This window comes from Crotalus tigris, unplaced genomic scaffold (assembly GCF_016545835.1).
Source record: "Crotalus tigris isolate CLP2741 ecotype Arizona unplaced genomic scaffold, ASM1654583v1 scf7180000017733.2605024, whole genome shotgun sequence".
Classification (NCBI taxonomy): Eukaryota; Metazoa; Chordata; class Lepidosauria; order Squamata; family Viperidae; genus Crotalus; species Crotalus tigris.
Genome location: NW_024096600.1, coordinates 825,001 through 965,000, shown reverse-complemented (window position 1 = coordinate 965,000; position 140,000 = coordinate 825,001). Strand labels below are relative to the sequence as shown.

At 38.9% G+C, this 140,000-nt stretch overlaps 1 protein-coding gene across 7 annotated transcripts; it reads left to right on the top strand.

Annotated features, from left to right (window-relative positions):
• The first annotated feature begins 50,334 nt into the window (after window positions 1-50,334).
• LNPK (lunapark, ER junction formation factor) lies at window positions 50,335-113,999 on the top strand. 7 transcript variants are annotated; one of them, XM_039339322.1, is made up of 14 exons: window positions 50,952-50,972; window positions 57,838-57,951; window positions 58,586-58,676; window positions 61,621-61,662; window positions 63,591-63,778; window positions 69,784-69,842; window positions 77,573-77,613; window positions 88,834-88,917; window positions 88,998-89,049; window positions 90,926-91,162; window positions 97,532-97,637; window positions 98,995-99,065; window positions 105,590-105,760; window positions 113,032-113,999. In XM_039339322.1, exons 3-14 carry the CDS (start codon window positions 58,650-58,652, stop codon window positions 113,226-113,228), a joined length of 1,275 nt encoding a protein of 424 aa, XP_039195256.1. In that variant the 5' UTR covers window positions 50,952-50,972; window positions 57,838-57,951; window positions 58,586-58,649; the 3' UTR covers window positions 113,229-113,999. The 7 variants fall into 7 exon arrangements, with proteins under 7 accessions (XP_039195255.1, XP_039195253.1, XP_039195252.1 ...); XM_039339320.1 differs by having other exon boundaries at window positions 50,954-50,972; window positions 61,618-61,662; XM_039339321.1 differs by lacking the exons at window positions 50,952-50,972; window positions 57,838-57,951 and adding an exon at window positions 50,335-50,782.
• Window positions 114,000-140,000: the final 26,001 nt, after the last annotated feature.

Genomic DNA, 140,000 nt, shown 5'->3' with positions numbered 1-140,000 from the left:
TAGAGGCCTACTGCCCTTGAAGGAGGAAAAGGGAGGGCAAAAGAGCTAAAAGACAAGAATGGCAGAACCTTTTCTTGTTTGTTTGAACTGTCTTCTGTGATTAAGCCACCTTTTTTTTTTTAATTGGGCGAGATGCTGAATTGTCTCCATCAGGGTCTTTTGTATCCCTGTGTGAGGACGCATTTCACACGTCTTCAAAATAGCATCTCTGTGTTTATCTGGATCAGAAATCTAGATCATCCATCCTCAACTGGATGTTGACTAGCGAACATGAAAAGGTCCATTCTAAGTATATGTTTCAAAAGCATCCATTTCACTATGATGTTTAGACCAAAAGTACCCATACCGACCATTAAAGGGTGGTATCAGAAAGATTTAAAAATGCGAGGAGGTTTTTCTGAAGGGAGATAAGGGGCTATGAGGGAAAGTCTTGTCTGGATTAAGAACAGTCACTTGAAAGTTATTGACAGTGTAGTCAAAACCTAAAATATATTTTTTTTCACCAATTTATTTTCAGTTAAGGGTGGAAGTCTAGACTAAGTCTAGGACTGAAGTCTAAGGTACCTTAACTTGCAAGTCTACATAGAAACTACATTAGAAGTAAAACAGATTTGACTCAAATATGATTATTTTCTATGCATCTATTTTGTCTTCAGAATTTGTTGCAGCACAAAGTGGCTTGTATGTGCAATCATAAGATATAATAATTACTCCATAAGAAAAGGAACCACATCCAGATTATTAAAGTAACAGCATGAAATTTCAACATTAAAATTAATAAACACTGACAAAAACATATTAAAATAAAAATAATTTTGAAACCTCTCCTAAAAAAACAACAATATATTTTTTTTCTAGGGAGAGGGTATTCCTGAGGTGTGAGGCCACCATAACAAGGTCCTAGTTTTAATTTCTTAACACTTCTCCTTGGTGGGGTCCTTCTGTTGTGGAAACAGGTTCAGTTTTCCAAAGAACCCATTGAAAGCTATAGGACCTCACCCCTTCACATCTAGTCAATAGCTTCTCTCATCGAGGTCAATGGGACTTGCTCCATAGAAATAATCAATGCAAACGGGGGGGGGGGACTTCAAGTTGTTCCTGCCAATTGCTTGAAAACAGGAGATTTGGTCCAACATCTGGCAAGCCACAGATTCTCCATCTCTGGAAAAGATGACCATCACAGTGTTCATTTCACCCCTTAGATTGGATGGATCCAGTCTTACTCCAAGTTAGGTGTGGATTGTAGGACGTTCCTTGTAGGAATCAGTGCTCAGTCATTGCAGGGTGCAAACATGGCTAACTCCTTTCTCAGGGTTTATTGCCTTATATACAGGTATTCAAATAGCATAAAGTAAGATGGCATCCGCATAGCAACAACGGTTCTATTGGTGAAACCCCTTGCCAATCCTTAAGAATATTCCAGTCAGGAGGCCCCAGCCAGGAAGCAGTTTCTACCACATCCTGTTGATGTAACCTGGCTGATATCATGAGAACCAGGTGATATCATGTACCAGCCTGGGGTAGTTTCCCACATTGCCATGGTGATGTGAACGGATGAGATCATGTAGAGAGAAGAGGCACGCAGGCGTTGGAAGGGCAGTTTCCTGCTCACGACCTCTACCTGGCCCCTATCTCTACAGTTCCTAAGAAGAATCCTTACAGCGTAGAACCCAAGACTTTATTACGGAGCCCAGAACCTCAGAGAGACAGAATTTTCTTTTGTCCCCTTGCCATTTTTTTTTAAATGTGAAGTGTCTCCCTTCCATTTTCCTATTTGGGGAGGGGAGATGCTTGAGCCTATTATTCGATGGGCTCCCTTCTGCCCTCCAAAGGCAGGGGGCCATCAACCTGAAAACAAATTGTGGGGATAAATTGTGGGTTGGAATGAGTCTCTGCTTGGACAGGGGCAAAGTGGACCTGAGCATTCATGTTTCCATGGGGCGAGGAGAACGATAGGTCCACCCTCACCTTGCCAGCAGGTGCCTTGGTTGCTGGCTTCCCCTCCGATGAGCTTAGGGGAAAATTCAGAAGAAAGAAGGTGTGCCTCTTTAGGATGAGGGGGCTTCCTTTTGTCATTCTGGAAGTAACAATCCCCCTTTCCCTCCCCCGTCTGTCCTCTTTGCTACGATTCCTCCCCTCCGCCCACCCACCCACCCCGTCCATTTTATTTTAATAAAATCATCCTCGGGCATTATTTACAAGCGCTTATAATTTACCTACGGCTATTTGGCAAAGCAACCCGGCTGGGGGGAGGCTCCGGATGGTGGTGGTGGTGGGGGGGGGGAAAGAGTTGTAGAAAAGCAAGCGAATGAATAAAGACTTCATAACTGCTGGTAGAACAGACTGGCTCCTGTAATGAAGAAAAGATTTATGTCACGTTATTTCAAGCCCAAATAGCGGCAGCCTCTGTTTGTCTCGGCCCAGCGCTTCTATTTAAATGTTACTTTCATATATTATGTGGCATTAATTTAACTATAGCTCATTAAGGCAGAATGAAATGGTTAAATTAACTTATCAACCCATAATGATGATGAATGAGGTATTAATTCAGATACAAGCTGGGCAATTTGCAAGTTTACGCATTCTGATGGTTCTCAAATAACATTTTGAATAGCGGGTCAGCGCCTCAATCAATTACATAAGCATGTAAAGTCGGTCCCTCGGAAAAGGAAAAAAAAAAGAAAGAAAGAAAGAAGAAGAGAGCCCTTTTCATGCATATGCATTAAAACATGTTCGCAATTACGCTCGGAAATTGCCTTCATTGGATTAAGCAGCAGGTTTGGTCGAGGTTTCTGGGCTCATTCCCTGCACTTCATATTAAAGAGCCGTTTGGGCTGCAAAAGAGCCAAGGTTGGGGCAGGAGGGAGGGAGGGAGGGGGGGGGGGAGAGAAAGGCCTTCGTGAGGAACAGCCGCCTTTATCCTAAAGGAAGGTAAGGCGCAAAACGCGCCAGATCTTTAAAAGGGCGCCAGGCAGTCCATAAGCCAGCGGGGTTGGTAGTTTTGGATTGGATTTAGTTTCCATTAAGGACGCCGGAGGAGATCTGGCATCGACCAGCCAGCCTGGTCTACTTCCTTGTGGATATGACCTGCGGAACTCCGCGATCATTTTGCTTTGGCCTCCACAAGCACCCCGCCGAGGCCTGGAGAATCTCGGCGGTCTGATCTGCCCCACCCCGCAACTGCAAGCCTGTTTTTCTCCGCTTTTCCCATGTAAGCTGTTCTCAACCTCACTGCTTTTCTTTGGAGGGGGGGGGGGGCGCCGCTCCCTTCTGCCTTGGGTAGGCTAATTCTATTGAGGTGCCAGTTTGACTTTCAGATAGAAACACACACACACACACACCCCTTGGACCTGGTGACTTTTGGATGTCACAACAGGTTGCAGGCTCCAGCCTACCTTCCCTGCTCTAAAGAAAGTTAAGCAGCAGAACTGGGCTTAGTTAGAGAGGGCGGGGAGGAAATCCCAGGGGCTGAAGACATAGGAACCTGGGAAGCAGACCATTGCACACACTTCCACGCCTCAAAAGCGAAAGTGCCCTGGGCCTCGCTGGCCTGGAGGGAGCCTTTTCTTCTCTTAGCTTAGCCCAACAGGCTTGACTGTTTTCAGCACAGCCTGTGGTTGTGCGGAATCAGAGACGGGGTTGCTGCTGGGCTCCCAGCCCTGCACTGCCCGGTTAATTCTCCAAGGAAAGCAGATGGAGGAGTGCAGCTGCTGAAAACACGAGGCACTCAATTACAAAACTGGCTGCCAAAAAAAGGCTAGGCAGCCTTGGAGGATGCTTCTCAAGCACTGATCAGCTGCAACACCCCCCCCCCCAAGCCAGACCCACTGCTGCCTGTCTGCCAGTGGGAGGGGGGCCACCAAAAGAAGGGTGCCTTGCCAGGACTCTCCTGTGGCAAAGGTTCATGGGAAGTCCAACAGTCTGGAGAAAAAGCGAGTGGGGATTTGTATCCCCACCCCCAACACCTCCAATGATTTTCTTCCTGCCCCCCCTCCCCTTTTGGTGCTATCAGATCCAAGCATAAAGAATTATGTCTTGAGTTGTTGGCAGTGTGAGCTAAACATATCCTGTTGTGTGAAGATGGACTGACAAATGGGGGGGGGCTTGAATTGGGGTGTGTGTGTGTGTGTATTTGTGCATGTGTTTGTGTGTGTGTATGTGTGTGCACACACATACAAACAGGTCTGGTCACCTTATCTTTTCTCTCATTGGATAATTGTTCTACCGGGTGAGTTTGTGCGTGTATGTGTGGGTGTGTGTTGTGGCAAAGTGTGCCCTGTGGATTACACTGATCCTCACTCAAGCCCTAGAGACAAAAATCTCCAAATTTCACCAACCGAGCACCCTTCCTTAGGAACCATATTGGGTCTCATGTGCTGCTGCCAGTTTTGCTGAACAAAAAGCCAAGGTAGATATTGGTGGAGTGAAACCACAGGTCGGAGTCCCTCAACTAACTGGTTCTCACCAGATAGGTTAGGTTTGGGCTATAACTCTCATTGTCTTCACCATAGGAGTGCAGCCCCAACAGAACTGGGTTGGCTTGTAAAGTGCTTTGCAGCTGCAGTTTGGTTATTTTCCTGGAATCCATTGGCAGAAAAAAAAAAAAAAAAAACCAAAAACCTCTGCATGCTCATTTGGAGTCCAGACTGTTCTTCTAATTGACCTCTGCTCTCAGATGCCATGAAGGTAAGTGTGGGGTATCTGCAAATGGGAACTTTAAGAGTAAGGGCGCCCCGTAGGGCTCCTGCTTAAAAGAAGGGTCATTCAGCGTTGTGAACTCAGACTATGTGATCTATGTACATTTAGGCCTTTGCATTATGTTATTGGTCTTTCTAAATTCTGTTTGGTTCCTAAGGAGGTAGGCAGAAATAAATGGCTGGAAGGGCAACTTCCTTTTTTTCTTCCTTGGAGAGTGTATATTGGTTTCTTACCCAAAAGTACCCCATTTCTATTTTAGGAAACACTGTAGAAATTAGAGATATTATTCTTTTAAAGATATCTGTCCCATTTTAATGGGGAAGAATTTTTATCTACACCCTTCAGTTTCTCTTGAGATATTCTTACCCAGACACATAAACCAGCAATCCAAAACACATAAACCAGCCATCTCCGAAAACCTCATCCTTCTTACCCAAGGAGAGTTGCAAAAAGGAAAAAAGATGTGTGTGTGTGTGTGTGTGTGTGTGTATACAGTGTCAGAATTAGAATCGCAACACCTTTATTCCAAGCCAACCAAAAGACTTGAACTCCTGAGCCAAGGGTGGAAGTACTCAATACCAGCTTTTTCATGCCTCCACCTCCTCCTCCTCCTCCTCCTCCTCCTCCTTTTCCTTCTTCTTCTTCTTCTTCTTCTTCTTCTTCTTCTTCTTCTTCTTCTTCTTCTTCTTCTTCTTCTTCTTCTTCTTCTTCTTCTTCTTCTTCTTCTTCTTCTTCTTCTTCTTCTTCCTCTTCCTCTTCTTCTCCTCTTCCTCCTCTTTCTCCTCCTCCTATTCTTCTTCTTCTTCTTCTTCTTCTTCTTCTTCTTCTTCTTCTTCTTCTTCTTCTTCTTCTTCTCCTCCTCCTCCTCCTCCTCCTCCTCCTCCTCCTCCTCCTCCTCCTCCTCCTTCTTCCAGATCTCATTGAAAAGTAGGAAGAGCTGATTAGAGACTAGCCAAAGAATCCCTTTATTTTAAAGGAACCCTATTTTCCAAAGCACCAAGAGGCAAGACTAAGAAACAATGCTTGGAAGCTAACCAGGGAGAGAAGCAACCCTTTATTATAAAAAATGACTGTTGACGTTTACAAGCCATCTTGGAAGATGAAAACCTTTTGTGTTCAAAGAAATCCAAAAGAAAAAAAAAAGAGAGAGACTTTGTTCCTCTGTGAAGTTAATTTTTGATCTTGGTTAAATCAGCTGCCACTAGGGGAATGGTGGCCTCCTCTCTCTATCTGGTTCTCTGTGCATTCTTTTTGAATCCTCCTTTGCAAGGGATTCTGGATCACAATAATCCAGAGCACAGGGCCTGTGGTGACTCCCATCCTGTTTGAGCTCTGAAGCAACTGTAAGCAGAATCAGCCTTACTTAGTACTTGAGTGGATTTTGCTGAGAAACCCTAGGAACAATTGCTGAAAAGAAATTTTAAAAAGTCAGTGACATTTCCCCCCCCCACCCCCACTGTTGCATGGATGCTCTTTCAACTCGCTAGACTAGAAGTTGAACTGGGTTTGAAAGAAAACTGCTGCTTTGTAGGCAAGTTGTTAAAGCAATGAGAGTTCACCTCTGCTAAAATATCTTCAAGTGAAAGTGGCGAGACCTGTATTACTGTATCTCCACATTCTGAACTGCAATTGGAATTGTTCTCAGGAGATTTTTGCATGATCCTGGGGTTGCTTCAGCTCCAATACTGATTGAAGGTATGAACTCTGTGGCCTTAAAATCAGCTATTTTTTTTTTTAAATTCCTCACTTTTTGGATGTGTAGGGAGCTCAAAAGTGGTAGTACTCAAGGTCTCTAGAAGGCCTACCCTATTCTGGAGTCTCTCTCTTCTTCACAGGATCATCTGACCTTTGCTTCTTGTCCATATTAGAGGGGTGGCAAAGGCAGAGTTGAGTGAAAGTCCCAGTTATGTGAACTTCATCTCCTAGCAGAGAAAGTAGGAAATAGAGTAGCTGTGTCAAGAGGAAGGTTACTAGTGGCAATGAATTCAATGGGGAACTGTCCTGGGGGTTTCGGAAAAACATTTGCCTCCTGGGTTGGGCGATGTTCCTCAGAGTGATGTCCTGTGTTTCTACGCACAGTGTTCTAATTTATCAGGCTGGAGCTTAAAGGCAACAGCTGTTCCTATAGTCTGACTCTAGAAGTCTCTTTCTACTAAGGCAGTGTTTCTCAACCTGGGACAATTTTAAGGCATGTGGACTTCAACTCCCAGAATTCCACAGCCAGCAATGCTGGCTGTGGAATTCTGGGAGTTGAAGTCCACATGCCTTAAAATTGTCAAGGTTGAAAAACACTGTACTAAGGGTTCACTGGCCATCAGTCAGGGTTCAAAGGAAATCCTGAGTTAAAATTTTGAAAAAAGGTACTTTCCATCATATTGAAGAGACCCCTGATTAGTTAGTACATGCAAAGGAGAAATGCTGGGAATTAACACCTCTGCAAGGCTCCAGTTTGGAGAAAGCTGTATTAAACAATCTGAACTGAAACTCTGTTGAATTATTTGCTGCCTAAGTTATGTTTACAAATGGAATTTAGTAAAATCGGTTTCCAGTATTCCAGTTTCCTGTTCCAGTTTCCTGTATTCCAGTTTACTGCTGGGGATTTTATCCTCACCACCCTCCTTCAGAATGTTATCTTGGTGCAGTATAACCCCTTCCCGGGCTGTGTTCACCCAATGTAAGCCTCAGTTTCCTTAACAAGGATTCACTGAATAAACAAGTCACTTAACAAGCTAAGCCATAAACTATGGCTTGCAAATCTCAACGGCTGGACACATCAGTATATTTGTTAACTGTTGATGATTCTGAGACAACATGGGATATATACATAGCAACTGTTGTCTTGTTTTCTTGAAACTTCTGTTTTAACATTTCAGTCCTCTGACTCTCATTCAGTTGGTGGGAACCAGATTAAATTGGACCTCAGAATACAGTGAATCACAAATATTTGTGATTAAGTCATGGCTACTGCGCCCCCGTAAGGACTCCCAAACTTTGGGCTAAAGAATACACTGTGCTTGAATTAACTATGGGTAAGCCCATAGTTTCTGTGATCATGATCACTTTGTGTCTGAACACAGAAATATTTTCTCCACGTAAAAACAAATCTATGTGGTGAGGCAGGTGAGAAATGCTGAAGGGAAAGACCTGGACTTTTGATGGACTTTTAAGCCAACCCATCTTGTAGGGGAGATAGGCAGCATAAAAAGTGAATAATTAAATAAACAAAATTTTAAATAAGTTCATTAGGAATGAAGGACTTACTGGGATAATACAGGTGGCTAATGAGGAGCCCTTGGCTAGTTTCAAGGATCTCTCCAATTGGTTAGAATAGATGGTCGTTTTGTTTGTGTGTTTTTTTTTTCTTTCCCTACTGGAGGAAAATATTGTGTTTATGAAGGAAAATACAGATCCAGAAAACAGGCGTTCCTCACTGTCATATGTGCAGGCTTGAATCACACAGCAAACAATATATTTATATGGTGTTTGTAACATTCTTGTTCTAAGTCTGTAAACTGATTTTTAAAAATTATTATAGTATACAGTAATCTTATCCCTGTCTTCCGCTTCTGTTTGCTATTTCCACCATCCATTGGAGCTTGTTCCTAGGTAAGTGGTTTGAGTCGAGGAGTGTAGTGTCCTACATGGTAGCCTTCTCCAAGTAGATGAATATGTAGACCCTTTTCAGATGCGGTTACATAGAAGGCAGTCTAAAAAAATGTCATTATTTCGCCTCGTTTTCACCAGTCGTTTGCCCTTTAGGTTCTCTGACTTGTGGAACCAAACTTGTAGAGCCTACACATTTGGGGGGGGGGGGGAAGGGGAATAAGCTCCACTGAACTCAACGGGACTGCTGAGTAAGTCTTGCAGATGTGTCGCAGTGATAGCAGGTTACCTTAAAGTTTCTTTGAGAATGAATAAAATAAATAGCACCGCTACTAACCCTGTGGTCTTTCTGGGGAAAAAAAACGCGTATAAACCTGACGTTGATGAGAATTTAAAAAAACAAAAACTCCGCTTCGTTTCAAATTAAAACGAAGGCAGAGGTGGTGGTGGTGGGGGCCTGCAGATAGCAGAACCCGAAGTCTTTGGGGCGGGGGAGGAAGACTCTCGGGGAGAAGGGCAGTCCTGGCAGAGAACGGACCGAACCAAGTGCCGTTCATAGAACGTGGCCGGCTCGAACTTTAGCGCTGTTTTCACAAAGTTGGAGAAAATTCAGGGGCGTTTTGTTGCCAAGCACCAAACTGGCGAAGCAGTACATTTTCGCGAGGATCCCTGACGTCTGGTCGTCGCTCCGGCTCCTCGGCGCTTCGCCTCCAGGAGTTTCTTTGCAACTTCGGGCTCCTCCCTCTCTGCAGCCGACTGCGATTGCACGCTCCCGGGCCGCTGGGTTGGAACAGGGGTGATCCTCGGGGAAGGCGACCCTTCCCTTATGCAATGCTTGCCCAACCGAACTGTGCCGTCCCAAATACGGCTGCCCCCCCCCAGCAGATGGGCTGGATTACAAATCCCATCAGGCCGTGCATGCGATGGGGTCCTCGGGTGGGAATCGCAGTCCAGATTAGCTGGAAAGCTGTAATGCGGGGCAGGGAAAGGTCCACAAGCGGAGGGCCCGGTGGTTAACCTGATGCCTCCACTCCGGGCTCACGGAAATAGGAGGCAATGCGGAGAAGCAACGGATGAAAAAGCTCCGGATGAGAGTCTACTACGACTTACAGTCAGGTGCCCTCCTTGCCACGGACAACTCTTCTTCCTTGCTCCGCTATTTCTCTCTCTCCCCCCCCCCGCCCCCGCCCCTTACTCCGTGGCAAAAACCAGGGCTTCGTGATGCCGCTCGCGAGGGGGTTCGCGCTGCGATTTTGGAGGTCGAGCTAAATGCAGAAGGACAACTCGGGAAGAAGAATAACCTCAGTTCACCTTGCTTCGACAAGGGCGATTTTGACAGGCCCCACAGGGCTCACCCGGGCAATTCAGCGGAGGAGGAGGAGGAAGAAGGAAGGAGGAGGAAGGAGGAAGGAGGAAGGAGGAAGGAGGAAAGAGGAAGAAGGAAGGAAGGAGAAGGAGAAGGAGAAGGAAGAAGAAGAAGAAGAAGAAGAAGAAGAAGAAGAAGAAGAAGAAGAAGAAGAAGAAGAAGAAGAAGAAGAAGAAGAAGAAGAAGGAGGAGGAGGAAGGAGGAAGAAGGAGAAGGAAGAAGAAGAAGAAGGAAGAAGGAGGAGAAGGAAGAAGGAAGAAGGAAGGAGGAGAAGGAGAAGGAAGAAGAAGGAGGAGGAGGAGGAAGAAGGAGGAAGAAGGAGGAGGAGGAGGAAGAAGAAGAAGAAGAAGAAGAAGAAGAAGAAGGAGGAGGAGGAGGAGGAGGAGGAAGGAGGAAGGAGAAAGAAGGAAGAAGGAGAAGGAAGAAGGAAGAAGGAAGAAGGAAGAAGGAGGAGAAGGAAGAAGGAAGAAGGAAGAAGAAGGAAGGAGGAGAAGGAGGAGAAGGAAGAAGAAGGAGGAGGAAGAGGAGGAGGAAGAGAAGGAAGGAGGAAGGAACAACAACAACAACAACAACAACCCTGAATTGCTACCTGTAAAAACAGCGTAGCCGAACCGTGCAGGTCTACCCAGGAGGGGAAAAATAAACGCCGCGCAGTTCGGCTTCCTATCAAATGAATACATCGCAGAAGCGAGATTCAGGGAAACAAACAAACAAACAAAAAAAGCAGGATTTTCCGGCAGCCTCGTGGATGGAAGGGTGGAGTTTCCGTAGGAGAAGGGCAGGAAAGGACCGTCTGCTCCACAAACTCATTGGCCGCTCAGAAGTCCTACTCTGTAGGGTTAGCGTAGGGTTATTTAGTCCAATATTGCGTGTTTACAGTTCATCGAACCAGACTCTTAACCGCTAGGCTAAACGATGTCTGACTACTGAGGGGTCCAATGTTCCGCGTGAGCACAGCTTCCGGTGTTTTAGGAAAGTTGCTATTTTCTTAACCCTGTCTGCAGCTTGGTATACAGACAATGAACAGACTAATGCTTTGGGTAGCCTGAACAGATTTTAGGAATGGTCCGACGTTGCCATTGCTCACGAAACTGGCATTGCGGGTGGGGAGAACTATTTATAAACTTCCATCGGGGGGGGGGACGACTCGTTCATCCATTCATTCAGTATGCGTGTAAATTGGGGTGGGGTGCAGCCAAAGGGTGCCGGTCTATTTCCTCGTCAGCGTGATGAACAATGGCGATGCGTCTTTTTGACGCCCCTGATTGCATTCCAGAGTCCCCTGTTTTTGATCTGCGGCAGCAATCCATAAAGGCCTCTTTGGAATATTCTCATTGATCGCCAAGGATCCCCAGAGTGGAAGAGACGTGGGCTGCCGTCTGTGTCCAGGGACCCCGTGACTCTCATTAAACATCCTTAAGACAGCGCTTGAATGGAAAGTACCGGACCTTTTGTTTCAATGGCCGAACGAGCTGATTATCTTTCTTTAAAAGGAAGGGATTTAGCGAACGACTTGGGTTTTGCGAGCCTAAATGCATTTTCTTTTAATAAGACTCGATTCACGTAGGGGGTTCAACGGAAAAGCAAATTAATAAGGAAACCTTGGCAAATTGAAACGCGTGTACTTTTCAAGCGTGCCACTCTGCGCTCTCACCCACTTCTTTCACATCAAAACCCCACCGAAATCAGCGGGGGGGGGGAATTCCCAGAAACTCTGCCAAGGTTAACTCCCCTCCTTTTTACTACCCTGCAATCCCTTAATTCGGGGTAGAATCGGGGCGACTGGATCGGGAGTGAAACCTAAACAACGCCTGTAGGCTCTTCCTTCCAATTTCAAATCTTATGTGGTTCTGACCGAGTGAATACTTCTCTTAAAAAATCACGGTGTGTGTGTGTAGCTACAATGAAAAGCCCAGAAGCTAATCAGACCGTGAGTCCATCTCTCATGTTTTCCAACTTAATTAACTATTTCCAGCGCTTAATGGCTGAATTGATTTTTGTCGGACTTCCTTCTAATGGTTGGTGTGTGTGTGTGTGTGTGGGGGAGGCTAAATGTCTTTAGATGGCCCCGGCCGAGCAACCAAAGGCCATCCTGCTGCAGCTTGTTGGGGAGGGCGAGGTGCGGGGGGGGGGGAAGGAGAGAAAGCGTGTGTTAACTTTGTTTCCTCCTCCTCCTCTCTTGTAGCTTTCTAACCTTCCCAACCGCAGCACTCAATTATAAGAGCTTTGATTTCAACGATATATCTTTACAGGCCTCCGAGCGCGCGGATGTCAAGGGTAATCTTTTAAAGAGGAAGCGGGGCAAAGCCATTCGCAAAGCGAGAGACCTAACAGCTCTTGGGTGGCGAGAAGGATGCCAGGTCTACTTGGCCGCCAAAGCAGGGACGCGCCGCGCGGGGGGAGCCAAAAAACCCAGGACGATGACGTCATTCCTGCGTGGAGAAAGGCTGCGGGTGGGAGGAGCGAGGGGGTCACGAGGTAGCGCCTGAGGATTCTCCTTACCCACCAAGAGAAAGAGTTTGGTCTAGCGATGGAGGTACCAGGTAGAAACCGGGAGACTGTGGAGTTCTAGTCCCACCTTAAGGGACGGAAAAAACTGGCTGGGTGACTTTGCAACCAGGCTGTCTCTCAGCCCAGCTCACCTTGCCGGGTTGCTGTTGTGGGGTAAAATAGGAGGAGAGAGGAGTACTGTATTAGGTATGTTTACCTCCTGGAGTGGTTTATAAAAATAATAAAGGTGGGCTATACAGCCCATAAAGACAAATTAAATAGAGGCACAGAGGTGGTAGGGGTGAAGCGCAGAATCCGAACAGAGAAGTCGTTAGGTTATTTTAAGATCTGGCCTAGCCTTTGCTCTCAAGGTGTGTATCACTTAAAATAGGACAAGCCAGCCCAGCTGGATCTGGCTAGTTTCTGGTGGATCCCTGTCCTCAAACCTGGGTTCAAAAATCTTTCCTGGGTAGCGCCTCCTAATTTTTCCTTGGCTGGAAGTAAGCCTAGTAAGATTATGCCTGATTACTATCCCCATAGGCACAGATCCCATCTAATGAAGTAGGGCTCATTTGGAATAACAGGATAATAATGCACAATCTCATGTGCTACACAGCAAAGTGGTGACTTCGACTACTACGCTGCTTGAGCAGGAGGTTGGACTAGAAGACCTCAAAAGGTCCCTTCCAAATCTGTTACTCTGTTAACGGAATAATGAAGGTGGTCAGAGCATGGACTTCTTCCAAACAGAACTAAGAACTCCAGGAATTGGAGGCTATGCAGTCTCAAGGGGATCTGATAAGGAAGGCCTGTGTCACAGTTCTGATAAACGAGACCAGCAGAAATAAGAACTCTGAGGCAATTGCTTTCCTCAAAGAACACTTTTAATGGCTACACAATATCAGCACGAACATAGATGAAACCAAAACTGAAAGTTACTCCCCCCCCAATAGGTTACAAAGTAAAAGTTGAAGTCCCCACCCCATTAATGTGTCATAAGTCACAATCCCCGATTGACACCTTTGGTGGACTTCCTAAAGGTAGCTCCAATCTGCCAAACCTTTAGATGGCTTGATCTTGGTTCCCACAAGAAAGTTATTGTTTTGACTAAACTAAAAGAATCCAGAGCATTTGAAGGTTTGACAGCCTGGGGCTTACAGGTTGTATATGTGTCTAGGATCCCAGAGTAGTGAAGCCTATTCTGGTTGCAGAAGATTCTGTTGAGATTTGTGTGTCCAAAATATTAAGATGGTGGTCGTAACCCCATGCCTGCAAAAATAAGGCAGGGTTTTGACTATGCAACCATAAGTACCATTGACTTTTTTTGATCCTCCTGATGCACGGGTGTCAAACTCGATTGCGTCACATGATGTATGGTGACATATTGTGATTTTTTTTTTTTTTGCCTTTGTGGAGCCGGGATGGGCCTGGCCTGCATATGACGCATCTGACCGGTGGGCTGCCAGTTTGACACCCCTGTCCTTGTGGATCCCCCTGGGCATCTGAGTTTCCTATCAGTAGTTCCGCTGCTTCCCACTTTCCATTTCACTAAGAAAGTTTAAATGATCTTATTAAAAATGGGCTAGGAACAAAGATCAGCCTATTTTTTTTTTATGAAGCTCTTACAGATGATAAGGCAGCCTTTTTTTCCCCTGGAAATGCTGGATGGCAGATTCTTCTACTCCAAACACTCTCTTTCCCTAAGTCTCCTCTGGGGGGGGGGGGCTGGCCTGCCAGTCTTATCATCTGAGCCGGCAGCAGGCATAAGGGTGGATGACACTGAGATGCTTAGAGTTGTAGTCCAACGTATCTGGAAAGCAACAGCTGGGGGAAAATTAAAGCACAATGCAGGACCCACCAGAATATTTGTCTCTTCTCAAGTGATGTCCTTTAGAATCAACTTCTTACCTCCCTCCCATAAATAATAGTAGAGTTGTTTCCATTGTCTCAGCCACTGAGATTAAATTGTCTCGGTGAATGAGTACTATAATACAAGACATCTGGGGATGCTAATTTGAGGAAACCCCAGGAAAATGGTACTCTTGGTCTGGGCAACAGGTTGTTCTTCTGGACTTTAAATGACCAAATTAGACAAGCATACGCTTGTGATGCCATTTCCACAGACTCTTGCACTCTACTCTATCCAGAAGAACACAGGTTGTTTTTCCCCAACTCTCTCAAGTGAGAAGAAAGCCTCAATGATATCAGAAGCAAGATACAATCCAAGACACTAGTAGCAATTCTGTTGCAGCTGCTCTCCGAGCTAACTGCAGGATCCAAGGCATCATACTGTAATAATGCAAGCTCCAACCCTTTATACATCCACATGATACCACAAGGCAAGTTTAAAAGTGACAGCGCTTGCACTGTGGTAATGTGATGCTGCTTTCATCATTTCCCCCCTTGACACCCCCTTCTGGATAGCCATGCAAACTTGTTTCCCTGAAATTTCTGTGTAAAGTATTTTAACTTTGACTAAAAAAGTCTTACCTACTACAACGAGGAGCAGAGATCACCATCTTCTTCTCATGCCTCTAGAACAGGGGTCTTCAAACTTGGCCCTTTTATGATTTGTGGACTTCAACTCCCAGAATTCCTCAGCACTTAGGCTGAGGAATTCTGGGAGTTGAAGTCCACAAATCATAAAAGGGCCAGGTTTGAAGACCTCTGCTCTAGAACAGTGTTTCTCAACCTTGACAATTTTAAGGCATATGGACTTCAACTCCCAGAATTCCACAGCCAGGCTGTGGAATTCTGGGAGTTGAAGTCCACATGCCTTAAAATTGTCAAGGTTGAGAAACGCTGCTCTAGAACAGCGGTTCTCAACGTTTGTGTGACGGCAACCCCCGTCACACAAACGTTATGCGCATGCGCGGCGCGGCGTGCATGCACGGCGCCTCCCCCACGCGCGGCACGCATGTGCGGCGCCACCCCCCGGAGGCGCGCCGCCGCCCCCACGCGCGGCACGCATGCGCGGTGCCGCCCCCTGGAGGCGCGCCGCCGCCCCCACGCGCGGCGCGCGTGCGCGGTACCGCCCCCATGGAGGCGCAGCGCGCCCCCGGAGGGGACAAAATGGCGGATCGCCGCCTTTGGCGACCCCCGAAAAGAGGTCGATCGACCCCAAATGGGGTCGCGACCCATAGGTTGAGAACCGCTGCTCTAGAAAGAACTGTGCCACAAAGTGATGGTGTTTTTAAAAGGTAACTGAGCTGGAATACAAGGGGGAAAAAAAAGAACCACATCCTCCTCTGAGTCTTCTTCCATTTGCACATAACCATGGGACAAAACTGACCTGATAACTTTTTTTTCTGATAAGTTGTATCCCCATGATGTTGCTTTCTTCTCATCCCTAGCTCATACATGAGATAGCGTGAAGTTCTGTATTGGTCTTGTTGTAATGTTTCCCCCTTCTCCAACACAATCCAAGGATCACTTCAAGGGGTAGGAACACTTGTTGAGTATTGTCACCCATTATTCTGGAGAGAAATCAAATTATTGGTAGGGACTTGGAACGGAAGCCAGATAGGGCTTGGTATTGGGGCAAACAATTCAACTGTGGCATTGATTTTTTGCTTTCTTGGGGAAAAGTGCTTAGTGCTTCAACTTAGCTGGGGAGAAAGGACACCGAGATTCCTTGGCTTTGCTGAGGATCATTAGGCCTCTTTCAAAAACCTTGGAAGGCCCAGCCAGCTTTCAGGAGAATGGGCCTGAAACTTCTAGGTCAGGGGTGTCAAACTGCCGCGGCCGGATCATACAAATGCCACGCCCACCCCATTGCTGGCCCTGGCAAAACAGTCTCGATATGTTGCGCGATGTCATGTGACGTCACAAGTTTGACATGTCTGTTCTAGGTCAAGGGAGCTAAAGCATTTTTTTCCAAGTTAATAGTGAGCTATTCATATTTTATTTATTTTATTTGTATTTATCAAATGTAGGCAACACCCATCTCACTATTTATCAAATTTAGGCACCACCCATCTTCACTATCACTATGACTAAGGGTGGTTTACACATAATAAGTTATAAAAACATAAAAAGATACAGTTAAAACAGAATTAAAACTGAATGACAAACAGATGCAAGCAAGGATAATAGGAACTCTCTCAGGCCACCAACCACCCCCCATGGTTGCATGCCACCCTTTAATAACCAGGTGAGTTGGCAGGGCCAGATCTTCACACTTTTTCAGAAGGAGTGATAAGAAAAGTGAGGTCATATTATTCATTATTTTTTTATTTTCGTCTTTCTTTGTGAGCTCATGTATGACAAAAGATCCTCCCACTGGATCTTCACAATGGTCCGGTAATCTGGGCTAGGCTGAAAAAGACTAACTAGCTCAGGGGTAGGCAACCTTGGCTCTTTTATGACTCGTGGACTTCAATTCCCAGAATGCTGGCTCAGGAATTCCGGGAGTTGAAGCCCACGAATCATAAAAGAGCCAAGGTTGCCTACCCCTGAACTAGCTCAAAGACACCAGGTGAGCTTTATGGTGGAGGAAGGACTTGAATCTGACCTCTTAAAACCCAGCATTTTAACGGCTGTATGTTATCTCTCCAACAAGCTTGCAAGCCTTTCCAAAATGAGGCTCTCCAGCTGGTTTGGACTACAACTCACAAACAAAAGTGCTGTGTGACAAAAGTTCAGAAATCTGGAAGTTGCAGTCCATAGAATCTGGAAGAGTCCACGCTAGTTTAGGTGTCCTCTTTCTGCTTCCCCCTGAACCTTGTTAAAAGAATTATAGAATCTCTCTATGAAGTTTGTTTGACTAATCTCTCCTTAGTAGAGAGGAGTGAAGCCATTTGTACATACTGTACTCAGAGACTCTCTTCTATTGTGCTGCTATTTCCATTAATTCTTGCACACAATTGTAGGCCTCTTTTCAAGGAAATTCAATGGACGTGATATTTAGCCATGTAACCAAATTAATTAAATGCAACTTATCTTCATAATTTGGTTGGTTTATAGCAGGGGTCTTCAAACTTGGCCCTTTTACGACTTGTGGATTTCAATTCCCAGAATTCCTCAGCCTGCGTGCCTGGCTGAGGAATTCTGGGAGTTGAAGTCCACAAGTCGTAAAAGGGCCAAGTTTGAAGACCCCTGGTTTACAGTAAACTAAGGCCTGGTTAGTTAATCGACACATTTTCTGAAGTTACACCACATATTCAACCATATTAGACTAAAATATGGTTGGCTTTTTTGCTGCTCAGCCCTTTGGTCAACTAGCCATATTTGAGCCTCCCATATCACAAATGGATCTTCAAATAAATATAGGCTGGAAGAGAAGAACAGAACTTCATACAAGGAGATTTGGTGCCAGGTCTCTAGACACTGAAATGAGCTGCTTAGGTCAGTTTGTTGTTTTAGCATAATCTCTGGAAATCTCACTTGTGGATTATTTTTAAGAGGACAAGGTTCAGATCTGTACATACTGAGTGAACCTCTGTGAAATGCATTCAAGCCAGTTTAGTTGCAATCCACTGTCAGTACTAAAATTAATTGGACACCTGGCTTAGTGTGTTGAAGAACAGGCTGATACTTGACATCCTCAGCTGAATTCAATAGGATGCAAGGAATTTGGATTAGAGCATTCTTTGATAATCATTTGGGAACTGGGGTGAAAATCTGATTTCTCTCACTTGCTCTTGTATGAATGGTGCCGGGCTGAAATAATCCAGCAAAAATACACCTGCCTTTTCCAATGTGTCACCATAAATAATCCAAACATCAGTGATGGCACACTACTTCAGAAGGCTACTGGGCACCCAAATGAAGGGACACATTTGCTCCTACCTCCTTGTTTTCTTCTTCCTCTCCACTTACCTTTTTAATTTAGATCAATTCAGAGAGAGAGAGAGAGAGAAGGAGGGAGGGAGGGAGGGAGAGAAAGAGGAGGGAGGAGAGGGAGGGGGAGAGAGGGAGGGAGGCAGGGAGGGAGAGAGACAGGGAGAGGGGAGGGATGGAGAGAGAGAGAGAGGGAGGGAAAGAGGGAGGGAGGGAGGGAAGGAGGGAGGGAGAGAGAGAGTGAGGGAGGGATGGAGGGGTAGGGAGGGAGGGAGAGAATGGAGAGAGAGAGAGAGAGAGAGGAGGGAGGGAGAGAGAGAGAGAGAGAGAGAGAGGGGAAAGAGGGAGGGAGGGAGGGAAGGAGGGAGGGAGAGAGAGAGTGAGGGAGGGATGGAGGGGTAGGGATGGAGGGAGAGAAGAGGGAGGAGAGAGAGAGAGAGGAGAGAGAGGGAGGGAGGAGAGAGAGAGAGAGAGAGAGAGAGAGGGAGGGAGAGGGAGGGAGGGAGGGAGGGAGGGAGAGAGAGAGAGAGAGAGAGAGAGAGAGAGAGAGAGAGTCAGAGAGAGTGCCTCAAGGAAATTCAAAGGCAAGAAGAAGATGAGAAATTTAAGAAGAAAAAGGAGAGAGAGAGATTTCCTGTGTGGATTTATTTTCATCTTTCTATCTCTATACCATATGTTCCATCGACATATAGAGGGAGGGTGGGGAGGGCTGGGTGGGGGTAGGCTGGAAGGTTGGAGGAGAAGAAAAACTATTCTGTATTGACAATGAATTGGCAGTCTAGAGAAACTCAAATGTTCTCTAAAAGAAATACCTTTTGTTGATTAACCAAAGTTTGCTGCATTATAAACTTCTAAGCATCCTCTGCCACCAAATCACATTAAATAAATTATGGTCATTTGGAGATTCAAGGCCTTTCCAGGCCAGAGCTAACCTAACTAGATTGGTATTTTTCAACCACAGCAACCACAGATGGGTGGATCTCAGTTCCCAGAATCTCTCAAACCAGCCATGCTGACTGTAGAATTCTGGGAGTTGAAATCTGCGTAGCTTAAGTGGAAGATGGCTACAGCACTGAATCATGGATACAAATGAATTTCTAGAATGAGTGGGACATCATAAAATGAAAAATAAGGGAGAAAAACATAAAAAGGAAACATATAAAGAAATTCATTAGAGAAAAAATTGACCTGCAAAAGAAAAATGGGTGATAGATGTAACGAAACTGAAGTACAGATAGTACTCAACTTACAACAGTTTGTTTAGTGACCGTTAGAAGTTACAACAGCACTGCAAAGATGAATTAGGGCCATTTTTTCACACTTACGTCCATTGCAGCATTCCCACGGCCCCGTGATCAAAATTCAAATGCTTAGCAACTGACTTATATTTATGCAGTGTCCCGGGGTCATGTGATCACCTTTTGCGACCCTCTGACAAACAAAGTCAATGGGGAAGCTAGATTCACTTAACAGCCATATTACTCACTTAACAATTGCAGTGATTCTTTTAATAATTATGGCAAGGAAGGTCATAAAATGGGGCAAAACTCACTTAACAATTGTCTTGTTTAGCAACAGTAATTATGGGCTCAATTGTGGTCATATGTTGAGGACTACCTGTACTGTTCAATTATATTGTTCAATATAATTTTGGATACAGGGCCTATATTAGACAATTGGCCAATAATTATATTCATTACTCTATTTAAAACAATGTCAAAAATGTAACGATTACTGTACAATAAATTTAATGAATCATGTTTTTTAAAAACAATTCTTAAACTAGTACACAACAGATCTACTGAAGTTGTTTTACGTTTCACTAGTTTAGATTCAGGTAATGGAGATGCCTTTTTAAATTTAAAATGTCTAGCAAAATATTATGGAGATATGAATGAGGACGTTGATGAGGCAATGGTCAGGGTAACATTCTACATTTATTAACCTGTCACTGGCTTCAGAAGAACCATCTCAACTGCATTAGTAGATTATGCACAACTCTGCCCTCCAAAATCTGGAACATATCTTCTATTTTCTGCCTAGTGACACACAGCTTCTTCTAGAGTCAGACAGTCATTGTTGTCTTTCATTATAGCAGGAAAAAAGACCAGCTTCATATCATTTCAGTGATGGCTAGGTGAAGTTCTGAAAATGTTCTAAGTCATCAGTGTGGAAATGTCCCATGATGACCATTATCCAGAATTAGATAAACTTTTCTCTATTCTGAATTTGGTCCACAACAGATTTTGAAGCATTTTGATTGACAAGTGGCAAAAACATCCTTCAGTTCTGGTATAAATACTAAAGAGCTAGGCTTTCGGTGAGATGTAGTTTGTGGATATTACTGCTTTTGAAATCCAATACCGATTTGACTGTTTGCTTTATGTGTTTATATTATTGCTTGTTTCTTTTATATTTATACTGTGGATACTTTATCACATTTTTATGGATGTGTGTAAACTGCTGAGGGCTTTTTTTGATTGCAAGGGCAGGTATAACTCTGATACAGACATGCATATATAGCAGATATATGACAGAAGTGCCCCTTATGTTACAAATGTCCCTCGCAGTTGAATTTCAAAAGGAGAAAAAATAGTGCTTAAACATTGTGTGCAATTTGGAAAACGAAGACAAACTTTGCTTTCCAGGTCAGATGTTTATAATCCCTGTCTAGAACTCACTTCTACGATACAGCCACGAGGAAAGGCCTGATATTACATCCCAATTCCAAAGAAATGATACAGGTGTCACTTCATAATGTAACTGCTCAGTCAAATTGACCTTGACTCCAATAACTTTGTGGAACGCATTCATGCAATTTTCTTGACAACAACACCTGTAGAAGAGAGCTCTTGCCTTTTTTCGGGTGCTTCTTTGACTTCCCAGACCAGCCTGTTTAACTCCAATTAAATTGCTGGGGTTTGAAGCAGAGGCCCAATGGGATTTATTAGCATTATCAGTCAGTTTGTCAGTGAGTTTGTATTTGTCCGCTTGAAATAAGCTGCATTGACTCTAAATGTTTATGTACAAATTATCTCCTGACACAGTGCAGTGGCTTGCAGAGGGATTTTTCCGCCAGGGAAAATATGTTTGCTACCCAGCACTCAGTCCCTACTAGCGTTGGAATCAAATGCTGCCTTTACTTACAAATAGAAGAGAGAGAAAGTGGTAAGAAAATGGCAGATTGCTGGAACTCTTCCAATTAAATAGTTTCTAGCATTGTTCTTGTTGTAAAAATACGAGTGGCAAAAAAAGTTGTGCCTTTGAAGACATTTTTATGGAAGGAAGCAGGCAGTGACCTTTTATCCTTTAAAATCTGTTATTTACAAGTGAAGTTGTTGACTCTCTAATTGCAATTTAGAAACCAGCATACAGTCTCATTTCATCTCTGACCATTTGCTACATTTCAGTTTCGGAACATATTTTTGTTTCCATAGGGATTGCCTGTATTTGCTGGAAGTTAATCCCAAGGTAGATTATAAATGCAAAGTTGTGGGAATTGGAGGATCTAAATGCAAAAAGATTCCAAATACTGGGGGGGGGGGGGAGGGAAGGATAACACAACCCTTCATTGTTTTGAAATTGTCTTTGTAATACTAAATCAAACAGGATGGACACAACAGGAAGGAAAAAAGAAAAATGGCCAAAACCCCTTAAGATTCTCAGAGAGCAGGGTCAAGATAGAAATTTGGGAGTTGTCAATTGGGGTCAGTTTGACAAAAGCTGTGTAAATGCACACAAAGCGAATTCAAGAGAATTAATTACGAACGATACTGCAGTTAAATGCATATTGCCATGGGAGGGGAAATTCCATTAAGCATAGAGGGATTTACTTCTAAATATGACTTTATTTGTAGCTTCAGTAGAAGCTATTTTGTTTTAAAAATGTTTATGTAATTGTTAGATTATCAATGTTATTAACTGTTATTACTGTTAAGCAGGATGGCCTACTTAAAAGCCCACCCTGACAAAGAGAATAGAGAGGAAAGAAGGCATGGCCATGGGTATGAGCCCTCCCACCCTTCCATTCGCAGGTTAACAATGACAGGCGTTGTAACTAAAGGATACTGGCAATCCCTCCTTCCTTCCTAATGGTGCTTCTGTTAGTTGGTGGATCAGATTGTTAACGTGAATGATCAAAAGCAAATTAATGAAGTAGAAGATAAAACGAAAGCTATTGAGCATCAAATAATCTCTAGCTATTGTACAACTGTTTAACTTGTTAACCTCATACCAAGCAATCAATATTTTGAATTATTTCCCTGTTGGCAGCTTTAAAGGGAACATCTTGAAAAATTGATTAGTGTCAAAATTACAGCAGCTCTTTCCAAACCACCCAAAGCCTTTTCTTTCTTTTACCAATTATCCAAATGGTCAATTTTCCTTCCATACAGCATTATCAACTTAGCTCTCAATGCAGAGTCTGGAATGTCTAGACACCCTGAGGGAGAACCGCTACTCAAAATCTTTTTTGTTTGTTTGTTTGCATATATGATACATGCTGTAATCAATACAAACTCAATACTTCGGTGTTGCTGTATAATGATCAAATCAGAATCTTGAGGGCCAAACCTTTTTAAAAAATATATTGCTCTTAGACCACAGCAGCCATCCCCAGCTATGAGTCCAAAGGACATGTTTGCTTTCTTTGCATTTTGGCTTCTTTCTCCACAAACTTGCTTGAGGATAAATCCTCTTGAGATCAATGGAAGTTTGGTTGGAAGTTTGTAAACATCCATAGATTATGTACATAAATAAGGAAGGTAGGTATCCACCCCACAATAAGCAAGATAATGCTTTCCCCCCTTCCATAGTATCATTATTACTAATTGCCCGTTTTGAAGGCTCTTAGATAATCTTTATTTCCAAATCTTATATATTGTACTTGTATTTATTACATAGTGTATTTGCATTTATTATATGTTGTATTTGTTATATATTGTATTTTTATTTACAGCAGTTTATGTTTTTGAAGCTACTTTTAGAGAATTGCAGTTCTGAAAGCAAAGGTATTAATAATTCAAATAAATAAATACCTGCTTGGTAATAGTAAGATAGAAATTGAGTGAATAACACTATCTTAAAAAAGAAATGAAAGAATTCTTGTATGTATTAGAATAACTTCAAAAAGGAGGAGAATGAGCAAGATTAGCACAATAGTGACATGGATGTTATTTATAATGGATTATAATATTTAAAAGAACCACTTTGGTTTAGTGGTTAGAGCATCAGGCTAGAAACCGGGAGATGGTGAGTTCTAGTACTACCTTACGCACAAAGCCAGCTGGGTGACCTTGGGCCCTCTCTCAGCTCTAGGAAAGTGGCAATAGCAAATCTCTTCTGAAAAACCTTCCAAAAAAACTGCAGAGATTTGTCCAGGTAATCTCCAAGAATTGGATACAATTGAAAGGAAGAAAAACAAATAAATATTTAAATAAAAATATTATAATTTAAATATCAAGACAATATCTGTAATGAGGAAGATTATAACAAGATGGCTTGAGTTAGGTCTGCAGTCCAGATGCTCAATGTGAACGGGCAACTTGAATGGAACAGAATAGAATAGAGCTGAAAGGGACCTTGGAGGCTTTCTAGTCCAGCCCCCTGCTCAAGTAGGAAAACCTGTCCTATACCATCTCAGACAAGTGACTGTCCAGCCTCTTCTTAAAATTCTCCAGTGATGGAGCACCCACGATTTCTGGAGGCAAGCTGTTCCACTGATTGATTGGCCTCACTGTCAGGAAGTTTCTCCTTAATTCCAGATTGCTTCTCTCTTTGATCAGTTTCCAATCATTGTTTCTTGTCTTGCCCTCTGGTGCTTTGGTGAATAACATGACCCCCTCTTCTTTGTGATAGCCCCTCAAATACTGCTATCATGTTTCCCCTATTTCTTCAGACTAGCCAAACCCAAGTCCTGCAGCTGTTCTTGGTCTGTTTTAGTCTTCAGGTCTTTGATCGTCTAAGACTCTGTTCTCCAGCTTCATGACATCTTAAAAATTGGACATCTTTTTAACAGAGCCAGGTAGCCATACCAGAAAAATGTTTGAGATATTATCTGGGTCTGATGAGAGCTGTTTTCTGGCATATTTGGAGGGTATCAGTTTGTTTACCTGTGAAATAAAGAGCTGCTTTCTCACAACCTTTATAATTGTTGTATAAGTAGAGCATATGGTAATCCTTTCATTTTTACTTCATTTCAGTTTCTCATTGCTAAGCAACTTTTTTTCCCAACAACAGATTTTCTACAAAAAAAGCCAAAGCATTACTGAGCCATATTGATCACATAGAACATTCCATAAGCAAGGTGCTTCACTCCATGGTATGTGTTAAGCTGGCAATAGGTGGCTTTCCAAATGCTGCTGAATTTTATTTCTTAGAAATTCACAATTAATTTAATTTTATTAATCAATTTAGATGCTGTTAGCTTCGGAGTGACTGTAGGTGGCTCCCAATACGACAAAGAGAAAAAAAATACAATACAATTCAAAGAGACAAAGCCAACAAAAACAAATAGGATAAGAATAAGATAAAGAACAAGATGACAAATTCAGTGAACACACAAACATATATTAACAAAACTCACAAGCAGCTCCAACCACCCTAGCCCAGGAGCTACATGATCAACATGACCAACAACTATGAGGATCCCTACCTAGACACTGAGAATACTTGCAGTGTCTATCCAAGAAGATAAGATAGTTTTCCTTACAAGGTCATATATCTTTTCTCATTTGATAATGAAAAGTAGGTAGTAGTTCATTGAAACCAATCTCAGAGCACCTTATTTGCTTATGCTGTATTCTTTAGAGAACTAGAGGAGTGGCCTTTCAAAAATGGAAGGTTTACTAAATATTCGTGCCAACCAATGTCAACATAAAGGGGGGTCATAATGCTAGCTAGAACCCGTTATGTGGTTACCATATGTTTAGATCGGTTTGGTACCTCGGTTTATGTTTTACACAGTGTTTAGGTATTTATTCGTTTTCATTCATTCCATTTATTTATTCAATTTATACATCTGCCTACCTCAAATTCATGACTGGGTGGCTAACAACAGTAAAAAAAATCATTAAAGCACATAACTATACTGAACTCATGGAAGAAAACAGCTGTTTCTCAATGCCTAGAGTTCCTATTGGGAAATGGGTGGTTACATAAATCAAATAAATATGTAAATAAATTAGGTAGAAAGCAAGTTCTTCTGTTGGACCCATCAGCATTATTGAACATGTTTTCACCTACTAAAGTGGTCACTTCATTTACTTGGAAAGTAATAAGAATTGGCAGCAGCAACATACACACCAATAGCAATCTAAATGCTTTATGTGCTATTCCTTATTAGTCATGAAATGCACTTGAAGATGCGCAGAGGACACTTGTATTAGCAAGCTTGGAATTTTTCAAGTTTGCAATCCTGAAAAGCATTAAACAACAGGAAGAGGGACAAAAACAATTCAGTGACGATTGGCACTCCTCCATGCTGCTGGAAGCGTTGCCCATTGCCAACTGCCACTGTATTGTGTCACCATTGGTCCCCAGATTTGGGGAAGAGTTGAAAGAATAGAAACACGTCCTGGATCACCAGCAGGGAAGTAAAAAAAAATAAAGAGAGAGAGAGAGAGAGAGAGAGAGACTTCAGTCAGTAACCTATCCACATATCTTCATTTCATGGCAAAGAAAGGAAAAACACAACTGAACATGTGGGAAGAGCAATGAAAATGTCCCTATGATTTGTCTAAAGAAAGGGAGAGGTTGATAAGATGTTATGGCATGGATATAATAATAATAAAAAAAGATGTTATGGCATGTTGGCTTTAGCAGGGAAGAGGAAAGTCCCATTCTCAATGACAGCACCTGCCCAGTCCTCAGCTTCAGAGGGAATATTACAAAACTGCCTTGCAGTATTTCCTCTAGAGAAAAAGTTGAATGTATAGAGAATAGGGATCTACAAAGTTTCAGATTCAAAGCCAGAAGGTGCTTTGGAGAACATCTGAGTGCATGTACTGTATAGCCAATCTTCAATTCCTTAAATCAAAAGCACTTTTTCCTGGGGTTGTGCTGCAGGGGTAGAGAAAGGAGGTATGTTTTAGTGTGTTTGGTAGGTCCAAGACAATGAATGATTGTTGGGGTGGAAGATGTTAGTTGAATTTAATTCAATCTGCAATCTAAAAGAAATAATTTTTTTAATGAACATGACTCATATGCATAAAAAAGGGAATAAACATAATAACACACTGATTAATATTTGAACTTATGAAGTTAAGCAAAAATATTTTCCCAGAAACAAGTCTTTTTGATTTATTCTTATAAAAATGTGTGTTGGGACAACTGACTAGTTGAATCAATTTCTAATTTGAATAACACCCTGTGTAAATTAAAGAAAATATTACTGATAGATCTTGAGGGTGCAATAAATGTAACATAGGAGAAGAAGGATGCCATGTCAATAGCTACAAGTGAACAATTTTAATAACTACTGTAAACAGTATAACTATAAAATGACAAAACTTATGATTCTGTGATAATTGAACTTATGGAATTTCATTGAAAAAGAGATTCCTGTTTCCTACACCTTCCTAGGTTCCCTAAAATATGTCCCAGGACTGTCAGGATCCCTCCCAAACAGTATGGGATGGACCATGGATAGCTGCTGGGAGAATAAAGAGCCCTTAACTGCATTATTTTTTTCTGATCTTCTATAAACACTTGTCAACGTCCAAATCAGTACTAAGTGGAAATCCAATTCAATATGAAATATTATTTTTTGAAGAAAATGTTTCCTGATCTGAAAGAAATTAGGTAAATGAATCTGGCCATAAAATGGTGCAGGATGGAGCCTATCATCTTCCAATATTCTCCCTTTCCCTCCAATAGCCAGCATTCTATAGTCATGGAGGAGGAATATTCTGTCCTTGTTAGTCAATTCTAGGACTTTTGATCTTCTCCTTGCACTCATTGAGAAGGTTCATACATATACATACATAGTCCACTGATGTCTCTGGGCCATTCTTTCTGCAGGATTTTAAACTGTTTGAGAAAACTCTCAACCGAACAAAATTGCTTGCCATAGAAAGTTCTGCATCCTATAGTCTTGTATGAAAAAATAACAATCGCCAAGCACTAAAAGGGAGCATAGCATTATTGCTATATTTCCCTCCCCCTGTTTTCTATCACAAAAATAGCAGATGTATTTAAAATAAAAGTATTAATTAATACTTAATTAAGAGGAAGCCCAAACTCCTTCTACTTAACTGGTTTAATGCTCAGTATCTTTCAGCTTTTTTCTTATGGAGAAAATGGCTCTTAAACGATACAAGTTATTTTAACATTTACATTTGCTTTTGATTAGCCTTTGTAACACTTTGATGCTGTCATGTATGGCTGATGTTTGTCCAAGAACTTCAAGTAAAATGACACCGTGAGTCACTCATGAAGAATTTATGGGAAAGATCCTGACAAAAATAGCTTCCCTGTTGAGTGGGCACGTACTATAGGTTTTATTGGTTTGCCAGAAATACATAGTTAAATTTATCTATAAAACCTGACTTTGATCCTGTTCTTCTGTTCCCTGGCCTTGAGCAAATAGCCTGTACCTATATTCTACCTTCAGAAGTACTTGGTAAGGGTTTTTATGATGATGATGATTGAAACTAGATTTCATCAATCTGGCACCTTTCAGATATGTTGGGGGTGTAACTCTGAGAGGTCCCAAACAATGTGTCCAGCTAAAGATTATGCTGATTGGGAGTTTTGGGAACCACAGTCCCAGTGTAGTTGGAGGGAACCAGGTTGGAGAAGGCTAATCGAAGCGATATTTCTTCATTAGCATATATAATTAATTCTGCAATTGGGTCGCTACAGGAGTTTGACATGATGTTATAAGTTCATTTGACAGTTCCTCTTTTCATATGATTGGCGAATGTGAATGTGATTGTGATTCATATGATTGTTCCACTTTTCTTTTTTAAAACTTCTTTAACAAGGAAACCTCTAAGTTTACACCATTAGCTTTTTCTCAAAACTGAAAATCCTAACTCCTTCTCTGAGGGAGGCAGGTGGCTTGAAAACGTGATAAATAAAATAAAATAAAATAAGTTCCATGAATTCTGGCTGTGTTATAACCATGACTTTTTAAAAATTACTTTTTCTTATGGTCATCCACTCTGGAGATTCAGAAGACTCTGATCCTTTTGGTTTTCTGAAAGGCCTTTAAGACCTGGCTTTTTCTCTGGGTCCTGGATGAGACTGTCTATAATGATTGGAATACTGAATGTTTGTGGATTGGTTTTAATTTATATTATTTTTTTTCATCTTTGTTCTATCTTGTAGTTCTATTTTTGGTTTTATTCCTCTGTTAGCCACACAGAATCACAGTTTATGATTCAGGCATCCAATAAAATAAAATAAAATATAAAATAAAATAAAATAAAATAATATAATATATAATAATATAATATAATAATAAAATTAAATAATAAAATTAAATAATCCAGTCTGTCCCCCACATCAGAGCACTGAATATATTCTTAAAATTGCATATTTCATTTATTTCTCATTTTAATTTGTATGGCTGTCCATCTCAAATTCATGACTCTGGTTGGCTAACAGCAATTAAAACTGCATATAAAGAGATTTAAAAATTAGAACAAGAACACATGTAATCCATAGCCAAGGTAAAAACAAAATCACCTATGACAAATGAATACAACCACTGCATAGGCTATGCCATGCATCCAGATCCCAAGCCCAGTGACAAAACTGTCTTTTGAATGGTAGACAGGTTTGAGGCTAATCTAGCCTTTTTAGGTTTGTTACCATGCGCTAATAATTATTGAATGCATATGCAAATATATCTATATATACTCTGGTTTCTCTTTAGATCATATACACCTTTCTTTTTTAAAAAAGAAAATAATAATCATGCACTTTTAGTAAGGGTAACAGATCTTTCAAGAAAAATGTAGGGAAGATTTGGGGAGAGAAAAAAAGCTATAACCAGAATGAAAAGGGACAACAATATCGATCCAGATGCAGGCTAAATCTTCTCAACATGAAATGCTATGTCATCAGCATTTTTACTTAAGCATTTCAAATCAACTGGATAATTGGGTTAGTTCTTTCCCCCTTCCACTGTAGCTGAACAAAAGTTACCGAGGGTCCTGCCTTTTAAATCAAGCCCCCCTTCCTGTATAATCTGAACTGACTCCGATACTGAACTGCTGAAACAGAGTGCAGCACTTTAAAAACAAAAATGTTCATGCTTTTTATGATTAGGGCTGTATGCTTTAATCAGTAGATTAATCAACTATAGCATTAGTTAATTAATCACTCGGGGGCAAATCTTAGTCGGTGTGGAAAAATGTTCATTGCTGAAGTTAAAGCTGATGAGCAATTTGAGGACTTAAAAAAAAAGAGAAAAAATTATCATTGATTTGTTGTGATTCATTCCTTGAGAAAACTACATACATACACACATATGTTTGTGTCTATGTACCTGAATCTCTATATATCTATCTAGCTACACACAAACACTTCTTACAATGTCTCCTTGTATATTCAACTGTCATTTAACTCTTCATTATTTCAGAAAGCTATATTGAGATTTTGGTAACATGAATTACGTTCAATTCTTTATCTATTATGCAGCCATTTTAAAAAAGGCAGGTGACAAATAATTACTTTTTACTCACTTGTTCATTGTAAGAAAATCTATTGGTTGTGTGTGTGAAGAGAAAAGGGGGCAGGAAAGGAGAGCAAAACTACGTAGGGCATTATGAAATGTTTACAATTTCTACCCAAATCTGCACCTTGAAGCAACAAGCCCAGTCCAAAGCTTGATGAACCTGCCTTGAGAGCCTTCCCATGATTACAGTATGCCCGTGTAGTTAAGGAAGAGATTTTTGCTGGGATTTGCTGGAAACCCAGTCAAAATTTCAGTGAAAGTATCTTCACTTGATGTTGTGAAGTCCCCATGAAGACCTTGATGCTTCAAGTAGCAGACTTGGACGAGGGCTTCACAAAGTGGCCTTGCAGAATCCTAAGAGTTCATGTATATGCAAAAATCTGTTAGAAATTCATTAGTTATTTGCATATTTGAAACATATATTTTAAGTCTCCTAGAAATTTGTACATGTGAACAATCCATTAGGTGCATATGTAATTATGAGTACACTAGTATGTACAATGATATGGGTTAGACTGCACTTCAGCCTCACACATAGCCATCTGGAGTGTGACAACAAATGGAGTAATGATAATATTACAATAATAAATATTTATATAAATATACATCTTTAAGTAGAAGAAATGGGGAGGGCTTTATACATATGAATCTAGAGCAGAGGTGTGTCCAACCCACAGCTCATGGGCTGCATGCGTCCCTGGACAGCTAGTAATGCGGCCCCACAAGATTGTAAACATTTAACATTACAATGTGATTTATATACATTAACTCTATTATATATTTTATATGTGAACCAAGACAATTCCTCTTCACTCAACGCGACCCAGGCAAGTCAAAAGATTGGACACCCATGATCTAGAGCAATTAGTTATCTAAGTATAATATTGAGTGTATTAGGCACAGTACCTACCACCATAATCCTAGTCATAATCTTTTTAAAGAAATGATTTTAATTAACACAAAGTAAAAATGAGTAACCAAGCATAAAACTAAATGAAACACACACACACAAAAAAAACAAACACCCCAGAACACAAGAAAAGCCAAGCAAAAAACTAGAAAGAAACTAAAAAATGATATTTGGCAGAAGAAATTCAATGGGTTCCAAGTCTTAAAACTGACCACATGGAAACTTATTGATCAAATATTCCACAACATAAATAAAAGTTCAATTCATATTGTAGAAAGTGCGTACATATCTTCTATCCAGGATTTTCAGAGCAGATACACCAAAGTAAATCAACTTCCTTAGCTGTACCCCACAACCAATAAATCTAAATGTGTTATTCTTCAATAGGTTCTAATTTTTCAGTTACATTTTTAATCTAATTTTTTTCTCCAATACTCTCTTTAAATCACAATGATGTCTTCGTACTGTCCATTCCAACATACAGAGTTTGAAACCCAGCTATTGTTGCACATCTTCTTGAAATATTCAAAATATTTTTATGAGTCTGTAGTTTTTAATGAAGGAAATCATTAGATTTATAAGCAAAAGAAGTATTGAGTCCCTGTCAAGATATTAAGAGGAAGAAACAACAGCTTTCTAGTTGTATCCATAATGGTTCCTGAAATAAATCATTTAAATTCCACAATGCAATAGAATTCAGAACAGAATCAAAATGGAAAAATCTCCTCTCTATATACAATCATAATTTAGGTTTTAAAAGTAGGGATCTGACTAGCTCTTAAAAACGTATATTTTCAAAGCACTCTCTGTTTTAATGTATTTGACAGCATTTCCCCTTTTCTTTTACAAAATCTTTCACAACATGGAGGTTTTAAGATTAGTGTTTAATGCCAGAACATGGCCCTGCTGAGAATATAGAAAGCTTGTACTTTGCTGGCAGGACCAATAATGGCTGGAGGTGCTGATCTTGCTGAAGCCCTGACACTAGCTAAGCTGATAACATTGAAGGTGATTAATGAATGATTGAAAATTCAATCACTGCAGCTCCAGAAAGGATCTCTTATTTAGAGGCTGTGGCAGAAAACTAGGCAGCTTGTAAATGAGCCTCTGATCATTGTATTGATAGGTACGCTACTGTTTTCCAAGGCTAGACGGAGAAGGAAAAAGTATAGGCCAAGCTTCAGTAGGTAGCAACCAAGCTAAGAAATATCTTTCTTACTGCATACAGAACGCCTGTCACTTTTCACCTCTTCCTTTCTCAGGTTCAGCTTTTGCCTAAGAATGTTATTGTCTTAATACAGACATTCTTCACCAGCCTGGAGTTTCTGCAGAGAATCCTTCATAGGTTTTCTGCGAAAGGTAAAATGGAGAGGGGAAGCTATGGTTTCATATGATGCCAAATGAGAAAAGTGGAAGGGATTGCAGATAAAAGTGGTTACCATGTTTAGATCTCAAATTGCAATTAATTTTCATATATACAAATTCATTTTCAGTACTATATACCACCTGTAAATTCATTCCCCTTCTTCCCTTCTAGAAAAAATGGACCGTAACAATTTTTTAAAGAAACAAACAGTTCACTGGGCCATTAATTTTATTTTCAGTTCCAATGACTTAGATAATTTTTTGGATGTTTTGGTCTCTGTAAGTAATGCTAAGCCCATCTATTGCAAACAAATCTTATAGAGCCAATGAAAATAATCCCCAAGAAAATATATTTTGTAAGCAATTAAATACATTTTGTGGGAAATTACCCCCACTGGATAATCTCCATCTCCGTTTTAGAATCCTAAGCCTAAAAATAATTATTTGTTGGACATAAATAACTTTGTCAATAACACTTAACACTTAATGTGAATATAAACTATTTTGATTTCGCTACATTTAACACCTCTTTCCTGACCACTTCACAACTGAAATATGCAAACTTTCTTCCCACTGTTTTCTTTCCAGTGATATTACTTCCTCAGATTGCTATGTTATTTTATCATTTTGTTATTCAAAAGGTATGGTGGGAAGCAGGCAGAGAAGCATAATTTCCCCCAGTGATACAAATTAACATACAGTGTTAGGAACCAAGTTGTTTCTCTCGTTGATGAATTAGTTTACCTCACGAAAGGTGAGGTAATTCTCAGATGTATGATTAGAATGGTTACAAATCAAGATTTTATCAGTTTAATAGAACCCAAGTTTGCGTGCCAGATGAAACAAAGCAGTCAGTGCTTAACTTGTAACAGTCCTCTATGATAAAACGTTCCAATAAATGGAATGCTTATACATGTAGAGAAAGTAAAATGCCTCAGTAGTAACAGCCCTTAAATTTTATAGTTTGAAGATTTTAAAATATGAATAGTATGCTAGGGTAATAAAGTGTTTTACATTTTATATTGATTTCCCCCCTTTGCTGAATACTGTTTTTTTCCTAAAGTTATTGTCGATAGATTTTTTTTGCTTAGTTTTTATAATCTCCTTTGATAATATTTATTACTGGGAAAGTGAAAACATATAGTACTTCTCCAAGGTATCCAGACAAATAGATATATTGATACATGGGTGCATCAGCTAAGTTTGTTGTATTTACGATATTTTGAAAGAACACAACTACAGCAGAAGATTTAAATACATGACTGCCTGGCATGCTTGGATTACTTCTGCTAGTTTGGAATCAATTCCTTCCTGTGGCATAGATCTCATCTAATTCATTGTGGGTACTGTTCCATTAAGATAGAGGCCGACAATCACTTGGGACCAGAGACTGCATTTTTTCTTTTTTAAAAAGTGTCTTTGGCTTTCACTGGTTGTAGCAATCATGGCAGATAACTTGTTTCTGTCACTACAGGTAGTCCTCAATTTATAACCACAATTGGGACTGAAATTTCAGTTGCTAAGTGATGCGGTTGTTAAGAGAGACATCACACATGATCTGATTTTACAACCATTTTATGTGGGCATTAAGCAAATCACATGGTTGTTAAGTGAATCACACAGTGATTAAGCAAATCTAATGTAATGTAATCACAAGATGCTGCCACCATCATAAATGTGAGCACAAATAGCAAACATATGACCAAGGGGTGGTATAACAATCATAATTTTGAGGACAGGTCATAAGTAACTTTTTCTGAGGCTGTCATAATTTTTAACTGTTTTTAAATGAATAGTTGTAAGTCAAGAACTATTTGTAGAATGGGCTGGGAGAAATGTTCAATCATCTGTGATGCTTTTCAAACTGAATATATGAGGCAAAATACTGTAGATATAATGAGCCTCACAAAAATTCCAAATCTTTCCAAAATTTGAAATACTCCCCTCCCTTTTTCGCCAAAAGAATCAGTTCTGCTTTTTGATTCTTTATTAGAAAATCACAAAAGATATCCTACAATCACCATTGCCATAGAATATAAAAATGTTCTGTTTTCACTTTTTACAAAAAGTAATCACATGTTGTCTTCGGACTTCAGTACACATTATTAAGGTCTGTACTTATTTTTCATGAACACACTGGAGAAAAATCAGCAAGCATATTAAGGCTATCACACCCCTGCATCTTTAAATAATTATAGATATCCACTATGGGGAAGGCAAGATGGAGAGCTCTTGGGCATAATAGCAGAAGGTCACTTTAGAAAATAGAGGAAATAGTTTTTCTCTGATGTATCCATTTTTTGCTTGGACCATATCCAATCCTCTCTTATTCCAATCACATGGAACCGAAAAACTTGGACTTTTGTGGCAAATGTATACAGTATTCTTCTCTTGTGAACTATAAATCAAACTTGTAAAAGAAAGTCATGAAGAGAAAACAAACTAAAATTTAATTAAAAGAAACCTTAATGGAGTGGATAGATTGATCAGCTGTTTAAAAATAAGCTACATAATATATGGGAAAATTGTAGCAATGGGAAGAATAAAAACAATGAAGAGGTGAAGCTATTCTTTGAAAAATGTGAGCATGTTATAATATTTATATCTAGCATTATAAACAAAACATGGCTGCATTGTTTTTAAGACATACACACTTTTTATCCATTCTTAATATTTCTTATCAAATTTTACCAACATGATTTTTATTTTTTCTAGATAGAAAGTAGGTTGAGTGGCGTGGGGGTGGGAGGTTTGAAAGGTAAGAAAAGTCTTTTGACTTTATCTTCATGTAGGTATATTAAAAGAGGCACTCCCAAACAAAAAAGCGGTCTTTTTATTAAGGTTTCATTGGGAAGCAGTTATCCTAACCCCAAACTACAATCAAACATAAAATTCTGATGGGGCCGTTTCTTTGTTAAGCCTGTAACATTTTACATTCCTCTAATGGCCTGAAGTTATAAGCGAAATAAAGTACTCAACTAGAGAATTTAGGATGGTTGCCCACATACCTGATGGCAAATTATATTATACAGATGCAGAACTGTCCTTATAAAAGGACTAAACAATATTTCCTGGTTTTTTTCCTTGGTGTCTTTTTTTTTTTTTTTTTTTTGGAGATGAATGAATTATTCCATGAATTTCCCTCCTTGAACTTTCTTAACATTGTATTTTTATGATAATACTTCCTTTAAAAAAAAAAGAGCAACAGTTTGGTTTCCACTCTTCTACTATTCTGCTGACCCTTAGTCGGCATGTACAAATACAAAAATATAAAATGCTTTTCAATAAGTTTTTATTAAAAACAGTTTCCCTCCTCTTGTCTCAAAGAACTCAGACAGAGTGAGGTATCCTGTGTTATCATGATAACAGATACTCTGCGTGTGAGGCCTTTCTCAGAGTCCAGGGCTGTCTTTTATCATGGACTTTCTCCTCAGTTATTTCTTTCATTTAAAGGAGGAACTGTTTCTCCCAAGCCATAAACACCTATTAAATATTCCCCACCCTTTCATACTGGGGCTGAGGGTCTTAACAGTCTGCAGCTGGGTGGATCATTTTATCTTCATTTCAAAGGCAAAGCGCTCCAACATGTAAGCCAGCTTATTACCAACTCCCCTTAATGGACATTATCTTCAATAAAAAAAGCATGTGATTATGTCTGCAAAGGGAGAAAGGTTCCTGTCCTGTAATCTATATTCACAAATAGGAAAATCAAGTCCTGGCGTTCTGGGGTCCAGGAGAAGTCTGAGTGCAATCAAAGTGGACCAGCTGGGAAATCGAATCGGTGTCCTGCTAAGTGAACCTCTTGGGTGGCTGACTTTTCACCGGGAATTTGCAGAAGGGAGAAGGCCTGGTGGATCGGGGTGGCCTTGCTTAATCTGATAAGAGGCTCAAAGGTGCTGACATGGTTCCCATCTTGTGATCTGGAAAAAGAGAGTCCTATTTCATTATTTCACTAAGGGTACGTATGTGGATGTGTATATGTGAATGGATGGCTGTAAACATAGAAAACGGCTTTAAAATTGTTTGACTTTTTAGAAAACAATGCCTTTCTTTCTTCATAAACTGTTCAATTGGCCTATTCATTTCTACAGTCAGGCAAATGGGCATCATTTATTTCAGTGAAAGCCCCATGTTTCTTAAAAGGAACACAGAGGACCTAAGAGTTTCAAGGAACAGCTAAAATATAGTAAAACTATGCTAGGAGGGCTCAGATAACAAAAAAATGCTAACTAAAGTCCAACCAAGTTATACTGAACTGCTTGTCTAGTTTTATCTTCTAATAAATTATAAAAATTCATCCTATGAAAAACTCTGCCTTGTTGGGAAAAAAAATCACAATTATATAGTATGACATTAAGTTATAAACAAAGAAGCCATGTTTAGAGTCAGTATGATGGGTGAACCAATCAAATAACTAGAGTTAGCTGGGAGTAAGTACAACAAATGTAGTGCTGAAGAAACTGTTGAGAAAATTCTTGTCCATATCCATGCTATCTTGATATCTTGAGAAGATAGGACAGGACTTTCTGTTTTAGGAATGAGATTTCTAGATTAGCAGGTATCTTGACATCCTGGAAAGGAGAATTAAGGCATTAGAAATTGTTGGATAGATTATCTCTGTCTACCAAATTGTCCCTTTTATGGTGCAGAATAGAGAAGATATCACCTGGTGTCCTACTTTCCATTTCTATTCAGCTGTTGTTATATACATAAAAAAGATTAAACCTGGAACAATCAAAGGCCACTCCCTTTGGATTTGTCTATACTAATTATTCTCTGTTATTTGCAATGGCTTTGGAAAGTTCTGTGTTTCTTGGCAGAAATGGAGATAAAAATTACAGCTTGTCAATTTCTATTGGTCATCTTTCTCTCATTTTCTATCTTTCCATCTCTTGGTCATTTATCCCACTAACTATTTTGGTAGTTGCTGATGTTTAGTATATAAACATCAGGCTATGTTTTTGCTAGCTGAATTGAGTTGTCTGATTTTGTTGTAAACTAAACTGAAAATTACTCACAGTAATTATTGAACAAAATGGTTATGGACCCAATATGGAGCAAAACTAAATTCTGATAACCCCAGTAATAAAAACATCCCAATTTATTTCCAGGCACATGATCTAACATACAGCTGATCAATGCTTAGAGATCATGGGTTCTTGATTTTTATTAGGACTTAAAATATCCTAACTGAGGAACAGTTTTCATTTTCACAAATATAACTTACACTTTTTTAAATGGCTGTGAAATAATGACCAGAAAATCTCATCTTTGAAAATAGGAAAGAATATGGCATCTGGAACATCAAATAGAGTTTGAAAAGCTGGACCTCTTTGAAGATGTCAAGCAGCTTTGATGAAACAGGACGAATTGCTAAAATCTGAAATAATTCTGAGGTTGAGCTTAACAAACTGTAAGTCAGTTGTTAAACTGTATTTCAGGAAGGAGAATCAAACAGATTGAAAATGTTTTTACTAAAAGAACATTTCAAAGAGTAGATGCACAGTTATGATATAGGATACATCCCCTTTAATTCCTTTAATAACCTATATATCAATCAGAATGATTATTATGGTTTGGCTAAAATGAAATCTTTGAGAGAATATAATCTTTATGAATTAAAGGATTTTTATAGTAATAGGGAATCTTTCGATAAAGATCAGATTGAGTAAGAAATAAATGATAAATTACCACGGCTCTTCTGGTATCGGGCAATAGAAATATCAGAGATTCAGCAACATGAATCTACGCCCATTTTGAGAATTTAATACTTCATTATTTAGAACAACCAAAAGGAATGCTTTCAAAAATTTATGGATTATTATTGCAATCAGAAAAAGGGGAAGCTTGGGAAACTGATCTTGTTAATTCCATGGCAGAAGTTGCAGAAACTGGGCAGATTCACTTCATCTTTGATGCAAAAAATGTAGTAGAAGATTATATATCATTGGTATACAACTGCTGTTAGGCTGACATATATTAATCAAAATACTCTTCTCAATGTTGGAAAGGTTGCAAAAAAAGATCATTTTTTTCAATTGTAGTGATCATGCAATAAAGTTATAGCCTATTGGTATAAAAACTTTGAGAAGATAAGCATCATTACTAATCAAAGAATTGAATGCTCCCCAAAGCTAGGTTTACCACATTTATTTACAGAACCAAATCATAGGCTTAAAAATAAAGAACTCATATTTTATTCAGTTTTAGCAATCAAATTAATAATTGTGCAGCATTGGAAAACTCTAGATAACGTAACAGCTGAGTTATAGATTACTAAGGCCTTTTCAATTGCGATTTTAGAAAAAAAATATGAAGTTAATAAGACATCAGAGGCAGGAACTACAACTTTATCAAACTTGGATGGATTTTATCGTTTAACTTAATAGCTATAGATTATAATCTGGTATTATACACACACACAAACACACATCACACAAGCACAGATGGAACAAATTTTTATATGTATAGTACTTTCCCTTTATTCACAGTGGATCTCTGGCATTTTTTATATTTTGTTTCTTTTTTATTTTTTTCTCTAAATTATTTTGAATTTATGTAAATGTAATACCTGATATTGTTTGATAAAACCAATACAAATAATTTTTAAAAAGAAAAGGAGATGGTTGGTTAAGCAGACAGGCATGTTCAGAAATAAATAATCATATCTACATGCAGAAAACTCATAAATCTTAAATTACTGGGGAATTTAATGGAATATGCACCAAAGTATCTCTCTATTCCGGACACACTAAAAATAGTGTGAACCTTTCTAGTGATTTAATCAAGAAGTAATATTAAAATCATGACCAGAATATTATATATACAGTATGTATTAGAGTTAATCAAACTTCATGATGAAATTTCTCTTGAGAAAGTAATTGCAAAACTGGAGGCATAGTAAGAATAGTTTGCAACTATACAGAATTCTTTAACAACGTAAAGGAAAGAAATGGAACATGTCATTACTCTAATAAAAGATGACCTATTAAAGGACCTTACAGAACTAAGATTCATATAAGAGAGACATACAATGAGATCAAATATCCTAAAAGAAAAGTCAAGCCTGGCCAAGGATTGCAAAAACAATGAGATGTAGACAAGCACAGTATTTATGTTCACCTACTTGAAATTGGCTATGATTCTGAATTTAAAAAATTAGACAGATTTTTATTGGATAGTGATACATCATCAATTTGTCTGTAACAAATATATTTTTATGAGCATTGATGAATTTTACTATGGAAAAGTTAATTGAGCAAATGGAATGTTTATAGATGTATGTGGAAAAGGCAGTATTAAACTGAAATGCCTGATAAAATATAATGAAAGCAGAAATACTCTAAGAAGCATATTACGTACCTGAACTGGATGCAAATGATGTATGTCTGTGTTATCTATGTAACATGGTTGTAAAATAATGCTTAAAAATAGATTTTGCACTGTTACAAAGGACCATGAAATAATGTTGATGGGAAATTGAAGCTAATTTGCTAAAACTGTGCAACCTGAAGCAAACAGTACCAAAACATATGCATAATAATAAAATAGCATAAAATATTTAATCATAGAAATGATTCTGTTTTTTACAGAATAAAAGATGAGGACTATTAGAGAAAAAAAATCAGAGTTTCTTAGCATTCTGCTTCCTTCTCAGTCACCCAAGTGAGGAGGTTCAAATCAGTCAGGACACAGTACCTTTATTAAGACTGCAGAGTCTGGTCAAGCAGACAAAGAATGTGTTTGACAGTGGCTTCTTGGGCAAGACCACAAGCACACATATAAGCAAGGCTTTATGATCATTTTCACACAAAGAGTTAAAGACAGTACAATTGCATTGGCCAATACATAAATTATTCCACATGTGATGATTTTCAAACTAATTTGGAAGTTCCCTGCTTATAGTTTATCTAGCGCAGGCATAACTGTCTGTAATGCCTTGGCAATATACAGTGGATAACAATGGAAAATTTTAGATTCTGTGTTGAGAATACCAGTGGTTTTCAAAGACGGTGATCTTTTCATGGAAGAGGAGAGCCTGTGCATGCTATTATATATGCTTTTATAAGCTATTCTGTTCCTTTATCATTGTCCTAGTTTTGTATTTCAGAACAGTTACTTTAACCATCAGTGTCTGCACAGTACTAAAATATTATGGCAGCTGTCTTGCCCTTTTATTCCATACATCCCTTATAGGATCGGACTCTATGTAAGGACTCTATGGTCCTTACAAGAAATAAGAGGAAACAAAATGAGATTGTTGCTTAAAAGCAAAAGGAAAAAGAACAAATGGAATTCAAAGAATCGGACCTTAGATTTTTTTGATGATTGTCGAAATCAAAATGAAAGGTAGTTAACAACTACTTTGTAGTGTTCATGCACTGTCATTCAAAATATACCTGCATATCTTTTAATGAGAGAAAAGTGTTTTAAGAGACTCTGATTGCAGTATGCTTAAGTAGAAAACAAGTTCAACAGAAAAATAAAGAGATCAAAGTCTAATAATGGAGAAAAATATTGAAATCAAGATGTTTTAGGAAAAAATAGAGCAGAAAATTATAGTCTTGAACAAAATAGGGCTTCAGAAATAAAAATAAAAATAAAAGACTGCTAAGCACAAAGAGGTGTCAAGGTTGCTAAACAATTTTGAGAGAAAGCAACACAGCTAATTAACACTAAACCATTTATGAACAAAACAACCAGGTAAAATCCAACATGAAATGGAAATATGGAATAGGAACCATTTCAGTTAAGGAATGGGAGCAAACTCTGTCTCTCACACCTCAAGGTATTTGGGTGCAAAGTTTATGCATATATCACTAAAGAGAAAATGAATAAATTAAATTGTCTAACTCAGTTATGAATAATGCTGGGATAGAAAATAGAAACAAGAGGCTGTAAGGTTTTGTTTCAAACAATTAGAAAACATATACAGTCATTTGAATGAAAAAGGATAACTGTGCAAAATTTTGATATTAGAGCAAATCTGTCCAGTTTTACCAGTATGTAGCACTTGAATCTATTCATGAAAGTTTGCGTAGGTGGAAGAGGTTACGGAAAATTAATCTGAAGAACCTGAAATAGCGTCAAATTCAGAAGGGGCTGCTAACCCACAGTATGACCCAGGCCCAGAATTAGGTTAAGAAGATCCCAAATATCTAATACTGTAATCCTGCCCAAGAGAATGTGTTGCACAGATAGAACAAGGGAAGTGCCAGCTCCCAATCGATGGAAACATGTACAGAGATTGCCAGCAGCCAAGGCACAAAAATGGAGGAAAGCTGCAGGAGAAGAAATGAAAACCTTGTTTCTTTAATGGTGCTGAATAGAGGAATGACCACCTGGTGCCCTACTTTCCATCTCTATTCTGCTACTGTGACCACACCTACTATCATACTTGATAAGATAGAAAAATCCGGGTTAGACAGCATCACCACCAGATGGATCCGTAGCTGGCTGACTGGCTGTACTCAGCGTGTGGTCTTCAATGGAACCGCATCTACATGGAGGGAAGTGTGTGGTGGGGGGCCCCAGGGCTCTGTTCTGGGCCTAGTGCTCTTCAATATCTTCATCAACGATCTGGACAAGGAGATAGATGGGGAACTCATCAAATTTGCAGACGACACCAAACTGGCAGGAATAGCCAACACTCCAGAAGACAGGCTTAGGATACAGGAGGATCTGGACAGACTTGAACAGTGGGCGCTATCTAACAAAATGAAATTCAATGGTGAAAAAAGCAAGGTTCTACATTTAGGCAAGAAAAACCAAATGCACAGGTATAGTATAGGGGTATCTTGCTCAATAGTAGTAACTGTGAGAGGGATCTCGGAGTCCTAGTTGACAATCATTTAAATATGAGCCAGCAGTGTGCTGCAGCTGCCAAAAAAGCAGTGTGCTGCAGCTGCCAAAAAAGCATTAGCAGAGGGATAGAATCAAGATCATGTGAAGTATTAATACCACTTTACAATACCACACTTGGAACATTGCATCCAGTTTTGGTCACCACGATGTAAAAAAGAAGTTGAGAATCTAGAAAGAGTACAGAGAAGAGCAACAAAGATGATTAGGGGACTGGAGGCTAAAACATATAAGAAATGGTTGCTGGAATTGGGTATGTCCAATTTGACGAAGAGAAGAACGAGGGGGGACATGATAGCTGTGTTCCAATATCTCAGGGGCTGCCACAAAGAAGAGGGAGTCAAGCTATTTTCCAAAGTGCCTGAAGGCAGGACAAGGAGCAACAGATGGAAACTAACCAAAGAGAGAAGCAACCTAGAACTAAGGAGAAACTTCCTGACAGTTAGAACAATTAACCAGTGGAACAACCTGCCTCCAGAAGCGGTGAATGCTCCAACACTGGAAGTTTTTAAGAAAAGACTGGACAGCCATTTGTCCAAAATGGTATAGGGTTTCCTGCCTGAGCAGGGGGTTGGACTAGATGACCTCCAAGGTCCCTTCCAATTTTATCATTATTATTATTATTATTATTAAAATAAAATAGTCCGAGCACTAGGATAATGTGAGCGTGATAGTGTAAGTGAGCGAAAGCAACTGGCATATGCTAGCAGAAAGAAAGTGACTGAGCCCAAGAAAAAGAAAACAGCAATCTCGGAAAATACCAACACAGCAAGAGACGCGTGCCCTTTAAGAACAAACCAAGTAGAGAAAAAGGATGGACGGATAACTAGATCGAGAAGCCGGGCGCAGAGCCGTCCGGCAGTATAAAAAGGACTCCCAGCAATCTTGTATTATGCTCTGATGATGTCGGCAGTGTTGGCCGACGAAAGCTTAGCTTTAGCTTTTGTATTAAACAGTTTCTGTTTTAACATTATCCTGGTGCTCGGACTATTTTATTTCTATTATATGAATTTACCCAGGATTCGCATTTTTAGTATAATTAGGGAATATATATATTGAAATAGCTATTCTAGTCTCCCATTTAACTCTTTTAACTCTTTGTCAACAAAGAAAGAAATTCAAATTTGTAGTGTATCGCAGTAGCAACTTGAGCCTGCTTAATGCTCCTAGTTTATATATAAAGTTATATATAAAACATCAAGGCACCTTTTTTCCCAGCTGAGTGGTGTGAATGCTGCTCTGATCTGAATATAGAAACTGACCTGGAGTGTGTTGGCTACAAATTAAACTACAAATTACCCACAGAAATAAACATCTACACTATGAAGTAGGTATACTCGTATAACAATATACAAAATAGGATTTGGCATGATGAAACTGCTACTCAGGAAACAGCCTACTGTAGAAAAGCATTGATTATACCACAGAAGTGTTAGACAATATCCATGTTTCATGGTGTTTTACCGGGAGAAACATTTGCTTTAGGTTAATTGCACAAATAAAATTATCAGCTGCTGCAAGATATTTTATTCTATCTCCATTCCTAGTGTTTCATTTATTTTTCCAAATAAATAGATAGTATAATTACTATCTAAGGCTATTAGTCCCCATTACTTTTCATGTTTCTCCATCCTTAAAAGGATTTCTTTTTCTCAGTAATATTTTGGGTAAAACAGATCTGCTGATAAAAACCACGAGATGCATGACTGTTTGAATCAAAGAATTCTGTCCAGAGGAAATGAGCTGTTTTTTTAAAAAAAAAACGTGATCTGTGTAAATAGCATCTTTCAGCATTGAGAGAAATACACACTAGCATTAAATACTATAACTTGCAATCTTACTTCTACAGAAATTTTGACTTACCGCATACATTATTTAAGAGGCATTAAACAATTATACCAATATTTGTGGTTTTTTAGAATATATCGGCACAATACAAAATCAAAACTAAATCAATATACTATTAGGGATTGTCATTGTCAGGAGGGTGGTTATTAATAGCCCAGGATGGCAAAGGATTCTTGTTTGTGTCCTGATACTAAAAAATCTGGTTCATTTGTTGCTGACTAATTTTATGGTGCTCTAACTTTTCCTGATGGCTTCAACCTTGAAGATCCCTGTTCAACATTAAGCATCAGAACTTTTGGGACAGAAAGAAACAAAAACGGTGCAGTTCATTAAAAACAGAGAAGTCTGCTTTTCACTACATTTTCTTGGACACACATAACCTGGCTGTTGTAACATTTGCATTGGTAATCTCATAATCAGATTCATTTCATATGATCTGATATTTCATTGGACTCAGAATAGTGCAGATGCTGACTAACATACCGTGAATATGAATAGATCACTTGGCCAGCATGACTATATGCCGAGGTGCACAGAATGCAGTTACCTTCCCACCGAAGTGGCACCTATTTATCTACTCAAATTTGCATGCTTTCGACTGCTAGGTGGGTAGGAGCTGGGGCAGGTAACAGGAGCTCACCCCACCATGTGGCGCTCGGGTCTTGAAAACCGGGCTGCTGGCTTTCCAGTTGACAAGCTCAGCATGTTTAACTACTGAGCCATTGTGCCCTCCACCCCCCAATCTTTCAATAAAGAAATATCTAAACAAATGGCACGAAAAACGCACCAAAATGAAGATACCTGCTTGTGGAACTTGAAATGGGGAGGGAGCATTTTGTCAAGAAAAATAAGTCCTTTTAGGATTGTAGAACATTTTATGCAGTTTTGTAAATCCAAGCCAATATATTTAGGATTCAGAATATTAAAAGACCAATCAAAATGCAATACTCTCTGTGTGTGTGTTCTGTATGTTGTGTATCCTATAAATATATGCGTCTTTCAGTGAATATATGCATGTACGCACACATTCTCGCATACAGAGTAAGAATGATAAACTCACAGATATAGCAGAAAGTAAAATCTCATCTATAAAAAGTTTTTTTTTTCTTTGCTGGAATGGGAACCGAGAGGCAATCTTCATTTTTTCTTAAAGTTTTATGTTGACTACAAACAATGAGACACTTTCTGAATTAATATACTTTTTTAAATAAGGAAAAGTATGTGTTACTGATTAAGCATTCTGTAAAAATTCATAAAAACACCAAGATAATAATGAAAGTATTTGGGGACTTATGCTCTGGTATAAGTACTAAGGGGAAATACACAAAACCAAAATCCACAGATTTCCCCATGCAATTTGATTAAAGGTTATTGGCCTGAAAGCAGTTTTCAATTTTATGGACCTACTAAAGCTAAAATTGAATTTCATATGCAAAGTATATACAGTTCTGTTTGATATTAGCATTGTCCCCTCTCCAGATATATTTGCAATTTGTTTAACTGAAAGATGAAGCAAGTTAAATACCCATCTACATGCCTTAGTCCTTTACATGAAGCATGCTTACATTATCAAGATATTTAAATGGAAGCATATTCTTGGGCAGTTTGTGGATAGTTTAATGCATATATTTTGGATATATGAAAATAAGGTTTTGTGTTTTGGGCCAATTTACTAAGCGACATAGTAATAAAAAGTATGATAAATACTATTATAGATTGGAAGAGTTCAATGCAGGGCCTATAGTTTTTTCTCTAATAATTACCAAGTTTGACTTCTGAAAAGCTTTTTTCCCAGTTTGTAAGAAATTAATAATTTACAACAACTTAAAAGGCATATACATTATGACACCAATGTTATTGTCTTGGATTTCTTATGGACTTATATTGGTGAAATTTAAGTTTTAAAAATATAATGAACAATGTATTTGGTGTAAAATATAATACAATGGAAATTAATATTTTTCTTTCATATCACGTGATAATGCAATTCTGAAAACTTTAATCCTAGTGGTGAATTGTGTTAAATTTCGGTATTATATACCGTATATTTTCCAGTTTCTCATTTTTTACCAGTGTGTATATTTGAGCAATTCTAAAAATTTGCTGCAAGAGAAAAGATCTAATTCCTCTAAAATATTAATGAGTTTTACCTGGTTTATATGGATTTTTTTTTAAAGCAAAGAACACAATTGAATAGATAGAATAGACAGAATGGAGTTCATTGCATGGACATGGGCAGGGGAATTAAAAATTCAGTTTTGTACTAAGGGAATACATAGCTTAAAATATGTGTGTTTGTGTGTTGTGTGTGTGTGTGTGTGTGTGTGTGTGTGAGATATATATATATATATATATATATATATATATATATATATATATATATATATATATATATATATATATATTCCTGCCATAAATGAGATCTATCAGCTACTACAAGATCTACCATGGTGGATCAGGATAATCAATAATCCATGAGCTACATTAAAAATGCTAAGGTAGGTAGATATTTTTTTTAGGGGTTTTTTTGTCCTGCCTTTATTATTTTATAAATAACCCAAGGCAGCAAACACATTTAATACTCCTTCCTCCTCCTGTTTTCCCTACCACAATAGTTCTGTGAGATGGTTGGCTGAGAAAGAGAGAGTGAGTTATTGGCCCAAATTCACCAATATGGTTTTCACGTTTAAGGATGGACTAGAACTCACACTCTCCTGGTTTCTGGCTTGGTGCCTCAGTTATTAAACTGACTCACTATTTGCTCCTTTTCTGCTACAAGACATACTTTTCTCATCGGCTGTGACAAGAAGGAGGAGAAAGATAGCAAAGCCAGAGGAATCCATCGTTTTATCAGACATTGCAGACAAAATCAGGACAATGCAATTTGAGATCATCCAACACCATAGGATGAGATTTTTATCAATATGATGATGATACTCAGCTTTAAAACTCCATTCCTGGTGATCCAAGAAATACTGAGGCTGCCCTTTTGCCGTGCCTGGAGGTTAAAGGTCAGGATGGGAGACAACAGACTTCAGCTGAACCCTAGGAAGATGAACTTGCTGTGGATTCAAGGGACCTCAGGATCTAGTTGTTTATTATTTGTAGTTCTGGATGGGGTTGTACTACCCCAGACAGACCTGGTATGCAAATTGGGGGTTCTCTTAGACTTATAACTCCTGCCTGAAGAACAGCTAGCAATTGTGGCTACAAGGGCCTTTGTGCAACTTTTGTGTTGTATACCAGTTGCGCCCTTATCCGGATCACAAGGTTTTGTGTAGAGTCACTCATGTCCTGGCCATCTCTCGATTGAATAATTGCAATGTACTCTATACGGGACTATCCTTGAAGAGTATTTGGAAGCTACAGCTGGTACAGAATGCAGTGATATCACAGTTCTGGGGATCCTGAGGGTGGCACATATAACACCACTGTTGTGCGAGCTGCATTGGTTACCAGTTTGCTTTAGAGTCCAATCCATGATTATTATCTGTAAATCCCTATATGGCATGGGTCTAGGGCATCTTTGTGGACCATCTATTAAGGAATTCTGGTAAGTAGAGTCAAAGAGACTTTTCCATTGTGGCCCTGTCCATGTGGAACACTCTACCACTGGAGGTGAGAACTGTTCCCACCCTTCTAGCTTTTTGGAAGGGTAACATAACTTGGTTTTGCCAGTTGGCCTGGGATACTGAGGGGGGGGGCATTCACCACTGGAGGTGGTTGATGGGGTAAGATCTCATCCCCGTGTCATTTGTTTCCTTGATTCTAGTTTATATATAGCCTTTAACATTTTAATTACTTTGATATTTATCTTTTCACTCTTTGTAAGCCAGCCAGGGACATTAGAAAAATGGGTGGCATATAAAATAATAAATAATTTTGGTGATGACTTAGAAGAGAGAGGAGGTAGGACAAAAATAGCAACAGTTAATGCCAGTATAAATTTCTGCCAATCCAAAGATGTCTAGATTGCACTTTATTTCAATAATCAGGAAAGACCTTCAGATCTTTTCAGGCACTGCAGAATCAGTACAAAGCTTCAAGCAGCCCCCAAGACAACTTCTGTGCTGCAGTGCCACAAATATTGGGAAGGTTTTGTGCCCCCTACCACTTACCACTGCAGCTTTATAGATCTATATCCAATAGCTGAATGTGTGCTTCAAAAGACCCCCTTTGTGTCTTCAATACTTTAGCACCAAAGACATGGAGGCTTTTTCAAACCAGAGACATGGCTCTGACTACACTTGTGGGAGTGAGAAATCATGCTCTTTTGCCATGGTTGATATCCTAATTCCTTGTTTGAGAATGTATATATGTCACCAACATTAACCTTCATTATATTCTTCAATTTCAAATACAGTTGAATTGTTTGGTTTTATTTCAAAAACAGCATCTCTTAAACATCCAAGTATCTGGGACTATATTGGTATACAGTAACAGTAAATGTTTTAACCAAGTATATTGCTGAACAGATGATTTAGGTAAGCTATAATCAATATGTATCTTTTCAAAATTCTTAAACTACTGGTTGCTAATCACCTAATCTGAGCTATTGATCTTGTTCAGCTAAGAGTTCTGATAAAATATTTCCCTCCATCTTTAAATCTGGATTAGCACATTTTAAGAAATGTTAAATGCAGTTCTTGTGAGTTAGATATGAAGTTAATTCATCAGAAACTGTTTCTTGGGTTTCCCAAAAGACATTTAAGAAAGAATGGATATCAGATTTTTTACGTTGATTTTGCAGGTCTTTTTGACTCAAGTTCAAGTTCTCTACAGTCCTTTTCTAATCTCAAATTACATGTTACTCCAGTTTTGGAGAGAAACTTATAAAAATGCAAATGAAGTGTGAAACCATATTTCAAAAATACGGAACTTAGCTTTTTATAAAGAACTTTGACTCTATCTAGCTTGAGGATCATTTAAGAGAATCATTCTCTGAGTATGGAATGATAAAGTGTGGATTCAAGAGATGTGTTCTTTGTTGATTTTTGAAGTTTTTATATCGTAGAGCAGTGGTTCTCAACCTTTTTATACGGCGACCCCCGGCCACACGGACGCGGCGCGCATGTGCGGCGCCGCCCCGAGGGGGAAAAATGGCGGATCGCGTTGTTTGGCGACCCCTGTAAAATGGTCGTTCGAATGGGGTCGCGACCCATAGGTTGAGAACCGCTGTCGTAGAGAATTATGTTGCTATAGGGTTTAGATTTAATAATATGTCAGGTGTCTATTAACAGCCCACTTTAAAAAAAACAATTTATCACTAATATATGTGATTGTGGATGCTTTTTACCAAGTGGCATCCATTCTATGACTGCCTTGGTCCACCTGCCATCAGTTCTTCGTGCTATGTGATAGGTCCATTTCCATTTCAATTCTTTTACTCTCTTGATGATATCGTACAATTTTGTTTATTCTCTAATCCATGTGCAGGTCTTTCTATCTTGTCTTGTAATGCCAAGCATGTATCTTTCCATGGCTCTTTGCACCATTCTTAGCTTTTGTTTCAATTGTGAGGTTAGTGTCCATGTTTCACTGGCATATGTTAGAGCAGGTAGCACACACTGATCAAAAACTTCTCTCCAGGCATTGGGAATGATAAAAAGCATCCATGATAGAGACTTAAAGCAAGATGGATCGACGTCATCAGCAAGCATTGTGGCCCCAATTGGCAAAAGAAAGCTCAGGACCATTTTGGTTGGAAACATGCGAAACAGGCCTTCATCCTGCAGTGGGTGGACAATGGCTAAAATGATGATATATGATTATGTATGTAGATTTTTATATTATCATTGTATTGTATTGATGTACTTCCCCTCCTCTCTTGTTTTTTCCACCTTTGGCAAGAAAAATGGAGGGTTCAGAGAAAAGGGGGAACTCTGTCTCTTCCCCACCCCCACTGCCTTCTTTTCCCATGAAGAAGTGAAACTGCAGGGATAAATGATAGAAGTTGAGAAAGGCTTTTTCTAGTGCAATGCTCCAGTCTCATCCAAGGGATCAGAGAACTAGCACCCGGCCTCTGCCCTACTCTAGCTCTCAGTGCAAGTTGTTCTGTACCACATTTACTTAGGGGGTCCTAAGTGTGATTTTATTTCTGTTTCCATGAAGAATAACACCATAGTATTGCTGCTGTGGCAAAATGTGCTAAGACAACAGCTCATTGTTGAATGCCTTTGGTGGAAAAGGAGGAGAGATACAATATCTTATCTGTTGACTAGCATACCTTCTCCCATTTAGCCACACCTTATTCCCTTTTTTCCATTATATTTGTTTTGATTTTGGATTGCAAGCTGTGTGCCCCCAGCGACTGTTCTTTGTAAACTGCCGGTAATAGCTCTGTCCTCATAATAATGCGAAAAGACTTTCCATCACCTCCGCCCGTGCAAAAAGCACATCTACGCCTCTCCATCTGTGCAAAGGCTTTATACTTCTATGTTCAACAACTGGATATGTTCTTTAAATACTCCCGTGTATCTTTAATGCTGCAACATCAAATACAGGGGCTGCAAAGCCAGATTCTACTCCCGTTGGGCGTCCTCTTCCCGCCCTGTCCATAAGAGGCACCGCCAAATCTCTGCCTGTCACTCTCCGCGCTTCATTTCATTCTGAAGGTAAAAAAAAAAACAAAAACCGCCCAGGATTTTTTTTAAGCCCGGGTGCTTGAAGAGTTAATTAATATCTGGGTTTCTACGCCTGTCCGTTCTGAATCAAATCTTAGAAGTAGAAGTTTCCTCTCAAATTCAGTACTATACCACTCTGGCTTCTGGGGAAGGCGGCATACCTTTTAAACTCCACTACAGTATGCCGATTCTCAGAGAGGCAATCAAGAAACTATCTCTTGTTACAATTGTACTCGAAAGCCCGCCGTAGCGGAACAGCGGATGAATACTCAACGCAAACAACGTAACAAACACCGATCGACTCGTCCTCTTCCAAGATGGCCGCACAACGCACGGCGCCAGTCTTGCGTCACAACCGCCTCTCCGGCAGCCTTGCCCTTTTCCAGAATGGCCGCACCGCGAGCGTCGACAGCCTCCTCCCGTCGTTCCTCGGACTGAGAGAGGCACGAAGGAAGTTCGACGGGAGGGGGTGGGAAGTAACCCTCTTTTCCTCGTCCTACGTCGAGCAGCGCGGCCGAAGCGCGTCGGAAGGAAGTCGCGGTGGGGCGGGGAAGGTGCGTTTCCACGGGGGGGGGGTAGGAAAGGGGGGCGTGTGCGCCTACTGGCCGGCGGACGACTGGCGATTAAAAGAAAAGGGGGGAAAAAAACTTTAGAGAAGGAGCGACGGGAAAGGGAGGCAATTGCGGTTTAGTATCGCCCAGAGGGACACCTGCCCGGGGTTCTTTTAAGTTTAATGCGAGGGAGGTGAGTGGCTGTGCGGAGTCGGAGCAGCTTGCTTGCCCGCCCTGGCCCTTATTGTAGCCATTCCCCGATGTCCACCGCGTCTTGCATTTCCTTTTGTGAGAGGCTGCTGTGGGTCCGGTTGGGAGAACCGGGCAGAGGCTGTCGATGCCTCCTGCGTGGGATGCCAGGGGGTACGAGTGGCACGAAGCTTTCCCTGCGGAGGCTGCCGCAGTAACCATTGAGGGGATGGGCGGAGGGAGAGGAGAAAAAGCATGTGCTCCTTTTTTAGGCGCTCAGCTGGGGCATGCTTGATGCACCTAGTCTAGTCTTCTGGAATATAGGCCTCAGAGAGTGACTTAGATGCCTGGGTTGCATTTTTAAGATGAAACTAGCACTTTTCCATCTTGTGTCCCCCCTCCCCCCGTAGATATTATATTAAATTAATCCCCCTCCTGTCAATCAGTGGTCCTGTATGTGGCTATGTACTCAGATATGGGCGTATAAAGCCTTAGTATAAGAGTTAAAAATGTAAAAGGATTTCTGAGTTATACCACAGATACATCTTAGGTAAAGTTGTTAGGAAAAGCAAAGGGGAGAAGTCAAATAGTTCATTGTGGGAAAGTATGCATGGTCAGTAGCCTCTTGTCTTGCCTGTTTGCAAAATTTCATCTAGTTTTGTTGAAATTAAATAGGAGCAAAGTAACTCTGTGGGGTTTTTTTTTAGAATTTCATTACTGTCAACCTTCTGCAAGAGTCTTTAAAAATGCAGATTACTGCAGCCATGTATAATTTAGATTTTTTTTTCTTAAGGTGGGGGTGTGTGGAGATACCAATTGCAGTAGAGAAAGGGAAGTATTGATTTCTGCCTTGGAAGGTTTAAATATTATCCTATTTTTTTCTTTAACATTATGTACTACAGAATCTGTTCTCAAAATTTCATTTTTGGTCCCACTACACAATTGAGGTTCCACTTAGGACATAAACACGCAGAACCTCATTGCTTTTCAGTATTTGGAAATATTTAGCAATCCAATCCAGACGCTATGTTTCTCCTTTGGAGTTTAACAGTTCAGAATTAAACTATTCTGACTATAATCCTGTTGCTCCTGAGATGGCAAGGTACTCTCTGCCATACAGAGAAGTTAGGCTCTTCAATGTAAATGTCTGCAGCTGTTGCTTCTCTATGAAGACAGTAAAAAGGAACGTGAGGGAGGGGGCCATGACAGGGAAGTTTCTTCTATTCTACTCTCCCATCACTTCCATCCCAAAGTAGGGAATAAAGGTCTTGAGTTCAGAAAGTTATATACTTTATTTTCTGATCCACTTGGGAAATGAGGCAATGGGAAGAGAAGAAACTAAATAAAAAGATCCATCCTACCTTTCAGCTTTCTAGTGAAGTTAGTAATTTATTTCCCCTGTCCTTTTTTTTTGGATTGCTCAGTTAAAGACATATTCATCAGTCATTGCTTCTTTGCATTAGTCATTTATCTAGTTCACCATTTATTATCTAGCCAAAATATTTGGAGGAGTTGTGGTTTGACAATGATTTAACTGTTAACGTATTTTTCCAGTATCTCAGTAGTTGTTTCTTCATTAGGTAAATATAGTTGTTTCTTGAGTTGTTGCTGAAACTGAGTTGTTTCTTGAGTAGGTAAAAACTGAAAGTGGTGTAACTTGAACACAGTGATGTATGCTGTAATATGTTAAAATAATTATCTCCATTCTCTTCCAATAGCCTTTAGTTCCAAAGTAGATTTTTTTTCTTTGCATGATAAAATATGACAAGAAATTGATATTTAATAGAAACATCACCCAAGGCTGATTTTTTATTTTTGTGTGTGTGTAAACCATGTTTTAATGAGCCTTGTTTAGAGTTAAGCTCAGTAGATATTAGCTATTTTCTGTAATTCAGTATTTCTCAACAAGGCAACTTCAACATATGCAGATTTCCAGAATTCTCCAGCCAGCATGGTCATAGTAATGCTGTGGGAATTGAACTCCACAAATATCAGGTGGGGAAATGTTACTTTAGTACTTAAAGGTATAGACTGGGGTCCCCAACCCCTGATCCGTGGACCAGTACCAGGCTGTGGCATGCCAGCAACTGGGCCTCACAAACAAGCGAAGCTCCATCCATAAGATGCAGGCAGCATACAAAACCACACACTTTCTCTCTCCACGGAACTGGTCCCTGGTGACCAAAAGGTTGGGGACCTCTGATATAGACTACTGGGCCTAAATGACTTCAGATGCCTAGGCCTTTTGAGGGAGACTGAATATGTGATTAGCATGATGCAAAGACAGCATAGGGCTGTCTTTGCATCAATTCCAAATAGGCCACGTGGCCCAGTTTCCCTATCTCCCCCCAACCGGGCTACCAAGCCACAAAGCTTGAGGAGTGCTGGTTAAGGCACCAGGCTAGAAATCAGAAAATTATGAGTTTATTTATTTATAAAATGTATTGGCTGCCCATCGTACCACAGTGTAACTCTGGGCGGCTTACCATTAATTCTAGTCCTGTCTTACACATGAAAGCCATCAGGTCACTCTCTTTCAGCCCACCCATTTCACAGGATGTTGTTGTAAAGAAAGTAGGAATAGGGAGGAATGTTAAGAATGTTTATCTCTTTGAATTATTTATAAAAATAATAAAGGCAGGAGATAAATAAAGGAAAGAAAGAGAAAGAAATCAAAGAGAAAGCTAAAAGTGCAAAAAAGGAATAAAACTAAACAGAAAAGAAAGAAAAAAGATAAAAAGAAAAATATAAATTACCTCTTTCAAAGCAGTTGTAAATAGACAGATCTGCTCAGAGTCAGTTTGGTATACATTGGTGGTTAAGGCATTAGGCTAGAAACCAGGAGACTGTGAGTTATAGTCCTGCCTTAGGCACAAAAACAACTGGGTGACCTTGGGCCAGTTACTCTGTCTCAGTCTTAGGAAATAGGCAGTGGCAAAAAACTTCTGAAAAATTAAAACTTGCCGAAAAAACTGCAGGGACTGTCCATGTAGTCTCTGAGAATTGGACACAATTGCATGGAAGAAAACTAAATCTTTTGTTCTTGCTTGGAGAAAAAAGCTATTAACTAAATAAAATGCTGAACATATATTCTTTCATTTTTTTTTATAATATACCCTTTTACCATTTACTTTTCTTTACTAATACCGTACATGTTTTCATGTATTAGGATATTATGAAATAGCTCATTCTTTTTGCCCTTAAATTCTTTTTTCTCAAAATCTTTTTCTCATGATACCGCAAGAGCTTATTAAACTTCAAGAATTAGGAAATGAGGCAGTCTTAGAAGCAATCATTTGTAGCTCAGTACAAAAAAGGCTTGTAATCCTTTTTGTGGAAAGAACTTCTGGCTGCAGCCTGGTTTTCTCTGTTGTTTTTATATATTATTGTGGTAAAATTGTGTCCATGTAAATTGCAGGTTGTGGGCAATTCTTGGTCTGCTGCATATTACTACAGGTTGGCTATGTTTCAGCAGCAAATGAAATGATCAGGAACTGCTTGTGCTTGTTGGCAAATATTGAAGGTCCCATTCCAGGTTAGCAGAAGCATGAAGAAGGTTTTAACGATTAGGATTCAAGCAAGACACTCCCAAAAGCTTCTGCAAACATTTGCTTTCTTCTGGTTAGCCCCTTCATACTTCCCATCATCTGATTAACTTGTAAGATTGCAGATGTTGCTGCAGGGAAAAAAGTAATCACCAAGTATTATGCTAATTTGAGCTTTCCTATTTAAGCCGAAAAGGAAGATGATAAGTGTGTCTTGTGTATTTTATGTTTGCGAGCGATCACACATGCGTCCATGCATGATTCCCATAGAGTTCTCTTTAGTTAGATTTGTTGAGGTAAATGGGAAGAAGTTCCCCAAATTCCAGCAATTGAATTCTTTCCCATTTATAACCAATATGTCCCCAAGTACATTGGGCTGAAGACTTTTTCATTTCTTTATAACAGCTCTCCTATGATCTAGTGCATGGGTGTCAAACTCACCGCGTCAGGTGACATGTTGCAACGTATCACAACTTTTTTTGCATTGCCGGAGCTGAGGTGGGTGCGGCCTTCGCATGATGAAACCCACCCATGCGCCGGCAGTTTGACACCCCTGATCTAGTGGGAAGAAACAGCACAGAAATATACTGATGTCTCTGATCATAGGGAAACAGCAGCTGGTTATTTATATATAAATCTTCTGAACCCTCACCAGATTGGGACTCAGCTGTTGCACACACATGTACGCATATCATACATACAGACAGCTCTTTTTTATTTTGAATGTCAATAAGGCAGACTAAATGTTGAGACATTGGAATACAGGTAGTCCTCGATTTACAACAGTTCGTTTAGTGACTGTTCAAACTTGCAGTGGTACTGAAAAATGTGATTTATGGCTCTTTTTCACAGTTACAACCTTTGCAGCATCTCTGTAGTCACATGATCAAAATTCAGATGCTTGGCAACTGGTTCATATTTATGACTACTGCTGTGTCCCAAGATCATGTGATCACTGTTTGCGATCTTTTCACAACCAGAGTCAATAAATCAGAAGAGGGAAAACACAGCCTTCTGCTCTGTTGGGAAATTCATCTCTTTTTTTCTGTCCCTTTAACCAAAAGAAACCAAGTTATTTCCATCACATCAAGCCAGCAAATAGCAGCCCAGTACTGCATAGAAAGATCACTTTTTTTTAACTTTCTCAGTTTTTATTTTTATTTCCTCAAGAAAGCAACTTGTACATTAGTTTTTTATTCTCTCTTCTTAAGTCAAGCTTTTCACGATTCTGCACTTTTAACATGTGTATGTATGTATGAATGCTACATTTTTAAACTTATCGATTCTTTGTTGTGACAAGAAGCCTTAGTGGTGCAAGTTATTTTAATTTTCCACTTTTTTCTTCTATACCTAACTCCATTAAAGTGAATTATTTCTTAAAATCCTCCAGTTCTTCCTTGACACCGCTCTTTGATTTCTTTTTTATCATTTCACTGAGTGTATTACATTTTTCTTAGATGGTTAACTAAAATTTCTGTATAACTGAATTGTAACTGATGAACTGATGATGTTTCTTTAATATCCAGTAATCCCAAGTTTCATTTAATAAATTGAATTGATTGGGTATACTTTCATTTTTTGGATTTTCAACAGCTGTTTAATTAAGTTTATTAATCTATAATATTCAGAAGATATAGAATTACCGGTAATACTGGAGGAGGCCCAAACATATAGTAGAATTAATACAAATATTGGTTTCCTTTTTGAGCCTATCTGTATTTTTTGTTCCTTTGAGATGAAAAAAGAAATAGAGGTTTTAAATGTTTTATATTTCTGAAGTGTGAATGAGGGACTTGAGATGCTTTCATGTTTACTCAAGTTAAGTACCACTGAGTTCACTGACTAAGGTGTCTAGGTCAGTGGTTCTCAACCTTTTTAATGCTGCGACCCCAACCGGTCGTAAGTCGAGGACTACCCAACCGGTCGTAAGTCAAGGACTACCCAACCGGTCATAAGTCAAGGACTACCCAACCAGTCGTAAGTCGAGGACTTTCCCTGCCCAGGAGCGCCGTGCATGCGTTGTGCCGCCCCCTGTGCCGGCCGAGGTGTAGCTGGCAAGCGGCAGAGATGGCGCAGGCCGACCACTGGCTGGGCCACCAGCTGGCCCAGCCCAAGGGAGGTAAGGCACCCGCTGGGCTCCACGTGCGCCAGCAACCCTCCCTGCACCCGCCGGCCTCCCACCTCCCACCCCTGGCCCTCTTTTACTTACATTTTTAGTAGTTGCTCAGCAGGGAGGGGTGGAAACTTCCAGACAGCTCGCCTTCGCTGCAGACAACTTGCAGCAACGTTTGCAGAATGGGACTTTTGGCGGGCTCAGCAGGGCAGAGACAGCCTGGACAATTCCTATTGGCTTTTGAAAGCCAATAGAATTAGACTCTATTCAAGAGAGTCTATTCTATTGGCTTTCAAAAGCCAATAGAATAAAAGGGAGTAGCACAGCTAAGGAAAAGGGGAAAAAATGGCGGACTGTGTTGTTTGGCGATCCCCGTGAAATGGTCGTTCGACCCCAAATGGGGTCCCGACCCACAGATTGGAACCACTGGTCTAGGTGATTATATATGTTGGGGTGGGCAATTAATTTTCCCAAGGGGTCACATGAGAACTGGGACTGTTGTGAAACCAATAGGCTTCCTGTTGCTCTTTGTCGGAGAACTTGTTGGTCCCTGTCATGTTTGGAGTTGAGCTTCTTCTTGGTGACTTTGACTGCTACCACTGACATGTTCAGGGAGGGGGGAGTGGGGAGCCTCACCTCACCTCAGACCAGCCAGGCCCAGCTGCCACTCTTCCACTATGGCTGCCATGCTCCTGCTCACTTGCTAGCTCCTGGGTGTGCTCGGCTTGTTCGCCTGCAAGATCACAATTTGACTAAAGTGTGGGTGGCTAAGCCCAGATCCCCTCATATGATGCCTGCCAACACTGCCTCCTCAGGCTGCTCTAGGTGAGGGGTGAGCGCTGTGAACGTGCAGAGAAAACCTTTCTCTCCTCACTTCCTGCGGCCACCAACTGACTGAAAGAGTGCACGGTGATTGCATAAAGCTGGACCCAATCCTGTGGCATTCTTATTTACATTTGATTTCCAATTTCTGATTGAACTCACACAGGCTGAACAGGGACAGCCAAAGGGCTGGAAGTGCCTCGGGGACTGTAAATTGCTCAGATCTTACAGACACAGACACAGACAGATAGACAAACAGACAGACATACACACGCTATTTGCTGTTTAGCTTGCAGTAACATTGCTCAGTTCATAAGATCTATTCCACAACTTGCATTATGGGTATTCTAAAGATGTACCCTCACTTGATTTTTTTTCTGTTGTTGAAGGCATCTGTCAGCTGGAATTTTCAGTGATTTCCCTGCAGATTCTCCCAAGGCTCCTCTCGCATATCTCTACAAGGATCTGAATCTTTGGAACAGATGAGAATGTAGGGAGTTGCAGTGAGTGAGAGAGAAATTGCTGAAAACTATGTACTTTCCTCTTGACAGCAGAAGCAAATTTGCTTTTGTTTCTGCCCCAGATATTCTTGATTATTATGCCAAGAAACATAATGCCATTAAAATATTTTTTTGGGGGGATAACCAAGTTAATTTGCATTGTTGCATCTTATGCCATATTTGCACGGATGGAGGTCTTTAATTTCAATAATGCCTTTTGGGGATTTGAATGAAGTTCATAATATTCACATTGAAATTCTAGTGAAATATTAATCAGCTTTTAGACTCTCCATTCAAAACTGCAGTTGCTAATGATAGTCATCTAATTGGTAGTAAATGTTTTATTTTTATTTATCTAGTATTAATTAAAGAAAGGATGGAACTTTATCTTGTTTCCATGGCTACTTGATATTTTACAGTGGATTTTATTTGGAAAACTTTACCTAATGATTTAAAATTCCCAGAAAACTCTAGCACAAAACAAACAATATATATGTAAAGTGAAAATTCATAAGTGTATTTGAAAACTATCCTATGTGTGTTAGTGATGAGTCATTACAGTTTGAAATATCTTAATACTTTTAGAGTTACACTGTGGGTGAATTTTTAATTAAAAACACAAATGCTTTACTTCTAGCTGTGAATTCCATTACAAGATTGGTTCTAAGTTACCAGAGCAACCCATCTCCACAAATAAAGCAATGGGTGGAATCATTTCCAGATGGCGGGTAAGTAAATCTTCTCAATTGGAGGTATATATTTTTGTACGGCAGGAAGGAGAGTGTCTCAGATGAATTTTTAAGTTGTTCTGTAATGTAGAACAACTTGGTGAGTTGAGCTACGGCAGAATCGTATTTATCAAAATCATATGTATTGGTTGCTGTTATTTCTATTTGTATGATGAGTCTTCCAATGAAGATAAGCAGCTGGAATGTTTGGACTGCAGAATGTAATCCATCTCTTAAAATCAGAAGGCTATGCATATCTTTTATGCAGTATTAAATTGTGTCTATTTATTATGGAATGAGATGCCCTAGGTCGGTGGTCCCCAATCTTTCTGGCAGCAGGGATCAGTTTCGGAAGAAATATTGTCTTCCATGACTGGAGGGGAGGGTAGGGGATGGTTTCATGTGCAACCTAGATCTTAATAAAGCATGCGCAGAGGAAGTTTTGCTCACTTGCCCGTTGCTTGCGCAGCCCAGTTCCTAACAGGCCACACACCGGTACCGGGCTGCAGGCTGGGGGTGGGGGATTAGACCCCTGCCTAGGTAATGTAGAAAAAAAAATAAGTTGCTAATAACTAAGGAGCTGTCTAGAGAAAGGATGAAGTTAAATCTGTTACGTTTTAGCGTTTTGCAATACGAGAATGTAGCTGCTTAATGAGAGACCACATATAACAAGCAGCATAGTTTATGGAGTTTCTCCCGTTTCGGAATCATTAACAAGAATAGCATTTATATCCTGCTTCTTTAAATTTGGAGTGCTTCTCATAGAAGACTTTGATAAGAATACACAAATCATATCAATGAATTTCCAAGTTGGAGATGGTAGTCAAGAATAAGCATAGTGAGTTTGAAGATATATGTGATTTATAATGAACTCAGCCTTTAAAATGTATAAATCACATGTCGGGAATCATGTTTATACTTAAAACATAATTTAATATTAATCCTGCTTTAAAAAAATGGATGTTACTAGGTTGTATTTATGTATGGGGAATATGTTTAGTTTTAAATGCAAGCAAATTTTATTTTTCAGATCTGTATAATCTAAGAAAGACCTTTCTATTTAAATGCAGCTTCTTTGTACAGAGAAAAAAGGATTTTTTTCTATTTATGTGCAAATGTGTATGGCTCTGAAGTGTTGAAGATAATGCAATAGGGTGTATATGCATATATATTTTTGCTATGTACACATCACATTTATATCCCACCCTTCTTTTTAAAAGCTCTCAGTGCAGCATTTATAGTATTAATGTAATGTATTTGCACATTAATCCTGGGAAGTAGGTTCGGGTTGACAGATACTGAGTCACTGAAGGGCCACCTGCAAATTTCATGGCAGAATTGAGATTTTGAATTCAAGTCTCTCTGGCATACTACACTGCCAGTTTATTGCACTGATTGCACTGTTGAAGGAAAGAAGAACTTACATTTACTGCAGTTGGATTACTGCACTGTCACTGTAGAGTCTGGAAATTTCTATAACTGAAATTTGTCCTCAACCTGATAGAAATCTATCACTAAATAAGTATCCCTAAACACTAATATTGCAAACAGCTTTCTGTAGTCCCCTCCCTCTCTTTCTTTCTTTCTTTCTCTCACTCTTTCTCTCTCTCTCTTTCCTTCCCTTTCTGTCCTTCCTCCCCCTCTCTCCAGAGCCTTTAGACAAGCTTTTATAAACTTCTTTTCATGGGTGTGCAAGATCACAGTTAAGATTAGCATATTTGGAAAAAACCGAGGCACAGAGTCTAAACATATTTGGCCCCTAAGAATGTATCGATATCTATTAATTATCTAGATATTTTAGTGGTTAGAAATTTATGTATTTAGATATCTAATCTTTAGATATCCCTCAATCTAATTTCCTCTTTCTTTTAACAATTAGAATGTTGAAGAAAAAGATTCGGGTTCACATGTATACATAGGAGCCTAGGATACAAGTTTGTGTGAGAGTTTCTGTGAAGAGATAAGATGAATATAAGGGTTCACTTGTGTTCCCATCATTCTGAAACATTTTCCTTTCCATTGTAAGTCTGCCCATGAGAATGTGGGAGAAAGGGAGGGAAGAACTTTTCGGCATAGATATTATTTATGTGATTGCTTACAATATTTGCTTTTCTTAGACTGTTAGAGCAAACCTGTTTTCTTCTTTTCTATTTTCTTACTATTGGAAAGCTGGTGTTGATAGTTGGATCCTATGGCTTGCAGGGCCTCCTTCAAACCTGTCTTGGCATGGCCCTTTTTGTTTCAGCTTCATTGGAGCACTGATAACAAGTGGAGCAGTGACAAGTTTTCTTGAGACTTTTAGCCATGTCCTATACTTATAGATTTCAAGCTTTTAAAATCATCTTGCTTCTATGTCTTCCCAGAGACCTAGATAAAGAGGACAGATTTTATCTTTAAATAAATTGATTTAATCTGCATAACTAGACAAACCTGTTCAAGATTCAAGAGGACTGGGAAACTGCTTCATTTGGGAGGGTCTCAAATCAGTCAAGTGAAATTTGTTACTTCAGTGATCTGTTCTTTTACATCATAATATTGATTTTGAGGATGTGTGCTATTGAAAAAAATGCAGTGTCAAGCAACACGTCATACAATTTGTTCTCTTAGAAATTGTTTCCCCTTTCTGCAAATTGCAGTGTTCTGCTTCTTTACCATATTGCATTTCTTTCTCATGTGATCTGTGGAGGCAGTTAAAGAAAGTTATGGGAAAAGTTACAGTGCATGTGCTACAAATGCTTCTTCATATGTGCACCTTTGGTAATATACCACCTTAGCATGAGGTGACTGGGGAAGTAAGTTATATAAGCAGGAAAATGTTTGCAAGGCAGTCTGCTATTACTCAAATTATTACAACTCTCCCCATCTCTCAAATTTCTATTTTTTGTTTGTTTTGGTAGTATTTATTATAATTTTTTCACAGCTTTTTTGTTTCATTTTTAAGCAGGCAAAAGCTTCCACTATAGAAGTGTTGGAAAAACTTGATAAGGTAGGATTTTCTTTTAATACTGTTTTTATGAGTTATGAGGCTTTAATTATCTTTTCAGGTATCGTGTTATATGTAGTTTAAGTTGGAAAATATATAAAAAAAATTGTGGATGATTAGTTAGAGCAGACATGTCAAACACAAGGCCCGGGGCCGGATGCGGCCTGCGAAGTGGTTTCATGTGGCCCGCGAAGCCATCCTGGAAACAGTGAGGGAACGGTCCCCGCTGCCTTGGCCCTGGCCCAGGCCAGCTGGGAGCCAATGTACAATTTTGTGGTGGCCATCTTGACACTTGCCCCAGTCCCACCCCCTTCTGCCAGAGACCCTCAGATTTGTCCCACTCCTGCCCAGGCCCCCATAAGCACCCTTGACATGAATGATGTAGAACTGACCACGCCCACCCAGTAGACCATACCCACTCCATCCACGCCCACCCAGTAGGCTGCACCCACTCTGGCCACACCCACCCACCCCCCCAGGGCAACTGCAATTCTGATTCGGGCCTCAGTGAAATTGAGTTTGACATCCCTGAGTTAGAGTGTCATGCATATGTCGCAAGCATAAACATTCTAGATAGGAGCAGGCTATTTGAGAATAGCTATTGAATTTTAGGAGGAAAGTGGTTTTGGAAGGGGAAATAAAATAGACGCTGCATAGGAAATAGAAGAAATAAAAAGGCGAAGAAATGAAGTAAATGAGAAGATAATACTGAGCAACAACCTTCTTCACTGTTGCCAAAGACTCCCTTGTCCTAGAGTGGGACAGATGATAAACAAATTAATTCACCCATTAAATTTAGTAAAAATGCTTGTATGCAAGTAATGCTTACCAGAGTCAGTTTGGCGTAGTGGCTAAGGTATCAGACTAGACAATGGGAGACCATGAGTTCTAATTCCATCTTGGACACAAATCCAGTTTGGGTCAGTCATACTCTCTCTGCGCTCTATGAAGGAGGCGATGGCAAAATATTTCTGAAATCTTGCTAAGAAAACTGCATGGATTAGCCCGGGGTAGGCAACCTTGGCTCTTTTATGACTTGTGGACTTCAACTCCCAGAATTCCTGAGCCAGCCATGCTGAGGGGAAAGGGAGAGTTTCCAAGCTAAGCCATGCTGGCTCAGGAATTCTGGGAGTTGAAGTCCACAAGTCATAAAAGAGCCAAGGTTGCCTACCCCTGGATTATCCCAAGGGGTGACCAGGTGTCAACACTGACTTGGTGCCACAATGTAATAAAAAAATAATAGTTAAGATATTAGATTAACGTATGCTAGTGCTTATTCATAATTACAGCTAGTCCTTGTTTAGCAACCTCAGTTAGTTCCGATGACATGGCCGCTAAATGAGCCACATGACTGAGAGAGAGAAATACTGTGAAGCATTTCATTTAGATAAAATTATTCTCCCTCCAATGTGTGTTTTTGTCAGGTGCAGAAATTTAGACATAAACCTGGGCATTTGTCAGAATTTTTTTTACTAGCATTTATTACCATCATATTTGCTATCTGAGACAGATGCTAAACAAGGACTACCAAGTCAAATATATTTTATTCATTTTTATATAATACTATATTTAAAAATAAAACTACAAGCTTTTTAGCTTTCTGATTTCTGCAGTTTCCACAGGCATGTTAGATATTTTTGAAGTTAAGATAATTCTTCTTTATAATTTATTCCTTTTTAATATAGGAGAATGTAAAATATTCAGTACCTCATTTTTCTCTCTATCTTCTTACATAGATGTTTCTCTATGCTGCCCCACCCCTTCGTATGTGTACTTCAGTGAGGGTTATGCATATGTTTCTGAACACAAACCATAAACAGGTTTAGAATGTTATTCAATACATTATCTCATTCTTAATTTTTCAGATGAAAGTTTTTAGAAAGTTAAAATGCTGCCAAGATATTCAAATATACATATTTTTATATTTACAGGATATCCAGGCACTGGAAGAGTTCAGAGAGAAAAATCAGAGGCAGCAGAAGCTATGGGTTGGAAGATTTCTCCTCTATTCATCTGTTCTCTATCTTCTTATTTGCTTTGTTATTTATTTGTGGTACCTTCCTGATGAATGGACTGCTCGATTTATTATGACTCTTCCGCTTTTTGCATTTCCTCTGATGTAAGTAAAATATTCCTGTTTCATAGCATTCCTGTTATATTTACAGACATTATGCAGAAAGAGCTGAAAAGAATGCTATGGGTTCTCCTTGAAATAGTGTGTTAACCTGAAGTCTCTGCAGCTATCCAGATCTTGTAGACAAGGAGTCAGGAAACAGTTTTTTCCATAGGCTAAGCAGGACCTCTGAGAAGTTCATAATGAATATGGAAGCCCAGTAGCCTTCTGTTGTTATTTTTTTTTATTGAAAAGTTTAATACAAATTTTTAATACAATATAATATAATATCCCCCCCTCCCCCTTACCCTCCCCCCTTACTTCCCAGAGCTGATTACAGGGTTAAAAAAGAGATAAACAAACAAATTCTAACGAAGCTTATCCAACTATACAAAAATAAAATCCCTAAAATACTTTAACTCAAATACAAAAGAAAAATTTCAAACAAAAGCATAATTAACAATATAAATAGTTCCCATTTTAAACTTTTAAGTTATTCAAAAACTAAATAATACTTTCTAATGCCATATTTATTCTGTACAAAATGTATCCATCTTCTCCACACCAAGATGTATCTTTCTTTTGAGTGATCCTTCAAATAAGCAGAAATTTTAGCCATTTCTGCTAAATTAGAAACTTTAAGCAACCATTCTTCTACAGTAGGGAAAGAATCTTTCTTCCAATATTGTCCAACCAGTAACCTTGCTGCCGTAATAAGATTCAACATTAAAATAGTTTCTTTAGTGTCACAATCTACAATAATACCTAACAAGAATAATTGTGGTGAAAACTTTATCTTTCTATTAAAAATCTTCTGAATGTTCCACCAAATCTTAATCCAAAAGGCTTTTATGTTTTTACACATCCACCAAATGTGATAATAAGTTGCATCCAAACATCCACATCTCCAACACTTAGGCTGTAAATTAGGATACATGCGAGACAATTTCTGTGGATCCAAGTGCCACCTATAAAACATTTTATAAAAATTTTCTCGTAGATTTTGAGCCTGAGTAAACTTTACATTCCCAACTCAAATTGCCTCCCATGTATCTAATAAAATCGGCTCTTGAAAATTTTGAGCCCATTTTATCATACAATCTTTAACTAATTCCGTCTCTGAATCCAATTCCACTAAAACATTATAAACTTTCTTTATATGAGCTCGATTTTGATCTCTAATTTGTCTTATCAAATTCTGATCTTCCAAAGTAAAACCAACCTTTTGGTCTAAACTCCATCTAACAATTGCCTATACTGAAACCAAGAGTAAACAATATTTTCTTGCCTTAATTCATCTAGCAATTTTAGTTGCCAATCCTTCCCTTCCAGTTTAAGCAACTGATTATAAGAAATCCTATCCAACTTCACGCCTCTTGATAGCCCCTTTACTGCGTGTCCAGGAATCCCCCAAATTGGTATTTTATAATTTAATCTATAATAATATTTCTTCCAGACACGCAGTAGAGCAGTTCTTAAAATATGGGACTTAAAAGCCCTATCTACCTTCTTATTATAAATTAAGTAAGCATGCCATCCATATAGTAAATCCCATCCCTCCAAAAAAAGTATATTTTGATTTGTTAAATTAATCCAATCACTAATCAATGTTAAAGCCGCAGCATCATAATACAATTTCAAATTAGGCATCTTAAGTCCTCCTCTTTCACATACTCCTGAATAATCTTAAGCTTAACTCTTGTTTTTTTCTCTGCCCACATAAATTTATTGATACCCTTCTGCCATTCTTCTAAATTAACATCTTTTTTCAGAATAGGTATCATTTGAAACAAAAAAAGAAATTTTGGTAGAACATTCATTTTAACAGCAGAAATTCTTCCTAACAAAGATAATTGTAATTTTTTCCAATCGTTTAAATCCTTTTGCACTTTAATCCATAATGTCTCATAATTATTTTTATACAATTTTGCATTAGAAGCAGTTATATACACCCCTAAATATTTGACCTTTTTTACAATTTCAAATCCAGTCAAACTAACTAACATTTCCTTTTCCTTAATAGTCAATTTTTTTTAGGTAATATTTTAGTCTTATTATTATTAACCTTAAAACCAAAAACTTGCCCATACTGAGTTATAATTTGTAACAAATCTAAAACCGAATTAATCGGTTGAGATAAGGTAATTACCAAGTCGTCAGCAAAAGCTCTTAACCTATAATCCTTCTTATTTATCATTATTCCCTTTATTGCAGTTGATTCACGAATTTTTATTAACAAGATTTCTAGTGTTAAAACAAACAATAAAGGAGATAACGACATCCCTGTCTTGTACCTTTTCCAATTTGAAAAACCTGTTAATCCTCCATTAATTATAATTTGAGCCAATTGTTGTTGATAAATGCCCCTAAGGGCTTGCAAAAATTTATCCCCAAAATTCATCTCCTCTACTACTCTTAACAAAAATTGCCAATTTAACTGATCAAAAGCTTTTTCAGCATCTAAAAAGATCAACGCAGCAGGAATCTGGTTATGTTTATCCAAATATTCAATTAAGTCAACAATTTGTCTAACATTATTTTTCATATATCTTCCAGTTATAAAACCAGATTGACCAGTATGAATCACTTGTTTCAAAACAATCATCAATCTATTCGCCAATATTTTAGAAAAATTTTTATAATCTGTATTCAAAAGAGATATAGGTCTATAATTTTTTGGTTGAGTAAGATCTTGATCTTCTTTTGGAATCAGCAATATAAACGCCCTTTTCCAAGATGGAGGTATCTCTGCACCCAATAATACCTTCTGTTGTTATTTTTGAACAAGACATGCTCTAATATATAATTTTTGCTGCGAGATAGGCAGCAAATAAATTTAACAAATAAATAATGATAATTTTATATTCCATTAATTTGTGTATTCACCATCTGAAGTGCTATCCCTATCTTACAGGAATGATTGACACAGTGTATGTCCCATAGAAAACGTACTTCCCTTTGTATGTCCCGAATTGCCCATTCTACAACGTATTCAATGATCCCAATTTCTAATACTGTAAGAAATAAATAATATTTTTGCATCATCTAATATTTCTGTATTATGTCCCCCAGTGATAATTTTCCCACCTAAATTAAATAATTCTAAAGTTGCAGCTTTTTCTACATGGTGTTGTTCTGGACTCTTAGAACTCTTTTTGATTTACAGTAGCCATTCTGAGGTACAAAATTCATGCTCTACATAGCTTTTAGAAGATATTCACATCATTTGTAAATTTCTGCTAGGAAGGAAATATTTTGTTTGAGCTTAAAATAAGAAAATAAAGTTTTTTGAGACTTAAGAAAATAATGTCCAACACAAAATGGGCAACTATTTGGCCAGAGTGTGCATATGATTCTAGACAAGGCGGGTCCAATTCTTGGGCTGCATGCGACCCTGGAAAGCTAGTAACACAACTCCACAATAACATAAACGTTTTATACTATTATGTGATTTATATACATTAACTATGTTACATATTTTATATACAGCCTAAGATAATTCCTGTTCATTCAATGCGGCCCATGCAAGCCAAAAGTTTGGTAACCTATGTGCTAGACCATGGGTAGGCAACCTTGGCTCTTTTATGACTCATGGACTTCAACTCCCAGAATTCCTGAGCCAGCTATGCTGACTCAGGAATTCTGGGAGTTGAAGTCCACGAGCCATAAAAGAGCCAAGGTTGCCTACCCCTGTCCTAAACTAATGTTTGGTGACTCCTGAAACACTCTGGAGTCTCTTACACAGAAATACATTGATTGTATTTATGGCAATCACAACTGTGCATTACTACACGAGAAACTGTCAGGAATGCATGAGGTCAGTGAAATCATAGAGGACTTATGGGTTATAGGAACCCTTGGAATAATTAGACCAAGACCCAGGAACCCTGAGTCTTAACAGTCCTGGTTAGCATGGATAGGGACTTTTTAGAACTCCATTTTCTCTTATTTTCTAATCTACTTGCTCGCCTGCCTGCTCTCAACATTTTCTTATAGCATAACAGTAATTGGATAGAATACAGATCAGTTTTCTCTCACCTATTTATGAGGAGGATGAATTACTATTTTTCAAAGAAAGCCTCTGGAAAGGAAAAGAACACCCCCAAATATTACTCCTTTGTTTCTTCTTCTTGTTTCTGTGGTAGTAGGTTATCTACTTTGCATGATCAGAAAGAATTAGTCTCAGTTGCTTTTTCCCTGCTAGGAATGGCTAACTGTTGACAACTTGTTTTTTCTTTCAGTCAAAATGCGAATCTATGTGGAATACGTAGTTTGATCTGGTGCTAATTCTGGAGTCTTAAGCAAAGTAAATGGTGCCTGCCTTTCCTGGCTTGCAGTTCCTAGAAAAACGCTGCCTTGGGCTACTCTCCAGGGATCTGATAGTATTACCAGTGCTGGCAAAGTTTGCTGGCTTTCAGGAATATGTTTGCTGCCTAACTTAATGCATGCATTCAAATTAGTTTTGGAAATAAGATAATGAAGACATTTTCAGTATTTTTGCTATTTATATCTAAAATGTTCAGCTTAGCTTCTTTTAAATTCTAAACATCTATAGAATTGCCAAATATAAATGAAAAGAAAAATATAGAACTATCAGAAATATTTAAGACTCCTAACAAACTTTAATACGTAAAGCTCTTTATGTATTGCGAATAGGCAAAAAAGGGGTTTGCGATTTATAGAGTTAAAATTAGGGCTACTCAGAGATCAGGATCTGAAAATTTCCCGCTTCAGAAAACTTTGACAGTTTCAAAATTATGTTATTTTTTGAAGTATTTTTATTAAATATTTTAGATTTATTTATTTATTATGGCAAAAATGTTTAATTTTTTAAAAACATTTTAGAAAAGGGTACTACGATCATATTATGTTTTCTTCTGTATTGTTGAGTACCATTTCCTACATTCCAGTAAAAACATTTTTTTTTCTCTGCAGAACCTTGCTTTGATTGTACTGTTTAAGCCCCATAATATATGCTGGATTTAATTCTTTTGACTTCAGATATTGTAGCCCAAGTACTAGTGCGGACTCTGGATACTGATAGGCTCACTAGAAGTATACTTACTTACATAGAGAGAGAAAAAAAATCCAGAATGTTTTCGGATGCTACGCTTTCTGGAAATGGCACACTTCTGGAGAGACAGTATCAGTTTGGATGGCTTCAAGATTGCAGCAAATCTAATGGATGTCTAGATTTCTGCCATCCAGGGGTGAACAAGTAAAACAATTTGGAAAAATATTGATTCTGAAAGCTTACTATGGTTTCCTGTTAATTGGTCTGTATTTTGAGATGGCTAAAATGAAGTATTACATTTGGTGGCAGTTGAAAGTTGAAAGCTGTTCAACATTGTCACCTTATTTGTAATTTCAAATACAACACAAGGGTGAATCAGTTTTACTTATACTAAAGTGCTTGCTATTTGGTTCGCCATAAACAAAAGTTGGCAACTGCATGTTTGTAGAAATTTCTGAAACCCTTTATCTTGTTTGTATAAATGTGTAGTGTTTCAGTAAAAGAAACGGAGAAACATAGAAACTGTATTACCCTCCACTTGTCTTAAATTTTGGTTTTAGTTGACATATAGTAATGGAGCTTCAATAAAGCCAAGTATAAATGCAACAGAGTCCCAAAGTCTGAGGCAGGATATCTTGCTTCCTTAGAGTACCTTAACTAGATCCCATTTTATTAAGATAGGGAATGGATAAGCAGTTGGTTTTTGCACTCCAATCTAATTAGAGTCTTTGCCTCTAATAACAAATTTTGCTGTCTTAATGTCCTCGCTTGAAACAAGTCCATTCAATGAACTTATAACATGAAATAAGGTGGTTATCTATGCACAGGACTTTTTTTGGCATTATCTTTTTTTATTAAAATTGTGATTAGTTATGATATGTTATAGATAATAGTTAAATTCTTACAAGCAATGACAATGTTTGGTTTGCTCTTGTCTAGATTTTAATATTGGATGTTCTTTCTCTCTTTTATCTTCTAACTTTTCTCTTCTCTTTAGTGTTTGGTCTATAAGAACACTCCTCATCTTCTTTTTTTCAAAAAGAACAGAAAGAAATAGTGAGTATCTTATACATATTTTTCTTCCCCTCCCCCCTAGATCTTGTAAGAATAAACATGTTATTAATAGAGTGACATTGTTTACAGGTAGTCCACACTTAATGACCCTAATTGGAAACAACAAATCTGCCCCTAAGTGGTTGCTAAGTGGAAAAATGTGTGACTATGATTGTGCTTTGTGGCTGGAAAGAGACAAGACTACTCAATTTCACACCTTCAGTCTTTATTTGCCCCCTAACCACTACCCCACCCTTTGGAATGCTCAAGTGCCTGTTTACTGTCTGGTTCACATCAAAAGCAATGCAGGTGTGCCAACTGCCTTGGGCTGGAAGCAATGGGCATGCTATGCAAACAGCTTATTCTCTTGAAATTCCTTCCTCCCCAATCTCTTTGCTCTGGGAGGGTTGGGGGAGGAAAAAAAAGCAAATGATTTCTGTAGAAAATATCTCCTTTGCCTGACCCTTTTCCACTGCTATTGTGAACTCATTGCTTTCGATGTGCAGAAGAGCAAATTACTCCTTTGAAATCCCTTTCTCTCCAGTGTCTCCACTCCACTGTAAAGTTGGTCTAAATTTATTTTTTCAATACTATTGTAACTTTGAATGGTCACTGGACAAGTGATCAGTAAGTGAACATTATCTATAGAGTAGTTTTGTAGCAAAAAATTTGTAAATAGAATGGTACCATTAGAAACATTTTTAAAGCTTTCCAGATATGTTATACAGTCTTTCATTTGGCTATAAAATGGAAAATGAATATAAAATATTGTGGAGATGATTAGTAAAATGATTGTACAATAAAGAATATTTTCTATTATACAGCATGTGTCTTTCCATAATTTAGATTTATTATACCAAATATATTTCAGCTCTCAGAGCAAAAAAAAAAAAAATTTATACTTTTTAAGTGACAAAATTGGTCAGTCCATGCTGGTAATGTATCTTGGGATTCAATGTTCTCTTTTGCTATGCTGTATTGCCCTCTTTATTATACTGTACATCGCTTATTATTTGTTTTGCACAGATTTTTTTAAACACACAATCTGAAGTCTATAGTTGGTTATAACAAAGTAAAAATACAGCTTTTTTAAAAAAAAATAGAAAGACATACAATTAATAGAAATAGACCATGTGGTCATCCAAAACATTCACTTCTGGTTACAGTGGAATAGCTAGCATTAACAACTTTATTAAATGCAAGATTATAGGAACTGCAAAAGGGAAATCCTGCTACTTGGTCAATGTGCTCCTCATCTCACCTAAATATGCTTTTTCACGATAATCTTCCTGGAAAGTTAGTGTCAATTTTGGCAAAGCAGAATCTGATGCTTAGTGCTATGCCATTTAGGGCTTTGTAAGACAATATCAGCATTTTGAACTGGGTATGGAAACCTCTGGTAACTGGTGCAGTGACTACTATAAGTCTTCCTTGACTTATGACCACAGTTGGAATTGGAGTTTTTGTGTTTGGAGGGAGCTTTCCTGGCTACTCTACCAAGTACTAGTCAGGCATATTTCTTGACAGATGCTTCCTTTACTGTTGATAGTTGATCCTCAAAGGCAGAAGCTATCTACCATTTCAGTGTTTTCATTGTCAAATCTAAAACTAAGTATTGTACCTCTTGCTATGAGTTTGGTCTTCGTATTTCATTTTAGTTCAATTTTTCACTGGGCTCCTTGACTTGCTTGTAGATTCTTGGCTATAAGAGTAGTGTCATCAGCAGAATGGAGGTTATTGGCATTTCTCCTCTTCATATACAGCCTTGTCTCGTTCCTTTGCCAACCTAAATCTACTCTGTTTTGCTGTATTCTGGACTATGGCTTCCTGACCCACGTATAGATTTTGTACGAAGAAATGAGATATTCTAGGATTTCCATTTTTGTAAGCAAATTCCAAAACTTGACGCAATTGACACAATCAAAGGCCTTTGTATAATCAATGAAGTATATGTTGACCTCTTTTGAGTAAATTGGCTTTGTCAGTTATCCAGCATGCATCAGCAATAATGTCTCATGCTCCTCAATCTTTTCAAAAACCAGTTTGAATATCTGGCATCTCTCTTCCCTTGTAGAGCTCTAATATGCTTTGAATATACCTATTCATTATTTTGCTAATATCTGAAATTAAAGATATTATATGATAGTTTGCATATCTATTCTTTTCTTTGCTATTGGAATATAGATTGACCTCTTTCAATTGGCTGGCCACTGTATTGTTTTCCAGATTTGTTGTCATAATTCAGGGGTGTCAAACTCAATTTCATTGAGGGCTGCATCAGCATTGCGGTTGCTCTTGGGGGGGGGTATATTGCCAGGGTGGGTGCGGCCTACTGGGTGGGCGTGAATGGAGTGGGTGCCTGTGGGAGCCTGGGCAGGAGTGGGACAGATCTGAGGGTCTCTGGCAGATGGGGATGAGACCGGGGCAAGCGCCAAGGCATGGTGCATTTCTTCATTCCTCACAAAGGGTGACACCTCCCCAGCATGTACCCAGGGGGAAGCCAACACAGCAGGGGCTGGTTCCTCGTTGTTTCTGGACGGCCTTGTGGAGCTAAGACTGAATGCCTTTCAGCATAGATGGCCACCACAAAATTGTACATTGGCTCCTGGCCAGCCTGGGCCAGGGCCAAGGCAGTGGGGGCTGTTCCCTCACTGTTTCCAGGATGGCTTCGTGGGCCACATGAAACCATTTCACAGGCCGCATCCAGCCCCCGGGCCTTGTGTTTGACATGTCTGTCATAGTTTATGATTTATTTATTCTTCTATTGTTTGCCATATTTCTGTAGATACTACCTCAGTTCTTGTAACCTTCCAATTTGGTAATGAATGGAGGGCTGATTTGGTTTTGTGAACAGATGTCTTTGATTTTGAGATTTCTATTGTAGACCACTTTCTACAGGGGGATGATCGAGAGCATCCTGTCATACAGCATCACAGTCTGGTTTGGAGGCATCACTGCTGCAGACAGGAAGGCAGTGCAGAGAGTGGTGCGAATGGCCGAAAAGATCATTGGCAGTTCCCTCCCTCCCATCCAGGACATAGCACAGAAGTGCTGCTTGAGCAGGGTCCGTAAGATTATCTGGGACACTACACATCCTCTTCACGACCTGTTTTCCTTGTTACTTTCTGGGAGGAGGCTTCGTGGTATCCATAGCAAAACATCCAGATTCCATACAGCATTAACCTTGCGAACTCTCAGGCTTCCTCCTTCCGTTATATATTCAAGATGGACAATATTTAATATTTATTTGCTACGTATATGTAGGGATGTGGGTCTATACATATGTTGTTCATAGTATGTGTAGGTGTGTATCATGTATGTGTTTCACTTTGAGAGCAGGCAACTAAATTTCGTTTTTGATGTGTGCCATCGTGCCCACAATATAAAAATGACAATAAAGGTTATCTTATCTTTGAAATTTAGAGAACTTTTGGAAGACTTTTCTTGTTTTTTCAGGTTTCTTTCCATCCTCAGGGCCTTTACAGATATTGTTATAATACTGTTTCTTGTCTCTTCTAACAGTTTTTTTGAAATTCTTTGTTAAGTTCCTTCCTGAAATCTTTGGCTTTTCTTCTTGGCAATTTCCACTGTTTGTTCTGATATCCAGTGTGCTTTCTTTTGCTTTTTTGTTTTTATCTTTGGCAATCTCTTTTCACATTCATTTTTAATGACTTGTTTAAATTCATTCCAGAGTTTCTCTGGTTCCTGTTGAATGAGGTTTGAACTTCAAAGTGATTGTTGATGTTCTCCTTGAAAATGTTGGGTATATGCTCAAGATTATATCATGGGAAATGGTTGGCTTTCTTCTTCTGCTTTAGCTTAACTTGGAAATTGCATCAGTTCTTGGCCATGTCTTTGCTGTTATAACTCCTTCCACCTCCTCCTACCATATCCATATATATGATGATGTCCATGTTTTGGCATTGTTTTGGTTGTTTGAAGACTCTGTTAGCAATGCAAAATTGTTAGACTGGCAGAAATTGTTAAGTCATTCTCCTGCTTCATTTTGGTTTTTTAGGCCATATAGTCCAAATTTCTGTGTATAGTAAGTGCGTGTGTGTGTGTGTGCACGTGCGTGTGTATGCATGTTTGTGTGTGTGCATTTAATTATAGCGTAAGACAGCCTAGTGATCCTGAGGAAAAGATACAAATAGTTACAGAATATGCTATTTTCATATTCTTGCATGGTCTGTGCTATTATTTTGTTCTGTAAAATGTATACAGGTATTAAGCACCAAGCATCTTAAATGCCAAACTTTTTTTTATTCATAAACTTAAATTGGGATTAATGAACAATCAGTGTAAAGTATGAGTCACTGAATGTAATAAAATTACCTGCTTATTAAACATTCAGTCATAAAACTGAATTATATTAGTATTGTTTCAAAAATTAAGAATAAAATTAAATCCTACAATTATTTTTTTCAAGGTAGTTTGGGTTTTACTCTTGTATTAATAACAAAAATTAGTGTTAATAAAAGTAGAAGAATTCTGTTTTATTTGTAAGACCCTGCATATCCAAAGGAAAACTTGTAAATTTGGTTGGTATCAAGTCAGAGTTCCTTATATAGTATATAGTGCATTGGTGCACACCAGTCTGCAATCCTTATGTTTTTCATGGAATATCCTAGCATGGAACACTTGCTTATCTATTGGAGTAAGTGAAAGGATTTACCAAGCTGTTTTCAATCTACTCAGCCTTATTATTTACTAGTATAGTGGTTCTCAACCTGTGGGTCGGGACCCCATTTGGGGTCGAACGACCATTTCACGGGGGTCGCTAAACAACGCAGTCCGCCATTTTTTTCCCCTTTTCCTTAGCTGTGCTACTCCCTTTTATTCTATTGGCTTTTGAAAGCCAATAGAATAGACTCTCTTGAATAGAGTCTAATTCTATTGGCTTTCAAAAGCCAATCGGAATTGTCCAGGCTGTCTCTGCTGAGCCCGCCAAAAGTCCCATTCTGCAAATGGTGCTGCACCAGTTGAGTTGTCCTCGACTTACGACCGGTTGAGTAGTCCTCGACTTACGACCGGTTGGGGGTCGCGGCATTAAAAAGGTTGAGAACCACTGTACTAGTACATATGATCATCCATTGCCCATTTGCTGAGGAACATGAAATATAGGTAATCAAATGCACATTATTTTTATTTGCCTACACAAAAGTTTCTAATATCTGTTTCTTCTATATGCAAATTGTTTTGATTTTCATAATGTGTGATCTTTTCTGGATCATGAGATCAGTGTTCAGTCACCTACACTGGCCATTTCTTGTTTGGATTACCGCAATGCTCTCTACATGGGGCTAACCTTGAAGAGTATTCCCATATTTGTGATTATGGGAGGTTTACAATTGAAACATAAACAATATCAAAAACCATAGCATAAAACAATCATACAAATGATACAAAATATTAAAACAATTAAAACGATGCAGTCATCAGTTGTTCATAAACAGGACAACCATTTTCATTCTGATGCTGATTTGTATATATTCTCATATAATTGTCTCCTTGTATATGATTCAAAACTGGAGATTTTAAATAAAGGTTGAAAGTGATTTGCAATCTTTCATTTTGCTTTCAACCTTCAGTGTGAGACCAAATAAGCTCCATAACAAAGCAGCATATTATCAGACAGTAAAAAAAAAAAAAAAAAAAATTCGGTCTCCTTGAAGTTAACAGCACTTATTATTATAATTTTTTTGACTGCAATTAGCAGACTGTAGAGAAGAAAGGGGATTGATCAGAGTTACCGTAATGTGAGGGGACTAACCTCTTGACAAGCCATAATGTAAACTTCAAACACAGGAGTGGCTGCACTTTATTTTACTAGTCCTTCAGATCTGATTGCCAAAAAAGCTTTGGAGAAAGCAGAAACAGATATGCAGCACATATCTGTAGCATCTTAAAGTAACTATGCCTTTTCCCAGGATCCATAGGAAAAGCAGTTTCTGTGTGAAACATCTTTTGCAGATTAAATTTTATGCGCTGCACAGCTATTTTTACTATTACATTATTTTTACTATTATTTACTATTGTTGGTACAGGCTGGCACAGGGAGCAGGGCACAGATGCCATGACGTCGTAAACATGGCCAGAGTGATTTTTTTTTCTAGTGTTGTTTTTAACTGGGGTGGTTTGGTATCCCCAGGCACTGAATGCATATACATAATTCCTCTTATGGCTACAAGGTTGGAGAGTTGCATGTACCCAATAGGCTGTTGCCAACAGGTTATCTGCTCTTAAATAACCTTAAAGAACATTAAGAATTTACAGCAAGTTGAAATAAAGTACTAAAGTTGAAATAAAGTACAATATATTTAAAGGATGCTTTAAAACTTGTTATTAAAATATATTCAAATGAATTCTTTATAGAATAGTCATTCTCTCTTAGCCTTAATAAATAGGAAATGGCAAAATCTGAAAAATTCTGAAATCTGGCCAAGAAAACTGCAGGGGCTTGTCCAAGCAGTTGTCACAATTTGAAGGCAAAAGTGTTGCAAATGTTACTCTTGAACATAATTCATTTTTCCAAAGAAAACCTTTTGAATCCTTTGTTTACATTTTTGAGATATTTAGATCTAATGCAGGTGATGCCTAAAAACTTCCAGTTGATGTACATATTAAACAATTTATGCAATAATCTCTTCAGCCAAACTGGGCGAGGAGAAGGAATATAAAAAAATATACTTCAAAACAGGAGCATCAAAAATATACTTTTAAGCAAAATTTCAAATTGTTTCTACTGAGAAATGAGTCTCAGGCATTGCTTTCAAGTTGGTGTGTGTATGCTTTCTTGTTCATTTAAAGAGAGTTGGCTGAGTTTTCTGCAGGCAAATATTTTAAGACATTGTCGGCAGGAGTAATCTTATTATAGAAAGGAGTTTAATCCGAAAGGAATTCAGCATGTTACTTAAGTTCTTATGATGTGTTCCTAATTCTGATGGTTTAAAACTAAAACTAAAATTCTGTGGTTTTGGGAAAAGGGAAGTTGTGATATTTGTACAGTACAACTAATCAATAATCAAAGTTTTGGTATAGAACAACCCTTTTCAAAGGAGCTCAAAACAGTATGTGGAGGAATATATACATTTTTGCAGTGCTTTTGTGACCTCATGGTTTACTCGATCCCTTTTCTGGAACTTCTTGTCTAACTGGTGATGTAAAACTACCTTTCCGACTTCATTTAGCGTGTAATAATTAAGTTATCTTAACATTCTGTTTATAACTAGTCTACTGCATTTGAATAGATTGTAACAAGCTGTTTATTCCAGAATTTGAAGTTATGTGGGTGCCCTTGGCATAAATCTTGCATGCATTAAGCCTCTCAGCTCAGTTGTATTTATCTTGACATGTTCTTTTCCCAGTATATAATGTTTTTGTGATAGTAGCTTCATATCAATTTTAATTTCTTGCCTTGGTTATAAAGATATTATGACATGTGAAAACAATACTACTTTTAATAATAGTTTACTTAATAGAGCATTGCATAAAAACTCGAAGTTACCATATTCACTTGTAGCAAAAACGATAAGCTATTCATTATGAATAATGATGTTTCTTATACAATATCCCATCAGTTAGCCAGAAGAGAATGGGTAATACTCCATTAGACTTTTAACCTGATCAGGGTATGAATAAAATAACTTTTGTATCCAATATTTTCTTTATTGTGCATGTGGATATGCTTGTCACATTAGTATTAAAATATTATTATAAATTTTATTTTCTAGATGAAGCCTTAGAAGATTTAAAATCCCAGAAGAAAAAAATAGTAAGTCTCTATATAGATATATTTTTTGAAATCTTATCTCTTATAACATTCACTTGGTTGCAGATATTCTTGAAGGATATGTAAAATGCAGTTAATATGTTCAACTGATTGAGCTGTTATTGTCAACTGTATATGGAGGGAGAAAAATCTCTTCTCATCCACAATTTTGATGGGCATTCATCAACAGGTTTGGAGTAGTTGGATAGAGACTGTCCCATTTATGTACTTGTGATTGTTCAATATTTATTACAGTCAATATAATTTTAATAAGATTTCTTTATCTGATTATTTATATATTTTTGGCACATCTCCATTGAAAGTTGTGTCAGTGAGAAGCCAATTGTCAAGCACCAAGGAAATCAGGAGATCCAGACAGTTCAAATGTGTATAAAGATTTATTGTAAGCATAAACTCTCTACATTAATCTGAACTACGAACAGTTAAAGGAAATTAGCAGGAGTTAAGAATAGAAAGGAATTCAAGGTGGGCTGGACTTAAATTTCTTGTGGGTACAAAATGACTCATGACTGATGATACATTTGACCCCTCCTACATCAATTGTGACATGTTTCTGTGAGCATAAAGTCTTGATCTGGAGCTGTTTGTTCTTTACTCTTTAATGTTTATTTAAAACAAAAAATAGAATAATAAGCTTTTATGTTTTGTAAGTTGCTATATATCCGGGAGATAAAGATTAAATTAAACTTATCATTGCCAATTAGAACATTATCATCCAGAATTTAGTCCAAGATAATTTAGTCCAGCCTGTTGAGTCATGTGTCTGGTAGAGGGAAAGCATAGGGAGCTTATCTCTTCCAGCTCTGTCTTCAGTGTGCAATAGAGTAGGTTTGGTAGATTGGATGGAGATGGCAACTGTTTAGCCAGTTGTTCTGCTGTTCCATTTAATGGAGAATTTGAGCACAGAAGGGGCAACAGCTTGAGTGTAAATAGCGGTAAATTCAGAGTGAATTGTATTGAACATGAAATAAAACACATTTGGAGCAACATGCCCAAGCTAAGAATGCTTACTTCATAGATTTTACTGTTTATATATGTGAAGTAAGTTTGCACTGCTTTTTCATACTGAGGCATCTATTCTATGAGGATGTGAGAAAGAGGATGACAGAGCAGTTAATGATTTGGTATGAGCAATCTATAGCATTCCTTGTGGATATACCATGTTTCCCTGAAAGTCTTATTCTGAAAATAAGCCCTACCTTGATTTTTGGGGGGTAGGCCTAATATAAGCCCTACCCCAAAAATAAGCCCTAGTTTTGGGGCGAGGCTAGGGCAGGGACATGGAGCTGCCCCACATGCCCCACACCTGCTTACTGTCCCAGCCAGGTCTCCCATGAACCTTCCCAACTCCACTGCTTCCTGGAGAGAGGGGTTTACCCCTTCCTACCTTAAGGAGACAGTAATAAAACTGCCACTTAATATATTATATTCCATTGACCTGGACATTAAGTACTGTTAAGTAAGGGTTAGGGTTAGAGTTAAAGTTAGGAGTCCTTGCAGATTTTACTCCACTAGTTGTTGCCAACTATGGGGGCGGTGCTCATCTCCATTTGAAGGGCCATTGAATCAACACTGTCTGAAGATGTTTCTGCTGTCATATAGCCAGCATGATGTCATGGAGTGCTGTTACCTTCCCACTGAAGTGGTCCCTATTTATCTACTTGCATTTGCATGTTTTTGAACGTTTACATTGGCAGAAGCTAGGGTGAGGACAGGAGCTCACCCTGCGGTGCGTGGCTCAGGTCTTGAACTTGGGCTGTCGCCTTTCCAGATGACAAGCCCAGGTCTTAACTGCGGAGCCATTGCACCACCTTAGGTACTATTAGCAAGTCCCAAATATATGTGATACTCCTGCAGATCATGGTATATCTGGACGGACTGATTAACTGGGCTTATTTAGCTGTGGCTTTTTGCCAGGGTATAGGGCTTAGATGGCTTTGATTATCTTAGCGAATTATCTTTGATGAGAAGTGGTTTATGGAAGTGCAACTATATCAGTTTAATAAGGATCATTTAGCATCTTTCAATATCATCTTCCTGGATCAGCAGATGGGGTGCATTGATGGGTTTGTTTTACAATGGTCTTTCTGGTGGGCGGAGATTTGGGGAGTAGATACAGTCTTGGAAATAGAAATTACACACACTTCTACTTTTAAATGCTTGTATGGATAGATTGAAGCAGCCATGTTGGGAATCCATTCCAGATATAACATGTTAAGATGCCTTACTTACCCTTTACGCTGCTAACAATTTTTAAGAAGAGAAGCTAGGAGACTGCATGGTGGTGCAGCATTTTCCTGAAGGTTGTCCATGGAATGTTATTATCTTATGACTTCTGGGGAAGAAATAGTCAACTTGGAGCTGAAAACCATGGTGGAATGAAAGAGTAGGCCATCTCATTGTAATTCCTTTGTGAACAAGGAGAGGATTTGAGATTACCCACAAGGGCTCCAAACAGTTGCTCCTTGCAAGGAGACCACAATACAGTAATATTTATAGGGCTTGCCTTCAAAATGACATTGGGTTTGCACACTTCCTTTTCTAATCACTTTCAGAAATTGCTTGTTTGTTGCTTTTCGGCTATTAGGAACCTTGGGATCGACAAGTTTTATAGCACCAGGTGAGTTTTCTTCAATCCTTAGCAGAAGAAGTTTTAAATACAAGTTAAAAGACTTTTAAAAATATTTTTAATATAGTCCAAAAGGGTGATAAGAACTTTGAGTTTGGGGTGTTATAAATGGATTAAGGATTCAGATGAATTTGAAATAAGGTTTTGGAATTAATTATAAAAATCCTTCCCATGGGAAAATGTTTTTATCTTGAATTCTTTAAAATAAAACATGATAGGATGAGACTTTGAAGGTTGGACGCTAGAGGAGACCAGAAGGAACTAACAGTTATAATTAAAGGAGAAGAAGACTTAAATTTGACTTAATAATTCCAAATGAAGCAAAATATTTTAACAGTGAACACAGCGAAGGATATTTTTGAACAATGGGCTCAAAGGTATCCGCCTCTATAGATAGAATGTGTTGAAAAGATCTTATAGAAGAGGAACAATGATTAAAATCATATTTTGCTGTATTATCTGTAGCAGCTTGCAAATAATTAGCTGCTATATTTTGACAGAAAAAAGGCTGAATTTAGATGCCTGCTTTCTTTTCACCATTACTTGTTGGTTGTGAGCCCTGGTCCTTTCCTGTCCCTCAAACTGCCAGAGATGCATGCAGGTGATTTACGGAAAACCCCTGAATACTTTTAAATAAATGTCAGCTCGAAGAGTGAATATAGTACCCAATAATATTGTGCAACTCCTCACTTGACATAGCCAGATGCGTATCTTTTAATTAGCAGATATAAAACTCAAGTCACTAATGAGTTAATAATTAGTATCTTTAAAAGTAACCAGAATGATTTTCTTCATTTATAATTGGTTGTGTATTTTCTGTTTGTACGTCCTCTTTCTTCGTACTCAGCAAATAAGTACCCTGTGTCAGCTCTGATTTCACATTTTCCTCTACCTTCTGCTTGTTTCCTGAGTTTTGACTGATAATTTGTTATCCATTATTTTTCTTTTTTAATTATATACCATTTTTATTAAAAAAATTAATTACAATAATATAGTCTAATACAAAGTAAATTAAGGGAGAAGAATGTCGCAAATGAAGGCAAATATACGTGTCCCAGGATAATGTTGCAGGATCCAATCTGAGTCGGACATCGGGATTAGAGGTTTATAGTCTTCCAAGCTTTTGGCTCGTGCTGGAGCTCATCCTCAGGGAACTTCTCTCAGTCAAAAATGGATGCTCTGGGCTGTTCTATGCATAGTGTTTATGTGGAAGCTGGTTGTGTGTGGCTTTTAGTTGTTAATTGGGGCGTTGATGGCCATTTTATTAAGTTGTTGAGTATTTCCTTGTGCTGCCCTGCCCTCAGTTCCTAAGTATCTGGTAAGCTGGTGTAAATCAGCACTCCACTTGACTGACAAGGGTTCCGTTCTCCAGGTTCAGTCATGAAGAGGCATTTTCTGCCTGCTCCATTCCCATCATCAGAAGAATGTAAAAAAAAAAAAAAAGAATAAGAAGTGCAAAAAAAAAAAATCTAAAAGAGAAAGAAAAGAAAAAAGAGTGAAATAAAAAGAAAAGAAATATATAAGGAGGTGATTTCCAGTCTTTATCACAAGAAGTATAAATCTGGTAATTCTTCACCTATAAGGTTACAGATAATTTCTCCTTCCCATAATGCATCCCTTTAAGCCAGTGTTTCTCAACCTTGACAATTTTAAGGCATGTGGACTTCAACTCCCAGAATTCCACAGCATGCATTGCTGGCTGTGGAATTCTGGGAGTTGAAGTCCACATGCCTTAAAATTGTCAAGGTTGAGAAACATTGCTTTAAGCAAATATATAAGACATCAGCTTTTCAGTCCTAGTGTCAGCAAAAAGTCTGTAAAGGGTTATCAGAATTTCAATAAACTGTCTTATTTTAACCTTAAAAATCAACTTTATATCCCTTCGATTCACCTCTGAAAATATTAATTTTTAGTTCATTCAAATATTGTCGTAGGAATTGATCACTTATCAATTCTTTTTTGGCCCATTGCATAGGCTTTGTTGAGGCTATTAAGCCTCTTTTGTAAATTCAATGAAAAGACATCCAGATCATTTTAATGGTATATCATTTGCATTTCCCCTTTAATTTTTAAAGCCAGCTTCTTTTGTATATTCAGTAAAGAATTTTTATATGGGTTATTCTTTTGGTCTACCACTTTAATAAACACCTTAATAATCTTATAATTCCCACTTTTTTTAAATCCAATATTTCTAATTTCTGCATCAAGCAAAAATGTTTCACATCTATTATTCTTTCTTTAGCATCATTTAAACTTATTTTACCCTAGAAGCCAACATCATTACTAATATTATTGTTGTGCTTACTAATTTCTGCTTCCATTATTTAAATCACTAGTAAAAAGGCTTGATTTAAATCAACTCGATTTAAATCATAATTTTTAAAGAGCAACTGTCATCTTTGTCCCTCAGCGGCTTGTCCTCAGACCTGCTGTTGACTCAATGACAGTCCCGTTCACTTTAATGGGACAGCTGATGATGTAGTGACACAACAAGGTGAGGGACGTGACGGGCAGCAGGTGAGTGGATGCCCGCTAACAGGCGCTGCCATGATGCATCTGAAATGACAGGTGCTCTTTAAATGTAAGGACTCATTCTTGCTGGTAGTTAGAATCTTTAATATTATTATTTGCAAACAAAACGAAGGTTTCCTATTTAGAATAATAAGCTGTCAGGTTATAAAAGAGCAATATCAGAATCGATTTTAGGTTAATAGGTTAATCACGCATAGTTGGAGAACTGCTCAAATTCTTTTATTTAATTAAAACACCTAGAGCAGCGGTTCTCAACCTATGGGTCGCGACCCCATTTGGGGTCGATCGCCCATTTTTTGGGGGTCGCCAAAGGCGGCGATCCGCCATTTTTCACAGCGCCGCGCACACGCGCCGTGCATGCAGGCGGCCCCACGCATGCGCGCCGCGCACGGGGGCGGTGCCGTGCACGTGCGCCGCGCATGGGGCGCCGCGCATGCGCGCCGCACATGGGGCGCCGCTGCGCATGCGCGCCGCACATGGGGCCCCGCCCCCATGCGCGCAGCGCCGCGCATGCGCAGAACGTTTGTGTGACGGGGGTCGCCCTCACACAAATGTTGAGAAGCACTGACCTAGAGTCTGGTACAGATGCATTTCTCTTCAAACAATCATACAGTTTGTAGTGTACATAGATTTGCAAAACAATGAGATAAAGGAATATTCCTGAACTTTGTTTTATGATTTATCGCATGGTTACTGTGAAATTGTGTGAATGCATCAGTGCAGTGCATGTTATCTTAGCTTGCAGAGCTTGGATTCATTTAATGAGTTTACCAAAAATGTAAAATATTGCAGAATATACAGCCTCATGCTACATAACTAAGCTCCATTTCATACAACAAACTAAATTATTAATGTATCTTGAATAGAAAACTATATTTAGATAGATTTTTTACTCCAAAAGCATTTTATTAAAATAAATTTGATAAAAATAATAAAAAAATCCAATTTAAATAAAATCTGACTTTTTCGATTTTTTTTTTTTTAAATCATTGATTATTATCCGAAATGAGATTAGTAAATTTAGTGGCCTTTAAAAGGCTTTGCTGCAATTGTAAGGCTTAATGATTGACCCCTTTGTCTCCTGGCACCCAAAACCACGTGATACTGCTGTCTTGCAATCTCTATACAAGGAGCAGCTATCCAGAGCACATGTGAGTGATCTCCCATCTTCTCCTTGTCTGTTCCAAAGAACTGGTCAACTCACCAGTTCTTCACTCTTTGCCATTGTCTCTGCTCTCTATGGAGATATGTGTAACTTGCCATGTCTCCACTGGAAGTCAAGTCTGGCTGTTATCCATTGCTTTTCCAGTTTACCTATTTATTGCTGTCCACAGCTTCAGGTCCCCTCAATTAAGCAATGTTATCTAATTGAATCCAGGAAGAGTGCTTCTCTGCCACGTAGCCTGCCCTCTGGAATTATATCCCTTAGAGATCTGAATGGCTCCCATCCAGACCTCCAGGAAGCTGTTAAGGGCCTGGCATTTCTTCCAGGTCTTGGGGCAGGGGGAAGATTAGGCCCCTATTGAATTTTAACCCAGAACCATTGTTTACATGTTTGTGTTTGGAGCATTCCTGATCTCTTTTTGATTTTTGTACCTTTTCTTTTTAATTGTAAACCATCGAGAGTCATTAGGAGTTGATAGCCTCTAAATTTTATAAATAAAACATGTAGGCCTTATGTCTTCTCTGTAGGAGCAGGAGAAACAGTAGGTCTGTCATGCTGCATCTGTAGATGCCAAAACCCAGAAGTGTGACCCCAAAATTCCCTTGTTACCTCTCCTTATTCAGAAGAGGACTTGTAAAACTAACGAAGGGCTCTTAGGAGAGCACATATAATCACTTAACTGATATGTAGCTTTATTGGTTGAAATTCCTCATTCCCAATTTCTTAACTCAGCCGCTTTTGTTCAGTTTTTCCCCCACTTTTTTTTCTTTCTGCTTGCTCACTCCTTAATTGCTACTGATTAACTTTGGACTTTGGTAGTTTTGGCATAGAACTCTTTCATCTCTCCCAGCAGTTACTTGAGAGAATTTTAGATATAGTGGATTACGCAGTATAGCTTTTTGGTTCAGTAGCCTACAAAATATTTATCTGTTGTCTTATTGGTCCAGTCTTATATTTAAAATAATAAATTTTCCTTCTTTATTTCTGAAAAATTATGAGCAGCATCTTTAAAAAAATACATCTAGTAGCTTTTTTAAAAAATAAAAATGAGCTTTGTATGCTTAGATTTGCAAGATTAAAATTTTAAAACATCTGCAGTTGTAGAATCTATATCATTGTAAGAAGGTTGGTTTCAAGAAATTACTACAAATGTATCTGCTAGTACAGGTAGTCCTCAAGTTTTGAATCCAAAATTTCTGTTGCTAAGCAAGACAGTTGTTAAGTGAGTTTTGCCCCATTTTATGACCTTTTTTGCCACAGTAGTTAAATAAGAATATCCAAGGCCTTATGCAAGGATGTGCAAATCTTTTCACATGCATTTTTAAAATTTGGGACAACAAAGTGATTGCAACAAGCTGTATATACAGTACTCAAAAGACACTAAAACTACATTTGGGGGAGTATGCAGAAAAATAAAAGAAACAAAAAGCGGGTAAATAAGCTTCTGCCCAGATTATCTGTTTCCATAATACCTGTCAAATATTTTGAGAAGCCTTAAGGAATTTGATGGTTAGATAAATATAGGTGTCACTTTCTATTTGTGACTTCTGATTGTATGGCCTTTTAAGAGGATTAGAGAAACAGTTAGTATAGCCTTTGATAAGGGGTTTTGAAAGGGCAAAAATGTTTTGTGGAAACATTCTCGGTAACTTATAAGAATAAAACCTATGTTAAAAGGTCAAGGAAAATAACAGTATGTGAGCCAATGAATTTTGTATGACCTTTCTTATGTACTCTAGTTTGACTTCCAAGAAACACTTGCAAATACTAGCTAACTTGAGCAATGTGTTCTTTTCTGTAAATTGGCCAAGAGTTCCAGACCACCACCAGATTGCATGCAATAGCTGTCCAGTGCTTACTTCGAGGTGCATAGAATCCTTTTCTGCTTTCTCTGACCCCACATATGTTTGATGCCATCAAAGCTAATAAGGCCAGCTATGTATTTGGCAATACATGTTCAACATAGTACCAGATCTTTAAAAATGTGTCCATATAGGAAGTTGTATTTTTTCTGAAGACAAAATCCATACCTGCACCCAGTCTAATTCCATTTGCACTGGAAGAAAAGGATAAAGTTAAAACTATGCTCCAGGGGTTTGCAGGAAAAAGAGAAATTGACAGAATTTATCTAGTGAAGAGCCTCATTCTATTCTGATGAATAGAATAGAAATAGCAACAGAAGAACAAGTACGTTGATTATAATCTAGTGTTTGTTCTGATTTTGAGATGCTTAGTGAGATGAGAAATATAGTTGTATCTAATTCTTCACCAGGCCTTTAATCAATGAATACTATTTGAATGGTTTTTGCTTACATTTGTCTTTGTATTTTTAAATTAATATTATTTTTATGAAGTTCCAGTCTACTGTTTGCTTTCTGTATTTTAATTATTCACTGAGAATCACTTTGAGATTTGGAAAATACGAAATAGTATAAAAGTACATTTAGTAGTAATAATTGAAAAAGAGATGCTTGGGGAATGGTTTAATCAGGGGAAAAAAGATAAAATAGCTGAAGGATGAGAAAGAAATAGAACCTTTGTCTAAAACTTAACTGCAACTCATCCGTATCCATTAAATTGACAAAATAACCTTCCCAAACTCAGGTGGTTTGTACAGTAATTCCCATTATTCAGTTACATTTGGGAGCCATGTTAGCTGAGCTGGCTTCTTGGGTGTTTAGCTAATTGGGTATGTTAATTTAAAATATTTTCAAGACCTAAATATCTGGAGTTCTTACTCTGAAGCTTTCTTTATTATATAACAAATTTGTGGTTCTAGCAAACAGAGGTTTCCTAAACTTTCATTTCAAAATGTTTTGAGCCTAATATTTCATGAAATGCCCTTAATTTGAGTGCAAATTGTGCTGTCAGGAATGCTGCAAATAATATATAATGCTCAAAACAACCCCCCTCTTTTTTGGTGCAAAATTACAAGCTTAAAATGAAATATTGCATGCTAGTATTTTGCACTTTGTTTTTTAATTTCTAATTATGTCAGTTCACTGGCTATCATGTCTTGAAGCAAGAACTAGGAAAAGAACAATCAAATAATCAGTTCTGTTACCTGAAATTACTAGATGTAGTAATTTTCCTTGTTACAGAATCTTATATGCTGGAAGGATTTAAAGCGAACTTTTGATTTTAAACTACCATTTGGAGAATTCTGGCATCTATAGCCTTCTTCTGTAAATTGGTTGATCTTAATAACGTAGATAATTTTTTCCTTCTTTCCAAGTTAGCAGCATATATTATTTATTAAATAAATCCTTGATTCCTCCTTTGGAATACTATCCGTACATACTGTTTACATTTAAATAGTCTAATAAGGTAATGTAGGGCAGCCTTTCCTGGTTTAGCATCTTCCAGTAATATTAAAGTTGCTAGGAGTGCTTCAAAGTCTACTGTTTGGGAATCCTGGGCCAAGACATCTGGAGAGTGCTTGTTTACATAGGGCAGAGGTTCTCAACCTTGGCAACTTTAAGACTTGTGGACTTCAAAGCTGGCTGAGGAATTCTGGGAGTTGAAGTCCACAAGTCTTAAAGTTGCCAAGGTTGAGAACATAGGGAGATTTGCCAAAGGGTATACAGTACAATATCATCTTTTTCAATCTGCATCTTTCCAGTCATCCTTCTACACATCAGAAAGAAATGGTTTGATCAGTGTTTGCATAAAGTAATTTTGGTGCAGCAATGAACATGAAATAATAGCTTATATGAGTGGGAGAGGAAAGACTACTGGATATAAAGGGAAAGCCAATTTTAACAGTAGGAAGAACCTGAGGAGAGGAGAACCATCAAAACACACTGTAAAATGCTTCATATTCCTCGTGTATATTTGTCATCTGTCATAATTTTAGAACACAAATATCCATACTTAAACTTCTTCATACTTAAACTTAACTGCTAAAATGATATTTTACTAGTGATTACTTTTTTAATTAAGCCCATGTATTAGCCATAAAGCTGCTTGAGTGCATTGTAAATAAAATGCTGTAATAATGAAGTGCTTTAATTACATTCCCTAAAGTATGCATAGTACTCTGTAAATTTTTTATTTAAATTCTTAACATGTTCTATTTTTTTTCCTGAAAGGCAGTTTGAATCTAGCCGTAAAGGCTGAAGCTTTAGCCTTTAAAGCCATTTGAGCAAATTCCATGGCTGTTCTCCCAGTTACTGAGTTTTCATGGCATTTGCAGCAAGCTAATTGCTTCTGCTAATAAATAATCTAAAATCAATGCTGACAGCAGTTAATTGGCAGAGAGACTTTATTCTGTAAAGCACTTGGCTAACGACCTCCTTTAAATTAATAGCATTAAGTGCTATGAGGAAATAAATCTGAGGAATTGCCTGTCATTTGCTTGTCATGTCTAATAACTTCCAATAATGATGGCTGATAGATTTTTGCACATTCTATTATTGAAGTTGGTGCATGTAATTATTCTCCTCATTATATGTAAACAATTAGCAATATTTGGAGTTTCCTTGCAATAAAGCTGTTGAATGCAACTAGAGGTTAGAAATTCTTTTTGAAGCTAGATGTTGTTTCAGCTGCAATTACAGACATGCGTGTATGCATGTTTGTAATTGCATGTATAAATTATTCCAGGATTTCTCTGGGTCAAATCCACTGGAACAGTGGGACTTCTCACTGCCCTCCTCTCCCTTGCATTCATCTTAATACTCTCTCCCACCTATTCTGGGGGGATTCCCTAAGTTTTGTGGAGGACATTTTGGCGGAGGAAGAAGCAGGAGAGTCTTATTTCACTTGAAAATGTTATTTTGTTATATACTCTTAATTTATGCACTAAAAGAAATACAATAAAATGTAAAATCTAAAGAGGCCTATCTTGGCTAACAGAACCGAATTTTATTTTTAGCTTGAAGAAGTGATGGAAAAAGAAACATATAAGGCTGCTAAATTAATCCTTGAACGATTTGATCCAGAAGCCAAGAAGCCAAAGGTAGGGTCTAATATCTGTACTAATTTTCTAGAAAATGCACCATAGAGAAAAACACTTTATGATATTATTATAATTGACAGGATATTGAGCCGCCATCTGCTGGAGCATCTGCAGTTCCAAGACCTGGCCAAGGTAATAGCTTTGCAAAACTGCTGCTTCTCATAAGGAAAACTGTATTTACACAATTTAATGTTTATTCCAAGAGGTTTGGAATAATTTGAAACATTGCTCCATTATGAATCGGATCTGTTTCTAAACAGGAATTAGAGTAGGAGAGCTTCTTTGTGAATGAGTAAAAGGAGCATGGGCTAGAAGAAGCAGAAAATTCCCCCCCCTCTCTCTCCAATAGACATGGTGAATCCATGAAATTGTGAATAGAAATATCCAAGGATGTATGTAGGTTTTCCCCTCTTGCTTGACCCTAGATCCCAGAAGGACACAGACTCCGGCAGGAGCAAACCTCTTGGCTGCAAACAGAATGACCTAAAAGCTTTTTCTACTGGCCATTTTTTTCCTTCCACGAGTCCACAGGCTTGGCAAAATCTAAAGGAGAAATTATTATAAATAAATACAAAGGCCCCCGTCCTGTTTTTTCAGCAGCGAAACAATATTAACAATATTTGTATACATCTGGCAAAGAACTAAAAGCTGAAGTTGTATTTTGAAGCCATACAGAAAAGATTTTTTTTAATCAGGCCTCCTCCTGTAGTCATTTGAAAATATACATGGATAATTTCTCTAAAGGCTCTAAGTAGGATGCAGAATTTTGAAAATAAGTTGGCCTGAAGTGGAATAGTCCAAGGCAGAATTTGGACTGTGTCTTGAATGATACAGAAATCGGATAAATTCCTGGACCTTTGGTGCTAATGCTGTTCTTATCTACACTAGGAACATGTTGTTCAGAGATGGTCCCCGTCATATAAATAGTGATACTGAATTCAGAGCTACTCATTGCAGCTTTGCTGGAAGGACAATTCTAGCTCAAGTTGTATATTCCCCTGGTTGTGATTCTGTATGACTTAATACTTTATCAGTAACAAACGTGCACACAGTCTTCAAGTTGGAGTCTGCTGAACTATCATTTTGGTCTGGTTTTGATTCAATTGGCTGACTCCTATCTGATCCTCAATCACACCAATAAAATGACAAGTTCAGAGCAGAGCAGCACCATCAGCATGTTGATAGCACTTTAACACCTACTTCTGAACTCATTATCTATGGCAAATTCCTGCAGAGCCAAAGGCAGTTTTATGTATTAAGGATGATTTAACAAGCCTCTCATTCCCTTTGAACGAGAGGCATTATGATAACGCACAACTCATTACTAACTAGGTATCTGATCTTTGTTTGCATGGACTTGAACTTGCTGTTCAGCCCTCCCCAACAGAAAGCTAACCACACCATCTCACTGTTCCATTTTCTTCTCAGAAAAATAACCAAATATATTCTGAAGTCAAACATTGGAGCAATTGTTTATTTCTGCACTGATCAGGTTTGATAACCACAGGAGAATTTCATTGTGTTTGATAGATTTTGAATAGGGCAGGGGTTCTCAACCTTGGTAACTTTAAGACTTGTGGACTTCAACTCTCAGAATTCCTCAGTCAGCTTTGCTGGCTGAGGAATTCTGGGAGTTGAAGTCCACAAGTCTTAAAGTTGCCAAGGTTGAGAACCCCTGGAATAGGGGGTGATAATATTTAAAAATTATCTAGTGGCCCAAAGATCATTTGACTTATACTTGAATATAAGTGATTAGCATCTAAATGGAGATTATGCCATCTGTATACCTATTCAAAAATGCAAAGAGATGCATCATTGCTTCATTGTTCAGGTGAGACCCTCTTGTACAGTGGTAGAATTAAGTGCAAGAATAGATTGATTGGCTAACTCTTCTGCTATTTTGGGGGCACAACTTTCTTTCTCCTTCTTTAGCTGATGTAATATGTTGCCAGTTCTTGAATCACTTGGAATGCTGTTCACTAAATTAAATATGTGGATGTTCTGTCAGAACTTCGCCATCGGACCCCAGTGCGAGAAAATGTGCCTCCACCTGTCCCAGTTACACTAAAACAGGGATCACCAAAAGCTATGGGCCTAGTGTCACCACCACCACCACCCTCTTCTGGCTTGCCAAGAGACATTTCAGCACCTGGGGGACCTCCGGAGAGAATGCTATCATCAGCCTCACCGCCAAATATGTTACCACGACATCTTGGGTCCCGTACTTCCTCAATGCCTGGAATGGGTAAACAGAGCACTTAATGTTGTTTACAGTTTATATTGTTTCCTCTAGTTACCAATAAAACAGGCCATTTTCAGACAGTATGGAAATAGCATTTTGTTGGGAAATAGAAGAGCAGTTATCTGATTAAGCAGGAGTTCCATATTCAATTAGCCATAACTCTTTACAGCTGGCACCTTATGATAGTGAAGCCTATTGCCTGAGCTCATTTAACTGTTATGGCTTCTTTGTTTAAATGGCAATAAAACTTTGCAGGATTCTGTAGTCAACAAGATAGCATACCTTTTTATGTTCTTGCTTTAGGCAAGCTCCAGTCTTATATAAATCAGATACATAAGAAAACACTTTCAGAATACGTTCAGTTTCATACAAGCTCTGGACATATTTTTAACGCATGTTTTGACATTTATTTAATTTTTTCCTCTAAGCCAAAAATACAGTGCTGTAAAGATTAAAGCATAAAATACTCAGGAACTGAAGAGGATTTTCCCTGTTAGCAGAACTTTCTAAAATAACAAGCTGATAACCATCACTTAGCATCTTATTTATTTAACATCACTTAGCATCTTATTTGAAACATTTGACCTCTCAATTTGTTTTAACTGAACTCAAGAGTTCCTGTTTTGTAGATGCATCTTTTTTCAATTGCGCACATAAAACTTTGCAATGAGTACCTCTCATTTTATTCAACAGCATTTGTAGGCTACCTCAAGCTATGTAGAAGTAGGTGGCAAAAAACAATTCAGCGTATAATAAAATTAAAACAATCATAAATATTATAGTAATTTTAAATTAATTCATGATGATTACCCAAATCATACTAAATACCAGAAATGTAGCACCAATTTCACTTGTGCATGGAAAGCATAGTTGTCCATAATTCACGTATTCCATGGAGTTGGGCTGCTGCTGAGAAGCCTTGCATATGCTCCCTGCATTAATATTACTTAATTCTCAGAGTGCCTTTGTCCATCTTTTCCTACTTCTGAGAAAAGTCCAGGCATTAAAGGATGAGGCTATTTTCCCAGATGGGAGCCTGGCTCTCATCGTCCTGTAAATCAGAGGTCCCTAACCTTTTGGGCACCAGGGACCAGTTCCATGGAGAAGGGTTTTTCCACAGACCAGAGAGTGCATGATTTTGTGTGCTACCTGCATCCTATGAATGGGGCTTTGCTTGTTTGTGTGCACCAGTTGCTGTCATGCCATGGCCCGGTACCGGGGGTTGGGGACCCCTGCTGTACATTATACTTTTTTCGTCTGTCTTGTTTTAAAATTACAACCTACTTTGGATCGTCTTGTTTAATTTCAAGCTGTGTTTATGTAACATAGCTACTTCCAGTATGCAGTATGCCAGATGTATTTTCCATTTAATTATCTTGGAGACAAAGTTATTAACTTTACTATACAGTGGGTGACATTGTCTAAGCCTATCTCCCCCTATATTGCACAAACGGAGTTCCACATCTAGGCATGTTATATTGTCAAGCTAAGCGGTAGCTGACTATATCCAAAGAAGTTAAGTTCGTTAAACAGGAGTTCTTAGTTCTTTATATAGAATGCCAGAATGTGATACCACTGTGGAAGAAATAAACTGAAAGCACTTCATGCAAGAACATTTCTCCTTGAGAAATGAGAAGATTTGAATACCAAGTTCTTGTGATCAAGAACTCACACTATAGCTGTATTTAGATTGTGTTAATTCTTTGTTTGATTTTACTATAAATAGGAATCATTTTATTGGAGCCAATTAGCAGAGGCAAATCTGTGTATCCACGGGAATGCATTAGTGCAGTAATGGGAAATGGAATGAATTGAGTCTGTGCAGAACTCTTGCAGGATGAGTGAATGATTATGAAGCCATGTACAAGAAAACTTTATTTTTGCTTATTCTGCACTGTTTTGGGCTGATGCTGATTTAGAGTGGTGACTTCTATTTCTTTTAAAAATAATTTTTGTATTTGGTGGAGGTTCAGTTCTCTACAACCCCAGTGATCTCACAGGTCACTACATGTTTGCACTTCATAGTAATATAACATTATTTTAACTTTTCTAACTGAACTTTATTAGTAAAAGCTGAACCATACATTTAGAGAGATTATTAATAATATAGCAATAATGTAATATAATAACATAAATAGGTAATGTTATAATATTACCAATCCTAAATGTAGACTGTGAATTCTTTGGAGACAACCACAGCTATGCGTGTAACTGATAATGTCACATGATAACGGTGGCTGTAAATATAAGCAAAATATAGCAAAGTATTATTTTGTTTTTGAGTTCCAATCAGCTAGCCAGATTCTATTGATGAACAGGTCATACCTGTTGCAGAGCCCTGTTTTCCTTTTTCAGTGAATAGTTTGCATCCTGGTTTCCTCATCTCTTTTTGGCCTTTGGGCACATTGAAAATTTGAGAGTGTGTTGCACTTGCCCCAAAAGCCTATTTGCAAAATGATTTTTTGTAGTGACAGGACTCATCACAAACTAAAAATTCAAGTGGGTTGTGAAATTGGGAGATTACCAAGAGGAAGATTCATTGGCACACTGATGCTTATTGGCATTACTAAAGTTTCTGGATATGAATAAAATTCTCTTCTAAGTTGCATGTTTTAAAAAGATTATTTTGAACTTTCCCAAGCCACGCAGCGTCTTTCAGCACATTGAAAGTCTTGCTTCTTATTTCCCAGTGATACTTTTTTCCCTCCTTCAGCATTCAATACTAATTTTGCTACTAGTGGGCGTAATACAATTGCTGCCCTACTATAAAATCATTTTTGAATAGAAATTAAAGAATCAAGCTCTGCTGTGAGCAGAGGATAAAAGATTTCCCCATTTCTCTGCTTTGATGTACTGTTACTGTGTTGGATTGAATGTTTGTCTGTGTCAGACAGAGGCCAACCTATGTTTCACTTTGGAGACATCCCTCAATTTGTTCTTTCCAAGATTCCATGTTAGCAGTTCTAATGGGTAGCTTTATCATCTATGGATTTGGGAGTATATGCCAAAGGTACATTTGAGGCAGGCAAACAAAACCTTAAATGGAAGGGAATTGCTGATAACGTTTCTGTGTGGAATCTTTTTGTCTTTACTCCAATAGGGTGGGACTATGTCCTACTAAATCTCTGAATATTTTGTATGGGTAGCCTCAGGGGCCTCTGGCAGACAGATTTAAGACTTAAAAGAATGGAGGGAAGAAAAATTAATACACTCTTCCATTTTAAAAAAATGACCCATTTTCATTAATGGTAATCATTGTTAATGATAATTGTTAAATGTGATCAATTTTAACTGTATCTTTTGGCAATTAGGAAATGAACACCCTCAGTTAACTCAGTTTTGTAGCATATTGCATGACAATCCTGGTATTGGTACAGGAATTTCATTGATCAAACACTGTATGTAACATTTAATTTATAAAGCATCCTTAGCAGCATAAAAACAATCAAGTTTCTTGAGCTACAATTTCCTATCTTATGAGAAATAGCAGTCAAAGTCCATATGACTGCATTTAATTAGCTTTAAACTAGAAAAGATCATTCATTTTTTCATTACATTATACTTTGTGGAAGAGAATCAATTTAACATGTATTATTACAGAGCTTCCATATGTCTAAAAATTAATAACCAGCAGGTAGTTGAGAGTTTGCCAAGCTTTGCAGAAATAGCCAGCCTGCCCACAATTATTGCTTTTGATGTTCATATTAATTACCCTTGTCCATATCAGCATGAAGAATAAGAAGTGTACTTAGATGGTTTGTTACTATGCCAAATAACTAGAGAGATTCTTAAGGCATATGAGCTCTTGTTTTAGGCTTCCTAATTATACTTTGCTTTGCAATGGGCACTTCCAGTTCCAAATGTGCATAATCTTGAGCGCTAATTTGTTTTTTGTTTTGTTTTGTTCTGTTTTGTTTTTATTTTCTGCTCCTAAAACTGTTTATTTGGAAAAATATTCCCTTTTGTTGGCAATTGGACATTGTGGACTCTTATTAATCTGTGTAAAATAAAATGGAGTCTTATTCAATTTCTCTAATAATTATAATGGGAATTAACATTACCAGTTTATATCCCTAAATTTGTTTTTTCTGTTTGTGATATTAAAGTCTGGCAGAATTTGGGCCTTAAGAATTCTTGTCTTCAGGGAGCAAATACTTCAAGCTACTTCATAATCTAAGGGTCTTCAAATATGTTATATTATAAGTTCCACAATTCTCAAGAAGTAGTTCCAAAACATATTGTAGTCTAACAGTGTCCAAGAACTGACACTGCAAGGGAATGTGTCTTCATAGATTTGAATGGAAAACATCACGAGGAACCTGATTGAAGAAAGTCTACCAGTATTGCTTGGCTTGTCTCATAAGAAGAAATAACCATGTAATTTAAACAATATTTTTTTAAACATTGATTTTCATAGTCTTTTATCCAAAACCTGTTTCTTGTCAAGAAGTTTATGCATGACAAATTTCCATGTATTTTCCATTCAGAATTCATTGATAAACATTCATATAGTCACTCTAAAGTTTGATTTTCTGAATAAGTTTATTATCTGGTTGGTTGGTTGGGCAGTCTCTTGTCCATCCATCTGTCCATCCATCTATCCAATTTATATTGCAGCCGCCCATTTGTCAAGTGACTGTGTAGCCAACTAAGGTTAAAAACAGCTACAAAGAAAAATTGTAAAAATAATAGGACATAACAAAAAACCTAAAAGATACTGCATTGGGGACCAGTCAGCTAACTCATAATTGCCACAGGCTTTTGCATCATCCTGGCCCAGTCTCTAGTTTGAAAACCATTAAGCTTCCATTTAAAAATGTGTATGTTTTATGTGTTAGGCCAGGGCTGGTAGTCCTTTGGGACAAGTAGTAAAGCAGATTGTACCCAAAACAACAGTCCTTTAGAGAATAGCACCTCCTCCTACAAGGCATGGATAATAGCCATCGTTCACCTCTCTAATAAGATGCTTGAGAAAACTCTTGATGACATTACAATTTGATTATCAGAGCACAGCATGTTTTGTCAGTCCTCAACAGCTGAGCCATTCTGTGGAGCATAATGGTAACAATTGAAAATTAAGCCTCTTCCTTTCTGAATTACCATATTACACATTTTTAATGCTTAATTGTTGCTTGAATTCTTTTTTTTAAAAAAAAAATACTAGACTAGGCAGATCTTGCTCTGATCCAATGTACATTTTTTTGTGTGTTTTTTTTTTAAAAAGAGATCAGCTGTACTTTAAATATTAAGGTATTTGTTAATGAAACAATTCATCAGTGAAATAGGCTTTCTGATTTAAAAAAATCCCCAAGATTAAAATCATCACTGGTTGGAGCGCGACACTGAAATGGAATTTGAAAGCAGGGATTTATAAACATGCTGAAGTTATTTCTTAATATTAAAAGTAATTATATTTTATTTGACTCAATAAACCCAAGTTCTTCAGGCTGACTAGATGAGCTGAATATTAAAATGACTAAAACGGTAGAACACAATAGTAAATACTCTGGGGGGGGGGAAATAAGAATATATAAAAGCTACTAGTCTAATATGGGCAGTTAAAATCAAAGTTATTTATAAAATAATTAGGAGAAGAAAGAATATTTTAGTCTGTCATTAAGATTTTCCTTGGAATAGTAGGGAATGGGGTATTCAAACACAGCATCCTTCTGGATAGGGGAGGAAGACGGCTCTTCTTTGCAGCCTTATGGAGATCTTATCAATGATTGCTGGACTATCTCCTGTGATAATACTGGGGAGCAATTGTTACCTGGCAGTGATTCTAATGTAATGTATTGTATCTAGATAGGAATGGATGCCAAAGTAAAAGCATTCACCTGTGGCATGGTCAAAGGGGGCTGAAGCCCTCATGCGTAATCCAGTGCCTGGAGCGAGGTGCTGTTTTTTTTTCTACACTGTATTCTGTTTTGCTGACAGAGCTAAACATGGCTCCTTTCTATGTAGCTTCTTCCTGTTCCAGGGCTTGTTTCCCATCATTAACAATAAGGAAGTGACCATAGGTCCATCTAGCCCAGGGGTAGGCAACCTTGGCTCTTTTATGACTCGTGGACTTCAACTCCCAGAATTCCTGAGCCAGCGTTGCTGGCTCAGGAATTCTGGGAATTGAAGTCCACGAGTCATAAAAGCCAAGGTTGCCTACCCCTGATCTAGCCCAATATTGTTGGCACGAATTGTCAGCTGCTCTTTTAAGATCTTAAATTGGAACATTATCCATTCTTCCTGGAAAGGCCAGTATAGTGGGATATAATGTAATTTCTAGAATATGTTTGAGCCATTTTCCTACCATGTGTGTGGGCTGAAACATTTTTTATTTCTAGTGAAGTTAGATTGAAAGCTACTTTTGTCTTTCAGGCCTTCATCCTCCAGGACCCCCATTGGCAAGACCTATTCTTCCGCGAGAGAGGGGAGCACTAGATAGAATTGTTGAATATTTAGTTGGAGATGGTCCACAGAACAGGTAAAATGTTGCTCATGACAATAAGTGAATTTTGTAGCTATTGGCATGAAATGCTAGCAATTCCTTACCTTACTTTTTAGATAGCATCAGAAATCTAGGTCTGCCTACTCCAACTGAGATGTCCCTGAGACATCTTCAATTCTTCAGTTCAATTCCTCGAATTCCCTCGCCACCATGCCCATTATTGAGAATTCTGGGGATTGAGATCCAGCTTTACAGAGAGCATCTAGACTGGTGCTAGGATTGACTGCACTCTGCCAAATAACAGATATTCTTGCTGTGGCTTTTCTCCTCGGTTTTTTTGTCTCTTGCATAAATTAGGGAAAGTAAAGAAAGCCATGTGGAATCAGGCTCTTACAGTGTCAATCCAGATACTATACAAATGGTTCTCGCTTAACAAACAGTGGTTTACTGATTGTTTGAACTTAACAATGGTGCTGAATGAGTGGCAGTTATAGCCGGTCCGGGTACTTGGGTCACTTCCATTGTCCCCCGCAGCTATGTATTTGTAATCCAGGCACCTGGCTTGTAATTATAATGTCACAGCATTTCATGGTCCTATGATCGTCATTTGCAACCTTTCTGGCTGTTTTCTGACAAGCAAAGTCAATGGTGAAACTGGCAGGAGGTCACAAATGGCAACCACTTGAAGTTCTTGCTTAATGACTCTCAGTGATTTGCATAATGATGACAACCGGAATTAATATCGCTAAGCAGTGCGGTCACATAATGTTGTGCTTTATGACTTGCATTGCTTAGTGATGGAACTTCCAGTTCCAATTATCATAGTTAAGTGACGACTACCTGTATACCTAACCAGAAGTCAATGGTACTGAGTTCAGTTATTAATTTGATTGCAGCCATCTAATAATACTAGTAAATAATTTCAAAACAGTTATTTTATCTGAGAAAAATAGCCACAAATTGTAATAATCTGTTTACTGATGAGGCCAAATATGTCAAGTATTGCTTAATATAAGCAGCTATTTGTAACCTTTACAAAAACTATTTATTGCAGCATGAGTGTGAGAGTTCAAAACCAAATTACAAATCCTAGACTAAAAATATTTAGATGCTGCCTGGAATGTGCAATTATTGTATATTTAGAAAAAAATCTATACAGCACCCTATTTTGATATCTGCACATATAAATTAAAGGCAGAGAACGATGAGGGAATGGGCACGAGGTTCCTTCAGTTATTGTACTAAATATGTGGACGTTATCGAATGGAGTACAGAGATCAGGTGCAAGTTAGAGGACACGTGGGGATAATCGTATTTCCGAATTTTAATGCTGTCTGACGTGAGACTACTTCAATTGTTAAACTGATAATTTTGGCTCTGATCCTTTCTTTAGATACGCCCTGATATGCCAGCAGTGTTTCTCACATAATGGGATGGCTTTGAAGGAAGAGTTTGAATATATTGGTAAGAACAAATCTATTTAGTCTGCTATTTAGTTCTAACCAAGGTGCACTTAGGCTTATATTTACATATCATATTGTTTTTTCCTTTAGATTAAAAACTTCATTCTATGATCTAAAAGTTCTTGAAGTTGTTATTTTTTGAAAAGCTTAAACAAAATTAATTATTTGTTATGCACATAAATATTTACCACACTGTTTGGGAGAGTAGGAGTCAAATCTATCTGGAAAGCACCAGATTGGAGAAGGCAGTTTTCTGGGACCTGCAGAACAGGTATACAAACTGGCTATAGAAATGTAGTTATTCGTTCGTACTCTTTAAGAATATTTTGGTATAAATAATTCACTGAAATGTTTTAAAGTTTTAGGCCCATATTTTGCCAGAATTTAAACAAACAACAAAATTGCTGGAAAACACTAGAAATGAAGCAGGAGCAGACTCCAGGGCTATACTTTAATTTTATGTTAGTAACTTAAAGTAAGCACAGCCTTTGGTGAACAGAGGTGTTAATTTTGCTTCTTATCAGCAAACACAAATCAGCATGCAAGAAATGTAGATTCAGGGTCTTTTCTCTTTCATGTGGATATACCCACCCATGTGCTCTTAGCTTTGTGAATATGCCCCAGACAATAATCAATTATGAAGCTCCTGAGCTATCAAGATAACAGAATATTTTGTTGAAATACATTTTCATTCTCTGTGCCTATATAGCCCAAATATTGGCTGCATATGCACAGACTTTTACAACAGATTTCTTTTTCAGCTACATTGATGTAGGCTTATTAGTTTGTATCAGTTATACTCTGCATATAAATAACATATTAAATTTTATAGACTGACATTTGCCCGCTTGCCATAACTCTTTGGTTTGGGATAAGCTGTATTTTTCCAGAAATATATAGTATAGTATTTTCCCAACTTTATTTAAAACCCCTCTTTAATTCATGAAATAATAACAGCAATGCTTAGAAACCAAAATTTAATATTTTGCAACATTTTATAAATATTCAGAATCCGTATGCATACTAAAAGATGTGTGAATCAATGTATGTTGTGTCCATGTCGATTTTCCTCACTTTTTAAAAAATGAAGTTTATTGTGATTGATAGAATTTATCAAATACTACTACTTGTATGATTGAATTGATAATTTGTCCTAAAAGCATGTTGATAATCTGCATTTCTGAGAAAATAATGTATCTTTTTAACTTTTAAAAATTATTAAGTTTCAAAAAGATTATAGTTAATATTGTATTTCCTAAAAGGCACTGATTAGAATTTGTAGCATTATATATAAACTATATACAACTATCAAAAGGTGGTCTATTCTAAAAAAACTATACAAAATAGAAGTTAGTAAATAATCCTAGTGTTATTGTGTAACATTATGGTATGCCATCATCTTCATTATTATAAAATAGAATCTGAACAAAGAGATCCTGGGTATTGAATCTTCCATTAAAAAAATAACCTGTATCTTATTAATCTGTTTAAAATATCAAATGGAAACAAGATAGATATTGTTCACATAAAGATGTTATGTCAGAGCGTGCACAGTTTGTTGTGTGAGACAACCCAGGAGCAAACACAGAAAACAGTGATTTGTAATAAAAGGTGGTTTATCTACAATATAATACAATTATACAACAGGAACAATACACGTGCCAACAAACCTTGATTACAGCAGCAAAATAGAAGAGAGAGAGTATATACACGTGGTGAAACAGCAAACTCCAATACACAGCAAGTACAGCAGGAAATGGACAAGAGAGAAAGACTCCAGCAAAGGCCTTCCCTTTCATACTCAAGCTCTTAAAGGGATATAGACTCCTGCTGAATCATTCCTAACATTGCATCATTCATCTCACATTATACAAGCTGGTTATCTTCTAAATCATTACCATGACATGTTAGTTTTGATATTTTCATATTAACTTCGTATATATTATACACACATTCTCATCTACCTTTCAATAACCATTTTCATCTGGGCAATACGTTTTGTAATGTTCTTACCCAGTAAAATGGATACTTTCATATCATATAAATATTACATGTATTTTGGTTTTCCCAAATATGTAATTTTTGAGCATAATTTTTAGCATGGAAATATTTTTAGATGGATACTTGTAGATTCCATTTATGTTCTGAATTTCTGCAGAACAGACTACTTGAAGAGAAATCTGTTTCAGATGATTCCCACATGCCTAGTATAAATATCTCCTACAGACACTCAGATTTGAATCTAAACTTCCTATAAAACTACAGAAAGTGAACACCTTACGTGTTGTTTGCAAGATCTGAATTTGCTTTTCTTTAGTCCAGAAGATAAAACAGATTACTTTCTTCTTCAGAAGACAACATTTCAAACCATTAGAAATATCATACCCTTTGTTGACTGAGCTTTTAGGTGAACAATATAAATACAGCAGTAGACCTCAATTGATGAAGAATGTTGACATAATAAGTTGGCTTAAAATAACTTCATATCCGGATCTTTTAGCTATGAGTCTTTACTGTCTGATAGCTATAGCTTCCTTAATAGATCCCATACTTCTCTTTTTACCACATCCAATCTAAAGTTAAAATATAAATATAGATTGATCAGTTCACTTGCCCTACAAAGTAGCTTTTATTCTTTAAGTCTTAAAATTTTCATGCTGTGGGGAAAACTCCTATTAAATAGATTGCTATTCCCCCCCCCCCCTTGAAGCTCAAAATACAGGCAACCATAATCGGTATACATTTGGGAAGTAAGCAAGAAGCAGAATAGGAATTTCTGAATGAAGCAGCAGCTATTTCTTGGGACAAAAAGCACCAGGCCTCTAATCAAGCCATTTTGTCCTCTTCATCATTACCCTTCTGTCATCAAGATGGCTCCTTCTGCTTATTACCATTCCTATTTTACTCTTTTCCTCTATTTGCAGAGCTTTAAAGGGAAGAAAAGCGTAACTTTTAAATTTAAAGATAGATCAGTTAAATTCTAAATGCTTACCTATTTCTTCCTTCTATTGGGACTGCAGCCAATGACTAGCAGAGAATACTGATAAAAGAAACTTTACTAAGTCAATATTTCAGTAGATAGATGGCTTATTAAAGCAGGAGCCTCCAGACATATAGCCGTGCTCATTTTCTATACAAATGGCTTAGCAGAGGCATGTTTAAAACTAGGTAAATGTGGCCCCATTTTATTTCCAGAATGGAGATAAAAAAGCTGCTTTAAGATTCCTTTGTCCTTCTGTTCATTCATGGAATCATACCCTTCAGTTGGGCCCAATTGGAAAGTATTGGGCAAGAATTATTGAACCAAGATAACTCAAATGGGATAACTTACAGAATGCTGGAACCCACGACTCCTATGGGAAAGAAACTTGGGAAAGTTGTGGCTGCACCAGTGCCACCTCAGCTTCTGGCTCCTCTTTCCAGAAACCTGTAGGTTGCATGGTGCAAGGTAAGAGGAGAGAGGACTGTATGCTTGCCCACCGTTCCCACCTCCCTCTGATCCCCGCATGCAAATGGAGGGTGGCATAGTCTGACAGGTAAATTGGCTACTTTGGAACTGAGGAAGAAATTTGAAATTGCTTAATAGGGGTGGGCAGTGAGGGAAGGATGAAGGAGTGACTCAAATGCCTGATGGTGAGGTAGGACTAGCTGGAGAAGGCCAGCAGTTGACAGTTGAGCCCTCTTCCTCCGTGGAGGGTGGGGACTTTAGGAACATGTCGAGATGGGGACTGATGATGGGGGGGGGGAGCGGGTGTTCAGTTTTCCTCATAGTCCCCGGCTCCCTTTGTTCCTCCTCCACCCAGTAAAGTGGCAGGCAGTTCTTCAGTTCAGCCGAGGAGGAAAAAAAGTGATTTCTGATGTTCCTTGCCAGCTTCCCACAAGCAGACTCAATGGGAAAGCCAGGAGGGAGTCAAAAGCTTCTCCTGCTCCTACTGGTATTCCCAATTGGTTGTTGGCAAGGCCCGATAGGGTGAGCGGTGATTGACTGCTTTGAAATTGAGACTGAAATTTGAAAACTTTTATGGTGGTGGGTGGCAAGGGAAGGATGAGAGAGTGACCTGTATGCCTACTTGCAAGTAGGGCTATTTGGAGACTATTGGCATTTACCAGGTGAGCCAGCAGAAAGTTGGAAGTTGATCCCTCTCTTTTCCCATTACTTTTGCAATACCCATGATCATTTTGTTTCTCTGCTTAGGTAAGGAAATATCTTTGAAAGGAGATCCGGTGGGTTATGTGTTGTCTAGTATCCTATAATCCTTCCCAGATTGGAGTGAAAACTCTAGTTTTCTGAATTCCAGAATTATCTATTGAGGAACTATTCAGAAATTAAAGCCTAGTGCTTTTAGTTTAGTTTATTTTTTAGTAAAGAGAGTTTGGTTGAGAAGGGGAATATAACGCGGAAAAAAAATATCCACACGTAAAACAAATATCAAAAGTAAAAGATTTTTTAAAGAATATGCTACAGCCAATTTTATATCTGGAAGCAGCCGTTTTAGCTACAGAGAGATTTTATTTGGTTTTTCATATTATGGTTTGAGGATTTGAAAATAGACACGAAACAAGTGATAATAGGAAATCACTGATTTTTAAGATTAGGAAAGGTTTTTTTTTATACTAAAGGCCTTTATTTTATTTATTTGCCTGCTTGTTCAATTTCTATACTTGTCAAGAGCCAGGAAAATCAGGGGATCCAGACAGTTCAAATGGATATAAAGATTTATTGCAAGCTTAAGCTCTCTACAGGAATCTGAACTACTAACAGCCAAGGGAAATTAGCAGGAGATAAGAGTAGAAGGAATTCAAGGTGGGTTGGACTTAGATCTCTTCTGGGCACAAAGGGACTGCTCATGACTGATGGTGTTTGACCCTTCCCTCGGGCTCAGCCTGGTCATCTCCTATAACTATTTCTAGAAGGTCATAAAAAATAGCATACAGAACTATAAAAACATTCACCTTCAGCAAAACCCAGTGCCCAGTAGCTTCTTTTTCTAGATATTACACATTAAAAGCTCTGCAGGAATGTTTTGTTTTAGCTGTCCTCTAGAAACATGTTAGTGAGGTGTCATTTAGATTGTGGGATGTCAGCTGTTCCAGGCAATTGTGGGCAAAAGTAGAGGCATCCTTCACAAACTCTTCATTACAACAAATCCTGATATGAATAGAAGCTAACTGTGGTATGATGTGAAATACAACTTTTTATAAATTTGAATACATATAGTAACTATTTATATGCAATTGTTTATATATTCCAAATAAGAAAATAGTTATATTAATTGTAAATGGATTAAGTTTTAATTAATGAATTATACTGCACAATAAAAAGATACTTGACTTGTTAGGCATACAGTTGGCTAACAGTTAGTGGATAAATTTAAACTGAAAAAAAGTTTCAGCAAGATCATAATCTAAAACATACGTCTAAATCAGGGGTCTTCAAACTTGACCCTTTTATGACTGGCTGAGGAACTCTGGGAGTTGAAGTCCACAAGTCATAAAAGGGCTAGGTTTGAAGACCCCTGCTCTAAATCAACTATGAAGTACTTACAGAAAATAAAGATACTGAACTCACCTTCATAGTACCAGAGGTTTGAATCTGTATGAACATCTCAAAGCAAGGAGACCTAAGAATATTTCTGAGCAAAAGAAAACTTTTGCAAGGCAGAATGGGAGAAAATTCCAGAAGCAAGAGTAAGCATTTTAGAAGGAATGTTTCTTACAAGAAACATTTGAAAGCTGTGCTATCTGTCAACGAGGTATTACAAAGTAATACTGACTGGAGGGGTGTCCAAAGTGCTACTCCTACTATATCTGCCATAATCACTCTTTTCTTATATTGAATTTGTAAATAATAGCGCATATGCAGTAAATATGTATTCAAACTTACAGAAAGATGTGTTTAATTTTGTATCGTGTGGATGTGTATTTTCTCTCAGGTTCATTGAAACATACCATTTGACCAGGATTGTTTTAAATATTTGGGTGCAACTGTAATGTTGGAGCATGCCCAGGAAAGCATTGAGCTCTGTCCTCCCCCTACTTCTATTAATCTCATCTGGGTGAAACATTTTCAGCATCCCTATTCAGGTTGAACAAGACAGACAAGCTGATATACCTGAAATGGGAGGAGCCGCAGATACCCTATTCTCAAGCTAAAAAGGTTTTATATGCTAAAGCCGGCACTCTGAATTGGACTTGGAAGCTGAATGATAACTAATGCAGTGCCTGCAAAATCATTCCTATTGGTATTGATGATGGACATTGCCAGTAGATGCTGCATTCTGCACTTTCTGGGTAGTCTTCAAAAACAGCAAAATGCACTGCAGTAGTCAGTTGGAAAGGTAAATGAGGCCAGAGGTGACTGATATGGGGCGTGATGCTCCAGGAAGGGCTTTCACTGGTACACTAACCAAAACTGGTGTTCCCAAGAGTAACATCAAAAGAATAAAAATAAATTATAACAAGTGTAAACCAGAGCCCTGATGTTCAGTGAGCTCATTGGATACGCCTTTGTTATCTTTTGTGCAGCCTTTCGGTGTGCCTACTGTTTTTTCCTGAATCCTGCAAGAAAAACCAGACCACAAGCTCCACGGCTTCCGGATTTCAGCCTGGAAAAGAAGCCAGCTGCTGCGATGGAGAGCAGAACTGAAGCTCTGCAGATGGAGGAGGAAAAGTTACAACAGACTGAAACGGAAGAAGGTATGTAGATAGAAAATCTCAGTTATTCAATGAAAATAGAATCAGTGTAGTTTGGTCAAATGATTTGAGGGATTTGCCAGTGGAAGGCAAATTTGCCAGTGGAAGGCCAGTGGAAGATTGCCGGTATATATGATAACACACATATATAGCTAAAGACAAGCCAAGTAGATACTGCAGAGAAATCTGTTTATATATTGATTTCTTTAAGAATGCTATCTTGGAGAATATATGTAGTCTTGTTTACTCCTTACAATTTAGTTCATGGTTGGGGGTGGATGGGTGATGTTACAAAGCAAAGTGCAGCCACTAGAACATCCCAAGCCTTTTTCAAATTTTTCAAAATAGTTTCTCTTTGCTATCTGATATTTTACTCTGAAATTTGTTTTTTTTTAATATAAATCTTAGGTTCTTCTATTAATTAGTTACCAATGTTAAGAATTATATTCACTAATTAAGAGATTTGGGTCATCGTGTAGTTAAACAATCTCATAGTTTTTGTCTGTTTCTAATGTAAAATTATTTAAAAATAATTATGAAAGGTTGTGGGTCAGGGTACAGAAGGACTTGAAGAACTGGGAAAAGTTGCAATTATCCCTCATGGGAAGAATTGCAGTGATAAAAATGAATATTTTACCCAAGTTTCTTTTTCTGTTTCAAATGTTACCAATTTTGAAAAATGAGATTAATTTAAATGAGTGGCAGAAGGGTCTTAATAAATTTATCTGGGCAGGGAAAAAGCCAAGGGTTAAGTTTAAAATTATGCAAGACTTCCGTGAGAGGGGTGGACTTAAGGTACCAAATTTGAAATTATATTATGATGCGGTGGTTTTAACACTAATCAGTGATTGGGTAAATTTGACAAACTCTGAGATACTTTATCTAGAGGGATGGGACTTACTTTATGGGTGGCATGCCTATTTAATATTCAATAAAAAAATGGATTGGGCTTTTAAATCTCATATCTTAAGAATCTCTTTACTTAGGATTTGGAGAAAATATTATAAAAGTGATTTCAAAGTACCATTATGGGCTATACCTTGGCATGCGATAGAAGCAATAAAAAGAGGGGTTAAAATGGATATGGTGTCCTACAGACAGTTACTTAAATGGGATGGACAAAACTGGCAATTAAAATCACGGGAAGAGTTAGCACAAGAAAACTTTATTTATTCTTGGTTCCAATATAGGCAATTACTAGACAGATGGAAGATGGATTGTAAGGTGGGTTTTCTTAGAGAAGATGAAAATCTTATTAAGCAAGTGAAGGATTCAAGACAAACCCACATTAAGAGAATTTATGCGGTTTTAGTTGAATTGGATTCAGAAACGGAACTAATTAAAGATTGTATGATAAGATGGGCGCAGAATTTTGGTGAGCCAGTCTCATTGGACACCTGGGAAAAAATTTGGGTGAGAAATGTCAAATTTACACAAGCACAGAACTTAAGGGAGAATTTTTATAAAATGTTTTATAGATGGCACCTTGATCCACAAAAAATGTCTTATATGTACCCTGACGTGCAACCCAAATGTTGGAGATGTGGTTATAAGGAGGCTTCCTATTATCATATTTGGTGGTCATGCAGAGAGATAAAAGCATTTTGGATCAAAGTATGGTGGAATATCCAGAGAATTTTTAGAAGGAGGGTAAAATTTACTCCGCAATTATTTTTGTTAGGTATTGTTACAGATTGTGATGCAAAGGAGGTTGTATTGATGTTAAATTTGATCACAGCCGCCAGGCTGTTAGTAGGACAATATTGGAAGAAGGAATCCTTGCCTACATTGCAGGAATGGTTTCTTAAAGTAGCTTATCTGGCGGAAATGGCAAAGATCTCGGCTTTCTTAAAGCAACAAACGCAAGAGAAGTTTTTTGCTGTTTGGGATAAATGGATAAAATTTATACAATTTAGATTGGGTATACAAAAATATTATATAGTTTTTTCATAAGTTTTATTTTTATATATATTATAGATAATCTTTTTATATATATAAATATAAAGTTCTTAATTTAATTTTTATTTTTACTTTTTAAGCCTATATTCTGCTCTGGGAAGCTCAGGGGGGGGGGAAGGGAGGGGGGGGTTTTGGGAGGGGTGGGGTTTTTTTTTTATATATATATGTATTGTTTAGTTTTATTTTTTTGTATATGTTGTCTCTTGTTTTGTATTCTTTTTTCTTTTTTGTAAAATTTATAAAACTTTTAATAAAAAAAAAAAAAAAAAAAACAAAACAATCTCATAGTTTTGGGCACATCATCAGGTTGAGGTGAAGGTCCAGCTTTTATTCTAAATGAAAAGGTTGAAATATTAGTTTTGGTATTCCCCCCCCCCCCCGAGGATAGAAAATCTAGTAAAAACAGACTTGCTTGAAAATAGGGAATTCAGAGAGAGGTTGTCAAATTTAATTTACCGAAGTTCCTTTAAAGAAGTTTTATAAGGTTGAAATGTAGTAGGGCTCTTGGGTTCAGCTAACAGGAAAAGGAAGCATTGTAAAAATATTTACATAGGCCAGTGATGGCGAACGTTTTAGAGACCGAGTGTCAAAACTGCAACCCAAAACCCACTTATGTATCGTCAGGTGCCAGATGGGCGTGGCCCATTGGGTGGGCGTGGCTGCAGTGGTAACAGCAGACTGGGTGAGACTAAAAAGTTCAATCAATGAATTCCAACTTTGTGAGATCTTTTTTTTTCCGCGAGAAGTTGAAATTGATTGATTGAACCTTTTTTTTTTTTTTTTTGCACACGGCTGCGGACGCCTAAAGCGAAAAGGTTTTATAAAACCCAGCTGAAGGCCTAGGACTGGGGTGATGGCATGCATGCCCACAAAGAGGGCTCTGCGTGCCACCTGTAGCATGTGTGCCGTACGTTCGCCACCACAGACTTAGGCTGTTAACTGTTGATTTCTTTTTTCAAAAGCACAACCTGAGATGAAGGGAAGTAATACGTAGAATACTGTTGTGAGGCTTTAGGCAGAAGAGTCTCTTCAGAATATGCTGGAAAACATAACTGGTGATGATTGGAAGAAATAGTGATGATGGCCAAAAATGCTTTTGTAACCTTTTACAATGCTGGTTGATATTTTTATACATAGCACAAACAAGCAATTTTTCAAATTTGTAAGATAACTTACAACACATAAGAAGAGCCCTTTTAGATGAAATTGAAGAGCACATGACACACGAGCAAGGAATAAAGGAAACACTCTTTTCTTGCTGTTAATTTTTCAGTGAGTAATGTTCAGCAGCAGGTTTAATTTGGCCATAATACTAAGCTATAATAGGCATGTTTTTTTTTTTTTAAAAGCCTAGTCTGATAAGGAAACTAATTTAAAGAACATAATGATTTATTTCAGGGCAAGAAAGCATACTTTGAAAACATGATTTACAAATTCTTGTTTATGAATCCCGACTTGCAATATCTCTTGCTCAGAAGTAATCCTTAATTGTTTTTGTGCTCTTCTCAGACTAGGGAGTCAGTAGAAGAGGCGAAGGAAAAAGAAACCACGATTTGGCAAAACAGTCTAGTGATTATTCTTCTAGTTTGTCTTTGACTTCTTGGGGGAAAACCATCATTAAAACAAATCCTGGGTTAGCATGATAGCTATGAAAGCAGCCGTAGACTGCTTTTGAAAATAAAGCTTGTATTTAACTCTAATGGTCGATAACTGTCTACACAGTTTTGTTTGGTGACTTTTCCAAGTTCTTCGGGTTCTTCTGCTCATGCTCACTGCAAATGCAAACATGTTTTTACGTTAAGTCCCTCATCTAGAACATTCTTACTGTTCTTTTGTACCTAAAATCTTCCGTAGAAAAGAGTATACTGAAATATGCCAGTGTGATCCCATTTTTTTAAAAAAAAGATTGTTAAGAGAACTCAAGAGGGCAATTACTTTAACAATTGTCACAGACAAAACAGTTGAAAGTATTACAGCATTATTAGAGAGCAAACAGACATGAATGAGATGAGCCTTGCCGAAAAGCAACTAGCATGGCTTCTGCAAACATAGATCTTGTGAACATTCTGTACTTTTTCAAGGGTGTCAAAAAGTAGGTAGACAAGACTTTCCTCGAAGTTACTCTGTATTTCAATTTTCAAAATGCTTTTAACAAATCCCTCACTAAAGACTTTTGAGCAAATCAAGCTGCCATGGACAGTGCTCTGGTGGATTGGCAGTTGGATTTAAAATAGGAAACAGCGCAGGAACAAATAGACAATTCTCACACTGGCAAGTTGAACAAAGTGGGCTTCTCTAGTAAATGTATTTGTATATAAATGATCTGGAGTTTGGACTGAGCCTGAAAAGAGGCTGTGTTTCGTGATGCTCTGACGCTGTTCAGGGTGGATGGTAAAATCAATAACGGATTGTGAAGAATTCCAAAAGAAATTTTCCATTTTTTTTTCCAAAATGGCAAATGTGGTTTAACATAAGTGCATGCAAAACGCCACATATTGATACAAGATATTTAGAGACCGGATATATGTTATTAGAGTGGGAATTGACAGTCACTAACCAAGAAGGGGTGATATTTTGGAGGGCAGCTCAATGAAAATGCTTTAAGCTGCTGTAAATTGCAAATGCTATAAAGAAGGCAAATTACACACTGGATGTCATTAGAGAGGGAATTGTACTGGCTTAAAGCCCTTGCCCAAATCTGTGGTGAGACCACAATTAGAGTATTGTGTACAGTTCTGGTGATAACATCTTTTAAAAAAATGGTATCTTAGAATTAGAAGAAGTGCAAGAAAGACCGAACAGAATGATTCCTCATAAGATGCTCTAATTTAGAGCAGAAGCCCCAACCTTTTGGGCACCAGGGACTGGTTCCGTGGAGGGAGGTTTTTCTGTGGACCAGAGGGAGTGTAGTTTTGTGTACTGCCTGCATCCTGTGGATGGGATTTCACTTGTTTGCGCAGACCGGTTTCTGGCATGCTGCAGACAGGTGCCGGTCCATGGACCGAGGGTTGGGGACCCCTGGTTTAGAGTCTTTAGCTTGGAATGAAATAGGGTAAGAGAAGGCCTGCTAGAGGTTCTGCATTCTGTATGTAAAATCCTGCATGGCATGGATAGAATGTGCTTCTCCCTCTTTACAATATTGGAATTCAAGTTTACCTATAGTAATGACCAGCATTAAATAATCAAAAGCAATACTTTTTCCATGCAACGTATTATTAAGCAGAAATTCCCTGCCAGTTGTAGAGACTGCAGTGTGGACGCTTTGAAAAGGAACTAGATGGATTTGTAGACAGGCTGTGACTGGCTACTGCTATTGATGGCTGTTGAATCAGAGGCAACATGCCTTGATAATGCTGATTCATGGAAAACAACAGTAAAAGGGGTTATTGCCCCCCCCTCCATTATTGATAAGCTTCTCCAACACATCAGTTGGCCTAGGATGGGTCTCTGCCCTCCTGATCTAGTGCAGACATTATTTTGCCCATCAAACTTATAAACCTTCCCATTTTTTGAGTTCCTCTTGCTAATTCTTCAGTGACTATAATTACTAACCCGTGAAGGAACGTGGCCTGTGTATGTTCAGTGCAGGGAACAGCACCTACATTAACAATTCCAGGAGAATTTCAATACAGTGGAACCTCAGTTTGCTGAAACTGTCCTTTGATGTTTAATCAGCATAATTTATCCAGCTCTGCTCAGGAAGACGAGTCTGGAGGACTCTCAAAGAGAAGACAACTACTCCATAGGCAGCTAAAAGCAGCAATAGTGTATGCCAGTCGGCTTGGCAGCTGCTTTTCTTTTACTGTTGTCATTACATTTAAGGACGCTAAAAAGATTTCTGTCTTTTGATTTTAACTTTTTTTAAACCCCCTGCAGTTTTTCCCCCCTAAGCCTCAGTTAGTATCACCAATACAATGGTATTGTGGGCCGTACATGACACTTAAAACTTCCCTCTGCTTTGAAAAAGACTTTTCAAAGTTTGCTTCCCCAGTGTGGGGGGAGAAGACCCTTGATAGTCACATAATTTAGGCTGCTTGGTGTTAACACTCAGTTTTTATGTTCTAGATGTCCAATCTAGGTTGATAGTGTAATTGTTGTTGATGTTTTTCATTCAGTACTGTGTATAGGTAGTCCTTGAATTGTGACAGTAATTAGGACCAGAATTTCCATCACTAAGTGATGAGATCATAAAGCATGATGTCACTTGAATACATCACTTAGCAATGGCAAGCCTGGCAGTTGCTGTTGCCATTGTTAGCAGAATGCCATCAATTGTTAGGTGAGGACTCACTTTGATCCAAGTCACTCCCAGCTTCACCCCTCCAAACCTCAAGTCTCAGGGAAGGGGGTTTTTTTTCTCTTTAACTCCCCCTCTGTCTTTCTCCCACCAACCCCTTCTCATTTCTACCCTTTGGCCCTCTTGCATTCTGCTGACTTTGTTGGCCTTACTGCCCCAGCTGGCCTTCACTGTCTTCCTGATGAGCTTCTAGCCTGGCCCTATGCGGTGCTGGTCTTCTTCCCAGGGCTGCTCATACCTGTGGTTTTCCAAATGTGGTGCTTTTGGACGCTTCTCAGCCCTTTTGAAGCACCATGAAACTGGCCTATGCGCTTTGGAGAACAATGAATGTAGCCTTCTCTTGAGATTTTGAAGGCCTAAGAAGTCTTCCAAAGCATTGGGAGAATAGCCCAAACAGCCTTGAGAAGAAGGCCTGGTCAGCCAGCAGCTGCTTTGGATAGTACCAGGCCGGTCGTGCCTTGTTAGCCACGGGAGGAATACTGTGAAAGTCAGCTGGGTGTGGCAGGGCCTGCAGAGCACACTTCATGCGTGTGGCACTAGGGCAGAAGTAGAGGCCCTGAAGCAATGATGACTGGCTGAAACTGCTGAAGGCCTTGGGATTTTACCTCAGCCGCACCACCACCACCACCACCATCAAGGATTACCAGAGCTGCTGAAAGGGCAGAGATGGAGGAGATAGGTGCGTGGGGAGTTGTTGAAGTGCCCTTGTGTTCTGGTCATAAGTGCAGTAGGACTGACAAGTGCCCAAATTTTGATTATGTGACTGGGGGGAGGGGGGGCTCTGCATTGGCTGCAGCTTTGGAGACCAAGATAAGTACCATTTTTTTCAGCACTGCTGTAACTTCGAATAATTGCTGAATGAATGGCTATAACTCGAGGACTTCCTGCAGTGTATTATAGGTATTGCCCATTATGCTGTAAGCTGCTTGGAGTTGTATAATTAAAGTGGCATAGAGAAGCACTTGCAATGAATATATAACTAAAAACAATTTGTATAATTAAAATGTGTGTCTCATAGGACCTTCAGAAGAAGCTCCCCCATTGACAGAGACAGACCAGGAAAATAAAGAGGAGGCTTTAACAGTCAAACAAGGTGATGATGACATGGTTGAATCTGCGGAGGGAGAGCAACCAGCAAAGGAAACGGAAACAACGCCTGCAACCTCCCTCCCTCCTCCAGGTGACCAAAGAGAAGAAACTTCCAAGGGAGAATAAGTGCCTCATTGTTTTAGCTATGTGTATTTTTTTTTTTTTAGTTGTTACTTTTTCAAGGACTGATTCTGAGCTTAGACTGCCACTCCAGTGAACGTTAAAAGCTGTGCAGATTATATTGCAATAATATGTTTGAGAGGTGACTGGGTGAATTAAAGCATTTAGGTCTGGGCTAGTTAGTTGAAGTCTAACTCAACCACTGATGTGTTGTTGTTTTTTTCTTTTTGCGTACTTACAAAGAAATGTAAACCTGCTTAAATGGGTATTTTCCATAAAGTGGTCTGAACTATAGTATTATTTGGTCTTTGAGCAAAGAGTGCTGTAAATTACTAAAAGGATTGTAAGTTTTGCTTTAATAAATTTAAGATTTTTTTCCTTGAAAATATTTATCTATTAAACTAAACTAAATCAATTTAAATATCCAGATGTTTACAGGAGATAGGGTGCTTGGATAATTACTGTACCAAAAGCAGTACATTTGTGTCATTGAAACTTAAAACTTTGCTGCCACTCTTCATAGTTTTTCCTTGAAAGAATGCAGTTAAAGAGGGCAGACTAGAATATGGCGTGTCCTGTTGGGAGGCTGTGAGCACAGCAGATGAGCTGAAGATAGCATATGAAATAGAAAGCCTAGTTTGTGTTTACATGAAGTGTAGGAATTTCAGCACTTGATTGTACTTGAATACTGAACATTATTTATACTTGTACAATAATGATGATAAGTGAATTTTGTGTATTTTGTTAAGAGCAAATAAAGACTATATAGCATCAAGGGCTTCTTGGAAGCATATTCTTCTAATTAACTTAAATTGGCTCTCTTAATGTAATCATTTTATTACACATTTATTCTTAAATGTAAAACTACTATATGAAAATGTTAATAGAGCAGCTACTCCACATTCTTGTATGTACTATAATTATCAGGTAATTATTTACTTAGTTTCTTCAAGGTCAAAAGAATTTCGTATTACCTCACAATACCCCCTTGTTTGGCATTCATAGGTTATGCTCGCTTAGCATCTAAACCAGAATGAATATGAACAATTATCTATTAAGAAGCCTGCAGTTTAATTTGCCATTTTTGCACACAGTTTGCCCCACCCAAATTTTTAAAAAAGGACTGGATAATTATTCAAATCAGGGTCAACAGGAAATAATCTGTGAACAGTGTAAGTGCTGAGAAGAACTGCTGCATCACTATTTATTTATTTATTTATTTATTTTATTTATTTATATGCCACCCAATCCCAAAGGATTCAGGGCGGCGTACAAAATTAAAACAATCATCGAGAATAAAACAATAAAATAATTTAATCATACTGCAAGTCCGATCATGTCCCGCCCCCCGCCCCCCGGGGACATCAGCCCCAGGCCTGCCGGAACAGGAGAGTTTTAACGGCTTTCTTAAAGGCCGGCAGGGTGGGAGTTGTTCGAACCTCGGGGGGGAGTTGATTCCACCAGGTCGGAGCCACCACAGAAAAGGCCCTTCCCCGAGTGCCCGCCAGCCGACATTGTCTGGCCGACGGGACCTGAAGGAGGCCCAATCTATGGGACCTCACCGGTCTCTGGGAACTGTGCGGCAGTATGCGGTCCTGTAAGTAACCTGGCCCTATGCCATGAAGGGCTTTAAAGGTGATAACCAAAACCTTGAATTGCATCCGGAGACCCACAGGAAGCCAGTGCAGCTCGCGGAGGATAGATGACACGTGGGCGTACCTTGGCGCGCCCACAATCGCTCTCGCGGCTGCATTCTGAACCAACTGCAGCCTCCGAACGCTCTTCAAGGGTAGCCCCATGTAGAGCGCATTACAGTAATCCAGTCTTGAGGTGACGAGGGCATGAGTGACTGTGAGTAAAGCCTCTCGGTCCAGATAAGGCCGCAACTGGTGCACCAGGCGAACCTGGGCAAAGGTCCCCCTGGCCACAGCCGATAGATGTTGTTCCAAATTTAGCTGTGAGTCCAGGAGGACACCCAAGTTGCGTGCCTGCACTGAGGGAGGTAAATTTGCCCCCCCCCAGGACTAATGATGGACCATCCAGTTGACCTTTGGGAGGCAAGACCCAGAGCCACTCGGTCTTGTCAGGGTTGAGTCTAAGCCTGTTCACCCCCATCCAGACCCTCACATCTTCCAGGCACCGGCACATCACATCGACTGCTTCACTGAAAGGACACGGGGTGGAGATATATAATTGGGTATCATCCGCGTACTGATGATACCTCACCCCGTGTCGCCGAATGATCTCACCCAGCGGTTTCATGTAGATGTTAAAAAGGGGGGACAAGACCGAGCCCTGAGGCACCCCATGATCGAGGCACCTAGGGGTCAATCTCTGTCTGCCTGCCAGCACCGACTGCGACCTGTCAGAGAGGTAGGAAGAGAACCACCGCAATACAGTGCCGCCCACCCCCACCTCTCCGAGACGACGCAGAAGGATACCATGGTCGATGGTATCGAAAGCCGCTGAGAGGTCAAGAAGCACCAGGATAGAGGAATGACCCCTATCCCGGGCTCGCCAGAGGTCATCGGTCAGTGCGACCAAAGCAGTCTCAGTGCTGTAGCCGGGCCTGAAACCAGATTGAAAAGGGTCCAGATAATTAGTTTCATCCAAGGATCGCAAGAGTTGGGACGCCACCACCTTCTCTACAACCTTCCCCACAAAGGGGAGGTTGGAGACAGGATGAAAGTTCTTCAAAACAGCTGGGTCCAGGGAAGGCTTCTTGAGGAGGGGCCTCACCACCGCTTCCTTTAAAGGTTGCGGGAAAGACCCCTCCATCAAGGAGGCATTGATTATTGCCTGGAGCCAGCCTCGTGTCACCTCCCTACTGGCAGAAACCAGCCAGGAGGGGCACGGGTCCAATAAACAGATGGCGGCATTCATTGCCCTCACGGCCTTGTCCACTTCATCAGGGGTCACAGGCTCAAACTCGCTCCAGATAACATGACTAAGACCAGCCCCCGGCAACTCGGCTGGCACTGCCCAGTCGGAGTCCAGGTCTCTCTGAATCTGAGCGATTTTGTCTGAGAGAAACTGAATAAACTCCTCAGCTCTCCCCTGCAAGGGTTCCTCCACCTCCTCCACTTTAAGAAGGGAGCGGGTCACCCTAAACAGGGTGGCCGGGCGAGATTCTGCGGACGCAATAAGTGCAGAAAAGTGAACACGCTTTGCCGCCCTTATCGCCACTAAATAAGTCCTAAGATAGGCTCTTAATAGTGATCGGTCAGATTCAGAGTTATTGGCCCTCCAACGTCGCTCTAGACGTCTCTTGTGGCTCTTCATCTCCTGGAGCTCCTCAGTAAACCAAGGCGCCCTCCAGGGACCACCACCACAGAGAGGTCGCAAAGGCGCAATTCGATCCAGGGCCCCGGACGCTGCCTCATTCCAGGCCGCAACCAGGGCCCGAGTTGTGGACAACGGAGTCAGGTATTTCCCCAAGCTCCTCCTGGAACCGATCTGGGTCCATTAGGCGCCTGGGGCGGAACCACCTAGTCGGCTCCCTCTCCCTGCGATGGGGGAGTGATGCTCTGAAGTCCAGCCTCACTAGGAAATGATCTGTCCATGACAAGGGTGAGATCTCTATTCCCCCTAATTCCAGATCATGTCTCCATTGCCCCGAGAGAAACACAAGATCGAGTGTGTGACCACCCCTATGAGTCGGATCCTGGATTACCTGGGTCAGGTCCATGGTTGCCATGGAAGCCATGAACTCCTGCGCCACCTCTGAGCGATCGCCGAGTGATGGTAGGTTAAAGTCCCCCAGTACCATAAGTCTGGGGAACTCCACCGCCAACCCGGCTACTGACTCCAGCAATGCAGGCAGGGCTGTTGCAACGCAGCTGGGAGGTAGGTACGTCAGCAGCAAGCCCAACTGAACCCGTGAACCCAACTTCAATAGGAGGGACTCACACCCAACAACCTCCGGGGCAGGAATCCCATGAGGACTCAAGGACTTCCGAGCGATGACTGCCACTCCCCCACCCCTGCCCTGATGTCGAGGCTGATGAAGCACCACAAACCCGTCCGGGCACATCTCCGAGAGGGAGACACCCCCTCAGGGCCCAGCCAGGTTTCGGTTATACATGCCAGGTCCGCCCCGCTGTCCAATATTAAATCACGGACAAGGGGGGCTTTGTTGACAACGGACCTGGCATTAAGCAACAGCAGCCTACAACTAGGGCCCTGTACTCCCCTGTCACCAGTACTACAGGATGAGCCTTTTGAGGGGCCGGAACAAGGAATCGCTCTAATATAGCGAGTCCTTGTTCCCCAAAGATGGCCTGCCCCTCGGCTCCCACCATATCTGCCCATCCCAGTCATAACCGGGATGCTCCGACCTTCTCTCCTCCCCGGAGTACCCCCACCCTCACCAGCCTTCTCCCTTCCTGACCGGACTAGCTTTCCATACAGACCAAGCCCAAGGTTAAGTCCTGCCCCCCCTACTTTTGCTATTGCACTCAGCAGAGGGGGTACCAGGCTCCGCCCCCGACTCCACCATTCTCATACCCCAAACACTCAATACACATTCATACTCAATTTATATACATAAAAATAGAAATATTCACATTCATACGCCCTGAATACAATAATAAAATTTATACATAACAGGGCCACCATTCATCTACATACATACACATACTCACAACAAACATTCTCTAAAAAATATTGCCCCTCTGTGTCCCAGGCTGGTCCAATGTGGCCGGCTAGGCGATCATTAGGTACTTGTCTTGGGGCAGCCCGTACTTGGCCTTATGCTCCTCAAAGAGCTGGGTCAACTTCTCCAAGTACCTCTCGTGCAGCTCATCAATGGCTTCTCCGGATATCCAAAAATTGTGTAAAGTCAACCCAGCCATGGCGGGACTGTAATTCGTCTTCTTCCACGGGGTGCCAGTATAGGCCAGCTCCTCCAGCCTGCTCGACAGCCTCCCCAAGGGCCCATTCCCCAATGCGGCGGGACCCAGCAACAGTGTACAATTGAAGCTGAAGGTGCTAGCCTTATTGTCGCGCTTCCTCTTGTTGCTGGCCGTCACTGCAGTGGCGGCAGTTGCCGCCAAGGCAACGGGCGAAGTCACGCAGGGAGCCCAGGTCACTGGAGAAGGCCCCGCCGCGGAGCCCGAGGAAAACGACGCGGCGGCGGCGATGATAGCGGAGAAGAAGGAAAAGGAAGCCACACATGGGGCAGCGAGGGTTGGCTGAGCGCCGGGCCGGATTGCCCAGGCGAGCGGCTGCGGCGAGGCCTGCTGCCACGGGGGAGGCTGTGGCTGCTGGTGGGGCAGGCCGACACTCTCCAGCGGCAGAAAGTCGGGCTGTGGGTTGCTGCCACGCGGGACGCGGGACATGCCGGGCAGCGGGGACGAGGCGGCGGCGGCCTCCAGGCACAGCGAAGCGGCCAAGGCGGCAGACGAAAAGGTCGAGGAGGCCGAGGAGAAGGCCGGGGCGGGGCGGCAGGCTGGGGCGGTGGCAGCGGGCTACCTCTGTGAAGGCTTTGTTTCACCACTGTATAGGGCAATGGTTCTCAATCTTTTTAATGCCGCGACCCCCAACCGGTCGTAAGTCGAGGACTAAACCGGTCGTAAGTTGAGGACTTTCCCTGCCCAGGAGCACCGCGCATGCGTGGTGCCGTCCCCTGCGCCGGCCGAGGTGTAGCTGGCAAGCGGCAGAGACGGAGCAGGCTGACCACCGGCTGGGCCACCAGCTGGCCCAGCCCAAGGGAGGTAAGGCACCTGTCGGAAAAGGGAAAAAAAATGGCGGACAGCCTTGCTTGGCAACCCCCATGAAATGGTCGATCGACCCCAAATGGGGTTGCGACCCATAGGTTGAGAACTGCTGGTATAGGCTTTTACCAGTATTTAGTCCCATCTATTTTTGGTTTTTCCCTACTGTCCACTGGGGCTCTTTTCAGTCACTTAATTTCCCTTAGCTCTTCAATAAACCTTTGGGGTTGGTGTCTGAGAGGAGGCCTTGCTGGTACAATCTTAGTTCGCCTCCATGTTTCAAAAGATTAACTAGGCAGAGGCCAAAACTCCTTGCCAAATTGTCAAGGAAACGCCCAAACACCCTCTGGAAATCCGAATCCATTAGATTTCTGGGGCAGATGATTCTAATTGGTACTCTGCTGCTGCATCTGTGTACCCTAGTTTGATAAGCTTGTGATTGGTTCAGCAAAGGACTGATGGTAATGACTTCCATCTATAGAACAAATTGTCTAGTTTGAAGTGAAGGCCAGATCTAGCATACACAATCCTACATGACTCAAGGTTGTTATTTGTCATAGCATTGGATCCTTCCTCCAGGTTATTAAAGTTGAAGTCAACTAAGATTAAAACCCTCAGGAACTCCAAACCCCAATCCAGGAGTTACGGGGGGGGGGAGGGGGGCACTGCTAGACAACTAGTTACAGCAGTGTTCCTTGTCACTCAGAGTCTCCTACACAATCACAGGGATTTCTTTTCCCTGACCTTGATGTTGTACTGTTGTAGAACCTGAAACCAAGGCAGGCATCTTTCCAACAGAGTCATATGTCCCATTGCCAGGTTTCAGTAATACACACCAAGTGCACACACCTATTCATCACCATATCATGGATAGATGGGGCTTATTGGGCAATAACAAGATAGTGTTTACAAGGAGGGCTGGGAGACCAGGGCTTCCCAGAGTTTAGCAAGCTTGCTGCAGGGCAGAGGCCTGTCATATCTTGCAATGTCTTATCAGGGAGATTTGACTCCCTCTCCCACAATAAATTTGAATACTGAATTAATAGTTTCTCCATTAGTAAACACTCTGAGTACAAAAGTTAGGTTTTTCTTTAGCCTGTTGCTCTATTTAGGCCAGAGTTATGACAGAAAATAGTTTGGGATCTGCTGGCCGATCCAGGGTGAGTTGCCATGGATCAGTGCAGGTTCCTAATTCATAAGCATTTAGTGATAGGACAGGTAGTCCTCAACTTAACAATCTCAATTAAAACCAGAATTTCTGTTGCTAAGCAAGACAGTTGTTAAGTGGGTTACACCTGATTTTGACAATCTTTTCTCCCACGGTTGTTAAACAACTCACCGCAGTTGTTAAGTAAATCGGGGGGGCCGTTAAGCGAATCCAGCTTCTCCTTCCCCCATTGACTTTGCTTGTCAGAAGGTAGCTGCAAAGGTGATCACTTGACCCCAGAACGCTGCAACCATCGTAAATACATGCCAGTTGCCAGGCACTGGAATTTTGATCACATGACTGTGAGGAGGCTGCAGAGGTCGTAAGTGTAAAGTCTGGTTCTAAGTAAAATTTTTTCAGTGGCGCTGAAACTTCAAACGGTCACTAAACAAAATGGCTGTAAATCGAAGATTGCCTGTACTCTGTATCAATAAAGCTCGGATGAAGTGCTGATAAAATTCCGTGATAAAGTTACACAAACATTCAGAAAAGGTGAAAGGGCAAATAGTTCATAATCCTCTAAAGCTTTCTTTAGGGAAACTAATATTTATTTGCCTACTCATTAGATTCTGGGTGGCTTTATGCAGTATACCTTTGGAGCTAGTTTATTCCATCTTGCCCATTCTATCAGCCATTGATTCCGTCACTGTTGGCCAACTCACTGCTGTGTTTTGCTCTTCAAAGCGGACTAGGGTAAAACTAAACCTTGTTCCATATTAGTGCCATTTGAAACATCATTTTGATTGCTTCTGCTCAGAACAAGCTGCATCAAACTTTGTGCTTGATAATTCTGCTTAGCATAAAACACCAGAAGGCACATCAGATGTCTTAAAAGTTTCATGTATTCACTCAAACCCAAACCCATTGGGTCGGTACACATCATGGAAAAAAGAGCACAGTGTAATTGGCTTAGTAAAAGCGATTTTTAAAAATGCCCCCATAAAATGAAGCAGAGAAAGTGATTTTCTTAGCTTGTATGATCTCTGAAGAGGGATTGGGTCACTTAAATATTCTGTACATCTGTTCAAGCTAAATATGTACCAGTAACAAGAGAAGGAGTAGTTCTGTAAGCAGCAAAAGAATCTCTCTAAGTCGCATGAGGTCTGCATTTCTATTTTTTCCTGTTCTGTTTGCAGCAAAGAGTCAGACATTTTAATCCATAGGATTTTTTCCTGTATTTTCTTTTGTCAACTGATATTCAATTTAATTAATGTCAATTAAATCCTTTAATCCATAGGACATCTTGCTGTATTTTGTTTTCATCTGTTAAATAATGTAATATAATAATAATAACAATGTAGGTCCTTGGGAAGAACTCGATAGGTTGATAAAAATGCCAGATCCAGTCTAAACATTTGGCTGACTGCGCAACAAACTACAATAATGTTGAAAATTTAAATCAGTTGATGCCTCCCCCCTCAAAGGAAGATAAAAGAGAATTTAGAAGAAGCAACCAAAGGATCTTTGATGTAGTGTTACAGATAATTCCAACCATTCATAAAGTCTCATCCGGAGTGATCCTTGCAGGAAATATAAACTGTAATAATATAAGCAATATCGCTACTGATTGATTAATTATGTGCCAATCAAGTCAAAGTCAATTCTTGAAAGGCTACATAAATAAGACTTTCCCCATAAAGATCTGGCCGTAACCTGGTCCTTCAGGTCTTCCAATAATGCACCATCACTGCTGCCCATCGACCTTGCTGCTGGTTGTCCTGTTCTTCCCCTTCTTTCCACCATTCTAATTATTATAGATTTCTCAAAAGAGCTAGGTTTTTGCATTATGTCCAAGGTATGATCACTGAGTCTTGAGTGAGAACCCTGGGTTGATTTCTTTGATAACCCCCTTACTTGTTTTCTTGGCTATCCATGGTCTTTTTAGAAGTCGTCTTCAATATCAAAAATTAAACTTGTCAAAACTCTTTCTATCCTACTCTGTAACATATTTTGACTGCTAGTTCCTTTATTGTTGATAGTTGTTCCTAAAGGTAGAAGTTACCCACACTTTAATGTCTTCATTGTCAATTGTAAGGTTGGTTTCTGTATCTGTGGTAATTAATGTAGTACATTTAATCTTAGTTCCATTTTTTTCATTATGTGCCTTAACTTTCATTACTAAAATTTGCAAGTCATATGCACTTTCAGCAGTCAAGAATAATACCACCAGCACAGCAGAGGTCATTGGAATTTCTAATTTTAAAAATATAATCATCCCCATGCAATCCAGCTTCCCTATTTAACATATAGGTTGAATAAATAAATATATGTTTATGTTTAATAAATATATTCTACATCCTTGTCTCACTCCTTTGCCAATCTGAAGGCAGTTGGTATTACCATGTGCTGTGGCTTCCTGACCTGTCAGAATCCAATTATACTTCATCTCCAGTTATCAATTATAGAAAACCCCATTTCTGCCCTCTCTGGATTCTGTCATAAAGAAAGAGAAGGGGGTGAACAAAGGGGCTTTATGGCCCTCACTTCCTTCGGTACAACTTCAAAGGGATTGAATGTGGATAGCACCAAAAGGCCTTATCATAACAAAGGAGGCTATTTACCTTTCATATAGTTTTCTCTGAAGTCTCCATCCAGCTGGTAGAAAGGAAAAAGGGGTGGGATTGTGGTGCCTGAAACTGTCACTGGTAGAGGGGGGTGATTGGGTGGGACTACTGGGGAACCCCTTAAAACCTCGAATGGGAGAGCTTGGACCCCAAGTCCTGTCTAGAACGCCTGCAACCATTTTCTCTTAATAAAGGATTCCTGTTGGAAGAATTATTCCAAGAGTTCTGTCTTCTTAAGATGCAAAGTGGGGTGGGTCCTTATATGACCTGTGTATAGAATTTGCATGAGGACAATGGGATATTCTGGGATTGGAGGATCCAATTTGGGTCAATAACCGGGATCAGAGGTTTAGTCTTCTGAGCTTTCAGACTCATGCTCAAGTCCATCCTCAGAGAACTTTTCTCCCACTAGAATGTGTGGGATTCTGGGATTCCTATTTTTCTCGGCGCATTCGAAGGTTTGAAATGATCAACACAATACCTGTTCTATAACTAGCGGAGCATACAGTATATTAACTTCAATACTATGAATAGCCTTCCCCAAACTTGCATTAAAAGGGAATAACTGTTCAAGTTTGAGAAGCAACATTACTGAATAAGGGAAGAGAGGATAGGAGCAGCTACTCTCTATATTTGCGCTGAAAGCACTTTTTACGATTGCTCTGAGCAAGCCACTCCAGTACAACACTTTATGTTGACAAGAAATAACATCATTCCCAATCTAGATGCAGCCATGTAAAATCAGAATGATATTTGCAATACCCCAAGAATGGCATCATGTTGGATAGCCGAACATGTTGGAAAGAAACAAGATGCTTACTTCAATAGTATAAATCATATTGATTCCTTTTTAAAATAAATATCAATAGGTATTTTAAGTCATGTCTTATTGCAACATAAATAATATTTTGATAATGTACAGCTTTATTTGCATGTCTGTCTCATGAGTGTCCTCAAGAAGACGGACAACCTCCAGCCAAAGTTTACAAAAATGAATTACATTTTTTTTTAAAAAAATCATATTCTTGCTTCTCCCATTAAAATCAATTTTACTTAAAATTTAATTCCCATTAAAATGGCTTATTTTTAAAGTGGAACATCATTATATTTGAAAGCAGACTTCCTTTATTGCTGCAGTGCAATGTGGGACTATTATAAAAGCTTTATAGGAAGCCAAAGTTTCTATCTGTTCCATGCTGGTTTATTTTTGGACAAGCTGTAGAAGAACACTGAGATGATATTTCACGTTAAAGATCTAATGCTACTTGATTCCCCCAGAGCCTGTCTTGCTGTCATGCTAACTACCACTTTAATAATGTTTCTATGGCTTCTGGGTATTTTTGGTGTACAGAAAGATGGAATTTCTCATGGTCAATGCAGAAGCAAGCACAGCCACAAAATACATGAACAAACCATGCTTAGCATAGCATACATACAGATCTGTAACTGACCTAGTTAAGTCTGTTGTCTGAACCAAACAGGATTCTCTTTGATTCTCCCTACCTTGTGATCATCTATCAATTCCCCCCATTCCCCCCCCCATTTCCTCCTTCAATCTGCTGGCTTTAGGCTGTGTTACAATTACAATTCTCAGATTTCCGTGCTGGCTGGGAATTTGGGTAGCTGTAGTGTAAATGCCCTGAAAGACATCACGTGGGCCAGAATAAACAAATGTGCTTCCATGGTTTTGTGCGATAGTTTGTGAGCATCAATAGAGAGCTAGTAATTTGGCATGATTCCCTGCTTTTAATTCCCACATGCTATCTCTTGAAATGTGTTGGCGCTTATTGCATTCGAAATGCTAACAGGTGCAATAAAGCACCTTCTAATGATGGGACAGATTCAGGTCCATCAGATTGGTATATACTCACTCACAGATAAGCTCTACTCTTTCTGCAGTTTTAACTCATTGGAACATTCGAATCCATGATAATGGATTCCCCAACTCACACAGCCTATCATACAGAGAAAAAGTTGTGACTGCCACACCTACAATTACATGGGCAAGCCAAAACTGAATATGGGTTATCACACTATTTAAATATAAATTATTATTTATACATATATATGAAAAGTGGAATGAAATAACAACACCCTGATTACAAACAGCGTCATGACTGAGTTGCCAAATGATTCATTGGATACTTTGCCTGATGTTTGGATTTGAATGTACTAAATCAGGGGTATCCAACTGCCGGTCCATGGGCCGGCTGCATCATACGGAGGCCACGCCTACCCCAGCTCCAGCAATGCAAAAAAAGTCGCGATACATCGCAACACGTCACGTGCTGTGGCTTTTTTTATCATAGAACGCCCAGAATGGAGTTCCGGCACCTTTTTTGAATGGAACCTTGTAGGGTAGGCAAGGTGGGTTGTATGACGTGTGTGAGTTCCGGCACTTTTTTTGTTTTTTTTTACAAAAAAAGCACTGTGTGTACTAAATACTCTGGGACCATCAACTTGAGAAGATTTGGGGAAAGTGAGTGGGTTAAGATCTTCTAGAACTGTAAGATTCAAGCAGCCAGGCATCTTGTTCATAACATGCCTGATATAACAGTTGTTGAAGAAAGTCTGCTTCATTGTTGTTACTATTCTGGATGATGCTAGGATTGAGGAAAAACAATTGGGAAAAAATAGAAAATACTGGGACTTCCAGATTGGAGCCTGTGGAGCAATGCCTAAAGGAATCCTTCAATGTTTAGAAATATTGAATATATCAGACTTGAAAAACCTAATTTTATAAAAAAAAACCAAAAACACCCCACACCCTGCTTGGAACTGCCTATATTCTTAAGCAATGCCTTAATAATAAGATTATTATTAATAAAGTTCATGGTTAGGACTTAAATTGATGTCCCCGGGGGGGGGGCAGGATATGATCGGACTCGTGGTATGATTGTATTATTTTATTGTTTTATTGTTAGATGATTGTTTTAATTTTGTACGCCGCCCTGAGTCCTTTGGGATTGGGCAGCATATAAATAAAATTAAATAAATAAATAAATAAATAAATAAATTATTACATTTCCATCAGTTTCAGACAATGAGAATGGCAATTTCCCACGTAACAACAACATGTGAAGCCAAATCTGAACAGAATCAGCACTGACAAAATAAAATACCCATCAGGCAGTTGCAAAAGGCAGCCTTAAAGGAACATCTGCAACGATACTTTTAACACCATCAAACAACAACATCTGCCTATCCCAGGCCCTTTGGAAGGAGTCAATAGCTGTATTAAAATGCCAAATCCAGTTTAAACATCTTGCTGACTGTGGGGCCAACAATAATAATTTCTGTCTAAATCTTGAAAGTTTCCTTTTCTATCACATTTTTGAATTCATTTATCAGCTCTTATTTTCTACTATGTCTCGGTTGACAATGATGAATATATGCCTAGGTGGTTTGGCAGTGCAACCCTCCCTTTTGTATTGGGGAACCATTACAATTTTGTTTATAACAATAAAAGATCTTGTGGTTTTAATGCTGAAGTTTTGTACATGTTTGATGTGGAGTAAATTCTAAGATGGAGTTCCGTCTGGAAATTGCAGTCCTCGTACAATCTAAAAGCAGCAGATTGGAGAAGGTTGACCTATAATAGTGTTGTCCCTGCAGCTTAAGCCATTTAAAAAACTAATCTATAGTAATGTTTTGTTTTATCATTCCCACTCTTAAAATATAAAGTTGCCATATAATCAGCTCAGGGGTTATAATGACCATTAGCCCATTAGCACATTTAGTTTCCAACTGCAGAGTTAATTAAAAGCATGATAGCAATGAAACTGGATACCCACAATTAATGTGTGCTCATAATGACCCCATCTATCTCCAGTTTCTGCCCCAAGATGAATGACCAAAGGTCATGCATACTTTGTCAATTAAAAAAAAAGAAACTTCTGTATTTCAGTGTTATTTTGGCTCAGAAATAATCATCTTTGATTTTTGTAGGTTTATTAGAAGTTGGAGTATATCCAAAGAGTAATACAAAAATCAAATTAACTCAATTGTGTTGCAAGTGCGCACTTTTGCAGTTCACATGAATAAATGCTGAATGACGGCAATGACTAGTCGTTTAGCCTATTGTAACACATTTAGTGATGACTATTGTTGTCCATTAAAAATTAAGTTTTATTACAGTGTAAGATTTTGTCAAACAGTCCATTCCATTAAATGCTTGAAATTTTATTCTCAATTGACATTGCAGAGGGACGGTCAAAGAAAGACTTTGGTATTGATGTTTGCTTCTTTTTAAATATTCATTTGCACTTCATCTTTCAACCAACTGATTCTTAGTTTAAGAAGGATAAAAGATAAAAATTCCCTTGAATCAATATCAGGACGTTTCATGGAATCTAGGGGTGTGGGTTTTTGAGGAGGGCCTAAAAATAAATAGCTTGCCATTGTCTTTTTCTAAGAAAAAGTTTCAACTACTTTATATATCCTACATCTCCGGGATGTCCTGGTGGTCTCCCAACCAAGTAATGACCAACTGATTCAGCTTAGCTTCCAATCATTCTGTTTCCCAGAGTTGTTATATCTAACTGCTAACTGTTGTTTAAATTGAGGAGGGGTCACAGAGCTGACTAATTATAGCCTAATTGAAGCCCACACATTTCATGTGGATTTTGCCTACAGAATAAAGTAAACAAATAGAAGAGAATGATTTGAGGCAAAGCCAAGTCACACATATAGTCTTATACTTGTAATTCATTGGTGTAGAATGGGCTGTTCTATATGGCCACAGGTTTATAATCACAGTTATAAAAACAAAAGTTGGCCTCCCTAATTCTGTTTTTCTACATGACTATCTCTTGCCCCTTTCAACCAGTACAGACAGTGGTGAGATTCAGCCGGTTCGCACCACTTCGGCAGACCCGGTAGCTAATTTTTGTTGCCCAGGCCCAGAACAGATGTCTGGAAGCAGCATCCACACAGAGAACTGGTTGCTCACATATGTGAATCCTACCACTGAGTACAACCCTATATTCAACAGAAGTTAAATTCTGCTGACTTGAACTAGATTTTTATTCTCATTCTAATATAGTTAGGATACACTATCTGCTGCAAATTCATTAAACAGTAATGGTGTCTGAGAATTATGGGATTTGGTATAATACCTGGAAGACTGATACTGTTACTATTGATATACATACCAACTTGAAAACAGGACTATTGTATTTATTTGAAAGATAAGCACTTTAAATTATGGACAAATGAAAGAAGAACCCCAGGCATCTTTGTGATCACCATTGTGTTCTGCAGTTTGGGCAACCTCAGATAGAAAACAGTTTTTTGGTTTTCAATAAATTCTGATAAGCCTGAGTTATCTATAGGCAAGCCTGTTGTATCCTGGCATGGGCAATGAGCTATTCTCTGGATCAAGATGGAAAAGGACCATTAAGTTGTAAATGGGAGGGTGGGTTGATAGTCAGGATTATTTCATTTTATGTGCAAAATTACATCTTTGGAGAAGAGTACAAAATTGGAAAACTCTAGACTTTTGTCCTGAGATAGCTTATCAGATATAAACATTTCAGGTGAGCTATTATAGCCTTATTGTCTCTAAATAGTGATTTATGTCCTTATTTCTGCATTATTGTCCACCAGGCACAGCCCCATGTCATTTTTCAGGTGTTTTTATTTTCATTAGTATAGCCACTTTAGCCTGTGATCACTGCAATGCATTGTATTAGAGCCCAGCACTGACACCTAAGCCCTCCGAGTTGACTGGTTGACCCCTCCACTTCCGACACATTGGTTTATCTCCTCCCCCATCCTGGCCCATGACTTAAAATTAGAAAGCCCTCTATTTGTTTCATGTACAGTATGTTGTGGGCAGTTTAAAGGCTGATCAGAATCAAATATTGCTCTTTCAAATTTGATAACGTATGACTACAAAACAGTGACCTTTGATACTTAGTAATACATCAAGATGACAAGAGCTGTAAGTGCTGCAATTACCTTTGCTACATGTTGAGATTGGGTGTTAGCTCTCATCTCGCAAGCAATTATTTCCAAAAAGAGGAGTGTGGGCATGTGTGGGCATGGAGGAATCCTCTCAAGAGAAAAGGATCTATCAGTTTCACAAGTAATGAAAATGCAAAATTCGGGCACATTTTTATGGCTACAAAATGTACCTTGATACCTGAAATAAATCATCCTCCATTCCTGCAAATACTTAAAACAGCAAAAATTCTATCTAGTTCAAACAACTGTTGTCATAAAATCCCTCTGTGAAATTCTGTTCTTTGAAATTTCCAACACAACATGAACATAAATTCTTCAGTGACTTGGTATAGTTTTAATTTCTGCTGGTAAACAGCTGACACCCGACTTTACCCTGGCATTAACTGTGATGGGATAGGGGAATAATCTGTGCTTGGCAACTGCATTAGACAGTGCCTGCCCTGGAAACTGAAACTTCAATCAAATACCTAAGGCAGTGTTTCCCAAACTTGACAATTTTAAGGCATGAGGACTTCAACTCCCAGAATTCCACAGCCAGCAATGACCTAAGGGGATGAAAAATCTTCTAGAATTTCTAGGAAAATCTTCTAGGAAAATTTCTAGGAAAATCTTCTAGGATTTGCAGACATTGAAGATCCTTTATCAGGAGTGTCAAACTGGTGGCCCATGGGCCAGATGCGTCATGCGCAGACCACACCCATCCCAGCTCTGCAAAGGCAAAAAATGTCATACATCACAATATGTCACATGATGTGATCGAGTTTGACACCTGTGCTTTAGATCAGGAGTGTCAAACTGCCGGCCCGTGGGCCGGTTGCATCATATGCCCACCCTACCTCTGGCAATGAAAAAAAGTCACAATACATTGCGACATGTCACGTATGTGGCAAGTTTGACACCCATGCTTTAGATTGATTCATCTTGAGAGTTCATGTCTATATTATATTAGTTGACTGAATCCTATCTCATGGTCAGTGCAGGAATCCAAACAAAAGCATATGCATCTTTGCCAGATGACTGTCTGCCCTCTGCTTAAACCCAATTGGTGAACTTCTGTGTTACTGGTTGTATCATCAAGTTTCTCTTACTGATTTCTGCCCCCTCTTTGCACCATAAATATATTCCTTCTCTTCCCTGAACCTAAAGTAAGCCAATTCTAATCGGTTTAGACCAGTGTTTTTCAAACTTGGCAATTTTGAGATGTCCCCGCTTCAACTCACAAAATTCCCCAGCTAATGTGGGAGTTGAAGCCTATACATTTTAAAGTTGCCAAGTTTGAAAGACACTGGTTTACATGTGAAACTGAGCTCCAAAGTCTTGTTCTGATGTTACCCACTAGGTCAAATAGTTTGCCTGGAACTATCTTTTCAGGATCTTGTGTAAAGATTTTCCCAAGCGCTATTTTTTTTACAGCTGCCAGGATTGAATGCAGGATTTTCTTTTTAGCATACCAAGCTATAGTCCCACCACTGACAGGTAACTATAGTTGGTTCAGGTGAAGACAAATCCAGATGACTTCTGGCTGAGGAACTTGCCAAGGGAGGAAATTAGGAATCATTCTTGACCATTACGTTTCTCCCATAGGTCCCCTCAAAGTGTTGGTCTTGGTATGTGATACCAAAGACAAATGGACTTGGGGAAATAAAAGAGTTTTAATTGTGAAGGTTCTATCACTATCTTTGTGCCATTGCCATTTATATGCTTGTCCACTGAAGACAGCATAAAACTAAGGAAGAAGGTTGAACTGAGATCTCTTTGAAGACTCTCTGAAGCTTCTTAGCTATATCATCCTTGTTCTCTCAAGCCAATAGGTAGATAGCACATGGTAGTCTTACTGTCAATAAATATTTCTTCAGCTCAGTGAGGTTGTCCCTTAATCCGGGGGTACCCAACCTCCGGTCCATGGACCGGCACCGGTCTGCAGCATGCCAGCAATCAGGCCACACAAACAAGAGAAGGCCCATCTGCGGGAGGAGGCAGTATGCACAACCACACCCCCTCTGGTCTGCAGAAAATCCTTTCTCCACGGCATTGGTTCCTAGTGCCCAAAAGGTTGGGGGCCTCTGTCTAAATCATCTCGAGAAGGGTAATTTTATGTCTGCCCGTGAGATCAGTGACTTAAAAAAATAGATTAATTTCATGTCAAAGCCATCAAGTTGTTGTTTTTTTTTACCAAGTTTTGTGCTAAAGTTACCATTGAGCTTTTTGTTGATGACTTCCCACAAAGTTCCTTATTGGTGCCTCCACAGCTTTCCCAAGCCATCAGATGGAAAGTAGATTTCTATTTTGCTGGACAAATAGCCATCTTTCCATCTGACCAGCTGTTCCAGAGTCAGACTTCAAATGTCAAGATACGCTAAATTATCAATGCCAGCTGAAGACTAATCTCCACAAGGCAGAAACTGCTGCCAAAGCCATTAGTCTATCTTTCCTAAGTTGGTATCCCCCCAAGGTCAAGTTTTCACAATACTCAGAAAGTAGGCAATAGCATAGCCAGATGTGTGATTCTGATGACAGAGATCAGAAAGTGCCAGGAAATAGCCTAAATCCTCCATACTTCTTCAAGAATTTAAAGGAACTCAAACAAATTGCCAGTCCCCAATTAATAAAGATTCAGCTGTATTGTACAGAAACGGAAAAGCAAAATGGCTGAAACATTCTTTGTGATTTTATGAGAGATATTCTTATCTTGGTGTGATAACAAATAATTTTATAATTTGAAGGTGACTTTGGGAGGTAATCTTTAAAACAGGATTCATTTTCTGTCTCAGCTCTTTCTGTGATGTCAGCACCTTATTACTACTACCCATCTGTTCCTTGGAGATGGAAAAAAGAAAAACAAACAAACAAGTTAGAGGCATAGGCTGGTAATAGAATACCACCATTGCTCTAAATAAGTAGGGGATATGTGTCCCAATATGAACTCTTGCAGTGTTTCAGATTTTGTGATGATTGTGCACAGGGCTTTTTTTCTCATAGAACACCCAGAACGGAGTTCCGGCACCTTTTTGGGATGGTACCTTGTAGGGTAGGCAAAGCGGGTTGTATGACGTGTGTGAATTCCGGCACCTTTTTTTTTTTTATAGAAAAAAAACACTGATTGTGCAAAAGTTGGTGAACTTTAATTTATTCTGGTATTTGCTTTATGTACTATTTGCTGAACTTTCATAGAAGACAGATAGAGACCCTTTGTTATGAAGAACTTGAGAAATGGACAACCATGGATGGTCACTTTTACCATAAAAAAGGAGACGCCAGGTAACATATCTTAGCACTTCGTTTCCTCAAGTTGCAAATGAGTAATAGATACAGCTCTGTCAACTGCACCTGCATTAACTATCAGACTGCTATGGATCTTACTCTTAGTATGCCCATCTATACATTCTGCTGATTCCTGAAATGATTGTTAGTCATCTAAATAATGCGTATTGAATGTATACGATGTGGCTGGGCTTTGCGTGACCAACACTCTACTGCTACTATACTATAATGAAAGGTATTCATATCTGTGAAATTATGTCTGGTTTTCCTAGCATTTTTCTACATAGGATTTGCAAACTGCTCATGTGCAATTTATTTTACGAAGTGTGATCGTTGCTGTTGCACACTAAGTGGGTCCACAGGCCATGTGCCCTAGATCAACCTATAAACTGAGAAACATATAAAATTCAGGACCTTCTGAATGAAGCCATCAAGACCAGAGCGATGTCTGCAACTTTTGTAAGTTATTATTGTTGAATCCTTTCACTTGGGATAGAATGGGAAGTGGTGCAGTTTTGTTAAAATACCTGGAAACAATTTATTTGTTTTCAATGAGGCCTCTTGGCTACCTGACTTAAATATATACTGATTGATGATTTATGTTTGAAAACAGAACTGATAAGAAGCATAAGTGTTCTTGATATTATGTTTTGTCATATCTGGCTAAAAGATTGAAATCCTGAGAAACAATTTTCTGAAGAAATGAAACAATATGCCCTTCTGAACTCTGGTGGGAAAATAGCCTCTCCGCTTGCTCAGAATATGAAACAGTGAGGCGGTGTAAGTAAAATAGACAGCTTTGCCAAGCATGTCACATTTCCATTGGTCCCAGCCAGAATGATGTTTTAAAAAGATGTTCTAGTTATTTTTCATAAATAAATGCTGCAAATAACATCTGCAAACTAACTCAGCTGAGGGTATTTTTTTTCTTTTTGTCAAATTAGATTCAGGTTGTGGTTGTGTTGCTTTTTAGAGAAAGAAGCTCAACAAACTGCCTTATTAAACTTGCAGAATTTCTAAAGAATAAGCAGATCGAACAGAAATGGATGATTCAGTTCACTGGAATATACTGTCCACTGTTGTCCTCCCCATCCCAGGGTGTGATGTATTGGTTGAATTGCTACTTAGCCATTGTCAAAAAAGAGAAATTGGCATAAAAAACTGCATATGCTAATTCATATGTAATACACAAATACAGAAATGTTACTATAATTTTAATAGAAATATATCTTCCTCTAATAAGGGAGGACACAGTCATTGGACCTCGAAGCTAGTCCAGCTCTTGTCATGTACATATTTATGATGGGCAATTTAAATATCCTTCAGGATATTTCCCTTCTAAAGGCTCTTCAACTTTACTGAATTGGTAGTCTTCCAATACAGATGACAACAATGTTTTTCAGATATGCGGACTTCAGTTCCCAGAATTCTTAGCAATGGCTGTAGTGACTGGAGAATTCTGAGTTTGGAAGTTCAGATAACTTCCCAATCTCGGTGACTTTCAGGTATATTGATATCAGTTCCCAGAATTCTCATTAATAACCCTCCTGACTGTGGAATTCTAGGATTTGAAGTCCACACATCTGGGATTGGCCCAGTTCAGAGAATACTGATTGAGAAGGTGCACTGATTGGAGGGGGCAGTTCTAAGTGCTGGGTGTATAATAATTAAATGGGTAGTTAGAAGGCCCAGATGGCTGAGCCAATATTCTGAAGGAATTGGCTGCATTGTTTGCTTTGAATTTGCAGGGCTGGCCTATGGCTTTTGAAGCAGGTGGGTGGAGATTTGAGGCAGTGATGTCAATGGGTACAGATGGCAGTGGAAATTGATGTCTAAAGACCTTCCAAATTCTTCCTGGGATGGGGGGGGGGAATCAACCATTTGCGTTCTGCTGTGGGGAGCCACATTTTAGGTCTGGCCCTGCCTGTCAGTTGTTGACTGTGGTAAAGAGAAAGACTTCTTCAATTTGATCTGGTGATACATGCCTGGTGCTTTCATGGCAATGGCATAGAAGTGATTTTTCACAGCCTTTTGCCTAGATGCTGCGTCCTTAAAAAGTCTCTTGTCTGTTCAAACATGTTGCTCAGAAGTATTGCACATGGATGCTTAAGAGTCCATATAAATAACATTTCCCCTCAAATATACTCTTTGGTTTTACCACTTTAAGAAAATCTGTATTGTTACTGACTTAATTTTGTTCTTGATTTTTGTTCTGATTTTTTTTGTCTTGCAAAATAAGAATGTTTTTAAAATTCCTCCATCACTCTTATTACATATAATATACAAGCAATACAAAGTGATGCTACCTACCAGCTCCAGAATTATTGTGGGTTTTTCTGGACAAAAGAAAATCTAGGGTTAGCCAGAAGAAATTGTCAAATTTGCTGTTAGAGAGGCAGGATATTCACAAGAAGGATGTCAAAAGAGTAAAGATGGTGGCCACAATTGTGCAATCTTAAGCACACCCTTTTATATTTGTCATATGTAAAATGGAGCACGACTTTGTTGGTCCAGCTGTGACTGCCATCTTTCCTTTTCTGAGCACCCCCCTATGGACTCCTTTGGCCTTAGATCAATAGTGAGCTTCTCCTGACTCCAGACTGTTGGAAACTGCCTGACAGAATGATGGTAACAATTCTTAGTTTTGGGTACTGGTAGTTAGCACAATTGTGTAAAAGGTCCTTTTTCCTGTTTTCTTTATTCATTGACTATAGGCCTGATACATTTTCAGTAATAAAATCAGCCCATTGTATTTATAAGAGGCAGTGTTGGGTGGAATGATCTGTTGGTGTATCTATCAACGATATAATAAATGTCTCTCTGATTCTTATAAGACTATTGAATGGAAATAATAGAAGTCTCTGTAAAGGTCAAGAGTGAGAAATCAAGAGGGGAAAATGGTGATTCTCTGTAGAGAACGGTTTGATGTTCATTGAAGCACATTATTTATTGCTGTGAGTTGGACTGAAGATAGATACATGTTGATATTTCATCTGCAGATTGAGAACCAAGAACATTGCTTTACAAAATCAAAAACATCAAGCTACTGGGGAAGTTGAGAAACTTAATCTTAGTTATATATGAACTAATTTGTATTCCTTGCAGCTGCTATGAAACTATTCTGCTTTAAAAATGCACACTTTTAAACCATCTTCCATAAAAATAATAATTTGAAGCAAAATTCTGCCTCAGTCCTAGGCTATTTTACATAAAACAAGATCCATTGAACAAAATAGAATTTACTTTGTAATAAATGTTTATATGATTTCTTGGCTGTTCTCTCCTTCCCACAAGAGTCCTGGATAAATAAGGACAAAGTCTCCTTTGAAATAGAGTAGGTTAAAGTATCAAGCTCATTCAATAGGTTGAGGAAAAATTTAAATATGAACAAGCATCTTCTTAAAGGCTGGAGCATGCACTAAACATTTCTGGAGAGTAGTGGAGTAGCAGTGGATAAAATGATGATTTAAAGAGAGCAGGGCAAGATGAGCAGAGCAGGCATTTTGGTTAGAGTGTTGTTTTACTTTGTGTAGTTTTTTTTAAAAAAAGGAAATCCATTTCTATAAAAGTGGATTAAAACTACTTTTTGCTCTGGTTTTGCAAGATTTCTTACCACAAATGAGCAAGAAACAGTATTTCAACTTCTGCACTTTCAAATATAAGAATAATTTTAGGGCTTAAAAAAGGAGATTTTCTTTCTGATCCTTACCAAACACTGAATTGCTCTGACTTGAGCTGGAACAATAATAGCAAACTTTTGCAGTGGTATTAGGTGAAAGTGTGAAGTAAAAAGAACATGCTAGAAGAAGGCAAGGGTAACACACTTCTTAACTGTTGCAAAGGCAACTATATGGAAGTATTCATGAAATCATCAAGAGGCTTGACATTTCCTGTTAACTAAGGTCAGACATAATTCCGTGACTAATTGTTCCCTCTCTCATTTTATGTTTTCCAAAGCTCTCTGTCTCTTATCACAGTGTATGCAGGCTAAATTGAATCTATAGCTAAAGCTTCTAAGATTTAGATCAAGAATAATCCTCCAGCTGTGAAAAGAGTGAAAAGTGCAAAGAATCTGGGAAAGTAATAAGAAAATTGATTCCAGGAGGGCTAGCTGATTCAACTTCTTGCATTTTTAAGGCTGATTTACACAATGTGCCTAAATGGTAAGTCAATGGGAAGGAAGAACAGCAGGACAAAGACTTAAGAGAGGCATGGAATTGCTGATGCATTTTATAATACTAATTGTATTTGCTGGAATTAAAAAAAGGCTAGGTAAGTAAAATTAGCATTAAACCAGGAAGAAGCTAAATAGATTACTGGAACAAACAGTACATGAGGTAATTTAATAGTGGTTTCATCTAATCTCAGTAATTTCCATTATCTAGTAGGATCATTGAACCTCAATCTCTCTTACTTTTCTGTTTTTTTGTACTAGAACATCTCACTTGTTTTTCTGGAAATTTTCTTTAGCCAGGTTCTTCACAGTAGAATTCTGCTCCTGGTTACCTGATATCCTGGCTTAATGAATAGAGTGGGGGTTACATATCCAGAAATTCTGGATGAATTTTTAACAATACATCTTTGTTACTACTGTTTTGTCCTCGAGTACTTTGGAATGAAAAGCAATGCTTGGAAGCCACAGTGCAAAGAAGAATGACAGGTTTGGAATGACAGATCCAATCAAGTCAGATGATTCCTGCTTGGTTATAAAGTATATCCATTTGGTAGGGAAAAATGTAGGTGGAGTTGGAAAAGAGCATCTTGGAAAACTAATGGGAGATATAGAAAACATTCTCATCAGTTTGCCTTCTGGAGAATTTTTCTGGAGAGTTCCTTTGGCTACACCTCCATATTAATGGGAAGGCTTCTGCATGGCAGCCATTTTGAGAATGGCAGCCAAGACATTTTGGGTACCAGTTAAAATAATTGACCAGGGATCTGCAAAGCTTCTGGTTCAAATCTCAGTGTTGCCAAGATAGTACTTATATTTTCTAAATTCAATATCCCCATCCCCACCCAGATGTACAAATGAGACAGAGATATATAGCAACATTAAGGCAATTGAAGCAAGCTGAAATTGTTCAGTTGATTACAGACTTTCAATTTTTTAAATGTTACCTAAATACAAATGTTTTGCTAGTGTCCAATAGTGCCCATTCTGGCCCTATATAGAATAGGATGAAAAATGGACAAAATAGAAGTGGATGCACATCCTGAAGGATCCCTAGAAGTAAGGAATAAGTTATTGAAGGTTTGAGGTACCTGATTAGCCTTACCACAGTTGTATACCTAAGAGTGTTTTGCTCCCTTCCATAAAAATGAATGATTGCCTTTTTGCAGGGTGAAAATGATGGGCTAATCTTCCAAATACCATCTGAAATGGCCCAAGCTTGCTAGGTACCGTAAATGGAAGGCCACAATGGAAGTTTCTCCACTGAACTCTATGACCATGTTCTATACTTGGGGTACTGTATGCACAATTAACACGTGCAGTTTAAAATCATGGTGTTGACATGCATACAATAAGCACAATCTTAATGACATGCCCATGCAATTTGTTGACAACAATATGGAAGTAGATTGTCAATATTGAAGTGGTTCCTGGGTTGTTTTTAGATTTTCTGGTTTAGCACACAGCCCTGAGGATTGCTATGCCCTCTCCCTTCCAAGCACTAATCAGAACTGCTTAACTATTTGAGAATAATCAAGGTGTTATTCTGGAAAGGCAACCTCAATGAATCTCTGGCAAATGTGATTAGCAGGCTGCTGCCACGATCACATCCACTCTTCTGCCTGCCTAGTCATTTTAACTGAACAAAAGTGAGAAAAGCAATATTCTGTGAATCCCAAAGGTGTTTTTTTTTTTTCAGGAAAGTCCAGCAACTGGACTTTCTTGTTTTTCTTTTTTTTTTTTGAGGACCTTTCGCTTCTCATCCAAGAAGCTTCTTCAGTTCTGACTGGATGGTGGGGAATGAAAGGATTTATATTCATTGCAGACAGCTGGTCATTTGCATTCTTTCAGAGAGTCATTGAGGCCACTTGGGTGTTTGTCTGTGTCCTGTGAGTCTATTGTATAATGTGTGAGCCAGGGCTGTGTGCAGAGTTTGAGGAAAGGTGCAAAAGCTGCATCTTTCTTTATCACGGAAAGTCTCATCTTTCTTGAAGCAGTTGAATCTGCATCTACCTAGGGTTTCTGTACATTCTAACCTAGTCCTGGATCCAGGAAAGCAAGCTGCCTTTTGCAGGAAGGAGCTTGCATTATCTACCACCATCAATGCCACCAAACAAAAGTTATTCCAGACATTGACATCTAGCTCACAAATTAATCAGGCACAAGACAGTGCTGAAAATGTTAGAGAGATACTTGAAAGTTCCACCCTTCACTTTTTAAGAGATATGCACTTTGGGATGAACACCCTTCGAATGATATGAGAGTATGAACAGATTTCCAGAAAACATTGCAGACTACTGGAACCATTTGTGCTTCAGTTTGAGAGCCTGTCTTCAACAGTGAAGGGACACCAGGCAGAATCATCCCACCCAGCTTAGAAGGCTCCATACACATTTGCACTATGGTGACCCTGAAGGCACAGGTAAACTTCCAAGTGGCCTCACTGACTCTCTAAAAGAATGCAAATGACCAGCTGTCTGCAAGCAATACAAATCCTTCCACTCCCCACCATCTAGTCAGAGCTGAAGAAACTTCTTGGATGAGAAGCAAAACATCTTCAAAGAAGAAAAACAAGAAAGTGCAGTTGCCTCCTGAAAGAAAGCACCTTTGGGACAACCGTGACCTGGATGGCTGAGAATCTCCGTAGACTTTTTAAGAGAACAGATTTATCTATTCAATCTGACCATCTTATCTTCAAGGCAACCCAACAAGACTAGTAAAAATGAAAGAACTGGGTGAACGGGGATGTGAACTGATATCTCCCAGATTCAATTTACAGGTAGACCTCAACTTGTGACCACAACGGAGACTAGACTTTCAGCTAAGCAAGGCAGTTGATAAATCGCACCCAATTTTATGGCCTTTTTTGCTGTGGTTGTTAAGTGAATCACTGCAGTTAAATGAATCATATTGTTGTTAAGTGAAACTGGCTTCCACTGTTGACTTTGCTTCTGAGAAGGTGACAAATGTCCATTATATGACTCCAGGATGCTGCAACTGTTATAAACACACATTGATTGCCAAACACCCAAAGTTTTGATCACATGATTGTGGGGAATGTTGTGATGGTTGTAAGTGCAAAGAACAGTTGTAAGTCACTTTTTTGAGTGCTGTTGTAGTGTCGAACAGTCGCTAAATGAATCTTTGTAAATTGAGGACTATCTGTATATCTATTGTACTAGAGTGATCCTGTTAACATATTATAGCACATCTTTAAGAAGAACGTGATTAGAATATGTCAAAGATCCATCTAGCCCAGCATTCTCATTCTCACAGGGGCCAACCAAAAGCTTGGAGACGTCCCCAAACTCCCCACCATTTAATTGCTAGCCCTAAATGATTTGCTTTTATGTCACCGTGGGTGAATGCTTTCTCTCTTAACTCAACAGACCGCCTCCCCCTTCCCCCCCAAAGAGAAAAAAAGTCTGTGTGGGGAGGTAAGTCAGATTGGGAAGAAAGGTCATGATGGGGTTTCTGTCTCAAAAAGTCCACAAATGGAGATTGAAAGATTTATCCAACCCTAAGACTGCTCCCCATGGTATACTTTCCAATGGTTTGACCACTCTAGTTTGAAAAGTATCAAGCAATGTGTGTACTCTAGGGCAGACCTTCAAAGAAAATAATGGTACTTAAGTGCCACTCATCCATTGATTTTGCAATGAGAAATAGTTAAGTGCCATTTTGCCTTGAAAATCTATTCTCCTTCCTGCCCAGTTTGGTCCCCAAGCATTAAGTGAACACATCATGTGGGAAGAATTTTCAAGGGTTTGCCTAAATACAAAAACACCACATTTAAATCTGAAAATGTGTTCTCTTTGGGGTCTATTTCCTTTTTCCATATTGGTAGTTCAAAACTTTGGGCTTTGATGAGAGACAGAGGGAGGGAGGGAGGGA

Coding starts and splice junctions, on each gene's coding strand:
- LNPK (XM_039339316.1), top strand. Junction 58,677..61,617: donor GAATCATTTCCAGATGGCGG/GTAAGTAAATCT, acceptor TTCATTTTTAAG/CAGGCAAAAGCTTCCACTAT. Junction 77,614..88,833: donor AATCCCAGAAGAAAAAAATA/GTAAGTCTCTAT, acceptor TTTTATTTTTAG/CTTGAAGAAGTGATGGAAAA.